Source organism: Kogia breviceps, chromosome 7, assembly GCF_026419965.1.
Source record: "Kogia breviceps isolate mKogBre1 chromosome 7, mKogBre1 haplotype 1, whole genome shotgun sequence".
In the NCBI taxonomy this organism is placed as follows: Eukaryota; Metazoa; Chordata; class Mammalia; order Artiodactyla; family Physeteridae; genus Kogia; species Kogia breviceps.
Window position 1 is genome coordinate 112,125,796 of NC_081316.1, and position 126,420 is coordinate 112,252,215.

The 126,420-nt window shown below is 46.2% G+C and overlaps 4 protein-coding genes and 1 pseudogene across 14 annotated transcripts; 2 read left to right on the forward strand and 3 right to left on the reverse strand.

Moving 5' to 3' along the window:
- The first annotated feature begins 30,676 nt into the window (after positions 1–30,676).
- On the forward strand, positions 30,677–39,277 carry NRGN (neurogranin). Of its 2 annotated transcripts, none has more exons than XM_059070353.2 (5): positions 30,677–30,763; positions 32,108–32,268; positions 37,619–37,845; positions 38,059–38,076; positions 38,483–39,277. In XM_059070353.2, exons 2-3 carry the CDS (start codon positions 32,254–32,256, stop codon positions 37,838–37,840), a joined length of 237 nt encoding a protein of 78 aa, XP_058926336.1. In that variant the 5' UTR covers positions 30,677–30,763; positions 32,108–32,253; the 3' UTR covers positions 37,841–37,845; positions 38,059–38,076; positions 38,483–39,277. The 2 variants fall into 2 exon arrangements, with proteins under 2 accessions (XP_058926336.1, XP_066895322.1); XM_067039221.1 differs by lacking the exon at positions 30,677–30,763 and adding an exon at positions 31,192–31,216.
- A 263-nt stretch (positions 39,278–39,540) lies between these two features.
- VSIG2 (V-set and immunoglobulin domain containing 2) lies at positions 39,541–44,649 on the reverse strand. Its single transcript, XM_059070356.2, has 7 exons — positions 44,041–44,649; positions 43,507–43,670; positions 42,731–42,938; positions 41,767–41,925; positions 40,672–40,791; positions 40,416–40,560; positions 39,541–39,725 (listed from the first exon to the last, which is right to left on the reverse strand). The coding sequence occupies exons 1-7, from the start codon at positions 44,447–44,449 to the stop codon at positions 39,593–39,595; spliced, it is 1,338 nt and encodes a 445-aa protein (XP_058926339.2). The 5' UTR covers positions 44,450–44,649; the 3' UTR covers positions 39,541–39,592.
- Positions 44,650–45,214: 565 nt separating this feature from the next.
- ESAM (endothelial cell adhesion molecule) lies at positions 45,215–54,546 on the reverse strand. Its single transcript, XM_059070339.2, has 7 exons — positions 53,280–54,546; positions 49,670–49,866; positions 48,406–48,607; positions 48,074–48,229; positions 46,698–46,820; positions 46,288–46,414; positions 45,215–46,063 (listed from the first exon to the last, which is right to left on the reverse strand). Exons 1-7 carry the CDS (start codon positions 53,347–53,349, stop codon positions 45,748–45,750), a joined length of 1,191 nt encoding a protein of 396 aa, XP_058926322.1. The 5' UTR covers positions 53,350–54,546; the 3' UTR covers positions 45,215–45,747.
- A 3,480-nt stretch (positions 54,547–58,026) lies between these two features.
- On the reverse strand, positions 58,027–94,105 carry MSANTD2 (Myb/SANT DNA binding domain containing 2). 10 transcript variants are annotated; one of them, XM_067039222.1, is made up of 6 exons: positions 71,860–71,945; positions 71,706–71,779; positions 67,834–67,923; positions 63,832–63,931; positions 62,161–62,221; positions 58,027–59,556 (listed from the first exon to the last, which is right to left on the reverse strand). In XM_067039222.1, exons 4-6 carry the CDS (start codon positions 63,905–63,907, stop codon positions 58,704–58,706), a joined length of 990 nt encoding a protein of 329 aa, XP_066895323.1. In that variant the 5' UTR covers positions 63,908–63,931; positions 67,834–67,923; positions 71,706–71,779; positions 71,860–71,945; the 3' UTR covers positions 58,027–58,703. The 10 variants fall into 10 exon arrangements, 9 of the variants coding, with proteins under 9 accessions (XP_066895323.1, XP_066895324.1, XP_058926297.1 ...); XM_067039223.1 differs by lacking the exons at positions 71,706–71,779; positions 71,860–71,945 and adding an exon at positions 94,065–94,105; XM_059070314.2 differs by lacking the exon at positions 71,706–71,779 and having other exon boundaries at positions 71,860–71,949.
- Positions 93,763–94,733, forward strand: LOC131760406 (small ribosomal subunit protein eS6-like; annotated as a pseudogene).
- Positions 94,734–126,420: the final 31,687 nt, after the last annotated feature.

Sequence of the window (126,420 nt, forward strand, 5' to 3'; positions counted from 1 at the left end):
GGATCCATGGGGGGGGTTGGTTACAGGACTCCCCCATGGATACAGAGTGCCCATTGTGGATGTTTCTCTGTTGTTGTTGTTTTTAATCTGAAGCAAATAAGGCAATGAATGAAAACAAATAAGACAATTTAATGAAGCTGGGTGATGGAAACATGAATTTTTAAATATTATCCTCTATTCTTATTTGTATGTTTCAAATATGTTTTACCCAAAAAGTTTTATGAATTCCTGCAAATCATTAGGAAGAAAAAAATAGACAAATAGACAAAAAATAAGAGCAGAAGAGGAAACCCAAGTCCAATAAGCAAACAGCAAAAACATGTTCAGCCTCCCCAGTGATGAAAATGTAAATTAAACAATAATGAGATATAATTTCTCATTAATAAATTGGCAAAATTTAAGTCTAACAATACTAAGTGGATGATGCGGAACAGCCGGAACTCACTTATACTGCTCTCGGGAATGAATGTAAATTGTCACAGTACCTGATAGACTTGTTGACAATAAGCATACCTGTTAGTGTTTAAGAAGGTCAGTATATAATACCTCTCTCTTCCCACCCCAAATTCTGAACCAACTGAGGGAAAGTAAGGAGGAAAACTGGGATCAAAAGTTAGTGTTTATTTTTTGATGATGGCTCTTCCGACTGGTGTGAGGTGATACCTCATTGTAGTTTTGATTTGCATTTCTCTAATAATTAGTGATGTTGAGCATCTTTTCATGTACCTGTTGGCCAACTGTATGTCTTCTTTGGAGAAATGTTTATTTAGATCTTCCACCTTTTTTGATTGGGTTGTTTGTTTTTTTGGTATTGAGCTGCATGAGCTGTTTGTATATTTTGGAGATTAATCCTTTGTCCATTGCTTCATCTGCAAATATATTCTCCCGTTCTGTGGGTTGTCTTTTCATCTTGTTTATACAGAGCGAGGTAAGTCAGAAAGAGAAAAACCAATATTGTACATTAATGCACGTATGTGGAATCTGAAAAAAAAAAATGGTATAGACGATCTTATTTACAAAGCAGAAATAGAGACACAGACATAGAGAACAAATGTTTGGATACCAAGAGGGAAAGGGGCGGTGGTGGGATGAATTGGGAGATTGGGACTGACATACATACACTATTGATACTATGTATAAAATAGGTAACTAATGAGAACCTACTGTATAGCACAGGGAACTCTACTCAGTGCTCTGTGGTGACCTAACTGGGAAGGAAATCCAAAAAAAAGAGGGGATATATGTATACGTATAGCTGATTCACTTTGCAGTACAGCTGAAACTAATACAACATTGTAAAGCAACTATACGCCAATCAAAATTTTTTTTAAAAAAGATGGTGTTTAGAAACAATATTTGGATGGGACTATGACTGAATTTGATCAGTAATTAAAGCAGCTCAGGAATAGATAGTGAGACCATCTCCCACATATGGATACAGTCGCTGTTTGGACTTCGTGTCTCCTCATTTAGTGAGAGAGTGAGAATGCTTTTGTGAGAAGGTGGAAGCACAGAGTGGATTTTGTCATTTTAGGCACGCTCAGGTAGGCTTAGTGGGATGCATACACACCCAAGTACCCGAAAGAATAGATCATACTAGTTACTAAGCTAAGGCCCCTCAGCTTCAAGCCAGCCTTCCGGTTGGCTTTGTGATGCTGGGATTGGGGGCCGCACACCACACCTCTCCTTTGCGAGCTGGACCTCCTTTAGGCACTGACAATAGGCCATTAGGGCTGGAGGAGGAGGATGGCACGTGCGCACTTCTCTCCGCTTCCTGTTGGCTTCCTCTGCCTGTTGGTGTCACATTGCGTCTTCCTCACCCCAGGGCAGTGTCCAGTCCAGGAGCAGCTGAGTCCAGCTTTCCAGCAGCCGCAGCCACAGCCTCAGCCACCCTTGGAGACAGCAGCACCAGCCAAGCGGTGCTGCTCCTCAGAGGCCTGAGTTACAGCTGTGTGAGGCCCTTTCGCTATGTTCCTGAGTTCCAATAACTCCAATTTCTTCTCTTTGTTCCTCCAGGCCTAGGGGTGGTAGCTGCTTCCTGCAATCTCTATCTCCATAACAGCTGAGATTCCTCTGTTAGCTTTTTCAGTCACTGTATTAACAATTTTTACACATGATTAACAATTCTTTATGTTATACTCTATTAAGATAACTATAGAGGGTTTTGTTGTCTGATTACACGGTGTCTAATTCAGATGGGAATCAAAATATCAGATTTTTTTTTCACTTAGCAGGGTGGAGTGCAGACTGCTGGATGAAGAGGAAAGACTGAACACATGCATCTAATTCTGTGTCCTCCAGAAACCCCATGAAAACAACAGCAAATGGATTTTTTTTAACATGCAAACACGAAATGAGGCAAAATCAACAAGTTTTGGAAGCTGGAAACTAGATCAGCTGAACGGAGAAAGCCAAATCCCAAGCCCATGCGAGAAAGGCTGAGAATCAACACAATTTGCACCGCAGCATTGGCAGGAACAGGCAGTACCAGTTAGTGAAAAGGGGGAGGCGACATAAAAGAAAATGGGGTAAAAGCTGCTTGAACAGCAGTTAGATCCTTTAGATTCCTTTTCCCAGTCCATGCCACTGGGAACCAGCGCCCCACACCCTAGCAGAAATCCGGAGGTTTACATTCCGGAGAGAATAGCCCCTAGACTGAGAGATACAGGCCCACCTGAGGACAGAACCACCATGCCCAAAGAAGAATGTGGAGCGACCACGTGCCACTGAATCGGGAGTCCAGAGACATCCAGCCCTCTGTCCCATTCATCCCCCAGAGCACAGGTAGAGGATCCGAACCTTCCAGATAAGAGATTGGAAGGCCCTTCTCTGAAGAATCTGACCTAAATAACTGACGTGAGGGGCTCTCAACAAACAGCCCATCAACTCACTTTGAAACTCAGAGTCAACAAGACTACTCACATGAGAGTGAGCATGGTCCAATCAGTTTTCTGGTTCTTTATTCTTTTTTTTTTTTTTTTTTTTTTTGTGGTGGTACGCGGGCCTCTCACCGCCGCGGCCTCTCCCGTTGCAGAGCGCAGGCTCCGGACGCGCAGGCGCAGCGGCCATGGCTCACGGGCCCAGCCGCTCCGCGGCATGTGGGATCCTCCCCGGCCGCGGCACGAACCCGCGTCCCCTGCATCGGCAGGCGAATTCTCAACCACTGCGCCACCAGCGAAGCCCTGGTTCTTTATTCTTGAATAAAATCGCTCTTGATAGGCCAAGGATTTTGAGACATAAACATTTGAGCAAAGCCTCTAACATAGAAAACAGAGATTTTTTTTTTTTTTTTTTAGTTTAAAACAACAGAAATTTATTATCTCACAGTTCTGGAGGCTAGAAGTCCAAAATCAAGGTGTTGGCAGGGTTTGTTCCTTCTGGAGGCTCTGAGGGAGAATCTGTTCCATACGGCTCTCCTTCTGGTGGTTGCTGGCAATCCCTGGCATTCTGTGGCTTGTAGACACATTACTCCATCATCACATGGCCTTTTCCCTGTGTCTGTGTCCAAACCTCCCTCTTCTTATAAGGACACCCGTCATTCGATAAGGGTCCACCCTCATCCAGTATGACCTCATCTTAACTTGATTACATCTGCTAAGACCCTATTTCCAAATAAGGTCACATTCACAGAGAGGTTGCTGGGAGAATAAACACCCAGACTTTACTCTGTTCTATCTCTCATCTCTAGCCAAATGGTAGAACCCAAGTGGAAGCCAGAGGGCAAGGAAGCCTATGATGGAGACCGTATACTTCATCCTCTGGGAGCACTGAGCCAGGTGAGGAATGGAGTTGTAAGGGCAAAAGGAAGCTATCTAAAACACTGGGTATTTATTTAGTGTCATGAATGTTTGCATGAAAACAGATTTTTATCAGCTTTTTTTAAAAAAATAAATTTATTTATTTAATTTATTTATTGTTGGCTGCTTTGTTTCTTTGTTGCTCTGCGCGGCTTTCTCTGGTTGCGGTGATCGGGGGTCACTCTTCGTTGTGGTGCGAGGGCTTCTCATTGCAGTGGCTTCTCTTGTTGCAGAGCATGGGCTCTAGGCATGCGGGCTTCAGTAGTTGTGGCACGCAGGCACAGTAGCTGTGGCTCATGAGCTTAGTTGCTCGAAGTATGCGGGATCTTCCTGGACCAGGGCTCAAACCTGTGTCCCCTGCATTGGCAGGCCGATTCTTAACCACTGCGCCACCAGGGAAGCCTAACAGAGATTTTTTTTTAAGTAAATTAAATTAGCTTCATGAGACAGACTATACAGAGAGAAGAAATCTTTTTAAAAAATTTCATTGATATCCTCAGAGGGGAGAGATATTACATTCAATTTTTTAAAAGGATAAACACTCAGGAAAGGAAAAGAAGAGCTCTGAGAAATGTCAAAATTGGTAGCAGAATTTTAAAACTCAATGGAGTTTGGCAGTTCCTCAAAAAGTTAAACATAGACTTGCCATATGACCCAGCGATTACACTTCTAGGTGTACACCCAAGAGAATTTAAAACATATGTTTATACAAAATTGGTACATGAATGTTCATAGCAGCATTATTCATAATAGCTAAAATGTGGAAATAACCCAAATGTTCATCAACTGATGAATGAGTAAAAAAGATGTGGTATATCTATACAGTTGATCTTTGAACAACAGGGGTTTGAATTGCAGGGGTTCACTTACACCTGGATTCTTTTGCAATGAATACACAGTCAGCCCTTCGTATCTGTGGGGTTTGCATCTTCAGATATGGAGGGTCGACTGTATTCTACACCATTTTATATAAGGGACTTGAGCATTTGTGGATTTCAGTCTACACGAGGACTTCTGGAACCAATCCCCCACAGACAGCGAGGGACAAGTGTACAACAGAATATTATTCTGCCGTAAAAAGGAATGAAATATTGTTAAATGCTAGAACATGGTGAACCTTTAAAACATTATGCCAGGGGCTTCCCTGGTGGCGCAGTGGTTGAGAATCCGCCTGCCAATGCAGGGGACACGGGTTCGTGCCCCGGTCTGGGAAGATCCCACATGCCACGGAGCAGCTGGGCCCGTGAGCCATGGCCACTGAGCTTGTGCTTCTGGAGCCTGCGCTCTGCAACGGGAGAGGCCACAACAGTGTGAGGCCCGCGTACCGCAAAAAAAAAAAAAAAAAAAACATTATGCCAGGACTTCCCTGCTGGTGCAGTGGTTAAGACTCCTCCTGCCAATGCAGCGGACACAGGTTCGATCCCTGGTCCGGGAAGACCCCACATGCCGCAGAGCAACTAAGCCTGTGTGCCACAACTACTGAGCCTGCGCGCTAGAGCCTGTGAGCCACAACTGCTGAGCCTGCGTGCCACAACTACTGAAGCCCGTGCTCCTAGAGCCCGTGGTCCACCACAAGAGAAGCCACGGCAATGAGAAGCCCGCGCACCGCAATGAAGAGTAGCACCCGCTCGCCACAACTAGAGAAAGCCCGCGCACAGCAACAAAGACCCAACGCAGCCATAAATAAATAAATTAATTAATTAAAAAAAAACCACTATGCCAAGTGAAAGAAGCCAGACACAAAAGTTCACATATTGTATGATTCCATTTTTATGCAATGTCCAGAATACGTGAATCCATAGAGACAGAAAATAGATTACTGTTTTCTAGGGGGTGGGAGTGGAGGGAATTTGGATTAAATGCTAAAAGATACAGAGCTTCTTATGGGGATGTTAGAAATGTTCTGGAATTTAACAGTGATGATGGTTGCACAACATAGTGAATAAACAAAACCACGGAAGTGTACACTTTAAAGTTGCATGTTACATGAGGCATATCTCAATTTTAAAATGTTATTAAAATAAACCCCAGTAGAATTGAAGGGGAAAGTTGAGGAAATCTCCCAGAAAGGAGAGTAAAAAGAAAAAGATGGAAAATAAGAGAGAGAAAATTAGACATTTAGAGAGAGCAAGAAAACAGAATAGGGTAAATTATCAATGAAATAATTCCAGAAACACTTCCAGAACTGAAGGACATAGGTTTCCAGATTGAAAGGACCCTACAAGTGTCTAGAACAATGACTGAAAGTAAATCCACTGCAAGGCACATGGAGACAATTTGTAAATATTTGGGGCAACAAGAAGATTCTGCTCATTTCAAGAGAGAGAGAAGCAACAGGTCACACTTACAGGATAAGAGATCAGAAGAATTTCAAACCTCTCAATAGCTACACTACATTGGAAATGTCTTCAAACTTCTAGAGGAAATCATTTCAAACCTAGAATTCTATACTCCACCCACCAAACTATCATACAAGTATGAGGGTAAACAAAGACATTTTCAGGCATACAAAGTATGTTGGATATTTTCCATTGTCCCTTCCAGGCCTTCATCCTGCTTTATGCACTAAGAAAAAAATTTTAATGGCCTGCACCAGTGGGCTCCCTTACCTTCTAGTTTTGGTAATAAGAGACACCAGCAGGAGGTCAGAAGACAGCAGGAAAGTGAAGGGATAAAATTTAATCCGCTTGCTTGGCTTCTATGGATTGTCTACATCCCTCTATCAAAGGCCACAGCTCTCATCAAACATTTTCTCCTTCAGCTACTCTCGTTAGGTTCTAGTAACTTCTTCCTCCCCTTGATCCCTTAAACCTACCATCAGCATCTCTGGGGTTCTGCCCCATCTCTTACTGTTTTTATTTATTCTCACACGTATCTGCTAGCTATTGCTACACCAGTGTTGCATTTCCACCACTCCAAAGTCCAATGTCTGAAAGCAACCATTTGTTCTGATAGATCTGCAGGTCGGCTAGAACTTGGGTGACGTAGGCTGGGCTCAGTTGGGCATCTTTACTTCATGCTTTGGTAGCTAGAGCAGCTATGCTTCTCACTGGAGGTCTATGGTGTAGAAGGAGAAACTCTGTTCCACATGCCTTTCACCCTCTTTGGACCAGTAGGTATGTTTCTCTCATGGTTGTGGCAGAGCCTCAAAAGAGCAAACAAAAACATGTGATTACTCTTAAGGCCTAAGCTTGGAACTGGTGTGGTCTCACTTCTACCCGCATGCCATTGGCCAAAAAGTCATATGACTGAGCCCAAGGAAGTGAGACAAAGAAGTACACTCCACCCATAACAAGAACATGTAAGGATAAGGATAAAGGTAGGGTTGAAGAACTGAAGTCAGTTATTCAATCTACCAACACTGTCTTCATTTTTATAAATACCCCCTTTATTAAATCCACCTCAATTACATTATTTGAGTGTGCTATGTGTTGGCTTCCAGGCTCTAGACTAAGGTATGAATAGCTATCAGAAAGGGCCCAAGAAAACAGTCCCCTAAAATGGGATTCTAATATTCTATTGCTCTCATATTTAAGAAGCACACAGCTAACCTCCTTACCAAGAGAAAACGGGATACTGGTAATGCATGGCATCACAGTGACAATTTATCATTAGTCGTTGCAAGGAATGAAGTTCAGGTGGTGGGCAATAGAAACAAAGTGACTGTGGCACTTAGTCACCATGGTGACAATAGTTATTATAAAGAGTCAGCTGGCTGCTTCTGATGGCTCCAAAGAGAGTTAACAGGGAAAAGGACCTACCGAGAGCCTTGGATATCCAACTCAGAGCCAGGTGGAAAATTGGGAATTGTCCTAAAGACTCCTCCTCCTGTAGTCTCTGGACCATATGGATGGGGATAAAGCCCAGAAAATGATTTTAATGTTACAGAGTTGCAAACCCAATTAAATGCTCAAACGCTTCAGTTTTAAGTCTCTTACAGTAAGCTGAGGGTACTGATGGGAAAGAAGTGAGACCCTAAGATATGGGATGGAGACATTTGTGCAGACACAGATGAGACTGAGACCTTGAATGCTCAAATCAAACCTCCCAGAGTATCCTGCAACCCCATCTCCCGAAGGTTGAATTAAAACCTTTCAAGGACCACACCGAGAAAATTTGATTTTCTCCAGGATCCACATCCGTTATGCTCACTGCTTCCAGATCCTCAAGGAGGGTCAAATGGCAGCATAGTTCCGATTGTAAAGTACAAGACCTGGGCCTGGAGGAAATAGACTATTTGCCAAAACAGTTGCAGGACTTCATTAACTTACACCAAGAGGAGTTTGGGGAACATGTATTTAACTAGATTCTAAGGCTGTTAGACAAAGGAGAACATGACCTAAGGCTTGATGAGCTAAAATCTTCTGAAATGGGTGCACACCTGGGAACTGGGATTTGATGTCATGGATTGAGCACTTGGCAAGAGGCATTAAGGGTCAACTAGGTTGGCCAATCTCGACAGTAGGCTACAGCCAGTAAGACTGAAATGTCAGGACTTCCCTGGCATTCTATAGATATAGAGGACTCTGTCTAAATGCTAAAGACATGAAAATGCTAAAAAGGATCTATTCTATGCAACCTGCTCAACCGCCCAGCAGCCATATTCCCTCAAGAGTTCCCAGAGGATGCTCCATTCTCCAGGGCCTTAAGAAATGAATTGAACTGACCCTAATCCTAAAACCTGAAATCCCACCTTGGTTCACTAGTCAGAGTGTGCTTATGAAAGTCAGGTAAAAGATGAAGCTTCCCTCCAAACTCAGTGGGACCATGGATCTATTTCATGGTTCCCAGTCTCAGAAAAATATACTTGGAACAGATACAGTTAGTAACAGGAAAAGTCTTCGTATCGATTCCCTGACCCACAGAGTGAGGCCTATTATGGACAGAAAGGAGGGCCAAGTAGAAGGCCCTAGAACTGCCCTACCCCAGCCCAGTCCCCTGTGCTGAGCTAGTAACCCAAAAGCAACCTAGAAACCATCCCAGAAGAATCACAGTTAGTGTCACCATTAAAGACTTGAAAGAGGCAGAGGTGTGATTCCAAACACATCCCCATTTAACTTCCTTTTCTGGCTCTTTCAAAAAACAGATGGTCTTGGAGAATGGCTGTAGATTATCACACACTTAATCAGTGATGCCATTTGCAGCTGATTCTGGATGTGATAACTTCGCTGGAGCAAAACAACAGAGCCCTTGGAAGCTGGCGTGCGGATATTAGCCTAACAAATTCTCACCCCACTCTCCACTCCTGTTCCCAAAGATCATCAGAAGCAATTTGACTTCAGGTGGCAGGGACAACAGTATCCTTCACTGTTAAATGTCCTGTTCTTTGTCATAACATGGTCTGGAGAGACCTTGATTGTCTTGATACCCTAAGAACATCATACTAGTCCATTACATTGGCATCACGATAGAAAGCTCAAGGACTTGCCACATCAGTGACATTCCTAAGGATATACTCTCTAAAGTAAAAGACAGTTGGTTCCATCTATCAACAAAAAAGAGGCACAGTGCTTGGCAAGACTCTTTGGATTTTAGAGGCAACATATACCATATACGAGTGGGTTGCTCCTACCCGTGTATCAGGAAACTCATAATAAGGCTGTCAGATCAATGGTGAGCGGGTCAGGGAGTGCATTCTCCACAAGAATTATTTCACACAGGAAAATAACAGGTCAAGGAAAGCTTCTTGGAAGAAGAGGTATGGGATCATATGTTGGAAAGGAAAGATGGGTCCCTTCCGGTCAGGGAAAACCGCTAAAAGACTCATGCGTTTCCATTCAGCTTTGTTTCAAAAACCCCAGGCTCAGGAAGAAGTATCAGTCTTATCAGAGAGATCACATGAAGCTCAGAGCTTCGGGTCCTATGGTGACACAACCGGGATTAGGGACCATGGGCTTGTTTCTACCCAGGTCCTTCAAACGCCACTGTAATAGTCTTTGCCACCAATGCCATAGCTGGCTAAAATGATATTGGGAGGTGATCCAAGATGGGGTAAAAGAATGTGGTACCCCTGGGCAAATCTGCACGGTGTTGTGCTATGGCCACTCTTATCTGCTATGTCCAAGGACGATTTTTTTAAATTTTTATTTATTTATTTATTTTTAAGAAGATGTTGGGGGTAGGAGTTTATTAATTTATTTATTTATTTTTGCTGTGTTGGGTCTTCGTTTCTGTGCGAGGGCTTTCTCTAGTCGTGGCAAGCGGGGGCCACTCTTCATCGCGGTGCGCGGGCCTCTCACTATCGCGGCCTCTCGTTGCGGAGCACAGGCTCCGGACGCGCAGGCTCAGTAGTTGTGGCTCACGGGCCTAGTTGCTCCGCGGCACGTGGGATCTTCCCAGACCAGGGCTCGAACCCGTGTCCCCTGCATTGGCAGGCAGATTCTCAACCACTGCGCCACCAGGGAAGCCCCAAGGATGATTTTTTTAAAATTGTTTTCATTCTATAACAAACACAGTCCCTTGAAGGACAGGCTCCTTCTTGGGAGCACGGCTGTCCTTGAGGTGGTGTCCCTCTGGGACTCTTGCCTAAGGGTCCCCCAAATGCACACTCAGAGGCCAGAGGGAGGGGAAGAGTGGGAAAGGGTACTCTGCCTAGTTTTGCCTTCCCTTTGACTTAGGCGAGGTTGGAAATTAGTGGCACCCTGCACCCATCTCCCCGACAGCTGGGAAAAGGCGGGAGCCAGAGGAGACCAGCGAACGGTCAGTGTGTCTTGGGTCTCATTTGCGAGGCCAGCAGAAAGGAATCCTGAGCTACAGGCTGGAGTACCTCCGGCGCACACCGCGCCTGCCCCGGCCCCCATCTCTCCAGGAGAGAATTTGCATCAGAAGCCAGCGTCTGCCAGTCAGGGTCCAGCGGGGACTGAGGAGGCGGGGCCGAGAGCGTAGTGAGGGTTTGGCAAACTTAGCAACCTTGGGAAGGGGAGGCTGGAGAGAGTGACATGAAGGCCCGGGCAAGCCGAGCACGATTCTTGCTTCTCCTCCCGAGGAAAAGAAACCGGCTTTCAGCTACCTGCCTGCAGAGAGTCAGCTCTCCCCCTTCCCTGACGGCGCTCCCAGCGTCTCGCAGTGGGGCCGCCGCCCTGCAGGAGCAAAAGTGCCCGGCGTGGGGACGACCGGGCCGGGAGTGGCTGCAGCGTCTCAGCAGTCGGGCCGCGGCGCCCTCGGTGCGGGGAGCTGTTCTGGGGCTGAGAGGCTGCAGGGGGAGTTTCCGGCGGCAAAATGATTTGTCTCTCCTCCACCACACTGTTTTAGCGGCGGTGTTTTTATTGTCGTGGTTTAGCCCTCGAAAGCGCCTCGCCTCCCTCCACCGTGCCCAGGGCTCTCCCGCCATCCCCTCCCGCAGCCAACCTAGGACCCGGGCCTCCCGCTCGGTCTCCCCTCCGCATCCCCAGCCCGGGAAGGAGTGCGGCTAAGGAGGGGACAGGCGCGATGCTAAGGTACTAGCTGTATAAATGAGAATGGCAAACACACGTCCTTTCCATCTGGCAGCACAAAAGAAGACACTGTTGGGTTGCAATTACCCACTAAGGAGAGAGTAAAATATTTGTCAGGTTTAGCAATGAAATTAATATCCCCAGTTACCAGAACCTCGCTAATGAGATGAATGCAGATTGCCTTTCCTGGTTGCAAGAAGAAGAGCCGGTCGCATAAAATCCAAAAGGTCATTTTATCTCAGGAATCTCTGCCACTGAGACAGGCATTTTCCTTGTTTGAGGATTCAGGGTAGCGGAGCTGATGTTCCGATCGTTGGTGACGCACACCCTGACATTACAAACTGAGGCTGTGTGTGTAGGACTGTCGGTCTGGAGCTGGGCTCCCGGCACTCCAGGGGGCTCTGGACAATCCCCAACCCGCAGGACAAGATGACCAAGGACCCCCACGAACCCCCAGCTTTCCAGTCACTGTTCCCAGGTCACCTACGCAGCCTTCCAGGTCTCCTGCAGCAAGTGGTTGTAGCCCACTCTGGGCCAGACATTTCTGCAATTTCCAACTTTTTTTTTTTTTTTCCTTCATGAAATTTGTATATAGCAGAAGCTGGGTTTGCTTTAGGCAGAGCATATGCTTCATATTTATTGGAATAAGTTTTCTAGTTCCTTAGCATTCTGTTCACTGATATTCCGTATGTTAAAAATATCTCTCCTTTTTCCCCTGATACTCAGTAGTAGGCAGCCACAGTTTTCGTCTATAGCTTTTCTGGGTAGAAACCAGAACCTGCTCTCCACAGCCTGGGGGAGTATTCTGTATCTTTGGAGAGGATGACCTGATTTCCTACTCATAAAGAGAAAGACGATTTTCTTACTTTCCACCAGTTTCATGGATAATAATATCAGGCGGTCTGGTTCTAGGGAGCAAAGACCCTTATTTTAGAAAGAAAAAAGCTAAGGCTAAAGACCTTGTCTCTCACTTAGGGATTCTGTCCTCTTGCAGGTCTATAACGTGTTCGGTAGAGGAAGCAAAAAAGAAGAGAATCGGAACACTCGTATGAGTCTGCGATTCAAGGCGATTGCAGATAAGCTTAGCGGGTCCACACTTCCCACGAGGAGTGGGTGGTAATCCCCTCAGGACCTCACATGCTGAGCCCACAGCTATAACAGCCTCTGTGATTTCCCAGAGGTCCAATGGGAGGGTCTTTGTTCCTGCTGATCCCCTAAGAGACACAGGGAGCTACTATCTCAGCAACGGGAAATTGATTTTTACGACAACTCCAGCAACAAGAGACTAATAAATAAGCTGGCACTCTCCACGTTTGAAAAACAGAAGTTGGAGTTAAAATGGTAGAATCAATATCCAAACTTGTGCGTGTGAGAGAGAGATAGAGAGAGAGAGAGAGGAGAGACAGAGAGACAGTCAGAGAGAGAGAAAAGAGAGAGGAAAAAAACAAAGAGAGAGATACAGAGGGACTGAGACAGTGGTGTGGGGTGGAAGAGATGTTTACAACTAAGAGGGAAGAGCAAACCCCTCCTTGGAGGAGACCTCAGCTGCATATGGCCCCTCATCTGCTGGAAGAGTAGGATGGAGGATGGAGTTGCCAAGGCCAAGGCTGACGCTGACGATCCACTTTACTGACGCCAACTGCCCATCAGAGATCTCCTGGGAAGACCCGCCCCCTCATAAACCAGTTATATGCATCACTGCCGTTTGCTGTCTTGTCTGAGCCAGGAAACTGTCTGGAGCTGGGCTACAGGTCATGGCTTGGTAAACCCACTAGCAGATCAGGTCCTCCCCCGCTGGACCCCGACCTGTCTTCTCTGGACCTGGCCTCAAAGAGATTCTGTAAGCAGACCAAATCTGTGATCTCCTTACGCTTCAAATATTCTTTTGTAAGCTGTCTATCTTGAATTTAAAATACCTTTTCTCACATAAACAACACATTGGTTCATTCAGTCAACGATTGTTTATTGAGTACCAGGTGCCAGGGAAACAGTGGTGAAAAACCTACATAGATGTTATGTTCCCAGATCTATCGGTAAAAACCCATTTAATCAATAATAAAGGCAAGTTAATTTGTGTGTGTGGGAGAATTCCATTCTGAGCTCCATCTCGGGCCACCTGGAAAATAGCATTCCCTGCGTTGGCAATAGCAGTCGAAACTCCCACCTGGTCCCTGAGTAACTGCAACCACAAGTAAGAGGTGCAGACACCAATATCTGTTGAGTGCCTACTGTATGTCTGGCTGTGCTAGTGCTTCACATACCTCTATGAGATATGACTCTATGAGACAGACACAATTGCTCTCATTTTACAGATAAAGAATCCAATTCTCAGAAGCTAAGTAAGTTGCTTAAGGTCATACAGTTAGTGACTAAGCTAGAATTTGAGCTCAGGATGCGGACACCAAAGCCCATATTCTTTCTTCTGTTCTTCAGCTGACTGCCTCAGTTTGGGCTTTGGCCCAGAAGGGTGGGGCAGCTTGGAAAGGTGAGGAGGACTGAGCTTTTGAAAGGGGTGCCCCAGGGTCACGGAGAAGTGAAGTATGCAGATGCATAGGTCATTCCTAGATGCTGGTTCTGAGTACACCAGCCATTTCCCCCACATGGCTTGTTGCTCTTTTCCACCCTGTTACCTATCCTGGAACCCTCATGATTGACCATGTACTCAAGTAGCCAAGACTCGGCTAGAACTAAGAACACTTTTCTTGCACTGCGTTTTCTGGGGGAGAGGCTATAGGAGACTTGCAGGAGGAAGTAAGGAGTAATAAAGGAGTTGCTATGTAAAAGGAAACTACACTGTCTAGGACACATGGGCCTCTCCAGGAGCCTGGGAGCCAGGAGTCCAGCGTTCGGTTCCAAGTTTTACCACGCTTGGATCTGACCCCTTGAGCAAGTCACCCCCAACTTCTCCAGTTTCCTCCCACATCACCTTGAGGTGGTGCTCTTCCTCCCCTTTTGCACTGTGAGACCCCCACGGAATGCCTGTGCATGGTGGCCACCAGGCGCTGGGTGGCACCCAGCCGATGCCTCCCTCATCTTCAGGGGCTCCCTTTCCCGTGGCACTCCATGGGGGTTGTGGTCCTCATTTGTCACTCAAATGTCTCTAGAGTTATTTGATGTACCTAAGAGGACTGGGTTTCTTCTCCAGGCGCCCAGCAAGTTTATCATGGCTTCTACTTGTCTAGCTGTGTGCAGAGGAGGGCCAACAGCAGTTTCTACTTAAAATAGAATGAGTCTCGGCCTGGTTACCTGTTTTCTAGTTCTACCTCTGCCACTAATTAGATCCGTGTCCCAGGAAAGTCATTTACCTCTCTGGACCTCAGTTTCTGCATTTGTAACGGAAGGGGATTAAGCCAGGTATCTCTAAGAGCCTTTGCAGTTTCCTGATTTTGGTCCCCTTACCTACACACCTGAGGCATCTTCTACTTCCTTTTATTTCATAACCTTAGGAATGGCAAGGCTTGTGGGTTGATTCAAATGGACACATGGAGACATGCCCACAGATCAAGACCTTTCCCAATCACGCACCTAGCTAGACCCCCTAATGCCAGGTTCTGAGATGCCATTTCAGCCACTGCCGTCAGGCAATATCTTAAATAAACCATGGCTCCTGCTGTCTCCCTACCCTCGCACCATCTCCCCAGTACACGATCCTTTGCCTCAGTCCAGTTCATGGAGGGTTTCTTTGCACAGCAGGTGGCTGCCCACCAGACAGCCCCTCTCTGCAGTTAGAGGGGCGAGGTTCTAAGAGGAGACTTGTTCCTCGCCCCAGCCACACGCCTCTCAGCCTCGGGACAGTTTTCTCTGCTCCACACGCCCTGCGTGGGTTGGCTCCTGTTGCTAGGAGAACCTGACCATTTGCATTTCCTGCTGTTTTTATTTTAGATTAGCAGCCGCACTGCTGCAGAAACACAAGGTATTTTAAGAAAGACAGAAAAAGGAAGGGCGAGGGAAGGACCTAGCATGGGATCTCCTTCCCAAAGGCCTGCAAAACACTCAGACCAAGGTGGCACCCATCCCAGCCCCCAGCCCCACCCTGGCCTCTCGCCTCCTCTCCCTGAACAGCACCATCTCCCAGTCCCAAAACCTTCACAAGCACTTTCAAGCTATACAAGAACAAAACACAGTTTCCTTCGAGAAAAAAAGTCGAGCCTTGTACTCAACCTAACATACAGAGAGCATAGTTTCCCCATGTTAGAACAAACAAACAAATAGAAACACTTCTAGATTCCCAAAGGAATTCTCCAACCCTGCCAAAACACCTGATCTCCAAAGATTATGTTTTCTCCTCTTTCTTGCCCCTTCTCTCCCAGCCACTGCCCTAAAGATGGGGGCTTGATTTTTCCTTAAGGCTTCACACAAATCAGTGTTAGCTTCCCAGATCCCTCTCCCTTCTACTAATCTCTCCCTCCCTGTTCTAAAAATACCTGCATAGTGTCACCATTACCTTTGCTTTTGATCGGTAATCTGTTCTTCGGTCTCCCCCACTAGACTATGGACTCCTAGAAGCCAGTGTCCATGCAATTTTTATTTTTTGACCCCCTTATTACCTCTAGAATATTTTGCTCACCATAGAGGCCCATTAACACCCTTTAAAATTGGTTCATCCTCATCAAACATACGCTGAGCCCGACCAAGAGTTGTCTACCTTAGATGATCATGAAACATTATCAAGAAGGAGCTCTTAGCCCAGTGGAGGAAGACAAGGGAGCAGTTCTAAACGATGTGAGCAATGTTGTAACAGAGATACGTTCCAAACTGCAACCAGTTTCCCGAGGCAGCTGTGGTGGTGAGGTAGAGCCAGAGACACCGGGAACGGTGTCATGGAGCTGAGTCTTGAAGAGGGATTGAAGGTCCACCATGGGATGGCCAAACTGATCAGATGGCACAGCCCGTGCAAAGGCACAAAGACCCGAGAAGAATGGAATTGACTCTACCACCCAGGTCCTTCACAGGTGGAATCTTACTCTGGTCCAGTTCACCTCTCTGACACCCACACCCCAAACCTGCCCCCACTTGTGTCTTTCTTAAGAAGTAAAAATGTCTTCTCTCTCCTTGGTCACCTATTCCAGGCTGCGCTGCCAGGAAGAAGATGATGAAGACAGACCAAACAAAGCCACTCCTCGACACACATCACAAAGTCCCCTCATTCCTCAATGGAACAAGCTCCCATTTATTTAGCCTCCTTTCAAATAACGACCCTTGTCAGAGGCTAAACCTGCCAACCTCACTTGGGAGGACCAGCCTCTGAAGACCTATTGTGAACTCAGGAGCGGCTGATGGGTCCCCGATACAAAGTAGGCACTTTGATGCTCGGCCTTTGTCTTCAGTCAGCTTTGCCTGGGCAGCGGGCATGGAAATCACAGAGCGATGGAACATCTCAAGAATCCGAGATGCTTGACCTTCGGTGAGACGGAGACTGCAGCAGAAATTCTTGATTATCTGTCATTCTCTCTTTTTTCTTATTAATAGAAACACATTTTATATGGAGTTGCAACACGCTCAGCTGAGAGACCTTATTTCCCAGCCTGTCTTGAGGGTGCGTGTGGACAGGAAGATGCAAGTGGATTTCTGGGACAGCTCATTAATAGGGGGACAGAAAATGGGAGTGGAGCTTTTTTTGCCCTCCCCTCCCCATCGCACTGTTCTCCCGCTTCCTTTCTAGAAGACAGATGTTCAGCTAAGGCTCTGGCAGCCATCTTGAACCATGGGATGGGTACCCCATGCCGAGGATGGCTGTGGGCCTCCACACCAGCTCCGAGGGAAATTCACAACGCTCCCCCAAAAGCCGTCTTCGTGCACACACATAGTTTTGCAAACAACTTCCAGTCTCCTGAGCCCTGAAACCAATGTGCGGACCCCAGGCTAAGAACCCTGCCTTAGAGATGTGGGGAGAGCCAGCTCTACCCCAGCTTCTTAAACCACCGTGTTAAAGTGGGGAGAGTCTCGGACTGTCTTGTGACCACATCCTCTGTAACCTGACAGCCCTCTTCTCCCCTCTCCCTCGCCTCATTCCTCTTAAAGGTTCTGAAGCTGGGCTGCCCATCTCTCCTCTCCTCACCTCCTCTCCTTCCCTCTCCCCAGCTACCCTCCCGGGGCTGCCAATCCCGCTCCAAAGTCACTTTATACCGGGAAGGAAATTAGCATTTGTGTTGGGACAGAAAGTGACACTGCTCAGCTCTCACTCTCATTCTGCTCTTAATTAATATTTAACCTCAGAGAGATTGTGCAGCAGACGGAAGTGGCTGATGGGAGAACAAAGCTGGAGCTGGCTCTCCTTTTCAACACTGCCTCTCCCACTTCCGGCTTCTCTCCCTGTACCTTCGGGCCCTGGGCCCTGAAGGACGCAGAGGTCCCAACGGGAAGTGAGGAGGGGTGGCAGAGGAAGCCCCTGAGGACCCTCGATTGTCCTTTTTGGTTTTGCTCGCTCAAACTTCTTGTCTAGAGAACCCTCTGCAGCAAGATGAGAGCGGCTGGAGCTCAGAACCCAATCCCCAGGGCCCAGAGCTAGACCCAGGCCTGGCCTGCCCAGAAGGATAAAGAGACCGGAGGGGGAAAGAAAAGCAATGCAAATGTGCCCCTCCACAGATTATATTTAATGCACTATTTTTAGTTGCCTTCAATCCCTCGGGGCTGTCAGGGCGCATGCAGCCCCACTCCCCCGGGAGAGGAAATGACAGGCATTATTACCCAGCCCAGAACACTGGTGCAGTGCGTGATGGGTGGGGGAGGTGCTGCCTTGCCGGCTCCAAAACTGGGGAACTTACTTTCCAACGGGAAATTGAGGACACCGAGAAAGATCAGGCCACGGACAGAAGGTCCGCAGGACCCCCTCCTCCGTTCCCCGCCAGCCTGCCAGACCGTCCCCAAATCCAGTCCACTGGGCGGGGACCAGGAGTGTGGGAGCCTCCTCCGTCCCCCAAGTGTCTGTAAAGTAGGTTATACAACATTCCTCCTGCCAAATTCTTCCCTCTCTCTAATCTTAGCCCTGCCTTCGGTCTAAGCCCATTTCCCCTTGCTCCGCATGCAGAGGCAAAGGAGGACAGCTGGTCACCACCCCCCCCCCCCACCCCCCCACCCCCCCCGGCAAGAGAGCCCTTCTTTGTCTTGAAGAAGATGATTCAGTTTCCTCTCGGCCTTCTCTTCTCTAACCTGAGTCATTCTGGTTCTTTTAACCTTTTCACACATGTCATGTTTTTTAGCTCATCTCCTTGTCACTCTTCTAACTCTGCTCTGAATATATCCCCAAGTTCCTCCTTGGAACCTCAGCAGACGCTGGGCCTTCGCCAGGGAGCACCTGAGCATCCATCTGAATGGCGGAACTTATCCCGCACCGCCTCGGAGAGGTTTTCTAATTGTCTTAGTTGTCCTGCCTCCGCAGGACCAAACTCTCCTTACAGATCACATCCTCTCCCTCTGCATCCTCCCTCACCCCAAGCTAAGTGCAAGGCTTCTAAATAGTGGTACATGCACTTTCATTGTGTTTAGGTTTAAATGAGATGCAGATATAAAATTTTTCAGCAAAGCAGTTATCATTTACTTTGTAAATTATACAATGGCATCTAAGTGGTAGCTTTTATTATTGTGGTGCCCGCCAGACCTCTGGAGAGTGTTTGTTTTCTTAACCGTAGCATTGCAAACCATAGCATTATCCTGTATTATATTCATTCATTTGATAAATACTTATTGAGTTCCTACATGTCAGGCACTGTGCTAGATGCTGAGATGTCAAAATGAGAGACCGGATTCCTGGCTCCACAGGCATTCACAGCCTAGTGAGGAAGATAAGATGTAAGCAATTACTAGGCAGGGTTGTAACTGCTAATAAAGTGCTCGCGGAATATTGAAAAGGAGGAGACTGACCACAGCTCTTCACTCTATGATTCTGCCTTGGTAGGGGTTGATATGGATGTGTTTATGGCTGCCAGCATCGCGTCCTAGGCTTGGTCCAGTCTGTGTCGTCCTGGACTGTTTGTCAGTAATGTGGACAAATACCCATGAAGGGCTGAGCAGAACACTTCCAAAAATGTGGTATATGGATACATACAGGGAGATGGTCTCTCTCTCTCTTTTTTTTTTTTTTTTTTTTTTCAGTTTGGGCCTAACTGCAGCCTTGTCACCAATGTGAGGGTAAATCTAATACAGAGAGACTCTGTGGGAAGCACTGCTGAAAATGGCAAGGGAAACAGAGACCTGACAACACCATTCTAAGCCCCTGGGTCCAGCCATGCCAACCCAGTTAAGTGGCCCAAGAACTTCTTGGTTTTGTTTAAACTAGTAATTCCAGAAGGAAGCAGAAGCCTGGCAAGAGCCCTCAATACCAAGACCCTTTCCTAGAGGGGAGCAGGAGGTGGCTGCCTAACATGCAAATGTACTGTAATTTGTCTTTATGGCCCCATGACTCTAAGATACATGGATGGAGGAGAAGTTCATCTAGGCAGGAGAAGTGGCGAGGCAACGGAGGAGCTTTGGGGTTAAACAGACTTGAGTGGAATCCAAGCTCTGCTGCCTACCAGCTGTGTGACTTTGTTCAAGTTACCTAACCTCTCTTTTTCCTCACATGTCCCTTGCTGGTAAAACATGGGTAATACTATTTGCGTCATTGGACTACTGTGAGCATCGTAAGACATGATGTACTGAGAATGCACATGCACTACTCAGTCAGCCCGGTCCAGAACAGCCCCCTTTCTTTTGGGGAACTGCTCTTCCCACACTGTAACCAAACGGTTCTGGAGGGCACTGCCAATCATACGATCCAGCTGGCGACACAGTTGTGCCACAGGCTGGGTTACTTATGATACTTTAATCCTTCCAGCCACAGGGATTGGTGCAGGGACGGGCAGGCGGCCCAAGGCAGGTGTATCGGAGACCACTCCTGGGAATTTTAAAATTATCATTAATGAAGCTGAGATTGAAGAAAGACATTTCCTCTTTGTTCCGAGGGTTATGATGGTTTAAGTTCAGTGATACCTGCCGCCGCGATGCTAGTATTATGGGATGGCAGCGTTAAGCAGAAGGAAGCAGAGACGAGAGATTAAAAAGGCAAGAAGAGAGTTTTGGTTACGATTTTGTGCTCCTGGATCTGGTGGCGAAGCTCCTCCTCTGCCCTTGCGGTGCGTTGATGCTTACGTTGATGTAAGTCGGGTTTCTATCCCTTACAACCAAGAGACTCTCGATCAATACAATGTGTGATGGCCCTAATGTAAGGCAGATGGCACATAATAAACGCTCACAGTAAATATTTGGCATAATTTGAAAGTGCTCCCAGGAAAACGGTTTGAGATCTTTCAGACTTATGAAGTTTTTACTTTAGTTTAAGGTAAATTCAGAAGGCCTTGTGTATACATATGTGTTTACAACAATAATAACGTCTACTACTAATAAGTGCCGTCCCAGTGTCCCAGAGATTTCTGCTTATAGGTACAAGCCATTCCCATGTAGTGCTTAAAAGTAATGCCTATTTTAAAAGGAGACAAGGCTACTTTACCCAAAGAACTGGTAAGGAATATTTGTCCTAAGGACATCTGATTAACCCTTCAGAATATCAGCACAGATTGACATATATACACTACTATGTATAAAACAGATAACTAGTAAGAACCTGCTGTATAAAAAAAATAAATTAAATAAAATACAATTCAAGGGCTTCCCTGGTGGCGCAGTGGTTGGGAGTCCGCCTGCCGATGCAGGGGACGCGGGTTCGTGCCCCGGTCCGGGAAGATCCCACATGCCGCGGAGCGGCTGGGCCCGTGAGCCATGGCCCCTGAGCCTGCGCGTCCGGAGCCTGTGCTCCGCAACGGGAGAGGCCACGACAGGGAGAGGCCCGCGTACCGCAAAAAATAAATAAATAAATAAATAAATAAAATACCATTCAAAACAAAAAAATGTCAGCACAACTAGACTGGCAACTGCATGTGGACGTACTGTGCTCAGGAGTGGTGGGGGACGTGCCCTGAAGGAGCTCTTAAAGGCTCTACAAACAAGAGATTCGGGACGAATATATGCTCTGCTTGAATCTGTCTCCTTCCAGTGCTAACCTTGGAGGGTTTTATTTTTAGTAAAAGAGGTGGGAAGTTTCTTCACTGGGTGGTCTGATATGGTTGATCCCAATTTGAAAAAGTTTGTATGTTAATGACTCCTCTCTACCAAGCCTGTTGGATGGATACAGACCAGCCTGTCACTGCCAATTATAAGGAATTACGGGTCTCCCACCTATCACTTTTTTAAAAACAATAAAGATCAGCCATCTGACTAGAGAAAAAAATGCCCAAATCCACCCAGTCCTCATCTATCTCTGGGCTCTCTTCTCTATCTTAAAGGAATTTTCCTTACTCGCCAGTAAGTCTAAGTATAGCAAGCCCACACACCAGACGAGGGACAAAGGTGAGGGGTTGATGTGATAGAAATGCTGAGAGAGGGACTTCCCTGGTGGTGCAGTGGTTAATCTGCCTGGCAATGCAGGGGACACGTGTTCGATCCCTGGTCCGGGAAGACCCCACATGCTGCGGAACAACTAAGCCCGTGCACCACAACTACTGAGCCTGTGCTCTAGAGCCCGCGAGCCACAACTACTGAAGCCCACGCACCTAGAGCCCGTGCTCCGCAACAAGAGTAGCCACCGCAACGAAGAGTAGACCACGCTCGCCGCAACTACAGAAAGCCCGCACACAGCAACGAAGACCCAACACAGCCAAAAATAATAAATAAATAAATAAATTTATTTTTTTTAAAAAAAGGAAGAAGAGGGCTTCCCTGGTGGCGCAGTGGTTGAGAATCCGCCTGCCGATGCAGGGGACACGGGTTCGTGCCCCGGTCCGGGAAGATCCCACGTGCCGCGGAGCAGCTGGGCCCGTGAGCCATGGCCGCTGAGCCTGCGCGTCCGGAGCCTGTGCTCCGCAACGGGAGAGGCCACAACAGTGAGAGGCCCGCGTACCACCAAAAAAAAAAAAAAAAAAGGAAGAAGAAGAAAGAAAGAAATGCTGAGAGAGACCAGGGGACCAAGGCTTGGAGTGTGACTACAGGAACTATAAATGGTCACCCAGAATCCCACAATGGTTCCTCAACTAAGCAGAGCCAATCTAGGACAACCAATTAAGAGGCCAAGCTGCACGAGATCACATAAACTCATGTCTGAAACGCTAGCTGTTCGAACTTAGAATTTTCAGGGTCTGTCATCAAAGAATCCCTGGAAATAACTTGCACATGCTGCCCCCGTCCTGTCACAATGCTGGGTACATTGATTTGAGGCACTCAAACATCTCTTGTATTATTATGGCATATTAGGGATTCCTTCGTGTAAATCTTACAGAAAACCTGAATGATACTGGCTTAAATATATAGGAGGTTGTTTCTTCATGATTTTAGCATTTGACTTGTGGCCTTCTGGTCAAAAGACAGCCGATGCAGCTCTAAACTTCAGGTCTGTATTCAAGGCAGAAAGAAGAGGGACTGGTGGTGCCAGCTGCCTTTGCCTCCTCCTATCTGGAGAGCAAGAGCTTCCCAGAAGATTTCTCAGCAGAAATCTGCTTCTATCTTATTGGTCATATCTGGGCCGTGTGATCAGCCCTAGCTGTCATAAAAGCTGAGAAAGTGGAAACAGGCTTAGACTGATTATAATGCATTCTCAGGCCCGGACCCATGACAGGCTCCAACAAAACTGCAGTTCTGTTAGGAAGCAAGTAGGGAGAATGCATGGATGTTGGCTAGGTAACCAACAGTGTCTGCCATGATGGTTTTATTAAGATCCACACATCCTCACACGGTATCCCAAACATGGAACTTTCCCGTTGTTATGATCTGACATATGTTTAGCAAATTATAACATAGCTCAGCTCCACCATCCTGTTCCCAGTAGAACAGAAAGTGCTCTCTCTTTTTTAAGAGCCAAGCTTTAAATTATTAGAGGAATGCAAATGAAAACTGCAATGAGGTATCACCTCACACCAGTCAGAACGGCCATGATTAAAATGTCCAAAAACAATAAATGCTGGAGAGGTTGTGGAGAAAAGGGAATCTTGGTACACTGTTGGTGGGAATGTAAATTGGTGCAGCCACTATGAAAAACAGTATGGAGTTTCCTCAAAAAACTGAAAATAGAGCTACCATATGATCCAGCGATCCAACTCCTGGGAATATATCTGGACAAAACTATAATTCAAAAAAATACATGCACCCCTATGGTCATAGCAGCACTATTCACAATAGCCAAGACATGGAAACAACCTAAATGTCCATGGACAGATGACTGGATAAAGAAGATGTGGTGTACATATATACAATGGAATACTACTCAGCCATAAAAAAGAATGAAATAATGTTATTTGCAGCAACATGAATGGACCTAGAGATTATCATACTAAGTGAAATAAGTCAGAAAGAGAAAGATAAATACCATATGATATCACTTATATGTGGGATTTAAAATTGACACAGATGGACTTTTCTATAAAACAGAAGCAGACTCACAAACATAGAGAACAGACTTATGGTTGCCAAGGGGGAGGGCGGGGGGGGGGCGGGGAGGGATGGGTTGGGAGTTTGGGATTAGCAGATGCAAACTAGTACATAGAGGATGGTTAAACAACAAGGTCCTACTGTATAGCACAGGGAACTATATTCAATATCCTGTAATAAATCATAATGGAAAAGAATATGAAAAAGAATGTGTGTATACATATATATGTGTGTGTGTATATATATATATCTGAATCACTTTACCGCACACCAGAAACTAACACAACATTGTAAATCAACTATACTTCAATAAAATAAATTTTAAAAAAAAGAACCAAGCTTTATACTCTTTCACTTCTGAGGAACATTTGCTATAGGATTGTGCCTACTGTACAGAGATTCGGTCTCCCAGGTATGTGTGAACACTGAACACCTGTGGAAAGACGAAATACCTAAGGCTTCAGGGTCAAAGGGACAGAGTGCTTTTACCTAACATGCTTTCTGTCTAAGCAGCAGGAACGTTTCCACTAACAACACAATCCAAAAACAGCTCATGTTCCAGCACTCCCCACTCTCACCCCACTCCAACACACGATCCCACGGCAGGCAAAGCAAAAATAACAAAAGTATATCAACCCAAATAACTATCAGTTCTTACCTCGTTAAACGCAAACACTCCGCCCAGGCTGCAGAATAACAAAAGCTTGTAGATAATAATCCTTTACTTTCCAGCGCTTCAGTATGACCAAAAAGGAAAAAAAAAAAAAGTCAAACCAAACAGACATCACTTCCCAAGGTTAGAGCCAGGGTTAATCTGAGTAGAACTTCTCTCATTTTTACATTTTACATAGGACTGAATGGCCAAATTCCTGTGTCATGATCCAATCCGAGGGGTGTGTGACATGACTTTCATGTTGGGTGGTGCCCTTGAGGAAGCTTTCTCTTGCAGATGGCTTGCCACCCAGGCCCTACAACGGCTGAGTTCTAACATCTGTTCACCTGTGTCTTGGCCATATTGGATGACAGTCTGCGAGGACAATTCTGTCAACGTCTCCTTCCTTTTGAAGTCTAGGTAAGAGACCTTTCCATACCAATGCTAAGTGTCCTCACAGAAACTCATATGCAAATTCACTAGAAGCTGATTGTGGTAACATATCTGCAGCCAGATGGCTGATCTGTACTGGTTTAACAAAAGTGAGAGTGGTAGGCCCTTAATACCTTATAAATGGCAGTGGCAGGTTGGTCTTCGTCCACCCAACAGGCCATTGGTTTGGGCTGGTATGCAGAAGTTATTAACAAATAAACTTATTTAAGGGAATTGGGATCAACTGCGTCAGACCATCCCAGGAAAGAAACCTCCCACTTTCTTAAATGAAAATAAAACCCTCCAAGGTTATCAATAGAAAGAGAAACTCCAAATTTAAAAAGGGCAGTAAGGGCTTACCTGGTGGCGCAGCGGTTGAGAGTCCGCCTGCCGATGCAGGGGACGCGGGTTCGTGCCCCGGTCCGGGAGGATCCCACGTGCCGCGGGGTGGCTGCGCCCGTGAGCCATGGCCGCCGCGCCTGCGCGTTCGGAGCCTGCGCGTTCGGAGCCTGCGCGTCCGGAGCCTGCGCGTCTGGAGCCTGCGCTCCGCAACGGGAGAGGCCACAACAAGGAGAGGCCAGCGTACCGCAAAAAAAAAAAAAAAAAAAAAAAAGTGTTGAAGAGTCCCTATATTTCAGGGACACAGACTTGAATATTTATGAATAAAATGATAATGGGGGAATCATAAGGAATATAGATAAAATAAGTTTGGTGATGAGCTGAGAGTTATTGTACAGATGGATACAGTGAAGTTCCTTATATACTACTGTATTTGCTTTTGCATGTGTTTAAATTTTTCTACAGTAAAACAAAAGTTTTTTTAAAAGTATTAATACAAGGCAATAGTCGCTAGATGCCAAATGAATGACCGCCATGGCGCATGGACCCAGATCAAAACCACCGCTCCGCCCAAGCTCTCAGACTAGAGAGTGTCAGCGTGGAGAAATGTGAGCCTGGGTTACTGGCCATATACACACACGCCAAGAGGTGCTCATCCTGGATGATGCTGAGAGTCTCTATCTCCTATATAAGAGTTTCTCCCTTCTTCCCTAAGGTAGACAACGACAGGGGAGAATGGCCTGCACCTCACATGATGCACATTACTGGAAGAACCACGAATGTCTTTTATTTGACTGTCCAGCTGAACCACAAAAGGAGAAAAGGTCTTTAAACAGACTAAGGAATAAGGAAAAATCATACCTCATGTAAGCCTTTTTATAAAAGAAAACAATTAAAATAGGCATTTTTCTGGACCAAAATGGAAGTGGTTCTCAGGTTTGTGTGAGCGTTCAAAATATTAGCAAAATGGTCGTATCCTTGTTATAAAAATAATTGTGGGTCTTCCCTGGTGGCACAGTGGTTAATAATCTGCCTGCCAGTGCAGGGGACATGGGTTCGAGCCCTGGTCCAGGAAGATCCCACATGCCGCGAAGCAACTAAGCCCGTGCTCCGCAACTACTGAGCCTGTGCTCTAGAGCCTGCGAGCCACAACTACTGAGCCTGAGCTCTAGAGCCGGTGCTCCACAGCAAGAAAAGCCACCGCAGTAAGACCACACACCGCAGGGAAGAGTAGCCCCCGCTTGCCGCAACTAGAGAAGAGAAAGACTGCACACAGCAATGAAGACCCAATGCAGCCAAAAATAAATGAATAAACTTATATTTAAAAAATGATTGTGTTGGTCCAATGTCTGCAGGTGGGATGTGAGGCCCAGCAGGTACACACGTTGCCTGGCTATCACTAGCTTTTTTTTTTTTTTAAACATCTTTTTTAAAAAAATATTAATTAATTTATTTATTTTGGTGCTGTGTTGGGTCTTCGTTTCTGTGCGAGGGCTTTCTCTAGTTGCGGCAAGCAGGGGCCACTCTTCATCGCGGTGCGCGGGCCTCTCACTATCGCGGCCTCTCTTGTTGCGGAGCACAGGCTCCAGACGCACAGGCTCAGTAGTTGTGGCTCACGGGCCTAGTTGCTCCGCAGCATGTGGGATCTTCCCAGACCAGGGCTCGAAACCGTGTCCCCTGCACTGGCAGGCAGATTCTCAACCACTGCTCCACCAAGGAAGTCCACTAGCTTTTAAAAAATTTATTTATTTTATTTTGGCTGCGTTGGGTCTTCGTTGCTGCACACAGGCTATCTCTAGTTGCGGCTATTCTCCGTTGCGGTGCATGGGCTTCCCATAGCGGTGGCTTCTCTTGTTGCGGAGAACGAGCTCTAGGTGCGCGGGCTTCAGTAGTTGTGGCATGTGGGCTCAGTAGTTGTGGCTCATGGGCTCTACAGCACAGCTTCAGTAGTTGTGGTACACGGGCTTCATTACTCCGCAGAATGTGGGATCTTCCCGGACCAGGGATCGAACCCATGTCCCCTGCATTGGCAGGCGGATTCTTAACCACGGCACCACCAAGGAAGTCCCCACCACTAGCTTTTATTCGTAAGGAAGCGTGGGGAAGCAAACTGAGGAAAGGGAAGTGGAGGGGTAGAGAACAGGTAAATGTTTGGGGGTGATATAGGAACAAGGAGCAAACCACATCCAGGACTTTGAACTACAGTGAGACCCAGAGGAAAAGGCACGGAGGTGGAGGAAGCAGGCACCTGGTACATCAGCAGGAGCAAGAGGCAAGTGTGTGTTAGAGTTCCAAGGAGCAGTGGGGCTGCCAAGCAGGCATGAACACACAGCTGGTGTGGCCTAGAGGGCCGGAATTGCGCCGGTGTATCTAGTCAGGGCACTGAGCTTTAGACAAAAAACCCTGCGTGAGAGGCGGGAGACGGGGTCTGCTGTCCTCAGGGCCTTTCTGGACTGCGACAGCGTTAAATGCAGTGCATGGCTCACAACTTTTGCCCCTGCCTGAAATGTCCCCATGCCTATTCCCAGGCCCCTTTACTTCTTTGAGTCCTATTCTTCCTCCAAACCATCCTCATCCAGGAAGCTTTCCTGGATCATCCAAATTCTCAATTATTTCTCCCCCATCTGAATTCTCATAATGCTTACTGTCCACATCATTCATTTGGCATCTATCATGTATTACTTTAGGAAATATAAATATATCCCATACATGTACATGTAGATATGTATATATTTCTATACATCCATATCTACATATACATAAGATATATGCACACAGATATATACACACTTACATACATATATACTTTTATCTAGAAGACTGTAAGAGACAAGAGACTGTGAGTGTTTTGCTAACCACTGTAACCCATTCCTTCGAGCCCAGTGCACGTGCTGGGAGCCAAAGAGGTGGACACACACAGAATTCAAAGCGAGAACTCCTGCGTTTTAGCCCTAGTACCGCAGTTCAATAGAGGTCTAATTCCAACAAAGCACAAGTCACTTAACCTCTCTAGGCCTCACCTCCTCCTCAGAAAAAGCGGTTAAAAATACTAACACCTCCTCACACAGTTCTCAAAAGCAACAAATTAAATCATGGATGTGGAAGCACCTTGTAAATCACTCTTTGGATTTAGGATAATATTATTATGCTGTTCTGAGTTTTAATCCGGACTCTTCCATTTCATGACGGTGTAACCTTGGGTAAATTCTTCAGCCCCTAAAATCCTTCACTTCCTCACCTGTAAAACAATAAAGATAATGCCTAACTCGCAGAGTTGTTTTAAGAATTAAATGAAATCACATATATAACGTGTCTACTACGACACACAGCACCCAGCACTCACTCAGAAGTCTTGGTTCCTTCCCTCATCTCACCAAGTGTGTCGTGTTAAGCCTTCTATATTGTGTCCCTAACAGTACCTTGCACACAGCAGAAGTCCGAGGAATATTTACTCTTCTTGATAAAGCTGCTAACGAGAACGATGTCGATGATGACGGATAATGACTATCGGTGAAGATGACTTAATGGTCGTCCAATGTCCAGCAAGCCTGACTTTTAAATTGGAATGCACCCCTCGAGCCACGTGCCTCCTCCCCCTTGCCTTTATGACCTGTGGGGTGAGGGTGGGAGGAGGCCTCCCATCTAGCAGAGGCCCCTTTAAAGCTGTACACGGGCTCCCCCTCTGCCAGCCAAGTTGCTAAAAATACTACTACAGCAAAAGCTGGAATATTTGCCGAGAAAACTGAATTTCCTGCCACCCTCACCCCCTCTGCTCAAATGAGTAAAATCCTGACCTAAGAAGCCCCCAGATCAGCTCCACCAAAGGCACAGCCTCCTACTTCCCACCCTCGCCTTATCATGGAGTCCCTCTGTGGGCTTGAGCTGGGATGTTATGTTCAGAAAGTGCCCACTCCCAGGAGGGGAAGCCGCAAGTATTGGCAGATAGCTTGCCATGTGCCTTGGCTTTTCTCTCTGCTCACAAGGACCAACTCTCTCCAAATCCCCCTCCATCTGTCCCAAGAAGGATCTGTATCGGACCCCAGAAGCTTCCCACTAATCCATCTTTTATCCTCTCTTTTTTTGAACCATCTCCTCCTCTGCCAGCCTTGCCTTCTATTCTGCGCCCTCCTCCTCCATGCTCCATGCTGGGTCCAGACCCTGCACCCACAGGTCCCAGCTCCCTCTCTAACCGGGCCCTTCCGGAGTTGGAGTTCCTCTCCTGTCCAGGCCTGCAGTCCTTCTCCTTCAATAGCTGGGCGGGGGTGGGGGTCGGGGTGGGGGTGGGGGTGGGGTGGGGGTGGGGCGGGCAAAGATAGAGGAGAGTTTTTGAAATCTCAAGATTTCGAAATCTTGAAATCTTGGAATCTCAAGATTTCAAGAGTCAAGGAGGATAACTGTGGGGCCCAAGCCCAGCAGGTTACTGGGTAACACTCGGAAGGCTGACCTTGGAGACGCAGGCTGAGGCAGCCTGCTCCTTAAACCATCCAGACCCGGCATTCCACACTGCTCCTGTCCCCTTTCCTTCTCATTGGTTCAAGAATCGGAGGCTCAGAGTTCCACCCAGCCGGACTTGCTGACAAACTCTGGCCACTTAGTCCAGATGAGGAACCCCTTACCAGGGGAAGTGCATGCCCTTGATGTGTGCTGGTGAAGGGGTCCACTTCTGTGCGTGTCTCTGGATGTGAGTGTGTGGCAAAGTGCCCACAGTATGTGTCTCTGTGGATGTGTGGACGTTGTGTGTGTCTGCGTGTAGGTGTCATTAAATGGGGCCATCTGTGTTGCTGCTCCTGCCTCTGGATATTTGAGTCTGTGGGTGTCTGTCTTCCTATTCCAGTCTCTGCCTTCCTGTCTGTCTACCTTTTCCTCACCTCGGGGCCTGCCCATCCCCCAGGACAAGCACTGCGGCCAGTTCCGCGTAGGCGCCTCAAGTGGGCTGTCGCTGAAATGGTTGTTTTGCGGATGGAACTGATAAGCGCGCGTACCTGGTCTCCCTTGGGCCCACTGGTGTTCAGAGACACCCTCACCCCACACAAAGGTGTCTTTTAGGAAGACGAAAGGGCTGTGCTGCCTGTGAGGGGGTTTGTTTGATGGGGGGGCACATTTTAAACATAGCCCCTCCAGCTCTGACCAGCAGGAAGAAGGGCCTAGAGGCAGCGCAGCCTGCAGAGGGATGTTGCCTAGCAACTTGGGAGACTTTACTGCAAACTCACTAAACCCTGAATTCCTCAGCTCTAATTTGGGAAGAGAAAAGCACGGAGTCCAAGCCTGATATCCAGTCTGCCCCCAGCGTCCTCCTTCCCTCTCTCTGGAATCTGGAGATGAAATCCAACGGGGAAATGGCACAAACCAAGGCCCTAGACATGCGCATCACTTAGGCAAGGGCTCGAGTTCCTAGGACATCCTGTCATTTGGTGGAGGTGGGGGGATGGAGGATGTGCCAGAGACAGATTGGGGAACAGATTTTCAGTTACAGGGGTGGGTGGGTCCCAAACATGCTGGGAGAGACACCCCTACACCCCAAGCTCTAGAATCCCAGCCAGCATCCAGCTCAGCCTGGGGCCCCAAGCTGGCTAACTCTGTCCCCAGCCAGAGTGGCCACTGGAATTTCCCTCCCGCTCATCTTCCCTTTGGCAAGCAAAGCCCGTGGCCCAAATATTCAGGTAAGAAGGAAGCGTGTGACAGCCGTGCTAGGACTGGCCAGGGGCAGTTGGTTCACAGCAGTGCTGTTGCAGGATCCCCTGTCCCGACCAGAGCCACAGGGCCTTTTTCCCCCTCCTCCCTCTGCTTCAGTCAACAGGCCTGAAGGGCAGCCTTCCTTTCTTCCTTCCCTCCTCTGGGACCTCAGCTGAGAAAGACTTTCTAGTTTTCTCAGAGGTGGCCCATTCTCTTCACTAACATGCCACACTGCCAGCTCTCGTACCCTGACTGGTTTGGGGAGGCTGGCGACCACGAAAGTGGCAGGCTGCTCCTCCACGAGGCTCCTCCCCTGTCTCCCCTTCCCAGGCCTCTCACAAAGCCCACGTCCTTCCTGCATCATGGACCTAAAGAACGGATGACTTCTGATATTTCCCTATACTGGGTTGAGAGTATTTTTTTTCCTCCCAGGTGCAAGGGTGAGAGTGGTCAGTTTTTGTCGTATTCAGAAACAGTAGATTAAGAGGTTAGGGAGAGTGTGGTTCAGCGAGTGGGAAGGAAGAGTGTCCATGTCCATATATAAATACATACAATGGGTGTTGTGCATGTATGATTTTGTCTGTTTAGTGCAGGGCATTTAGATAGATGGATGGATAGATAGATATGTAATGCAGACATTTCAGGTAGTGTGATCGCCTGTGGATGTGTATACGTGTGTGTGCACATCACGGAGTCTGCATGTATCTGCTCAGTGTGTGTACAGGGTCTGTGTAGTTATTTCTGCAGGCTGTGTCTGTAGTGTCTGCATGCTGAAGAAGTGCACGTTTTAGTGAGCCTGGAGAGCATCATATATGGGCATGTGGGGCTCAGGCGTGAGCTTTTGTGTTTATGTGTGCCCACCTTCTCCATTCCACAGCAGATTGATGACGATACGACTTAGGGGGCATTTCTTTGAGGACTGAGGGGGAGGGAAGGTAGAGAGAGCCATATTTGGGACTCTATAGCTAGGTTGTGGAAGTGTGGGGAGGTGGGTGAGGGGTGCATGCTTTCCTCTATGTAGGTGGGAGGGGTGCTGTGCACAGATGCGGGTGTATTTGTGCCGGGATGTCGGGGTCCTCCTTCTGCCTGCGCCAGCATACATCTGCCTGGCAGTCTGCCGCCTCGGCAGCAGGGGCGGTGAGTTTGGGAGGATGGGGTGTGTAGGAGGAATGGATGGAAGTGTGTAGGCGGAGGGGTTGGGGCAGGAGGGGGAGCGAGCCGGAGGGAGCCGAGAGGGGGCGTGGTCCCCCTCCAATCTCCCCGCCCACCCTGCCGAAGGCTTCTCCTGATTGGCTTCTCGACCGCAGGGCTCAGGTTACTTTCTCCCGCAGGGCCGAGCGCGGGAGAGAGGACCCGAGAGCTGAGCGGCTGGTTTGGCCCCGGTCGGCTGCCTCCCCACTGCCCCAGAGTCCCCACCCGGCACCGCACCGACCCCCTGCGCCAGCCTCCGTCCCAGCCAAGGGCCCCCAACACCAGCATGGACTGCTGCACCGTAAGTTAGAGGGTCTGGGGGACGGGCACTCAGCTTGGCCTGGGGGAAGGGGCACCCGAGAAGCCCCTGGAGGGCGAGTGAGGGATGGAAGTGGGTGCAGAAGACATAGCAGCAATAAGGGTGCCTGCTGAGACGTGGGTGGTGGGTGGTGGAAGGCGCCCGCCTGACTTGAAAGCCCTAGGAAGAATGTCCCCCAACTCGTGGGGGCGTCTGGGCGCCCATCCGCCAGGCGGTCTAGGTTGGTCTGGGAGCTCTGCAAGGCTCTGCAACAGGGTAGCTGCAGGTTAGACGAGAAGAGGAACTTCCCCCAGAGAGACGCTGGAAACCGTCGCCTAGCAAAGCTCCCGCGACTCCTTTCCCCTGGCTTTCGTCCCCCACCCCATTCCCCATCCCACTGCCGCCGCCGTCTGTGGGCTGCCAGGTTGACTCTCCTGACCCTCGCACCCTGTACAGCGCCGGGTGAGATAGTCAATTATTATTGGTTAGCTTAGTAGCGAAGAGCCTAGTCCGTGTGGTTCTGGGGAGGGATTGGCCAGACCTCCAACGCCTTCTAGCCCTGGAGGGGGCTGGGTGAAGTGACCGCGAGAGAGCCCTGCTGGCGAGGGAAGGAAGTGTCTGCAATTTGTCAGCGCCCACACGGAGACCTAATGCCAAAGCGGGTTGCTGTTAAAGTACTCTGGTATGAAAGCGCCTGGTACAGGACCAGGCTGCTGGCACAGTCGAGGAGTGCAGTGATCATGCATGTATACAGTTTATTTGTTCAGTTATTTGATATTTTTATTTATTTTTTTTAGCCCCTACATATGGAGAAAGTCCTACTCCAAAGTCTTGTATTCTCAGCCGTTTGGTCAACCCAGCTAATGATACAAGAGGTTATGACTTTGCCTGCTTAGAAAAGGAAAAAAAGTGAGGTTTGGAAGGAAAGAATAGACCAGTTTAGGAGAGGTGAGACCTCCCTATGTCTGGGTACCAAGAGGCAGAAAGAACTTAGGGACAAGTGGTTGTGGTTGTTGTTATGATGTTTAACTCTTATTAGTACAAATAATAGTTGTCAATTTGTGAATGCTTACCACGTTTAGTCATCACAACAACCCTGTGAAGGAGATATTTTTCCCATTTTACAGATGTGCAAACTGACGTTGAGAAAGATTAAATGATTTGCCCCAGGAGGCACTGCTTCTAAGTGTGGAGGTGGGACACTAGCCTTGTCTGATTCCAATAGCTGTAATTTAACGTCTCCTATAAACATTTACTATATTTCCTCATTATAAAGGTAATATGGTCATAACAGAAAAATTTAAAAACTAAAGAAAAGTATAAAAAAGAAACATCGATCATCTACAATCCCACCCACTGGAGAAAGCTCTAATAACATATTTTCTTCCAGGCTTTCTCCTCTGTTTGTTATTGCCCAGGAAGCAGTTTTTGGTTGTGAAAGGAGGAAAGGGCTCTTAATGGAGGTTCCTGGGCTCCTCACTTCCAACAGTAGTTTACAAAAGAGAGAAAATAAATGGATGGTGGGTTCTGGATACACATGTAAGGGAGAGGAAATGCTGCTAAGATGGTAAGAATGATGGGGAAGGGAAGGTAGGAAGAATGGTCAGTGGAAGGAGGTGAGAGAGCAAAGACTCCAAGAAGCCAGGGAAGGAGTGTAACTTGTCTCCCCTGGTACCTGCAGGACTAACTAGAGTAGGATGTCGGGTCCCTGCCTGTCGGCTCTGGTCTGCCCTGGACCGTGCTCCTGGGTGCCCACAAGGCCATACTGAGGGATTGGTAGACATGGTTGGAATAAGTGTCCCCTAAAAAAAGGAGAAGCTGCCCACCCAAACAGTACAGAAGAGGCAAATGCACAGTTATCCCAGTGGTCCAGCACCCTGGGTCACCTCCTCCAGCACATTCTCTACACAGGAGCCTTCCCCTTTCAGGCCCTGTCCTGGGTCTGCAGGGCTAAAGAACTGAGCAAGAGACAGCCCGGGGGAGGGGAGGGGTGGCGTGGCGGCCAAGAAGAGGTAACGGGGCAGAGCGTAGGGGCAGGGCTGGCACTGAGAATCTTCCTACCCAACCCCATTCTGTGGGGGGCTGGGCTCAGTGCTGTGAAGCAGCTGGGACGTGCATAGAGAGCCGAGCACATCTGGGGGGTGGGCACCGGTCCCTCTTCACCTTCCATTCTGGGGCTCTCCTTGCTGACCATCCAACCTGGTGTTTGGGCAACACTTAGTCCTGCTTTATTTTCTTCTTTCTCCTTTGTAAGGAGGCTCAAACAGAAATGAGAAGAAGAAAACATATCCGCTTTTTTTTTTTTTTTAAGAGCAAGAGCTGTTGATTCAGATGTACCAGTTGCCAATTTACATAGTCTGACTTTATATCTGACTTTCCTGAATTCACTTACTATAAAAAGGCAAAGAAACATTTTTTGGACCCATTTTTGGCTTAGTCTAGTTGACTTGGTCCAGCTGAACTCATAGAAATAATTACCTGCCCTGAGATCGTGGTTAACAGCACAGGTTTCTGAATCCCATCACTATTTGTCAGCTCTGTGACCTTGGGTAAGTTACAAAATGTCTCTGAGGATGTGTCTTTACCTGTCAAATGGGAATTAAATGAGGTAATGTGTGCAAAGCGCTTAACACAGGGCCCAGCATATAACAAGCGGTAGGCAGGGATCATTCTTAAAGCTTTTAGGATTTGGGAGCTGAAGGAGAATTTATTCATCTAGGCCAAGTTCTAGTTGTGGCTGAAGATATTGAGACCCTCAGAGGTGAAGTGATGGGACCATTTGGGACCAGAAGCCATGGCTCGTGTTTTGCCCACCACTGTCTACCTCCCCCTCCCCCGCCTACAAACCCCCCAGTTCATGCAGAGCTCTCAGGCACTCACCGTCAGATCTTGGCTTTGGAAGGCACCGACGCAGGCACCATGCCCCTTCCTGGATTCCTTTTACTGTCCGTCCAGCTCTGCCCTGAGAATTCAGCTGGAGGGAGAGGGGGGCTGATCCCGGGGAGGAGCAGCGTGCTGGGGGTGGCTCTGCCTGTTGTTCCATCCTGGATCCAGCTGGGGTGGGTGGTGACCGCAGGTGGGCCTTAGCATGTTTGGGGGAAGGTACCCCTTCCTCCGCTCAACCTCCACAGCTGCTGGCCCAGGAGAGGGGCTCAGGAATATCTTCTTGATCGTGTCCTCTTTTGAGAAGAAGCGTCCCTATTCCCTGAGACATCCCAAGAAAGGCTTGAGCTCTGAGAATCACGCATCCAGAAAGGGTTGTTTCTGTTTCTAAGTGGGGAATAAGATGTCAGGGGGCGAGCACTAGACCCAGGAAGGACGAAAAGAGTGTGTCAGAGCCCTGGACAACCACACCGGCCCTTGATAACTCCTTTGAACCGAAGTTAAATCGGTCGTGGACATCTTGAGCACAGACTGAAGAACTCTGAAGCCCAGGAAATGAAGACAGCCTTGGGAACCATAATGAGAGGAAGCCATTTGTAAACCTGGGCTTAGCGCATCTGGGATGTAAATCTGTGCCTCCTAGGACAGGACCCGGCTGGGGCAGTGATCACTGAGGCCCCACGCCCACCCGTGCCGATTCTGTGAACCGGACAGGGGATGGAACAAGGGGAAAGGAATAGAACTGAATTACTACTACTGCGTGAGACCTCTGCGGAGAAGCAAAGCACAGGGAAAGTAGTGGAAGTCCTCGGGCCAAAAAAAAAGCAAATTCCTAGAAGCCAGAGGGTCAGTTCAAAGAAGAAATGCCCTTCTAAGTCCACAGTACCCTCTGCTTCCTATACCCCACGTCATCACTGTGAGTGACGCTAAGCCAGAAGCAGGCTGGGGGCGGGGGCGCTGAGGCCCTCTCCGTTCCAGGGCCTCGCCTCTGAAATCAGTCCCATCAATTCCCTAACCCTTTCTATTCTCAGCTAGGGCAGGCTGCTGGAGAAACAGAAACCTGGAGCCTGTGGGTGGGTCTCATTATTTTTAGGTTGATCCCTATGAAATTGTTTTTATATGACCACTTTAGCCTACAAAAACAGCTCTTTCACATCAACTCACTATCATTTAAAGGAATCATCATAGCTACCATTAATCGACCAACAAGATCGTGCCAGAAGCTTTCTGCATATCACATTGTTTATTCTTCCCCACAACCCAGAGGTAGATATTATCTGATCTCAGTTGAAGGAACTGAGTTAGGAGAAGATTAGAAAAATTGCTCAAGACCACTCAGTTAGCAAGTGGTAGAGCTTGCTTCCTTTTCTTGACTGCCTTTGCTTACCTGCGGAGTAGGGGTTAAAAATATACTCTGGACTCTGACATACAGAGGATTGACTCTTTGGTCCACTGATAACTACCTGTATGACCTCAGGTATGGTTTCAACGCTCTAATCAGTTTTATCAGGGGTAAACTGGGATAACAATAAAAGGTACGTCATAGAGTTGTTGCCAAGACTAAATAAAATAACATCTGTAAAACTCTGTAATGCTGTACCGGGAACAAGGGCAGTGCTTAAATGGTAGCTATTGTCATAATTCTTTTCTTTCTCTTGAGCACATCAGGAAAGGGCTTCTTGCTCCTGCTGTTTTCCTTTTGTCCTTTTTCCGAGTGAAGCCTTTCTCTGTAGCTTCTTCCAGACCATCTCCTCTCTTCTGTGTTTGAGTACATCCTGAGGAGCAGTGCAAAATGGAGAGGCAATGGGAAAACAGTCTCTGGCCTCTAGCCCGGGGTGGAGGGAGGCTGCGTCGCTGAGGGGTAAGCCCCAGCTTCACCCTAATTCCAGCTTTGAGCTCTGGTGTGATTTGACTCAGCGAAGGGACGGGCCTGCTGATTCTTCTGAACCCTCTCCCAGGGAATCCTGGACTCAGAAGGGACCCTTCTGAGCTGAAGGCACCCCCTGAGGACAGGGGGAAAGGCAGCCACATCCAGGAGTCCCTGCTGTGGTTTACTTTGCTCCTCCAAACCCACCCTCCAGTCAGCTGGGCAGCTCCCCTAACTCGGCTGGTGGCAAGGGGCCTTCGCTCACTCAGGGCTACCCGGCTGTCTTGTATCCCATCTACCGTGCACTTCTCTTTCCTGAGTTGGGAACACAACCGTGTCCACCTGACTCTGAACCTTCCTTTTTGCCTGCCGCTGCCCAGGAGACACACACACACACACACACACACACACACACACACACACACACACACACACACACACACACACACACACACACACACACACACACGGGCCCTGCCTTAGCCCTTCTCTGCACTTCCCACTCCCGCGTCTCCCTCGTCTCAATCCCCCAACACTCTCCTCCTACCCCACCCTCGGGGGGCCTCGGCCCGGTCACCCCACAAGGACCCCCCCGCCCCCCAGGAGAGCGCCTGCTCCAAGCCAGACGACGACATTCTAGACATCCCGCTGGACGATCCGGGTGCCAACGCGGCCGCTGCCAAAATCCAGGCGAGTTTCCGGGGCCACATGGCGCGGAAGAAGATAAAGAGCGGAGAGCGCGGCCGGAAGGGCCCGGGCCCCGGGGGTCCTGGCGGAGCTGGGGGCTCCCGGGGAGGCGCGGGCGGCGGCCCCAGCGGAGACTAGGCCAGGTGAGGCGGGCCGCAGGCTCTCCTTCCCCACCCCGGACCCCCTCCTCCGAAGGAGCAAGGAAGACTAAGGGCGGCTGGGGGGTGGAGAGGAGTGTGGAAGGAGTCAAGGACGGGAAGTCAAGGTGGGTGGGAGGAGGCTGAGGATGCCGCGGGTTGGAGCGCTCACCTGTTTCTCTCTCTCCACCCGGCCTGCTGCCCCGCCCCGGACCGAAGAACTGAGCATTTTCGAAGGTAATGAATACGACCTCGAAGCAGCGGGGTGGGACCCCTGAGCGGGAGGAAAGGCCCAAACCCCCAGCCCTTCCCTCCGCCCGCCCTCACCTCCTCCCAGCCGGGGAAAATGCACCTGCGCCTGCACGCTTTCTGACACTTGGAGACACCTGAGACCGCGACGGGGACGCTCCTGGACCGACACAGATACCCAGTCACCCGCGTTTGACCAGCCCGGCCGGGGGCCATAAACACCCGGCGTCTCACACGTACCGGCCGCGGGCTCATTTCGGCTCAGCGACTCCGGGTGGGCAGTTCCGGGTGACCGAGGCTCCCTGGTGCTCCCCGCCCTGGTTCCCGGTTCAGGAAGGAGGGCGGAGAGGAAGTACGGGAAGAGGGCAGGTGCTCAGACCTTCTCTCTCCTCAGTTCCCGAAGAGAGATGGATGCCACGTCCCCTTCGCAGTGACGAGACTTCCCTGCCGTGTTTGTGATCCACTCCTTCCCACCAACCTGCCAGCTTCAGGAGCCCTCTCTGCGTCCTCAGAGACTCCCTCACCGAGGCAGACTCCGTCGAGGACTCACTAAGGCCATGCCCTTTTAGTTAGTTCTCCAGTCTAGTATGGTCCCCGTTCGCCCTTCCTTCCGACCCTAGCCCCAGTCTCCGCGCTCCCAAATCTTCCTTCTTTCGCTTCTCGCCCACCCTCTCCCCGCACCCAGCATGCTGCTCTGCCTCCGCAGCCTCGGTGCGCTTCCCTTCGCGCTCTGCGGAGGGCGCCCTAAGCGTTGCCCAAAAACACTCCAAAAAAAAAGTCCTTTCGATCTCTGCGCAGCTAAAGGGGGTGCCGTGCCTCTCTGCGCTGTTCACGTCCCAGCTTAGTCCCAGAACTTTGGATAGGGGAGGAGGGTTTTTATGGTGTCGGACACCCCTTGCTGTGATCGGAAGTCCCCATTTCACACCCCAACCCCACACCTGCCTGTAATCTGCCCTCCCGTCTCCCCAGCGCACCCCGAGAGCCGCCTCTCCAGCTCTCTGCTTGTTTCTGCAAAGGCCGAGTGCGGGGGAGGCTCGGTAGGAGGAGTCTTCCGCGGCCCCGCCCCTGCTCCTGCTGGCCCCGCCCCTACGGGCTCCTGGGGCTGTGGCCGGGAGGGTTTTTATCTCCGTGTGTGCATGTGACCGTGCTGGGTTGGAATGTGAACAATAAAGAGGAATGTCCAAGTGTTCAGAGGGTGCCAGGGGGGAGGGAGTTTGGGTGCACAAGGCCACCGTTCGAAATTTGAACAATCTCCTTTGACCGAACCAAAAAGTGGAGGTGAAAAGGGGGAAGGGAGGAGAGGAAGCTAGGTTAGAACGTACCTTCGGAACCAGCTAGACTTCCCGCCTACAGCATCCCTCTGGGACTTCAAGCCCGCTCCTTCCCTTATCGGTAACACTCTTTGGGCCGCCTAGAGGAATTTGCTATACCGGCAGAAAGAAGGAGACAATATGGTACCCAACGGCTTTAATTCTTGATATTCCCTCAGGGATCGGGAGAGAAATCAGATAACCATAGGGAGCTTAGACTTGGTGGTTGTCACAGTGCTGGCAGATGGGGGCCTCTCCAGGAGCCCATTGTTAGAATCGGCCCTCACAGAAGTTTGCTCAGAAAGCCCAGGTGCGGTGGCATCCTCCCTGATAAACACAGGCAATTCTTAGTGAAGGCTGGAGGCGCCCCTCAGAGCACCGTCATCCTCTAACCCAGGGACTTCTAATTTTCACTCTGCATAGGAATCATGGTGCAACTTTGGTTGAAATGAAGATTTCAGGCCCCGTCACCCCCAACACACACACACACACACACTGCTTCAGGAGGAATAGGAAGTGGCTTGAATCTGAACTTTTAACAAGCTCCTGGTGACTTCTGTTCGAGTAATCTGAGGACCACGCAGGGAGAAATATTGCTCTGATTCTGGACCCCAAGACTGACAGCTAAAGTTGATGACAGGCGGCTTTTGCCTCTCCTTTCCTTACTGCCCCCCACACAAGAACTAAACTCAGCTGAGTGCTCAGGACAAACAACTCCTGGCCTCCACATCCTGTCGATGTATATAAAAGGCCTTAAATAGTGAAAAGTAAAAATTCTTCTAAGTGTGAGGAGGGTGAGGGCAGCTCATGAACCAAGCCCTCCACCCTGCACACTTCGCTCACACGCTCAACTACGCGGGCTGTGCTGCCACTCCTGCCACAAAAGCCCAGGGCTGAGCAGCACCCCGCGCCCTGAAACCCCCCCTAAAGGTGTCGGAGTTTGAGAGCTGAAGTCACCAACTCTTAACCCAAGCCCCTTCTTCCCACTCGGCACCAGCCCTCAGCCCTCCTGCTCACCGTAGGTCACTCCCCCCGTATGTCTCCTTGGGCTTCTTCCTCCTGTCTTTCTGGAACCTCATCAGGCAGAACACAGCAACTGACAGGAAGAGCAGGCCCAGCAGCACCCCGATCACAGCCCCAGCCACTCGGCCTTTGGAAGGCTCTAGGAGACACAGGATCCTCAGAGCTGCAGACCTGCCTTGGTGCCGCAGAGAGCTTCATGCAGACGCCCAACCCAGGCCTGCCAGCCCAGCCTTTGCCCAGCATCCCCTACCAGTCACAGAGAGGGTCAGCTCACAGGATGCGCTGCCCATCTGGTTGGTGGCCACACAGCGGTAGGTGCCCGAGGAAGCCAGGGAGAGATTGGTGAGGATGAGCCGGCCGGACACCTCATCTAGAGGGTAAAGAGGAAGTGTTCCATCACTCATTCAACTCACAGTGAGCTATACGATGACAGAAGCATATTTCATTTCATTCTTACAATAATCCTGCCAGGAAGGGACTAACCTCATTCTATTAGTGGGGAAACTGGCTCAGAGAAGGAAAGTAATTGTCCAAGGTGACCCAGAGAGGAAAGTGTCAAAACCACTGCAACTTCTGTGCTCTTCCCACACTACGCTACACGCTGCCTTTTCAGGGAAGGGGGAGACAGCACACACACGAAGGGCTCAGAAACCACAATGGAATCGGGGTGGGGTGTCTACTGGCTGATGTCAGGTTCTTGGTTGGGGGGAAAAGGGCTTGATTGCTGGAAACTGTGCCCTCTGGGTGTCTCTAAGCTGACCCAAGTGCTCTTCTAAGCTGCTTACCTGCCCTTTAGAAGGAAGAGCACACATTGGGAGGTGATCTGGGGGACTCTATGGATTGATAAAGGGGTTTGCTGGGGCTGGGAGGAGAGCCAGGGCACTGGAGCCAGCATGAGGAGGCTGAGAAGCCAAGGCTCTTAGACAGTCACATGGTTCCTTGAAGAAACTGGCTAAATGATTCTGGCATGGCAGAGTCCATGCCACTTGGCCTCGGCTGCCTCTCTAGGAAGTTTGGAAATGATTCATGACCCTCAAGAAATCTAAAAGGAACCCTGACCCCCAAAATAGGCAAGTGGGAATCACAGAATGCCCCTGCCTTCCACTCTCTTCCAGGATATCAGAAGTACGTTTAGCTTGAGTAATGCCCCAGGGACCATGCAGCCACAGACTGTACAGGAAGACAGGAGGGAACAATAACGGGAGCCAAGGAAGAAGCAGGGGAAAGGTAGAGCAGTGTGTCTCATACCTGCAAGCTTGGAACTTGTACTGTGGGTGTGTGGAGTTTCGAGGTCAGATTTACCCAGGCTCTGAGTCCCTTCTTCCTGGATGGCGTGGGCCCTTACCTTGCAACATGCTGCCAGGAGGTGGTGTAGGAGAAGATCCAAGGCGGATCCAGTTGTACACCGGCCTGGGGGCTCCCTCGGAAGAGCTGCATCTCAATGCAGCAGAGCCCCCCACAGAGGTCTGACCACTCTGACTGCACGAGGGGCTACTGGGGGGCACTGCAAAAATCACAGGAAGTACCTTAGCCATCTTCTGACCCCACCCCCATGAAGTGCTAGGTTTCCTGCTTCAATACCTCCTACCTCGTAGCGGTCCACCTCTATTCACATACCACTGCACCCCAGGGAAATGATTTCCGCTACTGGAAATTCTGATTGTTAGGAAGTTCTTTTTCACGTTGAACCAAAATCTGTGTTAGTATGGTATCCCAGTTGGTCCCAATACCAGCCCTCTGGACCCACAAAGAGAAATGAAAAAAAAATCTCTCCTCCCTAGGACAGCCCTTCAGATATATGCAGCTGTCATATACCACCTCCTAAGTCTTCTCTTTTCCATCTAAACACCTCCAGCCCCTTTAATAGTTTCTTCTGTTTGCTCATCTCCAAGCAGGCTCTAGTTTGGGGTGAGGTGGGTGCTCTGAACACAAAGTTAGTGCTTAGTGATAGGGGCCCTTTTTCCTTTAATGGGCACTCCCCCTCTCTGCTACTGACCTAGAGAGGGACAGGAACCTAGCTACAAATGGGAGGTTCCCCCAAAGATGGAGCTGTTGGGGGCATGACTCAGATCCCTATCTGTGGGAAGGGCTTTCTCCCGAGCCCTCACTAGCGACTGAGGGAGGAGGCGTTCTTTGTGGGGGGTGGAGCAGGGGTGGGATTGGAGGACTTTGGGACGGGGGGCTTTTCCTTCGGGGTCCCCAGTGCACTTGTGCCCTTGGGCTGGAAATCAGGATCGGGGAGGATTTAGCAGGGCCAGTGCAATCTTTCAGGTTATGTGGGTGGCTGGTGGGTCCCCAGCCTGCCTCACCCAGCACAGTAAGGTTGATTAACCCCAACCCATTGGTGTAGAAATCTGGCGGGTTGTTAACATGGCAGAGGTAGGTTCCAGTGTCCGAGGGGTGGACGTCAGTCAGTTTCAGGGTGGCCACTCCTCCTGTGGGGGGGTTCTGAAGCAGGCTGGCCCTCTCTGCCTTAGAACCAGTTGGATACAGCTGGCCATTGGTGAAGTACAGGATCTGGGGGGAAGCAGAAGACACATACGTGCTTTTTGCCACCTGGCATCAACTCTGTAGTCCTTCCTCGGCACGGGTATTAGAAGCCCCTCCCTTATAGCAGCCAGGGAAGCTGACACTCTGCAGCCAGAACCGGGAAGGTCTATCTGTCGCCAAATACCATCCCTTCCCAGGTGCTGAATGAACCAGAGTCATTCCTTTCTGCTAAGCATGCTCTCAATCTGGGGGGAGGGGAAGCAAATATTCCCGGAGGGGGCAGCATTTTTATCCTGCTTTTAATCACAACAGCTTAGCCTTGGTGAGTTTAGGAACTGACACTGCAGTGGCACTAACGTATGGGGGTTGCATGGAGGAACTCTGGGGGAGGCGGTTGGATACACAGGGCTGTACGCACGATATAGCCTCACGGAGACTGCGTTCCTAAGAAGATCTAGAAAGATCTTTTTCATCCAAGCATACTGATCCACAAATGTGCCCTCCTCGCTGGGTGGGTCTCCTGTTCCTGCCTCTCCTGGCCAAGCCCGCCAAAGGCAGGAGGGCCCCCCATTCCGCGCGGGTGCCCTCAGCTCACGGGTTGGGACGAGGAGACGGGCCTCCCAGGCTGCACGAAGCTCCACTCCAGGGCGAAGTTGTCTCCCACCGATGTGCTGTAGCTGCACGTCAGCTCGGCGGTCCTGCCCGCCGGCGCGCTCAGGGGCTCGGTGGGCACCTTCACCTCCACGGCCAGCCCGGGGGCTGGAGTGGCCGAGAGGCCGGCGGGAGAAGCGCTCAGATGACCCGGCCGGGGTGCCCTTCTTCCCCTGGGGCTCAACTCCCTCCGCTCCATCCCTCCCTTCCTGAAACCTGAGGTTTCCAGGAGGGAGGAGCCCACACGCCACCGGCTTTTTGGGTGAAAGGACCCGAAAGGGCCAAGACTGGGCCCGGTCTGAGGGTGTGCTTGTGGGGGGGAGGGAAGGAAAACAAAAGTCGGGTGGTGGTTACACCCTCCCGAGAGGCCCAACTTGTCTGCTGGCCCAGCGGCCTCCTCTGTCCTCTACCCTCCCCGGGGCCTTCGACGTCTTCTCCCCCGCCCCCTCCCACCACCGTCCGCTGGCCCCCTCCTCACCGCTCAAGCAGACCCAGCGCAGCAGGGCCCCGCAGAGGAAGGGCCCCTGGAGCCAGGCCATGGCCGCGTCCTGCCGGCTCTTGGTCCGTCTGGGTGTCTGGCTCTGGGAGAAGGTAGCGAGTGCCCACAGGGCAGCCTCCTGGTGCCAGGCCCCAGCGAGACTGGCTATCTCAGAGCAAACAAGGGGAGAGGCCTGGCCCTCAGGCAAGGAAGCGCTCCTCCCTCCTCCAGGCTCCAGTACGAGAATCATTCTAGCCCTCCTCCCTTCTTTTGTCCCCTTCCCCCCAATCTCTGAAGTAGTCAGGTCCTGGGGAAAGGGCTGGGCCTGGGGTGGGCACCTCAGGGCAGGAGAGGGATCAGGACTGGTGCTCTGTAGGGAAAGAGGGACCCAGGAGGGAGAGGGAGGCATTCTGATAACCTGGGAGCTGGCAAATGCCGTCACCACTCTGGAGTCTCACACTGCGAGCTCGAGCCCCAGGCCAAGGCCCTACCACCCCCTTCAGAGTCTTGTTCCTTCTGAGACCCTCAGCCCCTCTTCCAAGTTACTCCTCTGAGATCCCTTCTTGGGCACCTTTATCACCACTTGCTGAGGCAGGAGTCTCCATGGAAACTACAAGCCCTCCCCCCTCCCAGAGCCACCCCATTTCATGGGCAGAGAAACTGAGATCTGGAGGAGCCCCTACCCTTGGTAGGAAAAGGTGTGGCAGGACTGGGGTGGACACACCGCCACCACATCCTGTGCCTGGCTCTCCCCCAGTCCGAGGGGGATCACTGCTGGACGGGCAAAAAGACGGGTAAGGATTCCGTGGCCTGGGAGAGGAGCAGGAGTCAGTTTCTTCCCCCTGCTCTTGAGGAGGAAACGGGATTACGCGCACACACACACCTGAGCTGTGAGCACTCAAGCTCCAGCAGAAAGTCATCAATTTTATCCCCTTGCTGCTCAAAGTGAGTGAGGGTCTCCCAGCCCCAGGCTCTTTGTGCCTCTCCACCACTGCCTGACAGCAAACGACCCTTTTAGAGACTCTAGAAGAGCCATCCCGAGCCAGTAAGCCAAGCTGGAGGCTGTGCGGAGAAGCCCTCCTGGGTCCACCGCCCGGGCAGGTCCTTTTTGCATCATCCTGAGACTCAGCTTCTCCTGGGAATTCCAAGTTTGAAAAGGTGATTTGACTCTCACTTTCCACACAAACACAATGTATCTTTATTGAAGTTTGCAAAATAAGAACAAAACCATGCATTTCAAGTTAGTATAAAAAATATCTTCCTTATCCCCTGCCCCAACAAAACCCAACCAAACCAGCGGGACAGGTTATATTGACACGGGGAGCTGGAGGGGGAGTGAAGGATGAGGTTAGGTGGGACGGGGTACAGACCAAGGGGTCCTGGAGGACTGGTTGACTGGCGGTCCCTACCAGGCCCTGGGGGATGGGGGAGAGAGGCAGAGGTAGCAATCTCAGCAGCATCCCACTGCAGTCTTACAGACAGCCCAGGGTGGGGCCTTCCTAATCCTAGGTCCACGTCCTCTTCTTCTACCTCCTGGAAGTTTGGGTCTTAACTGAGACTCAGTTTTCCCATAGTAAAGAAAGGTGGGGGCAGAGGACCAGAGGTGTGGAAGGCGGCCACCCTCCCAAGGCTCAGGCCTATGTGCTAGGGGTGACCCCTGTAGGAAGGAGGGAAGCCAGATGGCTCAGCCAGCGAGTGGCTGGGCCATCACACCAGAGACCCAGCCTGACTCTGGGCGGGCACCATCACAGGGACAGCACCCATGCGGCTCAGAGCAGAGGAAGAGACCCCCCCAGGGCTGGGAGATATTGGCTGAGGGTGGGCCCCATCCGTTCTGGGCAGCCTTGGTGAGGGCAGGACCTGACTGGAGAGGCTGGGTGTGGGGCTCAATGCACCAGGCCTGGGAGGGCCTTGGGGTGGCCGAAGGGCTCGTGCCGAGGTAACAGAGGAGAGGGTCCCATTCTTGGAGATTGTGTCTGAGCCCTTGGGCCAGGGCAGGGTCCGGGGAGCGATGGCGTCCTCCCTGGTCATCAAAGAAGTGATAAGAGGTCAGAAGCCGGAAGGGGGAAGGGGGAGAGTTTCCACGTGCTTTGTCTTACTCTCACCTCCCCTCTTCTTCACCTCTCCTCTCACTTAAAATCTGCCCACAGGAAGGATGGTTCAGCCACCGCCCAACCTTCCGTTAGATGAGAGCTGCCCGAATTCCCAAGGAGAGCCCCCATCTTGGCAGAGACCAGGGACACTTACTTGATATCGTTGGCCGGCTCCTCTAGAGCCTTGCCCCGGCGCTGGTACAGCAAGACCAGCCCAACCAGGAGCCCCAATCCAACCATGGTGCCCACGACAGCTCCAGCAACCACCGTAGCCTCAGGCCCTGGAAAAACCTTGCCGTCAGAGGGGGGCTCTCAGCTTATTCCCTGGCCCTCTCCAACCCCACTGCCCCACTGCCCGACCACCACCATACACATTTTCTCTCTTCGTTAAGAAGAAGGTGACTATCAAGAAGAACGTGGTCACTGACCAAGCACCTGCATGAACATGTGACCAAGACAAGCTCCTTTGTCCTGTTATAATGAAAGGCCTCGCCCCTCTCTTGCAAACCCACCCCACCCCCCATTGACCAATCTTCTCCCTAACCACACTTACCCCTCACTGACCTGTGCTCACTTTCAGGGTCACATTGCACTGGGCACTGCCCACCTCATTGTGGGCCTTGCAGATATACACTCCAGACATGGAAGTGGAAAGGTTTTTGAGGTTTAAAGACCCATGGATGGCATCTGTGGACACAATTTAGCAGTCAGTCCAGGGATCCTCTTTCCCATAAAAAACATCCTGCCCCTCCTCTGGAATGTCCTCTTTGACTCCCTGGGAGAGACTCCCCGAGGGAAGGGAAAGGTGTGACAGCCAGTGTGGTGGGTTCTGCTCCCAGTTGCCTAGCTGCTAGCTCAATACCCCTCTCCATTTCCACTGCTCAGTGTCCCCCAGTGATATCTGAAAGGAGGCTAAAGAGGCAGTGATGCCCAGAAAAGCCAAAATCCAATTTTTACTTTTATTTCTGAATGGCAGAAAGTGAGAGAGAAAGGACATTGAGCGAGGAATTAGAAAACCTAGGATCCAGAATTGACCAGTCTTCTCCTTGGGAAGACTGGTCAACTGACTTTAAGAAAGTTACCTGCTATCTCTCTGGGTCCCAATTTCTTCATCTGTAAAATGGGGTAATACGACCTACTTGATTGTGTTGAAAGGAATATATGAAATGATCTAATGATTTTAACAGTTAAAGTTTATTGGCCACTTACTCTGCACCAAAGACTAAGTTCTTTACATGTACTAACTTAGCAAAGTTTCACAACAAACCTATGAGGTAAGCTCTATGTAAAAATAATTTTAAAACTTTTATATTATAAAAATGGTCAAATAAAAAGTAGAAAGAGGGACGAAATAAAAATCCATATACCCACAACCTAGATTCAGCAGTTGCTAACATTTTGCTATACTTACTTATTTCATTTCTCTTTCTCTTTTTTCTGAGACATTTTAAAGTAAATACTTCAGCATGAAACTCCAAAAATAAGGAAGGACAGTATCCTACATAACCACAATACCATTACCACACCTGATAAATTAAGACTAATTCTCCAGGAGCATCTAGTACTCCATATTAAAATTGTTCCATCGATTATCTCAGTCAAATTGAAAAAAAAAAGTTCCAGTTGCCCCCAAATGTTTTTTATAGCTGGTGTGTTCAAATCAGGGCTATTGATATCCCCATTTTACAGATGAGGAAACAGTCACAAAGTCACACACCTAGTGAATGCAGATCTTCTAGCCCCAGAGCCTCTCGAGTAACACAAGTCTGCAGCACGTGCCCGCACCTGGCAGGGCCTCTCTCTCCAGCCCCTCCCCACACCCTTCTCCTCCCCGCCGACAGTGCTTTTCAGCATCGCCTCCCCTGGCACCCCAGCCCCTCTGGTACCTCATCTTTCCTCTACCCCAGCCGCACTCTCAGTGTCTCCGGAAGTTTCCTCACCTAAAACAGGTGCAAAGAAGACCTGGGAGGATGGGGGCGACCGCACCCACTGGTATTGGGCAGCGGGCTTACTCCTTGGGGACTGGCAGCTCAGGGTCACGTTGGTCCCCACGTGGGGCGCGCCCCGGAGGCGGCAGGATGGAGGAGCTGGGGGAACTGGGGGAGGGGAGACAGGTTAAAAACTCACATCGGGGGTCAGCGGCTCCCCCTCCCCCGCTCCCACACAGACTGACAGGACCCCCTGTCGCTGTGTTTGCCCCTCCCCCAACCTTCACACGCCGTCGTTTCCGGGGAGAGACCTGCCCGACCTCCCACGGGTGCCTCTCACTTACCCAGCACACTGAGTTCTAAAGTCTTGCTGCTGTGACCTCGAACAGTGCCTTGACTGTCTTGCAAGTTCACAGAACAGAGGTAGGGTCCGGAGTCTTTCTCCTGGAGGCCCTGCAGCCGCAGTGACACATTCCGGGAGGGCATGGGGTAGACCAGGGATGCTCCAGGTTTGCTTGATGTGACCCCACTGATGTGCGCCAACACCTGGTGGGCGGGCATAACGCCTCCGCATTATTACTTTGCTCTGTGCCCAGGGATCAGCTAGTCCCCCTCCCCCAAACTGGGGGCCTTCAAATGCCCCTCACCTGCACCGCCCCCTCTAACCTCTGCCAGCTCTCCATTCACCCCTGTGTCTCTAGCGACCGTCTCACCACCCCGGGTGCTCTGCACCAGAGCAGGTCCTGTTCCCCTGGGCGCTGTCTCTTCATCTCCCACTTGGGGTGTTTAGAAAGTGGTAAAATGGTTGAGGGATAATGTAAATAGGTGGGAAATGTATGAAAGAAACTTAGACCGCAGGGGTAGAGCCAAGAGAAAAAATATCTTTTTAAATTTTCTTTTTCTTGAAGATCCCCAGCCCCCCAGTGTATAAGCCCAGGCCCTACCCCTGCAATCTAAGTTCCTTTCATACATACCCCCTACTTATCAAATGACCACCTGAACATACTTTCTAGGACCTTGCAAGGAGCCGGGCAAATAAGGAGCTCTGAAAATGATGTTTCCTTGGCTGCTGGGTAAATTTGCCTCTGAGTCTTCGTCTGATGTCAGGAAGGACGATAGGTGAGAGATTGTAGGAGGACATGTACCCTTGCCTCTCAAGGAGGTTATATGGGAGCAGCAGGACAGATAATCATTTGGAAAGAGAAGAGGCCTGTGACAATGTCCAAAGCACAGGTAATGGGAAAACAGGAAGATGCTCAACTTTTAAAAGTTGTGTGATACTTGCCCTAACCCTTCCTGTTTCCTATACCCTCAATCCTCACTTTCCCCCTTGCCCGGCAACGTAAAATGCCTCTCCGCTTGTCAGTGTTTGGTGTGCTGGATTTCTAGGGAAACCTGGGAAAAAGAGAATTCTTCGGGGAAGCCTCCAAGATCAAAACAAAAATTGAACCGGTGAGGTGGACCTTGCTTTTCCCTGACACTCCTTTGAGTCAGCCATCCCCTGGCCACCCCTCTCGCCCTTGCCAGCTCTTCCCTGCTCCCCACCCCGCCCCCGGCCCCGCCCCACCTCCGGCGTAGCTAGCCTCTGGCCGAGACGATTTCCCTCACCTGGCTCATATTCATATTCGTCCCTTCCAGTAAGAACCAGATCACGGTGGGCACTTCCCAAGGCTTGGGCTTGGTCGAAGACACCTCCCCTCGCAGGGTGTACCACGCCGGGAGCACCACTTCCGCCCCCTCTACCGCCCGCAACTTGGTGAGGCCGGCGGGCACGTGCAGCTCCACTTGGGCCCGCGAGGGGGACGCTGGGGATGAGAGCGAGGAGGGTGAGCGCGGAGCCCGAGGACCCAGCTCAACGCGGCGGCAGGAGAGGACGAACCTCGCCCGCCACCGTAGGCCTCGAACACTGCCCTGGGCCCGCTGGCCTGGGATCCCATTGTCAATTTCACCAGAGCTTCTGCTCCCCAACCGCAGCCCGCTGGCTTGCAGCAGGGATAGGGACCCGTGTCTACGCATTTTTTGGTATCCAGAGGCACAGGTTTCCGCGCACCAAGAGGAGGAGGGGAGATTTCCAGCGAGAAGGGAAAGACATCCAAGAGGAAGGCAAGAGTTAATACTTTTTATCTACGCTCTACGTAGGCCACTTGCTCCCCCAATTTTCCTGGGTGGAAAGACGCTGGTCAGAATCAACGGCGTTCCCATCTCCTGCGTTCTCAACCAGATGGGCGGAGGGGGGTGGGAGGGTTAATCGGTTACCGATTAACTCCGCGGCTCCTTCTGAACTACTACGAGCCAGGGAAACTGGAGGGGCCCAGCGCCCAACCCGGCCCAGTGACTGCCCGTGCTGCCCGGCCTCCCGCTGGGTTCCCACACGTGCGCTTCCCCAGGAAAGCTCCCAAGGGCCCTTTTGGGGCCCAGGGGATCTGGGCAGGGAATCCTGGCAGAGCTAGAGGAGAATGAAGGTCCCCTGACAATCAAGTACAAAGCAATCAAGTACAGAGCCTGCCTCAGCCTGTGACTGACCTTCAGGAGGTGGCCTGGGGTGTTGGTTTCAAGGAGGGGCTGTCGAATCAAAGCTTGCATCATGGCGCCCAGGAACACTCACTTTTTGCCCTCTGGAGAGGCAACGGAGCAGCCAAAAGCCCTTTGGGGGAATCAGCTTGGGCTTGTCCGTGGCCAGGCCTGAGGATGTTGGCTGCCCTAGTCCTAAGCCCTGCTCTCACTGAGGCCCTGAGTCCTCGGCCTCAACACTCCGCCCTGGAGTCTGAGATGCCACCTCCGCGTGGTGATCAGGGGGCCACCGCTAGGACAGCGGCCGCGCACGGGTCTGGCTTTCCACCCTGCTAGAGGCCAGCTGAAGGCCTCTAAGGGCCCAGGAGTGGATCCGGCCAGGATGCACACCGCCCCCATGGCTTCCTGGCTGCGTGTCTTTACAGAACCCCCAGCTCGATTCCTTGGCCTTCTTAGCACCCCCCTCCCCATTTCCTGGCAGGTCCCTGTGGGCCAAGCAGGAAACTTGTGCCCGGTGATAAGCCAGAAGACAATGAGCAGGGCGCCGCTGGACCGGAGGCTCTGAAGGCAAAAACAACCTCCGCCTCAAGGAGCCTGACACCCACTCAGGACCAGCCCGCTGGCTGGGACGCGGAGAGGCCTACGGGTGGTGCAGGCTCCGGCCCAGCCTTTCTGCAGTTCTCTCCCAGCGGCCAGACACAGTTCCCGCCGGAAAGCGGCCGCGGTCCGGTCCCGGGAGAGGGGAGAGCCTCCTCCTCCCTAGGCCCCCAGCGACCTCCCTCAGGTCCTGCATTTACGAGGTCACTTTGCCAAAGGTAGAGGGGTGGTAAATCAATAGTAATGTGGACACGCTGGGGTCTGGGCAAAGGCCAGCTAGGAGCTGGAGAGGGCCCCAGCCTTCGCTGCCCTGGTCCGGGGTGTCCGCTGGAGCAGAAGCCCCTCAACTCTTCGGCCCGTTTTGCTGCCAGGTGCCACAGGGAGAGGCAAAGAAAGGGGGTGGTTGGGTCTGAGTGAAGGAGACGGGAGCAGCCCAGGAAAGGGACCCTTCTGGCCCCCACCAGACCAGAGTGTGGAGCAGGCTAGAGCGCAGGAGAAGGAAAATGGGCCTGCTCCCCGGGGCTACTATTTTTAGTCTCCCTCTTTCTCTGAGAAACTCCCCCCGCGGGCTTCTCACGCCCCAGGGGCAGCATCGCTGAGCCACCGAGGAGCGAGGGAGCAGAAGGGCCTCGGCGGAGAACCCTGTCGGGCGGAGCCCAATAGAGCCTTTGCCACCCAGAGCGCTGACCATCCCGAGGGCCATTTAACCCTCAAGTGGCCCCCCGGGGGTGGCCGGGTAGGGATGCTGAAGCCTGGGTCTTCAGTATGAAATCTGGGGCTCAGAGTTAGGATAGAAAGAGGACGGGTTGCAGGAGAGCTGCCGATGACGCCCTGGATGCTAACTTGAATTTTTCTCCCTTTCTTCCGAGATCCCCAGAAGGAAGGGGGATGGGGAAGCTGGGGGCAGAATGCAGAAGGGAAAGAGGCCTTGATGTTGAAGCTGGGACAGGGGGCCTGAGAAGTCAAGGGATCCTGGAGCAGCCCCACCAAGCCTAGAGGGGCTGGTGGTCTGGTCTTGAGCCCCACTTTGTCTGGGGACCCTAATACTTCATGCCCCAACACCCTTGCAGCACAGACTGGGCTAAAGGAGACACGGGTAAAAGTTAGGTGGGCCCCATCACTGTGGTTGAATTTCACTCTACATCTTTCCAAGCCTTACTTGCCCTGGCGACTTCCAACCTGAGAGAAATGAGGAGTTAAAGCTGACCTGAACAAACCCACCCTTCACCCTCATTCGGGATCCTTGAAGAAAGATGGCAAGAAAGCCTGGGAGGCAGCATGTGAAAGTTTATAATGAGCTTAGTTCCTGTGGGTCCTTTTCTCCCAGATATTGCACTGGGCCACCCCAGCTCCTGGGCGCTCCTGGAGGCCTTCAAACACTCCTCAAGCACTTGCTCCAAGGAAGGGCCCTTCCTCTCTGACTCAAAGGCCCTCTTCTCTATTTCCTTTGTCCCTTTGGCTCTGGGAGCCAATGGGGGTGGTGGACCTCTTGGGGGGGGGGTCACAATTCTGCTCCTCTAGGCATTCAAAGCCCTCCTCCATTTCCTGTGTCCCAAATGACCTCACGGTCGTGCTTTGGGGGCACCTCCCTTGATTCCCAGGGCAGGAAGCAGGAGGAGGGGGCAATGGGGAGGATCTGGGCTGGGGAATTGAGGTGAAGTGCGTGTGTCAAGCCCGGGAACCAGGGAATTCCCCAGGGGCTCTTGCACATCAGTTTGTGGCCGGGTGGGGGTCGGGAGGGGGGCTGGAGTTAAGTCCTTAAGCTCTTTAGCCAGTGTCTCATCCAGCAGCTCAGCTCATCCGGCTCCGCTTGGGTGGAGGTGGGGAGTGGGGCTGAGGAATGGTTCCAACAACTCACCCCAGGCGGTGCCCTAACCCTCTCCCCGACCACAAACACACCTCACCCAAAGTGGGAGCTGCTCCCCGACACAGCGGGGAAGCAAGTGATGCCCTTTGTGGGGGGAAGCATAAGGGCGGGGAGGGAAAGAGTCAGAGACGGGAGTCCTGTCCCACCCAGTTCCTCATCAGTGCCCAACACCACCTCCCTCAGGGTCGGATTCACCCCATCTCTCCCATCTCATGTCCCCTCCAGGTCCAGGGTTTCACTCACCGAGAGTAGTCAGCCCCAGGAACAAAAACCGCAGCAAGCTAGTCGCAGGGGACCTGGGCAGGGAAACCATGGCCTTCCCTGGCCCCGACGGAGTCAGGGGCGCCGGCTCCGGGACACACCAAGCGACAGGTGCTGGGGCCGCACGACAGCCGGAGCGGAGGCGGGAACCGGGCCACCGACACCAAGGGCGGCCCTGGCCAGAGACTGCGTGCCTGTGCCGGTGGTGGGGTGGGGACCGACGGGGACTGGGGGCGGGGCATTCGAGGGGGCGGAGAGGTCGCCGTCCTCGCGGGCGGGGCTCGAGGGTGACCCGCCGCAGGGGGACGCTCCTCGCGCTCCGACGGCCGGCTCCCGCGGCCTCCACCGGGTCAGGACGCAGGGTGGGGTCGGGTGAGTCGTGGCGCCCTCACAGCCGGCCGGGGGCAAGGGCAGAAGAGAAGAGCCCTAACTCTCAGACTACGCCATAGCCTCCCCCCTCCGCTAAGTGGGGTAGGAAGGAGGGCCAGGAAGGAAGGGAGGGTTGGGGATTATCCGACGTCCAGGGGCCACCCGCACCCGACACCCTAAGCGGCCGGGGCTCCCGCCCGACCAACCGGCTCCGAGCTTGGGGGCAACGCGTCCTCAGCCTAAGCGGGGAGGAGGGGAGCCGCGTTTTCCCGGGGCCACTGGGGCCCCGCAGTGTCGGGCTTGAGGCGGCAGGAAAGGTCCAGAGTGCCGGCCGCGCGGCCCGGTTCTGCTGCCCGAAACTACCAATTTCCCAGGGCCAGGGGCGGGTTGGGCCGCGGGGGCGGGCAGGGAGAGAGGCTCGGGAAGGGAGGCGGCCACGCCCACCCCTGCACGTGCCGCGCGGACCCGAGGCTGCGGTGGAGGATGCGCCGGCGGTGGACCCGAGGACCGTGTTCACCTGTGGCCGGAGAAGACGGGGCCGCTCAGCAGGTTCTCGGAGACTCCCTAAAACCAAGGCCCGAGGGTCACCCGGAGCTTGCGCCGCAAACCCCAGCAGGGAAGTGACTGGCGCAAGGAAACCCCAGGGGCCGAGCAGGAAACTGAGGAGACGAGATCCCGGTTCTCCGCTTAACTCTGAAAAGCCTTATGCAGGCTGGGGAGGAGGGGGCAGCTGCGGGAAGGTAGACTGGCCCAAGTCCCTCCATTTATTTATCCCCATGTCTTCGCTGCCTCCCATCCCTCCTCAGGCCCGCTCTGATCCTTTAATTCCCGGGACTAGATCATGTTCGCTGAGAAATTGAATTTAACCGTCCCTCCCCGCGCCAGCCGGTCACAGGCACCTCTGCGCCCTCTGGCGGCCACAGCTCTCTTACAGAAGGGCACGCACCCGTTCCGGCTTCTCGGTCGGACAGCCAAAATAAAGATGCTTCAAACATCGGGGCACAGCGCAACCACCGAACAAAGGTCACCGAGGACAGAAAGCATAACGACGAATCCCTGGCGCTGCCTGCTCTAGGTGACAGTTGACTGGGTAGAGAAGCAGCCAGGCCTCCTGAATTCCATTTACTCCACACGGCCCTGCTCTGTTTTAACACTGAATGTGGTCTTTGAGCCTGCGCTGCCCAAGGTCTTTTTCTACACAGCGCCCTGTAGACCCTCTCAGCTGCTGCTTCCTAGTGTGACCTGCCTGTCTGCTCTTTAAATACCTGCCATGCAGTGGCTTTGAGAAATGGCTATGCAAACACTAGACTGCTCATGCAAGCCCTGGAATCTAGTACTTGGCGGCTCAGTGACAGCAAAGGAATAGGTAACAGGAATAGGTAACTGCTAGTCTCATATCCTTATGCAGGGACCTACAAACTTGGAATTGTCAAGTAGATTGTGTGTGTGTGTGTATATATATTATATATATATATATATATATATATGGGGGAGGGTGCTGTTGGTTTGGTTTGTCTAGTCTATCACACTTTTTTCTTTTTCTTTTTACTTTAGTCTTCACTGCAAAGCACCTCTTGTAAACATCCCTCCTTTAGGAGGCCTAGGTTACCCCAAATAAGTAATTCCTTCCAAAAACAGCAGTACAATGCTCTTGGTTGTATCCCAGGAGCACCAAAGCATCTGATTACAGAGGCTGTGCTCATCCCTATCAAGTGCTACGTAAGGCAGGGAGGGCCTCAACATTCACTCTCAGTAGCTAACTTTTCAGAATTCGCACCCCAAATAATTTACATCAGAAGTAAAGATACCAATAAAGATTTGTAGGCAGTGATTCTCTCCATGTGACACTGAAACAGTCCCTTCAGGACTCTTTCACTGCTTTCACCCAATCAAAGAATTTTCTATACTATCTCCTACTCCAGCCACTTCTTTTCTGCTGACCCTGAGGCAGTCATCAAGTGGTAGAAGTTAGCAGAGCAGTTCTATTACTTTCTGAAAGGTTTTTTTTTTTTTTTTTTTTTTGCGGTACGCGGGCCTCTCACTGCTGTGGCCTCTCCCTGCTGTGGCCTCTCCCGTTGCGGAGCACAGGCTCCGGACGCGCAGGCTCAGCGGCCATGGCTCACGGGCCCAGCCGCTCTGCGGCATGTGGGATCTTCCCGGACCGGGGCACGAACCCGCGTCCCCTGCATCAGCAGGCAGACTCTCAACCACTGCGCCACCAGGGAAGCCCTCTGAAAGTTTTTGCTGAGATGCAGTTTAGGGTGAACATTGCTCTCTACCCTTGTGTAAAATGGGAATGTTAGTGCAGATGATCTGTGAGTGACCTGCATAAACAGGTTGGGTGCAAGAGCTAAGTTCATAGTTTCATATGTTAAGAGACTTGCAGCTCACTAGTGTTTCTCCCAGTCATACCTCATCTTTTATCTCTACAGTATTTTTTAATGCTGATTCTTACATTTGAATGTAGTGTCTCCATCCTCCTGGAATCAGGTATAAGGCTTCATTAAGGTCTAAATAGTCTACTTTTTGTTTTTAGAAATGCTCATATAGTTATCTGACACCGTGCTGTCCTCTTTTCTAGATTGTTCTGGCCAAAGAGAATGGATATTCAGTTATCAGCAAGGTACTTTCTTTCCAAGTCTCCATTTCCCAGTGCTCAGCTTTGTCCTCTTGCCCCTACCCCTCACCCATCCCAAGCCACATGGTGAAAACACATATTGGGTCCGTCTTTGCCATCCACTCTGTGCTGCTCATAGTGGTCTAGCAATGCCCTGTTCTCAGTAATGTCAGGTAGATCTCAGACATCCTCACTAAATGTTCCCAAATGTTCTGCCCCTGCTAAGTAACTAACAGCAGTGAAAAGCGGGATAGGGGGAAGAAATGAATGAAGCATAATGTTAGTTTTAGGGCTGATCAGTGGCAAAGTTTGGGGGATGCCGTGTACTACTACTTGGTGATAATGCTTTTTCCTGCAGCACTTGGCACTAATATTATGAGATTGCCACAAAATGGTCAATGAAGCCTCGGTCTTTAGGACTATAATTCCAAGTTCCAAAGAAGAGCGAACTCAAGAGAATTTCCTAAAGCCCATACCTACAGCCTGTGCCCAGGGAGAAGAGGTGCTGCACTCAGACATTCCAGAATATTTATTTATACTCTCCCTGAACTAGCACCGACTTTTAGCAACTCACAGCAGGAAACAGGCAACTCCATAAACCTAGACTCAAATGACATTAATAAAAGTCATCCCATTGGTTATAAGCTCTCTAGTCACCTAGAAAAATAAACGAGCATCAACCAACCAAGAGGTATCAGAATGAGAAAAACCACTGATTTAAGAGAACTCAGGTTGCAGGAAAGAACATTTTTTTAAATCAATATGCAATTTTATCTTCAATAGTACAGAAAAACGGGGAGAATTATAGCTCTTACCTGGATTTGCAGTCCATTTAAAGTAGAGTACCCGAGAGATGCTGGGGGAATCATTAAAGATAAATAACCAATCGAGAGATGCTGGGGGAATCATTAAAGATAAATAACCAATGTAACAAGTCCCTGTCATGAGACCAAAGTGACCCTTGACTACTCTACTAGTAAGGTAGTTAGTTCTTAGCCAAGAGTACTAACCTCCAACTGGAGTGCTAGGTGACCCACAGAAATCACTGAAAGATCTAAACGGGATAGTTACCCTCCTAATGGACTGATACCTTACAGTTTCCTATCCTATGGATCACTTAAAATTTTTGTTTGGATGTTTCTATTAGGTCTTCTCTCCTTTTTTTTTTTTTTTTTTTTTTTTTTTTTTTTTTTTTTTGCGGTATGCGGGCCTCTCACTGTTGTAGCCTCTCCCGTTGCGGAGCACAGGCTCCGGACGCACAGGCTCAGCGGCCATGGCTCACGGGCCTAGTTGCTCCGCGGCACGTGGGATCTTCCCGGACCAGGGCACGAACCCGTGTCTCCTGCATCGGCAGGCGGACTCTCAACCACTGCGCCACCAGGGAAGCCCTCTTCTCTCCTTTTTTACAAGTAGTATGATGACATCAATTCTCCACCTGTGCTCCTGAGAGAGCTGCCCCTGATCACTGAGTGTAAAGATGAGCAATGAGAGTCTCTTACAAATTCATGCACTCAGGGCCAAAGGGAATATCCTTTTGTAGCTTTTTAAAAAGTAGCCCAAAATGGAATGTCCAATGCCCTTTGTTACTCTGACAAGAGATGATGACATTGGTCAGTGGGGCACAGAGAGTGAAAGGAAGTGAAACTGCGCTACTCTGTTGTGTTCATTCCCTAGCAGTAAAGTCAGAGCCCAGTCCCACTGCCAGTGCGACCACACTCTGCTACAAAAAGCTCCACTAGCACGCCAAGAGGCCAGGAATTACTTTAATGATTTTTTTAAAAAAAAGTTTAAATGGAGCACAACCATAAAGTTGGTACATCACAGAAACAAAGGTCTTTGCAGGCAACACTGATTGGGGATAGCAAAACACTCGATTGGTGAAAAAAACGAAACTCTAAATTATATACAATAGTAGCTAAGGGTAATATTGAAAAACAGTCTTATTTACTGTGACTCAAGATTTAACTTGCCATTATCTATTGCTTATTTATTCAAGGTTGTAAATAATACTTATATAGAGACGTAGAGATGTGTAAAAATGAAACATCGTGAAAAAAATACAATTTTTCAATTTCATATGAAACTCAAAGTATAAGTTTTGTCCAATATGGAATGTACCTACATTTGTTTACATCAGGGCTCTAAAATCCATTTAAAAATTGTTTTTTGTTTTTAAAAAAGAAACGACTGACCCACCATGCAAGTCCGCTGTATAGCTTGCTGGCTCAAAATGAGCATTTTCAGGTGAGGTCTGTTTTTTCTGCCCAAAGTCTACTATGATTTCTTAGTTGTACTGGCCCGATCGTGGAAAGAGTTTCCATGAAGTCTGATGGCAGCATCTGGATGAGGGACAGTCTGGGTAATGGGATGTGAGTAGAGAAGAGAGAGGTAAGAGCCCAAATCCTTATGAAGGATGACATTCAGTTGTTAAATTTTAAGGGGTAGCCGATGGCTTTTTCCAGGCACTCAACTAAAGAGCCAGCGGAAAGAAAATCCCTCTCTACTTCTACAAATTTGATATAGATGGATTTGGGGGAAACTCCAGGATCCACAATACAGTTCTGAGACAAAAACCCATTAATACCGACCCAATCTTTGCTGAAGGTTTTGGTGTTTGCTTGGAAATGTAAAAATAAGCATTGCTGCAGAGTCCTGACCTCAGCGATCCCGAGGTAGCAATAGATAATTCGGGTAGGTTCTATTTCCACCTGTAGCGAGGCTTGTGCAGAAAGGGTTTCCAAGTCAACCCTGCCCTCCTTTCCTGGGTCCAGGGAACGTCGCTCCATGTGGGGTGAGGGGGGCCTCTCAATACACTCTTCGTAGCCAATGGCATAAAGGCCTGGGCTTTTGGGAATGCCTCCTGGCAATAAATACTGAACAACGTTCCCACCAGTTGGTTTGGAGTGGGCAATGGGTATCCAGTCAATTTCCATGTGCAGCTCCAGGCACCGTGCTTCACTAATAGTGATCTCCAAAAATTTGTAGTAAACATTTTTCCAGTTCATTTTCTGCACTCGGGTCATGATGATCCGTCCCTCAGGCTTCTCAGAATTGAAGTACTCCCGGAGTCGCTTGCCAAGGGGCACCTGGGAGCTGATCTCAGCATAATGGTAACGGATATCCTCTTTCCAACGGGTGTTATAACCAATTCCAAAAATGGCCAGTTTATTAGAAAGATGAAGCCTTGAAAAGTCTGTCCAGCTCTGAAACAGTTCCCATTTCAACTGTACTGATTCCAAAATCTGTATGATATTCTGCATGATGTCTCTTTTCCTGGAAAGAGAAATAAAAGTCAGATTCTTCAGGTGTCTAGATAAGCACTGTCCAGTAGAACTTTCTGCAATGGTGGAAATGTCCTGTGTCTGTGCTGTCCAATATGTTAGCCATTGCGCTTAAGATGTGGCTAGTGTGAGTGAGGTATTACGTTTTTAATTAATTTTAAATTACATTTAAATAGCCATAGGTGACTAGTGGCTTCCATATTGGACTGTGCCAAGTCTAGATAATCATAGTATTAAAATCTGAGACATGCTCACCCTTAGGAAGTTCCTAGGAACTAGTGAAAACTGCTTTCCTTTAATTCTAAAGTCTGACTGTATTCCACTTAGTAACTATTGATACGTAAGACCCTAGGATTTCAGAAACCAAGGATCATGTGCTTTTTAAAGCGGCTATTATAGTGCATACGATGACCTTCAGACCTAACTATCAAAAGCAGGTGAAGGATGCTGTATTCAGAAAAGTAACCAGTAGGTATCACTTAAAAGAATGAACACATTAATTTCTAACCTGGAAATTCTGAAAGTTCAATAAGTTTGGCCCATACACGCTGGCCATAGGAAAATACACAACTGATTATGACTATTGATCTGATACAAAAACATGAAAAAGGGACATTTTCTTCTATTTGTCTGAAATACATTACTCCTCCCAAATCTAAAAGAACTGTCAGTTTAGCACAGAATTAAGATCTGAGAATTCAGATGAAAAAGTTCCCTTATTAAGCTTCAGTTTTAAGAGAAAAAAAATTCCAGATAATGAATTGAGATTTTTCTAAAATATATTTTATAAAGGGAAGCAAAAGTATATAAATTATTTCAATTTCGATTTGGACAGTTAACAGAAGGAGACAAAGTACAGGGAAATTCTTGTTTCACATGCTGCTTAATTCATGTAATTCCAACGGATACTTCATGATGATTCGTACATTTATATGAGGATATTTGTTTATCAGGTAGGGTACAACTTTGATATTGGAAGACTGAAGTTTGTTAAATATCAACTTAGCAACAAACAGTTACACTCGACATCAATCATAGGTTTAAGCTACAAAAACACTCAACTACCACGCTCACAGTCAAACACAGGCAAGAAAAGAGGGTGTAATGGTGGTTTGCTAACAGCTTCCTGGAAGGACACAGATCCTGGAAACTTTATTCTTAAATTCTCGTACCTTCTGGAAGAGCTTTTGGAACTGACTGGGGAATCTTCTACATAGTCATTCTCTCTCACTTTCCTTGATTTTCTTTTCAAGATGGCAAAGAGCTAATGTTTTGTTATCAGTTGCTTCTTGAACCAAAGACTGCCCTGGACTTATCCTCCACACTTTAGTTTGTCTTGAAAGCTACTCAAGTATCTAAGTGGCCATCAGGATGAAATCACTGCATTTCTGGAGATTGTTTCTCTTCTCAGAGTACACAGAGGCACTCGATCACTTTTCTAATATTTAGATTGTGGTGCCTGTGAGGGTAAGACATAGGACCATGTTTCTGCATGGGTCAATGCTTTAAAGAAAAATTATCTTTCATAGCTACCATTCTTCCTGTCCTCTTTTAAAATATTTTACTCATCTCAAGGAGGACTAGGCTAAGGAGGTGGGATGGAGGGCAGAGCTTCTTGTCTGTTTTGCTCACTGCTGTATTCCTATGCCTGACATACAGTAGGTATTTGATAAATAAGTGGTGACTCTTCTTTGTGGGTGAAGGATGGTGTATTTCACTACAGGCTATATCAGCTACTTCAGGTTAATCCCACCTAAACCCAGAGTGAAAAGATCCAGTGCCCAAATGAAGTTATTTTATTCAGCACTGTCATAGCCCTAAATCATCAATAAGGAACAGTTCTGAGGAAACTGTTGCACTGGGAAATGAATTCCCTCTTAGAAACCTCTCACCCTGCGAGCTGAAACCTGGAGAAGAGGCAGCCACACAGGACATTTCTGCAGAGCCTGTCAGTTTCCTGCCCCACTGATCTGATCTCAGCTTGAAGCTCCCTGGGCTCAAGCCTCAGATGAGATTTTCCCAGCTATGGAGCACAGTGAGAACTAGATCCAGTTAATCAATCAGTTCCTGAGAACTGTCTGTTGTATTTCTGAAGTTCCAACCATGGGAAAAGTTCAGGGAGTCTGAGATTGGTGACACCAATTCTGTGAAGCTTGAGTTCATCCCCAGTTATGTCAATTGGGCCTCCCCTGTAGTTCCCAAGCACTTGTTTTTTGAGTCCCAAAATGGAATATTATAAGGAATTTAAGTGTCCCTCTGGCCCTCCTATCATTTCACTTAACCCCAGACAAACTCTGGGCCCTGTGACTTACCTCTGTATCATATTTAAACATCCAAATACCACATCCACACACAGGAAAATACCATAAACACGCTTATTTTCATGTAATATATTTATTTCTTCTTGTTGTATACAACATTCTCAACATTTTGGATTAACCACTGGAAAACTTAGGCTAAAAAGATGAGGAAGAACAACTAGACATGCTCTCTCAGTGGCACGGCTGTAACTCGCACAGCATGCTTCATTACAGCAAGACTTTTGTCATTAAACTTAGGTAAATACACTTTGTAGAAAGGTGGAACATCTACTTACTGTGCTTCTTCAGAAGACTCTTGTTTTATTTTTAATGTTCTCTTTGTGACAGGTATTTCATCTGAAAAACAGAGGTTTTGAAAAAAGTTATATTTTCCTAAGTGATGGCATACAAATATATTATGTAGCTAAGTAGCTATATGTCTATCGTTTGTTCCATACTTTCCAATGTGAGAACTTAATTCTAGTGTCAAACACTGTCCAATGCCAGATTTATAAATATAACTCTTACATAATGAGATGCATACATTTATATGCAAGATCAGAAACCAGCTCTACAAGTATAAAATTCTTCAAGGTCACCAGTGGATTTCTAGCTAGGAGCTTAAAGCTTAATTTCATGGCAAACATGATTTTTAAAGGAACGAGAATGAAAATAATTCTGTTCTATTTAGACTTTCTATGTAGGTTTTAGAAAGCAATTATTCCCCTAATATCAGGATTAATATATAGTATGCATGTTATTTTTTTCCCAAAGGTTTAGGTGACTTAACTCTCTCCAGCAAAACCAGAGTTAGAGGATGACCAAGTAATTTACACCTTAGTACTGTTTTGAAATTAAGAGGTAGTGATCACTTAGCATCTGCCCTTTTTATTCTTCTAGTAATCAATTTTCTCTCTTACATTGTGTTAGTCTTACAGCTTTATAACCTCTTTCTTTGCTCCCTCTCTCTTCTGATATTTGAGAGATGATTTTTAGACAGCATTCACAAGAAATATTAACATTTAATCCTTTTTCTTCTGAATTAAGCATTTCTCTATCATCAGGAGTTCTGTAAAATAGTGCCCATTGGCTTTTGTCTAAAGCTAGGGAGGCACATTTATAGTACCAAGCCTACTTATCCTTCCTTGGGGACTACCTGAGTATTTCACTGGACAGTGAGAACATTTACTTATAAGTGAGCACTCATTACACAACTTGCTATGAATGTACAAAGGTTGCAGCAGGAACTTGATTAGTACTTGCAAATTATGAAAACTAAAATTGGAGCATTTACGGAGAAGAAAAAAGAAAAACAACTACATATACACTCTTAATTAGTCCACACAAGTTTAGATTTGATGGCCAGGAGTTCTGTTTTCCATTTTTAATGTGAAGACTGAGAATAAATCATTCCAGCTACTGTTGGGATGGGATCCTTTAGAGAATTTGAAGGAGTATGATCCCTGATAATGTTCAAATATCAGCTCCTTTCAAACCAAGGCTTCCCTTCATTGATTGTTCAGACTGAAGCCTGGAAAGGGACCTTTTGCAAATCACAAACAGGAAAAAAAAAAAGTATTGGGGATAAAGGAAGGAAAAGACAGTAATATCTATACCAGTCGAGCCAAGAGTCAACACTCTTAGCAGTCATCTTAGAACTAAGAGGTGCAGGATATTTTTAATTGCATAGCCTGTCACTGAGCTTCCTTGTGCAGCTCAGAATTAGGAATTCTTCTGTGGCTTTAGGCATTTTGTGGAACCCAAGTCACTAAGCACTAGGCTGGTAGTTTAAGGATGCCCAAATTGCCCCAAATAGACTGGCTATATGTGTTGTGCTGTCACTGGAAATGGTATAAGAAGATATTACAGATATGAGGTACCTGTGCACATATAAAGATATGTATATGCACATGCAGGCGCACGCGCGTGCACACACACACAAGTAACATAGATACTGGCTCTCTTACCCAATTCCTGATCTGTTGGATAGCCGTGGAGATCCTGACTGTGGTTTCCCCAGTCCTCCTGTGAATACTCCTCCATAGTGCTGCCATCTGACTCCAGCTCCTGGTACAAGCCACTACTGTTAATAAGTACAGGCTGGCAGGGCTGAGCATCCCATCCTCCCTGACCAAACACCTGTTCCAACTGTTCAAATGTGTAACTGCTCTTTCTTTTCCCAACACCATGTTCTTTCACCCGACTGTAACACCTGCGAAGGGTCTAAGACACAAAGTCTTTTGTTATTCCTTTAAAGCTGTACTTCCTCTTCCAGGTACGGACCACAGATATTAATTACTATTAGACAGACACAGACAGACAAACACAGACACATTGTTACAGGAATGCTAGATTTTAAATTCATGATTATATTAGAAAAAAATACTAATTTAGCATTTACTCAAACATGTTATAATTCAAACAATTACTTTGCAATTAATTATCCATTAAACAACAAGAAACATTACAACATTATTGCATGTGTCCCATACACATATTTGTACACCCCCACCCCCATTTTAAAAGAGTAAGAAAAAAAAAAAAAAAGGAAAACAAGAAATACCAGCCAGCCAATAGGATGCACACCTGCCACAGAAAAGAAAGAGCTGCTATTTGTGCCCAGGATTTGGAAAAAGTGAGGGGAGGGAGGACAGAAAGAAGAATTTCCCAAAGCAAAGAATATAACCTTCCTTACCCTTGATTAAGAAGGAATACAGGGTAAACACCATTGCCTAAACAAATCAGCTGGTAAAACTTGTTACTTACATAGTCCATAATCTTTACTAACTCACTCTGTCTTTGGGGAAGTTGCTAAAATTTAAAAGAGATCAAATCAATAATGCTACAGATTCCCAGTCTCACACATCAATTATCAAGAAACAATACACTAATACCTACATCTAAAAATTAGCCAGTGATAATACTAGTCTATTTTACCAACTCAAACTGCCAGCCAAACGCACCAACAAATGAAGCCAATAATTTCCTTTTGGGGGGGAAGTGAGGTGGAAGGGTGTTATTTCACTTCTTTTTCGTGGCACACAGCAAGTATCATTAAGCAAATCCACAGATAAAACCTGGATAGTTTTATTATCTTGCACAGCCCTTCAACTTGCTTCGTGGTCTTCTAACGCATATTTCTGATGATTTCCTTAGTTTCATGGTATATCTTATGCTACCTTACACGACATTTCAAAGGATGAATCAAGGACTTAGTCCCAGTCCTTGTGCCTTAGTTCCAAGTCTAGTTTAGTGACACTCGTCCTCTGCCCCATCGCTGCCCCCTTTTGTTCCTTCCGCTCTCCTCTCTACTTCACTGGGTTTTACTCTGAGGATTTTCGTGACAGACAAGACCCCTTTTCTCTGGTGGCTCCAAATACTTTCCAACTCAGCTGTGCCAAACAAGTTCACCTCAGGCTTACTTTACACACATTAGCCGGACTATAAATTTCTCCTGAATGTGAGATGACTCTCCATAAGCCAATATGTCCTCTATTCTGGCCAAACGAAAACAACTCTGAATAATCTTTATCTGGCCTCCTCGGAAGTTCAGTACCTTTAAATCGCAGTTGATAAACCACAGGAAGACACTCTGTCAAATAGTTTGCAGATCTGTCCCTCGAGGCCAGAAATCCAGATGGGCAAAAGGAATAATAAACGTAAGACACCGATGATGATCTCCCTCTGACACAAGCAGAGGAGTGACTAGAGTTACCCCGTCCTAAAACCAGCCAGCCTATCCCCTGCCTCATTCTCCCTTTCTGGAGATTTCTTCTGGTGCCTCAAATGATGCCTTAAAGAAGTGAGGTTTCTGCCACACTTTAATTAGCGTTCCTCCTCTCTCTTTGTAAAGGAGAGTCACAAGTACGTAACACAACTTTCTGGAACAAATCAGAAATGAACCTGGGAAACGTGTGATGAGCAACCCTTCCGATGGAAGGAGACAAATGCCCGCAGCAGATCTCATCTGACTTTCTACACACTCCCCTTCCCGGAGCCCTCTGCCCTCCCCTCAGGGACTGGAATTTGAACTGCAAAACATCTCCTATTTATTTTTATCTCACAATGTCTACTTTCTGCCCTCCAAGAGCACCCCAGCCACTCTTCTCAGCTCCTCCAAGGACCGTAAATGGAGAGTCCCAGCCATGTCCCTGTCACCCTTCCAAGGCCATAAATGGAGATGGAAACCATGCCACTCACTGCTCACTACTTACTGGCCACCTAGAGAAAGGCATTCAGCACACAAAAGAGCCCAACTGGATCTGTCACGGAGGGTTATTTCAGAAGTCAGGGAATAAAACTAACATTCCTTTGAAGGAAGGGGCCACACTTAGGACGTGACCTAGGCATAAGCAAAGCCACCAATCTTTGACACTATATATGGTGGGAAACCACAGAAAAGATTTACTTTCTTTGAAACCACTGAGTCGAGCTTAAAATTTCACTTGGCTTGTGTAATTATGAATAAGGAAACTAGAAATATCTAAGGGTTCTAGATATGGAAGAATAGTCAGATGATATATTTCATCAAAAAAGCCTAACAGATCTCGCCACCTCTTACTTTGTAGTGTACTTTTGAAATACACTTTAATAGTGCAATATGCTGATATGTAAAATATCTATTAGGGGTCTGAATGCAAAATGTTTGGTAACTCCTAAATCCATATGATAGGTATCTGATGTGTTGAAAGATTTCCAAATTGATTTTAACTCTCTCAAGACACAAATATACAAAAGACATATCTTCTGGATTCAGTAAAGACCACAGATCCAAGGAGAGGCTGTTTAAATAGCACATATCAACTAAGAAAAAAAAAGCAAGAACTTAAACATCAGCTTGACTGCTACTGTAAGAAACACTGGGATTTAGATAAATGAGAGGGAGTTTGGAAATGGATAAGAAGGACATATGGAGCCCTTCCAATTCTTATCATCCATAATAAATCAGAAAAGGTTACACTTTCCACACTCTACATGATTAACCAAAGCATATAATTAAGTGATCGTGTGTCTCTGTCAACAGTCCTAAATAAACCAACTTAACACCTACTGTAAATCTTAGATTAAGATAATGCTCTGGAATCTAGGAAAAACGAAGTCTTGTCTCCCATTTTGGACAGCTGTACCAAACCCAACAAGAACCTCAATTCAGCTTCCTTGGAGAACCATTTCCTGTTCAACACAAAAACCTTGTTTCTCTTCCTTCGTCCTTTACCTCAGTCATCTTAGAAATTGACAGTCACTTAGCTCCAGCATTTTTTTAAAAATTAAGATCTCAGAGGGGAAAGAATTTGCTTAAAATTATTAAAGACTATTCTAGTCACAGTGAAGAACACTTTCCTGATTGTTAGGAATGTCCACGGTAAATCAGTATTACTGTCTCCTCCCTGGGACAAGAGCTATGAGATAACACCATATCCTGAGTCAAGTTATAAGGATAGAGGTCAGGAGAAGTCAAAAAAACCTGAACAGAAGAACTAAAGTACAGGAAACAACCTGACCAGGTGGTCAGATCAGAGAAGTCCAAAGGTATTTGATGTGGAAGAAATGCCAAGTGAATGCTTGGTAAATCCACCGTGCCAAGTGTTCAATGACTAGGAAAGGAAAAGTACCACAGGAAAGAGGTGAAAGACGTCCCATTACCAAAGCAGGGAGAAAAATCAGATGGCTGACAACTGACAATTTATAGACAGAGGGAAAGTTTGCCAAAGTTTAAGATCACAGTGAAAGAAAATGAGAGAATAAAGATGACATTCATTGTGGATGAATGTAAGGGGAGTCTGGAGGTAGGGGATGGGGCAGGTAAACAAAGGCAGGAGTTTTAGATTGGCAGGATTGGGGGTTTAACGGCAGCAATGCAGAGAAAGACCCAGGGTTACAGTACACGTAACATTAAATACAGTGCACAATGCAGCTATCTTGCCAAAGTAAGTAAATCCAGTATTGGGTTGTATAAGCAGAGGAATCACATGTAAGCTATGAAGGTGGCTCTTCCTCTCTATTCAGCACCGGTGAGGCCACAGCTGGAGCACAGCATTCAGTTCTGGGCATCGAACCAGCTACAAGAGAGGGAAATTGTAGAGTTCAGAAAAGGGCAAATAAAATAATGAAAGGCTTGGAAAATAAGATCTTTAAGTAGGGGGTCAGTGGTTTCATCAAAGGCCTTCCTGATATTATATAAGCTACTTTGGGGGTAAAAATAAGGTTTCTTTTGTTTCAGTGTCCTCCAATCCCTCCTTCGACTTTCAAGAAGTGGGAAGAATCGAATTCTCCCCTGGTATGGCAAAGTAGGAAGCAAGCTGAATAAATCATATGAGCATATGCCAACCAATTCTGCTACTGGCTCAATCATTTTCTCAAAATTTTCCCCATTTCATGCAATCATAAAATCATCACCATGACAAAACCACTGTTCTAACAGAACTGTCTATCGATGGAACAGGGTATATAACAGGGAGGAACAGAAATAAGGCATAACTGCCATATAAATGTGTTATTTAGAAAACACCAGCATGATCAGTCTACGATGTCAGATGAAAACAGTCATACTGCAGGGAGGACAGCTTAGTTATAACAGCAGGAAACAGTGTTATAAGAAAAAACAAGCAGTGAAACAGATTTTCAAATGTAGTTGTCAAACTGGCCATACTAGAAATGGCTTACATATTATAGTTTACCTTAACCCTCTGCCAACTAAATAGATAAATTCAAAATTCTTTAACCCAAATGATTAAATAAAGAATACACTTATTTACAAACAAAATCTTAAAAATCACACATTATATTCCACAAGAGATAGGGGAAATTGTACTGGGAGCAAATCTCCAGTGACTGTTTATAAAAGTGTTAAGAACAGTACCTCAGCCTAAGCAGATGTGTACTGCAAAGCAAAAAAAGCCTTTGTGAAATAGATCCAAATAGATCTCTTCCTTTAAACTAAAGCTACTGCTTTACTGTGTTGCAATTCGTTGCTCTTAGGTAACTGAGGCAACAGAACAATATTGAGTTTATTTCAATATCTCTAAGGAAGACTCAACATTTCTTAAATTAGTTTTATTTTCTGTGAGCACAAAGGCAGGGGAAAAAAAAAACACCTGAAATGGCAGACAACTGTAAAAACATTTCTGCACAGTAAGAGGGATATTAAGGACATAGTATAAATTACTATATATATTTTTGACACAGAGCTGTAACTAATGATGAGGAAGTCACTTAAGGTAAAATCCATCTGGGGCCAGTAGAAGCTTTACTACCTGCTTTCTTAGGTTTTCTGTACATGAAAATTTGGCAAACTGACTTGCCAATCACCTAATCCTTTAAAACCAACCAACCTAAATCCTTTAAAACCAACCAACCAAAAATCCCAACAGAAGAAAACCAAAACCAAAAAACACAGCACTTGTTTCACACTCCCCGGTTCTTAGTGCTACAGAAGTTTTGGCAAGTGAGAGACCTTTTTATTCTTAAGATTTCCTTTTCCTTTTCCACTCCAGAGCAGAGGTTCTTAACTTTTTTGAGTGCTGGATTCCCTCCGAGAAGAACACACATACAAAACTGTTCCACACAATGTCAAGGGGAACATGGACTCTCTGAAGAGCTCATACAAGAACCTTCAGTTAAGAAACGCTGCTCTATGCCATGTGGTTGTTTCTTCCATAAAAAAAATATAATAGGTATTAGTCAGAAACCCTAAAATGAGGTAGACTAAGTCTGTGTCATAGGTTTTACAAGAGAGTCTGGAGACTGGGGCCAGTTCAAGAATAACTTCTCCAGTTTCCTCAGTATCCTGCTCATTTAGATAAAGCAGCAGTAATATTTCCTTTAAGAGGTAAATTAGCAAAATTCCCATTTCTTGAAAGAAACCATTTCTATCAGTAAAAGCATGCAGGATATCAACTTACTCTTCACAAAAATATAGCGCTTTTTTTCTACCTGCTGGGGAAGAAATGTTTTTTCTGAAGTGGCAATTAAACAATAATAAATGATTCATAACATGTTGATCACCTGTTCCAGTTGTATCACATAGTACTTGATCATTCACTATCTGATTAACTTATCAATAGAGATGCTACATAAATTACCTAAGGTAACAACTTAGGGAAATGCACACACCTAGAAACAAGTATAGGAAAGTAAGTCTTGACTACCTTCCTTAGTGGATAATGGCTAAGGCTTCACATTTCCCCATTTTAACACTGCCTGAAGACTAAAGAGACTCAAAGAAATAGGCAATGTCTACACTAATTCAATCCTTAACTCAATGGGATCAAAATCTGATCCATTATTCCACTGAAACTGTCACGGTCAGCAATGCCTACTTAATTACTAAGAACAATGGTCCTCAAACTTTGTCCTTAACTCATTTGACTTTCCTGAAGCACTTAATACTATTCATCACCTATCTGTGTCACCATCCTTGCCAAGTGCCTCTTTTGTAAAACTTTCTGTAATACACTGATTGACAGAGAGTGGGTGGAGCTGCCCAAGGCTTTGATAGCAAAACAGGTTCCAACCTCCAAAACATGACAGAAGTTCTGAATGGAAAAGAACTTTAGAGATAATCTAGGTCTAATTAACAAATGAGGAGCCGAGGCCCCAAGACGAGTTTTCCTTCAAAAGGGATTTGCATAGAAAAATTACCAAATGCCACTCACAAAGTGTCACTGTATCCTAAGAAAGCTATTCGACTAGATTGTAAATTCCATGAGGTGGGGGTGATGTCTGCCCAGTTCGCTGTTTCCTGGAGCCCAGAATAGTACCTATCACATAAGGATTGTTCAATATATATTTATTAAATGAATTGAGGTAACTTTAAAGTAGTAAATCGCTGCAAGATCATACTTTTTTTAGCCAAGAAAAGCAGGAAACTCATTGGTTAACCACAGCGATGGATTATATTTTTAAAAATCAATAAATCCAAGGTAGGTAGGACCCCTAAAACCTTTTGAAAAAAGCAGGAGCCCTGAAGAGTATAAAACAGATACAGCTATAATTAGCAAAGCAAATTAATTTCTTGGTAACAAAGGAGGAGTAACAGCAGAGGGCAAGGCTATTTTTAATATCTACCGTGTTACACTTTCTTTGGGGGGGGGGCGGGATTACCTGCCAAATGGAGCTCTGTAACCCTGTCCAAATTTTATTATTTCTTATGCCTTACAAATTAAATACATAAAATCTTCAAGAATACACTATTCTTTGACAGTAGTTCTGTCAAAGATAGAAAAGGAAAAAAGAGTCAATTGCTTCCTGGATTTTAACAGGGTCAGACAGAAGAATGACCACCAGAAACCAAGAGCTCCTGCCTCTCTGGAGCCTTAGTCTTTGTGGGGAACTGTCCAGGATTGAATTCTATCAGCTGCACTTCATCCCGAATCTGCCTATCAACGACTCACTTTTGTGTCTACAACTGGTCAGTATGTCTTCATGAGGGAGAAATACTTGCATAGAACAAATCATTCAGGAAGTTTTGTTCTCAGTGAGTCTCAACTCCTAAGCTTTCTAGCTTCCTCCATGCTAGGAGCTGAGGGTCTTAATCCATTCAGATTATGAAGAAAAAAGCCCTCAAGGAGGACAATACTAATTGTCAGAACCAAATACCTTTCGTTGCTCAAGGAACTATACTCATATGGCCATAAGGCTTTTAACTCTACTCTGTATGTAAATCATACAGATACTCATACAAAATCTCATCTTGGCAGCAATACTAGATAAGCTATACCTAGTACGTACGGTCATGTTTAAGGGCTTCTTTGGGATACAAGTACCCTTCTAGACATCTTCAAGGGCTTCTCCATTTAGAACAAGACAGGTAAAAATATTAGGGTTTACTGAACTACTTAACTATTTCAGACAAAAGCCGCAGGTAGTCAGTCATCAAACATAGTCAGACAACACTATGTCTCTAGAACTTCCCACCTAGAAGGGAAAAGAAATCAGTTGTTTGGTAAAGCACTGACTTGGAATAGAGGTTATTTTCATCTGACCTCCTATATTACCTCTGACGTTGCTACATTAGCATCTCTGTTGAATCTTTTCTCAGTACTTCCCATCCCACGGCACCACCTAGAAGTAGTATTTGGATGATATTAAAATGGTAAGTTTTATTAGTATGTGAGAACTAGAAAACACACTCAAGAGAATTACCTGAAATATATCTAGGATAGCAGTGAGGACCATTCATCTTTAAAGTCCTGCCATACAAACACCCTGCATCACGCACTGACTGTTCTGTAATCAGCAGTGTCTAAAGCTTAGGCACTGCACGTGCACACATGCACACACATTCCAAAAATCCTCACAGACCTTTATCATTACAACATTGTACGGCTTCCCAAACACAAAGGTACTTTCTTATACTCATGAGACCAATGTTTATGCAGAGCAGGCTCACCCCTGAAATAGGTCACTTGATTCCTTTCATGGGGTGACCATGTGATTCTGTTTTGTAGTTATTTTGTTACTCAAAACTACCATCTATGATGCAAAGAGAACTTACAATACAGATTTTTTCCCATTAGTAAGTTTTATGTATTTGGTTGTGAAAAAAAGTAATTTGGACATCTAAGATAAAATCATCTAAAAAGTAAGGTTATTAGAAATCCTCCATCAAGATATCTGGGTACAAGCATTAAGTCAAGATTCAGTCGACTGTTAAAACCTGGTAAATATTAAATTACTTCAAAAGGGTTTAAAACAAATTTTTTTTGCATTTACGTGGTATAAACTATAGGTCATAAATGCATGAAAAGAATACATCTTCATATCCTGACATATAAACCTTCTATGAAAAATCTGAAAATAAGCCTGTTTTAAGTTTATGCACCTGTCCTTGGGCAACCTGAACTTATTAGGAAGTTGTTAGAAAAAAATTCAGGTAATCATAACACTTTTTCATAGCTCATTTGGTAGCATTTTTATATTTTACTCTTACCTTTATGAGGATTGCTAAAAGCAATCACCATATGAAAAAATGTCTGTACCTTCTACAAAAATCAAAACATTTCCACAGGTGGCTCAATGTCCCATGCAATGAAAGCAAACCATAACTACCACTTTCTCAGTGCCTACCATGTGCTGAGATTTGGGGTAAGCAGTTTACACGTATTATTTCTAATTTTTACAATAATGCTAAAAGAGAGGGTCCCAGGAAACAGGCGCTGAGGAGACCGTGCAGGAGGCTTACAGCGGAGGGCTCTTCAGAACAGCACTTGTGAGCAAACGAGGAGCAGGGCGGGGCAGAGAGAGGAGTTGAAGTAACTCACAGCTGCAGCAGAGGCCTCGGTTAATCCTAAAGTGAAGTATGGAACCTGGATGACTCTTCAGAGTTGCCCTGAATTGAGGCAAGGAGGCTGTACCTTTGTATTTCAGCACTGACCAATCACTGGGTCCAGGATGCCACTGGAGAGGGAGCCTAACCGTGGGCAACGGGAAATTCCTGGGAGGAATCCAACCAGAAGCCATCAGCGATCAGTGCTCCAGGCAGCTGGTGAAGATGCACCAGCGTCTCATTCCTGGAGGAGGGGTCCGGGAAGTGTATTACATATCACAGAAGATACATGATGCATCGCTATTTAAAAGAAAAGAGAACTAAGAGAAAGGTAAGAGCTTATCCAAGGTCACTATCAGAGTGTCCTTAATGCAAATTCATGTTAGCTTTCAAAACTAGGACCTGGTATGCTTCTCTCGTGCAGACACTGAAAAGTACAGAAAGTCACTGTATTTACCTTTTTGCCATGGTTGCCAGGAAGTTCATAGCTCATTTTACTATTTAGCTGAAGTAACCATATTTACCTGGGTTACTGCTATACTCCCTGTACTCTGATTTCTCATTTTCTGATTCTATTTTTAGCTTTCTTCATATGCATATTCCCTTCTTTGTATATCTATATTATACATTACAAGACAGTCCGTCTCATCCTCATCACCTCTAAGAAGAGTATCCAAATCATTTACACATCAAGTGAACAACGGCAGGCATAAAATAATGGACACTCCGTGGCCTCCTTTGGTAAGCCACATCCTTACCCACTTTTACTGTCAAAAAGTAATTCTACTTTGTAAGTGTTTCTCCTTCTATAATGTCAAACTTACTTCCTTTAAGAGCAGTTGGTAGTCCAATAAATACCATCACGTATATAAAGGCTTGAATGAATGACTGAATGAGCCTTCTACAATAAAAGTCTTATGTTTCAATACTTGTTTTAAATTCTTCCTTGGGACTTCCAAATCAATGTTTCTCACTGTGTTTACAATCTTAGGACACCATGAATTATCTGCAAGAATTTTTTATATTTGTGTTTTCATTTCTATGACAAACATGTATGAGCACAGTGATGTCCTTCTGGGTGTTGCCATGTGATGTTGGTATTTTTGGCATTTATGACTTTATGATTTCATTGTTGCCAAAATATTAGTTCAACTGTCAAGTCTTAATAAAGGTGGGGTGATAATTCACAAGGTGACAGTATAATCAAGTGGTTAAGAGCATGGAGTCAGACTCCTTAGTCTGGCTTCACCAGCTGCTAGCTTTGTGACATTAGACAAATCAATCTCTCTCTGCCTCAATTTCTCCATCTGTAAAGTGGAGCTAATAACAGTACCTCCATCATAGATTTGTTGTGTTAAATGAAAAAATTCAAGCAGAGCATTTAAAACAGTGTTTGCTTAATAGCTTGTACCCAGTAAATGTTAACTATTTGTTATTATTACAAAAATGATAGTCACACCATTTGGAGACCAAGGTGCCTTATGTAAAGGTCAGTTCAAGTACAGAAAAAGTAGCAGTGAAGTTTTATCACTAAGCACATGGTAAGAATAACAAACTCAAAAGAACCTTACTGTAGCAGTCAGTATCAGAACCTTGTTTGGAAAAGCAAGTTAAGTTTCAGCTAAATTACACCATCCAATATTAAAAGATTGCTCACTTGATTTTTCTTTTTTTTTAGTTTTATTAGTACTTAAAATATTTTATAAAGTTGTTTTTGTTTAATAACATGTGAAATCTATAAGTAAAAGGAGTTTATACTTAGATTTAGGTTTGTTACATGTTAAGTAACTTTGTTATACAAACATGTTTTTGCCACACATTATTCAAGTTTCATAAACACCTGGCTTTGTCATCACAGCTTCAACTTTTCACTCCTATTTATTCTTTTACAGTTAAAAGCCAATCATTTAACCATTTTCAAAGGTTTAGTCTTAGCAAGAATATGGTGACTAACACACTGATATATGAACAAGGGAGAAAAAAGGAATCCTAGCTACCCATCCAGAGTGCGGATCTGGCCTCACTCACCGGCCAAGCTGTTTGCAAGAAGCAGGCGGCAGGCATGAATCAAACAAGAAGTATGAATGACCTCTATATTTTCTTGGAGTTCAATAAAACGAAAAGCATGTAGACCTCTCACTTTTAGTGCATGGAAATTTTACTGGAATTAAAATCAGATTCACCACTTCTTGAAAAAGAACATTTCACAGATATGTAGTTATGCTACAGTGGAGAAGGTAAAATACTTCCCTTGCTTTCTTCTCTTAATTTTGTAATGTGGTTTACGTAATTTATATTAAAAATGTTTTATATTTTGCTAAAATTGGCACAACTCTGATTTCTCAAGTCCAACTATTAACCATGTTTCCTAATTTGTACAAAAGAGAAGGGACATTACCTATTTCTGCTGAAAACTGTACCTTCAGGACCAGCACAGACGTGCTTATTATCTAATGACTGCATGAATACCAACTATATTAGAGGGGTAAAAGTGACAACTGAACATATCACAGTAAGAAGGCGTAATGTGAAATCATGTAAATCATTCTTAATAAAGCCAAGGCAAATGAATTTCTATTTCTTATGCATAATGAAAGGTAGAGAGCTCAAACTTTCTAAGGTCAATGAGGCTGATATAAAGGAATATCATATTTGAGCGATTTTCTAATTGTGTTGTTCTGAATTAACATATTTAAAATATACTGTTTTCTACCAGAATATAAGCTCTTTGAACACAGGTGGGTTTTTTTTTTTTCAGTTTTATTCATTGAAGTATTCCCAGTACCTGGCACCCAGAAGTGGCTCAATAGATTTTCGCTAAATGAATGAATAAATGAAAACTCCTTAAGACTGTATGTGGCAGTTGAGAGGTCAAATATAAGGTCAAGGTACTTTTTGACCTATCACGCTCTTCTTTCTAAATCATAAACCAGCTCTATCCATTTAGAGAAAAGTATCTGTAAATTTTAAATAATAATGATAAAAGCAGGTTTTGGTAGATATGAACTTTATTCTGGTTTTATTAATATCAAGTACAAACATAATTGACTTTTTGGATAAATGAAGTAATCTGAAGGTAGATAGTAGAGAAACAACATTGTGAGTTTCAAAAAATTCAGGCTATTACAACAAAGTCATCTCACACAGGCTGAGAAAATGCAACTAGAAAACATATCTAGGTAAATAACTTCCATTCTATTGTATCACTTTATACTGAATGAAGTATTATTTGGTAGCTCAAAAAATGTAACTTATGAATACAGCCAAGAACACATATATAAAAATAAGATGATGGCTGTTATTCCTAAGATGTCTGAGAATAAACACAGGTCTGTATTTTACTAAGAAATAACACCACATCCCACCCACTATGTGACAAGGTAACACTCACTTGATTGGTGCCAAGAAAAAAAAAGTATTTCCATTGGCTCTCAAGGACTCTCTCAACTACGAATAGGTAAGAATTATACAGATGTAAATACATGCCTTATTCCAATACGAAGACATTTTTCAATTATTCAGAACAATAGGGGGGAGACGCCACATAGATTACAAACCCCAGATAATTTGTAACATATGCAGCACACGAGGTACAGAGTCATTAAGCATTCATTTTGAACATTGAAGGGAGTTTTTGCAATGGTAAACAGCAGGCAGAAGAACACATTGCATAATCCCCACAACAGAAGTAAAATTAAAGACTACCTAACAATCAATGGGCAATCCTAACAACTGTCTAAAATCTAGAACTTTTTATGGTACTGGTCTTTGTTTTTGAAACTCAACAAGTTTCTTCTCCCATTTTTTTTTTAACATTTTGTAAACATGACACAGATACAACCATCCAAAGGGTAGGGGATGGGGGACTGCTATTCTACCTCATCCTAGTGATATGAGCAGACTGCAGAGTGCCTGCATGACAATTAACATTTGAAATTTTAGATCTGAGTCAAGAGAGTCTGTATGCAGCCTGGATGTAACACAGACAGGACTGCCCTAAAACAGTGTTTTAGTTGGATCTCATTGGGTTCCAGAACCAACTCTAGGGAATTCCCTGGCGGTCCAGTGGTTAGGACTCCGCGCTTCCACTGCAGGGGACACAGGTTTGATCCCTGGTCGGGGAACTAAGATCCCGCATGCCATGCGGCAAGGCTAAAAAAAAAAAAAAAGAACCAACTCTTAAAACTTCGGCTGTGAGGTACTGTGATGATCTCTGAGGGCTACAACTAAGAATCGTCTGGGTAAGTTGGCAGAGAAGTACATAGTGAGTTGTGTGCCAGGTTAAGATCTCATAAATTCGATAAATTAGAATTTTCAGATTCTCCAAAACAGCTCCACTAATTTTGGTATATCTGAAGTCTGTTCTCTTCTCTCCATTTTCACTGCCACTGCTTTATTTCACCTCCTGTCTAGCTCACTGCAAGGAGCCTCTAAATGGTCTCTGTGCTTCCAGTCTCACCCTTTCCAATTCATTTTCCGCCTTACAGCCAGTTCTGGAAACTAAGATGAACCATGTCACTCCCCAGCTGAAAATTCTTTGATAATTTAGGAGAAAGTCCAAACTCCTTAGCCCGTCATGTGACCTCGTGTTTATGTCTCCCGTCTCATTTCTTACTGCTTCCCACCTCCTTTCACCCTTTCCCTCAAACCCTAGGCTCCAGCTATCTAGAACTACACAGTATAAAATATTTCACCAGAATATCTGGAACATGACCTGTTCCAAATTAATGATGTTTCTGGAGTTTTGATACCTTAAGTCTAAAGTAGCACAATGATCTCTCAACTTAATCTCACCTCTTTCTCTTCCATGCCTCTTTTACCTAACTGCACGTTCTGGCCCAGTAGTACGTTGGCAGTCAATTTTAATGAGTCGTGGGCACCTTTCTAAACACCCCAAGTGGGAGATGAAGAGACAGCGCCCAGGGGAACAGGACCTGTTCTGGTGCAGAGCACCCGGGGTGGTGAGACGGTCGCTAGAGACACAGGGGTGAATGGAGAGCTGGCAGAGGTTAGAGGGGGCGGTGCAGGTGAGGGGCATTTGAAGGCTCCCAGTTTGGGGGGGGGGACTAGCTGATCCCTGGGCACAGAGCAAAGTAATAATGCGGAGGCGTTATGCCCGCCCACCAGGTGTTGGCGCACATCAGTGGGGTCACATCAAGCAAACCTGGAGCATCCCTGGTCTACCCCATGCCCTCCCGGAATGTGTCACTGCGGCTGCAGGGCCTCCAGGAGAAAGACTCCGGACCCTACCTCTGTTCTGTGAACTTGCAAGACAGTCAAGGCACTGTTCGAGGTCACAGCAGCAAGACTTTAGAACTCAGTGTGCTGGGTAAGTGAGAGGCACCCGTGGGAGGTCGGGCAGGTCTCTCCCCGGAAACGACGGCGTGTGAAGGTTGGGGGAGGGGCAAACACAGTGACAGGGGGTCCTGTCAGTCTGTGTGGGAGCGGGGGAGGGGGAGCCGCTGGCCCCCGGATGTGAGTTTTTAACCTGTCTCCCCTCCCCCAGTTCCCCCAGCTCCTCCATCCTGCCGCCTCCGGGGCGCGCCCCACGTGGGGACCAACGTGACCCTGAGCTGCCAGTCCCCAAGGAGTAAGCCCGCTGCCCAATACCAGTGGGTGCGGTCGCCCCCATCCTCCCAGGTCTTCTTTGCACCTGTTTTAGGTGAGGAAACTTCCGGAGACACTGAGAGTGCGGCTGGGGTAGAGGAAAGATGAGGTACCAGAGGGGCTGGGGTGCCAGGGGAGGCGATGCTGAAAAGCACTGTCGGCGGGGAGGAGAAGGGTGTGGGGAGGGGCTGGAGAGAGAGGCCCTGCCAGGTGCGGGCACGTGCTGCAGACTTGCGTTACTCGAGGCGCTGGGGCTAGAAGATCTGCGTTCAAATAGGGTGGAACATACCACAGTGTACTGCACAGTTAAGTACAGTGTCATTATGTGGGTTAAATAAGTTAATATTTGTAAAGCATTAAGAACAGTGGATGACACATAGTAAATGCTGTATAAGCATTATTATTTTGTGAAATTTGTTTCAGTTATACATATACATGTATATATTTATGCACATATATGTATGTTATATGTGAGTACTAGGCCATAGGATAAAATATATTTCTTCTTGTTGTATGTTCAAAAAGATGCATTGCTTTGCTTTTTCTTTCTAGTATATAAATTAAGGAATGAGACAGATAATGGATATTTGCATAACTGCAATTCAAACTATAAAAAAGTTATCTATCAAAACATATAAATTTCTAGAATTGGTATGTCCGCGGTTATCCCAAAACTATCGGCTCCACCCTTTGACAAGGTCCTTGATGACACCACCAAACAGCCATGCATGGTGTCTACAGCACACCTTCATGAGCTATGGCAAACTGTTCTTCAACTGAAAGAAGCTGATCGCTTAAAATTTTTGGAACTGCATTATTTGGATGCTTCCAACTTTGGATTCTTGGACAAAACAGATTTTCCTGTATCTGCAGTTTGCACCAGTCTAGGCCATGCTGCCTCTGGGCTTTTACCCCAACGACTGATCCATCTCTATTCCCTTCTGCCCAATTTAGTCCCCCCTCACCTTCGCGGTCCACCTCCTGAAAGCCTAAATGGACATGCCCTTCCTGTGTGTGCCTGCAGCACCATAAGCCTAATGTCCTCGCAACACCCGGGCCACGGTCACAGTACTGGCGCTTTAGCAGCCTGACTCCTGCCCTGGGAGGCGGAAGCCTTGGCAGTAAATGGTATACTGCTGTATTTGCAGGGCCTCCCACAGGAGGCACTTGACTATCTGATGGTGAATAATAATTAAAAAAAATGAAGTCCTTATTTCAGACCTTAGTATTTAAAGAAACCCTGTGATGAATCTGTCAGATGAGTCTGATGATAGGGAATGTGTAAGATTTCCAAATCCTCCCCCAGGTGCTTGGACTTCAGCCAAGAGTTAAGCTCCACACCTCTCTCCTGTTTCCTATGGGCAGTGGAATTCAAGGGCCCAGGCCCTCTACATCTGCCAAGAAGGATATCGAAAAGATGCTCAAAGTTCTAAAGCAGTGGTCTTTAACTGTGGTACCTATATGCCCTTTTTAATGACTGATCAAGGCACCTTAAACCTTAGGGATTGCTGTCATTCTCAGTCTTGCATGTATTTTTTAGGCACGAAGCTTGGCTGCTGAATTTAGAATAGCCAAAGGAATATAGGTTAGTGATATTGTTCATTTTAAACGTAAGTGGAATATACTGTCCGATCATCAACATTTTCAAGGTACATTTGATAAAACCTACAGATAAGAATCGGGATGAATCAGGTTCAGAGTACATTATTCAATAAATTTTACAGCCAATTCTCATCTTACTCATCTTATACTAGATTTAATATGTCCTATATCCTGTTAATTTCCCATAAACTTTCAAACACATGATGAAAAAATTTTAATGTCAGCTTTAAAATGCTGAAGAATGCACGGATTTCAAACTCTTCGGGGAGGACATAAGCAAAGAAGTTTGAACACCATTATTCCAAAGCTGTTCTGGCCAATATAATTGCCACTAGCTAGCCACATATGGCTATTTAAATTTAAATTAATTAAAATTGAGATTAAAAATGTGGTTTCACAGTCACATTTCAAGTGTTCAATCACCACCTGTGGCCAGTGGCTACCGCACAGTGGCTGCTGGAGAGTGTAGACACGGAACACTCAGATCACCACAGAAGGTTCTATTGGACAGCACTGTCCTAGAGAACCAAGAATACGACATGGTTTGCCCCAGCCAACTGAGGTTACAATACTTTATTCCTTACAGGAAAAGTTCCTCTTCCTATGATGGTGGACCATATCTCTTGACTTCTATCAAGGTTCCTCCTACTCAAGAGTAAAGAGACAGGGAGGGCAAGAAGAAGAAACTTTGAGCTCCTTTTGGAGGTTTGAGTGCGTGGCCAAGAGAATCCTTTCATAAAATAAAGACTTCTTTAATATTCTGAATAATAACTTTTTACCTACATTGTTCAATATGGTAGCCACTAGCAGCCACATGTAGTTACTTATAATTTAAAATTTAATTAATTAAAATGAAATATAATTAAAAATTCAGTTCCTCAAGCACACCAGCCACATGTGGCTGGTGGCTATCACACCGAACTGCAGCAAATACAGAACATTTCCATCATTACCGAAAGTTTTGTTGAACTACACTGTTTTGTACTATGGATTTTCTAATTTTTTTTCCTTTTATATATCCTCTTAATGAAGGATCCAGAATATTTCACTCCACTCTTCAGTAGACTTCCCAAAACGCCACGAAATAAACTCAGATGCCTGCCTGTTGTTCATGCACAGTTTTCACATGTGCTTACTAGATCCCTTACCTCCAAAACTGAAAGCCTAAATATAAACGTATGGGTAGGAGTCTAGGATGGTCTATTCTTTTAGGATACATATCAAGCCTTTGTCAGATTCACAAGCAGACAAAAACACTGGAACACACAAGCTTTCGGGCGGCAAAGGCTTTAGAACAACAGAAACGGAAGGAGACAAATCTCACTAAATCTTATGAACTCTTTGAGTGGTAAACCGTATTTCTGGAAAATCTTTCAACGATAATGCAGAAGGAAAATCTTGTCTGCAAACACCAGAGAAGAGCCCTCAGAGATACACAGAGCCTTAAAATGCTTGAACAGGGACAATGGTATCTTTGGGCTCCAAGTTATCTTTGCCCTATTGGTTCTCACAGACAAATAATGACAAGTCTTAATAGCTAAAATGAAGACCACATATACAATACTGTGATCTGTCTGCTAAAGTACAATATTTGTTCCAAAGATTATGATGAATTATGATGAACAGATCTAAGCAAAGTCCCTAAAAGATTAATCACCTTGTTTGCTAGGCAGAAGACTCCCTACCACTTTTAAATTTACCTGATGAGCAACCAGCACTGATCCAGCAAAGACAAGTTTTTCAGGTCATACAATCACCTCGCATTTCATCTTGAGGGAGAGCTAAAAGTACACATCTGTTTCAAAGACATAAAGCCAACCCTCAAGAGGCAAATTTCTGGAGAACACCCAAAAATATGGGACTTGAGAATGGGTTTTGCAGTGCATCAGATTAGCTGACTGAAGTGTGAATACAGCATCTGGCTCAGAAGTGAATGCTTTCATGAATTCCAAGTCTAGATAGGTCTTTCAACTACTACAGTATGGACTGTGCTGAGATCTCTCCCTCCTTTGCAGTTATCACATTTATTGTCTGCTTTTGTCATTCACCACTCAATCAAGTACTGCACTGCATACTATCCGCTGTGTTGTCTTGTACAGCTTTTTAACTTTGGATGTGTGTTTACAGACTGCAACTGCGCTGTAAGCTCTCGGACTGTACATTACAGTTCTTTTCTTTGTCCTAACACCTAGCAGACAGTAAACACTCAAGTATTTGGCGAATGGAGATATGAAGACAAAGTCTACAGAAAAGAACAGAAAACCACCTATTTGTTTATCTGACTCCAAAATTAGGCTGAAATTGCTAGCAGACTTATTTTCTTCTAGCAAACAAACAAAAAGCAACAAAACTTCAGAACCAACAATAACATGTGTAGCAAGGCAGTCTCAAACACATCCATTTTATCCAAATGGCTGAACAAATACCAATAACAGGACATGTCCGACTTCAAAATGAGTCTTTGCAGCAATTTAAAAAAATGCTTATATCTGACTTTAAGTTAAAATTCTGTGTGCTTAGAAATATACATATTCGCTTGGAGAGTATTTAAAAATAGTACCTTGGTAGCAAAATCCAAGAGTCATTAATTCAATTTCAATATTTAAAACTTTAATACTTTCACTGTATAGATAAGAGGACTGAGGCACAGTCCAGAGAAGGGAAGTGACGTGCTTTGAGGTTACTCAGGAAGGTGGTCCACGAAGAGGCTGGGATAGGACTTAGCTTGCTGTTGCCTTCGTATGATGAGGTGAAGGCTGCTACATCAATATATTAAAACTATGATTAAGGGAAAGTTTCAGGGGAAAATCTGAAGTTACTATGTATCATGCTTCCTTTCAAGTTTAGAAGAAATTATTTACTGGGTCTTCATAATTGAATTTCGATAGATATTTAAATACATTTGACCAGAAATGTAATTGACGCACATGGTGTTCCTTCCCTGGGAGCCTCTGACGTGAATTCACACTTAAGTGAGCTAGGTTAGCCTATACAAGATGTTTTTCCAGGTCCATATCTTACTGCACTACTTTGTTTCTATTTTGCAAATTCTAAAGCAAAAAGGATTACTTAATTTCTCTTTGCAGTTCTCATTAACATGATAAAGTGAAAGAGATTTCTGAATTACTTGTTCTAAACTGGCATTTCTGAAACTAGGATCTAAAGATTTGTTTCAGGGGTTTGGGGTTCTCTGAGAATTTTCTAAGGTTGTGTTTTTATTTTCATAAATGTAATCTGGAGTACTTGGACATCCACCTCATAATTGTGTAAAGCTATGATTTCAGTGACTATGTGTCCTTCTATGTTTAAGATTACATTCATATTAAGCCTCCTAGAGGGACCGAGGTTCTTTTTTTGTTTGTTTTAACATCTTTATTGGAGTATAATTGCTTTATAGAGCTTAGTTTTTAATGCAGTTTTTTCAAATTGGGTTTCGAAGTCTATGTTTTGGGGTTAAAGTTTGAGTAACACTGCTCTAGATTTCTATACTTTCCAAAATTCTCCTTTTAGACTTTATTTGGTGAACTTAACAAGTATGTATCCAGTGCCTACTATGTGCTAGGCACTGGAAACACTGTTGTGAATGAGAGACCAGAACTTGTCCTTATGGAGCTTATAATTCCAGCAGGAAAGACCTACATTGTTAATGAAGAAGTCTGGTTCCTTGGTTGAAATCAGACTTAAGGAGTAGAGCACTTAAAAAAGAAAACAAAAAACAGTTATCTCCCCTCCTTGCCAACTGCTGCTGTGGATCAGAAAACCCATCACCATCATCTATATAGTCTCAAAATAGTCTAAGAGCTTGAGGTCAATTTGATCTCATCTGTTCCGAGACAGATAAGACGATCCTCTTTTAAAAATTCTTCAGAGACACTCAATCTCCTTTCCTTGCTTTAGGTTATGTTTCTCATAACCAACCAGACAAAGATGCAACCCAACTAAAGATTTCCTGGTTATTTGAGAAACAGTTTTATAATCAGTGAGATTTATAAGCAGTGAGTTTTGGATAAGACACTTTTTCCTTTTGATTGGGAAATTTCTATGGACAAAAATCAATAAAGCTAAAACAATTACAAATACCTAAAGTGCACTTCTAAACTCAAGAAAAGTTCATGGATAGATGCTAAACAGTACAATGCAAAAACTCTCCCCCAAATTTAACCTTGAACAGAACAACAAATGAGATTCAGAGAACAGTCTATTAGCTACTACTTTAATCCTACATATAAACTATCACTTTAATGACATCCTTGTTCAAAAAAGGCGGGGGGGGGGGACCAGAACCCAGAGGTACATGTTATCAGGTAAACCAATTTAATTTTGTAATTGAGAAATGGCTGTCAAATTCCCTGAACAATAGTTAATAGGTTTGAAATATCTTGGTTTCTGGACCAAATTTTCTAAGCAACAATGTCCTCAGATGAACACTACTTGAGCCAAGATCTCTGGAACTTTGGAGCAATCTCCTTCTCTAGTGTGAGTATGATAGTTCTTACTGGGTTTCTACCCCCCAAGGAGTTCCCCCAAAAGTGTCATCCCTGCCAGAAAAGAAGCACACAGATACTGTAACTCTGAACAAGAAGAAGTTCCCTGAAAATTGGGAGAAAGAATCCTACCAGAATCTTTTAGCAGACACTGTGAAGAGGGAACCAGCTTACCTAAAAAACAACTCCGTATGTGCCAAGACTACAAATCTGAACTCCTAGATTAAAAGTCAGTAGGAAGAGCAAAACGATAACCCGGCTGGAGGTGAAATTTCCAGCCCAAATTAAGCCTCTGTATTCAAACATTCAGGTACACAAGGATGGCCAGATGCACAGTGAGAACTTTACTTGTCACCGCAGCTGGCACAACAGCTAAAGCAGGGGAAAACGGGCTTCCAAGAAGGAGTTTAGTCAGAAACATAGCAGGGCCTCAAACCAACCTAACTCGGCAGGCATCACACTCCAAATTCCAGACCAACTACCAGCCAGGCTAACTGTGTGCTCCTAACTCCACGAAAGCAATACACTATCTGGCTACAACCGAGCCTTTCCAATTATCCAAAGCATCTCAAGACTTGGTCGCCCTTCGAGTTCGAAGCAAGCTCAAGTCGGAAGCAAGACGACTGACACAAAGGCCATCGTCCGAAGGCGCCTTTCGTACGGCTCTGCCCCTGCCACTCACTTGAAAATTCCTAAACTGGGGGCTCAGCGGCCCCGCTCTTCTACCCTTGCTCCATCCCGCCCCGGCCGGTAAGCCTCTGCCTAGGAGCCCCCGGCCTGGAACAAAGCGAGGGGCCCCGGCGGTGGGGGCGAGAGGAGCGGGCAGCACGGGGACCGGCGCCCGCCGCACAATGAGAAACTACCAACTTCAGAGCGCAAGCACATCCTCAATTGGCAAGAAAGAGGGGCGGCGGCAGGCACGCCCAACTTCAAACTCAGGAAACCTACGGGCTGGCGGCCATCTGGAAAAAAGCCCCCTTCCCAGGGAGAGAAGAAAAAGGCGGAGGAGATGCGAATCGCCCACCGGGCCCCGGAGGGGAGCCCTGCGCTCAGACCGGCCCCCGCCCCCGAGGCCCGCTTCCCCGCCTTCTCTCTGCCTCTGGTTCGCTGCCCCAGGCCGGGCGGCCGGTTACCTTGATGCGCTCCCGGCACTGGGACGGGGTCCGCTCGTAGCCCAGCTCGGCCAGGGCCCGGGACACGCGCTCGTACATGGCTGGCCCGGGAGCCTTGCTGCCGAAAACCGTGCCGGCTCCCTCCAGCTGCTGGTACCGCGCCTCCACCAGCCGCTCGTTGCCCCACACTGCGATGAGCGCGTTCGTCTCGGCCGGCGTCCACGACATGCCCCGGCAGGCGGCGGCGGCGGCTGCCGCAGCCCCGCCACCGCCGCCACCAGGAGAGAAGGAGACCGAGGACGAGGCGGCGCTGCGGCCCCCCAGCCCCAGCCCGAGACCCCCGGACGCCGCTGCCCCCGAGCCCGCCGCACTGCCCGGCCCGAGCGGGGAGGCACCCCGAGGCGTGGAAGGGTCGGATAGCGATGGATTTCCGTCGCTCAGGCCACCAGGAGAAGCCGGGGAGAGCACCTCCATCTTCGGGATTTTTAGCGGCGAGTTGGCGGGCAGCTCCGAGCCACAGGGCGCAGCCATCTTCCAAGCGGCCGCCGCTGCACCGCCCGGAAGTGACGCGCCCGCGCATCCGGCCGCCGCGGACTCCGGGGCTGCCCGCGGGCCTGGCTCTCCAGCGGGCGGACGGCTGCGGGCCCTGGCGGCCCCACGGAGGCCGCCTGCCGCTCCAGGCCTCTCACTGCGAGCCCGGCCGCGCCGCCCGCTCCTCTCCCGGGGCGAGGGGCGGCGGTGAGGCGCGCCGAAGCCCCGAGCCGAAGAGTAGGGTGGGGGCATCAGGGCGCTGGTGTGAGGAACCGATTGAAGCCTTCCCACTTCCTCTCCAATCTCAGCCCCTGGGAGGAGGGGTGAGGCCCGCGAGGGGGCCCAGAGTTAAGGAGGACTTGACCATTTCGCTCGCTCGCTCGCGTCTCTCCCTCCGCTCCGCCGCTCCCCACTCGGAGCTGGCCTCGGGGTGCAGAGGCTGACGTCCAGGGCGGAGGCTGGGGAGCCCTGCGCAGGGCACAGCTAGGAAGGCGCCGAGGCTGCAGGGGGAGGGTTTCTGGGGAAGACTTTAAAAAGCATTTGGGGACCAGGGTTAGAGTTCTTGCGGCATAGCTTTTCAAGAAACCCAAGCGCATTATTAGAACAACTCTGATTCCAGTTCTGATCTATTTTCTAGTTAATCTGGGTGGGTGTGACGATTTGTAGAATAGTTAGATGTCTTTATTGCGCTTGCACCGTTTGTCTACAACTTAAATAGGTAGGAACTCCCTAACTCAGCAGAAAAGTTACTTTACAATACCATTCTCCATCCGCCCTAATTTGGAAGTTGCATGTTTTTCCCACAGTGTTTCATGCTCAAGTGTAAGGAGGCTAAAAAGAAGACTGGCAATTATGACAGCTCTTGTGACCGGTAATTAGTGGTAATCGCGCCTGAACCCTCCATAACATGCTGCAGTTTAATGAACATTAACACCTCAAGTCCAATACATCGCTGTAAGGTATTTCAATATTCTTCAAAGCCAAAAATCTAATTGTTTATCTTGGATCTTTAACTTGAAGGCCCCAGCTGATTTTTTTGTTCAAATATGAATAAGCTATGCAATGTTTTTTTAAATAACATATATTTTAGTTTTTTTTTTTTTAAATAGAGCTGAGGTCAGCTACATTTTAAACTCAGAATCACTCCAGAGAATGACATGGTTGTCATTGGAAAGCCAAAGGAATAAACAATAGGGTTGAAATAGAGGAGATAATTGTCTCCGTATGTCATATTAAAGTGTCACTGTAGTTTATGTTAGCAATATGAAGAAACATAAAGAAATTCCAACATTTATGCTATCTCTTCCTCTTTTTCTAAGAAAAAGATGTATGTATAACTGATTCACTTTGCTGTACACTTAAAACTAACACAGCAGTGTAAATCAACTGTACTCCAATAAAAATTAAAAACAAAAAATAAATATTTCACATCCTTCCAAAAATAAATAAATAAATAAAAGATATAGTCTAGCACCTCAGTTAAGTGTATGAATTCTAGAGTCAGAATATCTGGCTTCAAATTCCAATTCTGCAACCTCAGCCAACTTATGTGCCTAGCCTCTCAGGGCCTTGGTTTCTTCATCTATAAAATGAGGATGACCTCACAGTATTGTCATGAGAATAAATGAGTTAATACAGGTAAAACCCTTAGAATGGTGCCTGCTTCACATAAATATGTATGAGCATTAGCTGTCATCTCACTTTGCCTGTACTCTCATTAATAGAATCTTCCCTTTGTCGCTTTCTCTCCACTTCTGGTTTTCAGTGTTCTCATTTCCAATTCTCTTAAGGACGCTAGTGGAAGCTCAAACACCTATCGAAGCAAAATTCACTATCATTCAGCCCAACAGTAAGTTTTTTAATGTCAAGGTGTATGGAAGGGAGTGACATGCCTAGAGTCATAATGAAATCAGAAACACCAAAGAGTTTTAAAATCATTGCTTCTCCCGCTCTCATTTTACCACAAGCCTGAAAAAAAAAATCCTCCCTCCTTCTACTGTTAATTCTGGATGATTCTTAAATCAACTCTGACTCATTCAGGAAGCCTTCCTAGATGAAGTGGGTTGACTGAGAAGTCTCCCTTCCCACAAGCTTCTGTTTGTAGACATTATTTCTATATACCCCCCTTTATTCCCACACCCATCAGTCTATCCAATGAGAAAATCTTGTATCAAAAATAAAATTTCTGGGCTTCCCTGGTGGCACAGTGGTTGAGAATCCTCCTGCCAGTGCAGGGGACAAGGGTTCGAGCCCTGGTCCGGGAAGATACCACGTGCCGCCGAGCAACTAAGCCCATGGGCCACAACTACTGAGCCTGCACTCTAGAGCCCGCGAGCCACAACTACTGAGCCTACGTGCCGCAACCACTGAGGCCCACGCGCCTAGAGCCCGTGCTCTGCGACAAGAGAAGCCACTGCAATGAGAAGCCCACGCACCGCAACGAAGAGTAGCCCCTGCTCGCCGCAACTAGAGAAAGCCCACGCAGCAACGAAGACCCAATGCAGCCAAAAATAAATAAATAAATCTATTTTTTAAATATTTTAAAAATAAAATAATAAAATTTCCGTTAGCACCCTGAAGTTAAAACGAAGCCAATAATGTAAAAGCTATTAATACGGGTTCCATAGTGTAGAGGCACTGCTATATAGTCCACCAGGATCATGTGATCATTGTGTTGGCTTCCTGTGGCCGCTCCTGGGTTCAAGAAGTTGTGTGATATACTTGTTCAAGACTTCATGGTTTAATCAGGACTTACGGGATGGCTACTATGATTGAAGTAATATGCTACACCTTTTATTGTGGATCCAAATGGTAGTCATAAGTAGATAAAATCTTATTTGAGAGTTAATATATGAAACGTCTCAAAAATAAAATAATGGGCAAAAGAGTACACAACAGTACAAATCTTCCACCTGTAAAATATACACTACTCCCTTTAACCGTATCACCCCTTATCCGTTTCCTCCACAATCTGAGTCAAGTGTTTGTTTTCCCAGCTTTTCTATGAAGCTTTCCCTAATCTGTTGGACAGAAGTCCTCCATCTAATACCCATTCACACAACTTAGCACTTCACATTAATGATTTCTGTTGCAGAAGCTTAGTTAATTCTGTTGCATACTCTCTTGCTGTGTTTTATGACTGTCAGTGTGTTTGTTGCTTTATCTTTTTGCCCTTCAAATTCCATATCAAGTCCCATTACCTGTACCTCTAAACTATTTCCTAAATCTGACTACTTCTCAACCCTGGTCCAAGCCTCCATCATGTCTTTACTGGACAACTGGGCTTCCCACTTGCATACTTGCCTGCTTACACAGTAGCCAGAGTGAACGTGGTATTTTAAAACTTTTTTCTTGTGAAATATAACGTGCATATAGGGGAGTACATAAAACGTACATGTACAACTACTATATGAATTATGAAACAAATACTATATAATCACCACCCAAGACAGGAAATAGAATATAGCCAGCACGTTAGAAGCCCCACCCTACAATCCCTTCCCAAGGTTAACCCTTATCTCCCTCATAAGGAGGGAGATAAGTCACTATCCTGACTTGCCTTTCTTTATAGTTTTATCACTTGACTATACATCGCTAAAAGTTTTCCCTGGTTTTGAATTTTTTGGAAATGAAATCACATGTATTCTGTGTCTGGCTTCTTTCATTCACTATTATGTTTTTAACTAAGATTCATCTATTCTCTATGAGGCTGCAGTTTATTCATTTTTGTTGCTGTAAAATAATCTGTTTTATGAACATACCACATTTTATTTATCCATCCTACTGTTGAATCTTTGGGTTGTCTCTAAATTAGGATGTTATGAATAATGCTGCTACAAACATTCTTGTACATGTCTCCCAGTGCATATGTGCAAGTACTTCTGCAGAGTATATGCCTCCCCCTCCCTTCTTTCCTTCCTCCTTTCCATGTGGATACACAATTACTCCAACTCCATTTACTGAAAAGACCATCATTTCCTTCCTTTTTTTGCAACGCCAAAAAAAGGCATTTATGTCTCTTTGACATAAATCAAGTGTCCATATGTGCATGGGTCTATTTCTGGGCTCTTCTGTTACATTGGTCCATGTATCCATTTTTCTATTTGTGTTCCTTGTGGCAATATCACACTGCCTTAATAGTGGGTCACACTGGCTTTATGATAAGTCTATATCAAGTACAGAAAGTCCCTCCTCCTCTTCCTTTCTTCCTCCTCCTTCTTCAAGAGTGGCTTGCTATTCTTAATTCTTCACATTTCCATATACATTTTAGAATTAGCTTGTCAAATTCTACAGAAAAAGCTGTGGGTATTTTGATTGCTATTGCATTGAAACTATGGACCAGTTTGAGAAAAACTGACATCTTTATAGTAATTGGTCTTACAATCCTGGAAAATAGTATATCCATTTATTTAGTCTTTAGTTTCTCTCAAAAAACGTTTGTAGTTTTCTGCATAAAGGTCTTACACATTTTTTGTTGGATTTATTCCTAGGTAGTTGGTATTCTTAAAACACTCTTGTAAATGGTATCGTGTTTTCATATTTTATTTTCTAATTGTTTTTGCTGGTATATAATAATGCGATTGATGCTTGAATGCTGATTTTGCATCTAAGTAATCCTGACAGATTGGTCTTTTAAAATTGTAAATCATTGCGTATCATTCCCTTGTTAAAAACACACCAATGGCTTCCCACTGTAAAAATATAAACCAAACTCTTTGTCATGAGTGTGGTGATTTAAGAACATATCCACACATTATGTGATGCTCTTCCAATAAGAAGAATTTATGTTCCTTCCCCTCGGACCTGGGTGAATCTTCGTGACTACCTCAACGAAACAAATGGGGTGGGAGTGATATTGTGTGACTTCAAAGCTAGGTTTGGAAATACCCTGAAGCTTCTGCCAGTTTCTGTTGATATACTTGCTCTGAAAACCTTTAGCCACCATGTACAAAATTGGGCTACCCTAAGTCCATGTGGAGATACGAGAGAGAGAGAGAGAGAGAGAGAGAGAGAGAGAGAGAGAGAGCGAGCCCAGGAGAGAGAGAGAGAAAGAGAGAGAGCCCAGGAGAGAGAGAGAGAGAGAGAGAGAGAGAGAGAGAGAGAGAGAGAGAGAGAGCCCAGGAGAGAGAGAGAGAGAGAGAGAGAGAGAGAGAGAGAAAGAGAGAGAGCCCAGGAGAGAGAGAGAGAGAGAGAGAGAGAGCGCCCAGGAGAGAGAGAGAGAGAGAGAGAGAGAGAGAGAGAGAGAGAGAGCCCAGGAGAGAGAGAGAGAGAGAGAGAGAGAGAGAGAGAGAGAGAGGAGCCCAGGAGCCAGAAATGTTCCATCCTCCAGTTATTTGTCTAAACAGCCCAGGCTCTAGACAGGGGGATGAAGAAGCTTTGAGATGACCCCAGCCCGAGCCACAACCTGACTGCAACCACACAAGACCCTTAGCAAGGGCCGCCTAGCTCACACCAGGCACTCCCAGCTTCATGAGCATAGTTCACGATTGTTGTTGTTCTGTGCTACGCAGCAGTTGGTAACTGGAGCTCTAACCTACAAGACCCTTTTACTCTAAGCTCAGCCTACCTACCACACCAACGTCATCTCCCATCTCAGATACATTCCAACTGCACTGGCCTTGTATCTGTCCTATCAAGTAAGTCAAGCTTATTTCTGTTTGGGGGCCCTTGGACTTGTCATATATCCTTATCTTGGAGCACTCTTATCTTAGCTCTTCAAGTGACAGCCTCTTTCTCGTAAGTCATCTCCTCAAATGTCACCTCCCCAGAGACGCCTTTACTGCATCTCTATCACATTACCATCTTATTTTATTGACACACATTTTCTGAAATCATTTATTTATGCAAATTAAGTTTTTTCATATATTTATTGTCTGCCACCCCCCTCTAGAATGTAGGCTGTTTGAAGCCAAGGATTTTGTCCATTTTGTTCCCTCTACTAGATCCAGCACTTAGAATAGTGCAGGCAGGCTTTCATCATCAACCAAGATGCAGCAGCAGGGACTAGATGTACCCTCCTCCCTTGAATAACTAGAAAACCAGACAAAATATATGAAACAGTGGTATTCAAGACAAAGGACATCAGAAAACAAAGGAGAGTGAACCTAAGAGATGGGAAACAAGGTGATTGTGGTGATGGTTTCACAGGTGCATGCATATGTTAGAGATTATCAAATTGTACATTTAACTATGTACAGTTCATTGTATGTTAATTATACCTCAGTAAAGTTGTTATAAAAAAACATAGTTCCAGGGCTTCCCTGGTGGCGCAGTGGTTGAGAATCCGCCTGCTGATGCAGGGGACACGGGTTCAGGCCCCTGTCTGGGAAGATCCCACATGCTGCGGAGCGGCTGGGCCCATGAGCCATGGTTGCTGAGCCTGTGCTCCGCAACGGGAGAGGCCACAACAGTGAGAGGCCCGCGTACCACAGAAAAAAAAAAAAAAAAAAAAAAAAAACATAGTTCCAGGCAAATAGTAGACACTCAATAAACATTTGTTGACTGACTGTTGATTTTCTTGGACTGTGATTTCTTAGCAGTTAGCGATTGACTCTTCTTTACATATTTAGGTAATACCCAGCAAAGTACCATGTGAAACCCAAGTATTCAAATGATGTTTTATGAACACTATCATGGCACATTTATTACATATCCATTATATTAATGTTATTTAAGTGGGTCTAAAGATATTTTTCTTGACAGTGTTTAACTTCATTAACAATCGAAGAATACAAATTAAAAGAACGAAATATTGTTTTGAACCTTTCAATTTGAAAATAGCGTTAAATGATAGCATAAGCATGAGTTATTTTTGTATTCAGAAGAAAAAAGAAAGCTATTTCCATTTCTAAAGCATTTTATAATACCTACTTAAGAGATTGGGGAAATAGATGCTTTCTCTGTACTGCTAATCAGAACATAAACTGGGAGAAATTTTCTGTAGAACAAGTTTAATAAATAACAAAATCTGCAAAAAACATAAGAACCCCTTGATCCAGCTATTCCACTTCTAGAAATGTATACTGAGAAAATAAGATTGCACACAAAGATTCAGTTACAAGATGGTTCACCTCTACACTGTGTGCGATACCAACAATTAGAATGGATCTATAAACCCAGCAGTAAGATACCAGTTAAATGAACACTGCTATATTCATTCCAAGAAATATTATTCTGACAAGAAAAATGATGTAGTAAATGAATTAACTTAGAGAGATGTTTATACTATTTTTTGTTAATCAACAACAATAGACTGCTCTTTTTCGTGGCACCTTGGAGGCAGTCGGCTGCTTCAGGATGAAGCTGAACATCTCTTTCCCGGCCACTGGCTGCCGGAAACTCATTGAAGTGGATGATTAATGAAAACTTCGTACCTTTTTTTTTTTTTTTTTTTTTTTTTTTGTGGTATGCGGGCCTCTCACTGCTGTGGCCTCTCCCGTTGCGGAGCACAGGCTCCGGACGCACAGGCCTAGCGGCCATGGCTCACGGGCTTAGTTGCTCCGCGGCATGTGGGATCTTCCCGGACCAGGGCACGAACCCGTGACCCCTGCATCGGCAGGCGGATTCTCAACCACTGCGCCACCAGGGAAGCCCCGTACCTTTTATGAGAAGCATATGGCCACGGAAGTTGCTGCTGACGCTCTGGGTGAAGAATGGAAGAGTTACGTGGTCCGAATCAGTGGTGGGAATGACAAACAAGGTTCCCCCGTGAAGCAGCGGGTCTTGACCAGTGGCCGAGTCTGCCTGCTACTGAACAAGGGGCATTCTGTTACAGACCGAGGAGGACTGGAGAAAGAAAGCACAAATCTGCACGGGGTTGCATTGTGGATGCCAATCTGAGTGTTCTCAATCTGGTCATCGTAAAAAAAGGGGAGAAGGATATTCTTGGATTCACGGATACTACGGTGCCTCGTCGCCTGGGGCCCAAAAGAACTTGCAGAATCTGCAAACTTTTCAATCTCTCTAAAGAACCTGATGGCCACCCGTATGTTTTGAGAAAGCCCCTAAACAAAGAAGGTAAGAAACCTAGGACCAAAGCACCTAAAATTCAGCGTCTTGTTACTCCACCTGTTCTGCAACATAAACATAGGTGTATTGCTCTGAAGAAATAGCGTACTAAGAAGAATAAGGAAGAGGCTACAGAATATGCTAAACTTTTGGCCTAAAGGATGGAGGCCAAAGAAAAACGCCAGGAACAGATAGCCATGAGACAGAGGCTGTCCGCCCTGAGAGCTTCTACTTCTAAGTCTGAGTCCAGTCAAAAATGAGATGCTCTAAGAGTAGCAGATAAATAAGATCAGACATTTAAAAAAAGAATAATAGACTTAAGGGAATGAAATGACAAGCCACAAACTGGGAGAAAATATTTGCAAAACAAATATTTGATAAAGGACTCATATCTAAAAATATATGATGACCACTTAAAACTCAACAAAAAGAAAACAACCCAATTAAAAAATAGACAAATGATCTGAATGGACACTTCATTACAGAAGATACATGTATGGAAATATGCATATTACAATATGCTTAATGTCATATGTTATTGAGGAATTGCAAATTGAAACAACAATGACATACCACCACACAACTATTAAAATGGCTAAAATCTAAAACACTGACAAGGCCAAATGTTGGCAAGGCTGTGGGGCAACAGGAACTCTGATTCCTGCTGGTGGGAATGAAAAATGGTTCAACCACTTACAAAGCTAAACATAGTCTTTCCACACAATCCAGCAATAGTGCTTATGTCCACACAAAAACCTGCAAATGAATGTTTATAATAGCTTTATTCATAATTGTCAAAAACAGGGAGCACCCAGAAAGTCCTTCAATAGGTTAATGGAAAAACAAACTGTGGTACATCCATTCAATGGAATACTATTCAACGAATAAAGGAAATGAATTATCAAGCCATGAAAAGGCATGGAGGAATGCATATTGCTAAGTGAGAGAAGCCAATCAGAAAGGCTACATACTGTGTGATTCCAACTATATGATATTTTTGAAAAGGAAAAAATATGGAAGCAGTAAAAGAAAAAAATCAGTGGCAGCCAGAGGTTGGGCAGGAAGGGAAGGAGGAAGAATACGAGGAGCAGGGGGGATTTTTAGGGCAGTGAAACTATTCTGTATGATACTGACATACACACATGGATACATGACATTATACATTTGTCAATGCCCATACAACTCTACAGCACAAAGGACCAATGCTAATGTAAACTACAGACTGTAGTGAAATAATATATCAGTAGTATTAGTTCCAAGTCACCATTATCTCTTGCTAGATTATTTAGAGAACTGCTTAAGTGGTCTTCCTGCTTCCATCCAGTTACCTCTCTGACCTCATCTCCTACTGCTGCTCCTAGCTCCGGTCACACCAGCCTTCTTCCTGTTTCTGGAATATACAAAGCATGTGGATGAACTTCTTTTTTTTTTTTTTTTTGAATTTTTAAAAATTTTATTTTATTTATTTTTTTATACAGCAGGTTCTTATTAGTTATCTATTTTATACATATTAGTGTATATATGTCAATCCCAATCTCCCAATTCATCCGCCTGCCTTTTTCCCCTTGGTGACTATATATATCTTCTCTACATCTATGTCACTGCTTCTGCCTTGCAAACCAGTTCATCTGTACCATTTTTCTAGATTCCACATATATGCATTAATATATGATATTTGTTTTTCTCTTTCTGACTTACTTCACTCTGTATGACACTCTAGATCCATACACATCTCTAAAAATGACCCAATATCGTTCCTTTTCATGGCTGAGTAATAGTCCATTGTATATGTGTACCACATCTTCTTTATCCATGCAACTGTTGATGGGCATTTAGGTTGCTTCCATGACCTGGCTATTTTAAACAGTGCTGCAATGAACATTGGGGTGCATTTGTCTTTTTGAATTATGGTTTTCTCTGGGTATAAGTCCAGTAGTGGGATTGCTGGGTCATATGGTAATTCTACTTGTAGATTTTTTTTTTTTTTTTTTTTTTTTTTGCGGTACGCGGGCCTCTCGCTGTTGTGGCCTCTCCCATTGTGGAGCACAGGCTCCGGACGCGCAGGCTCGGCGGCCATGGCTCATGGGCCCAGCCGCTCTGCGGCATGTGGGATCTTCCCGAACCGGGGCACGAACCTGCATCCCCTGCATCGGCAGGCAGACTCTCAACCACTGCGCCACCAGGGAAGCCCCTATTTGTAGTTTTTTAAAGAACCTCCATACTGTTCTCCATAGTGGCTGTATCAATTTACATTCCCACCAACAGTGCAAGAGGGTTCCCTTTTCTCCACACCCTCTCCAGCATTTGTTGTTTGTAGATTTTCTGATGATGCCCATTCTAACTGGTGTGAGGTGATACCTCATTGTAGTTTTGATTTGCATCTCTCTAATAATTAGTGATGTTGAGCAGCTTTTCATGTGCTTCTTAGCCATCTGTATGTCTTCTTTGGAGAAATGTCTATTTAGGGCTTCTGCCCATTTTTGGATTGCATTGTTTGTTTTTTAAATATTGAGCTGCATCAGCTGTTTATATATTTTGGAGATCAATCCTTTGTCCGTTGATTCATTTGCAAATATTTTCTCCCATTCTGAGGGTTGCCTATTCGTCTTGTTTGTAGTTTCCTTTGCTTTGCAAAAGATTTTAAGTTCCATTAGGTCCCATTTGTTTATTTTTGTTTTTATTTCCATTACTGTAGGAGGTGGATCAAAAAAGATCTTGCTGTGATTTACATCAAAGAGTGTTCTTCCTGTTTTCCTCTAAGAGTTTTATAGTGTCCAGTCTTATATTTAGGCCTGTAATCCATTTTGAGTTTTGTTACTTTTGGTTTTTTTGCTGTACGTGGGCCTCTCACTGTTGTGGCCTCTCCCGCTGCAGAGCACAGGCTCTGGACACGCAGGCTCAGCGGCCATGGCTTACGGGCCCAGCCGCTCTGCGGCATGTGGGATCTTCCCAAACCGGGGCACGAACCTGTATCCCCTGAATCGGCAGGCAGACTCTCAACCACTGCACCACCAGGGAAGCCCCCATTTTGAGTTTATTTTTTGTGTATGGTGTTAGGAAGTGTTCTAATTTCATTTTTTACATGTAGCTGTCCAGCTTTCCCAGAACCACTTATTGAAGAGACTGTCTTTTCTCCATTGTATATCCTTGACTCCTTGGTTGTAGATTAGTTGAGCATAGGTGTGTGGTTTTATCTCTGAGCTATCTATCCTGTTCCATTGATCTATATTTCTGTTTTTGTGCCAGTACCATATTGTCTTGATTACTGTAGCTTTGTAGTATAGTCTGAAGTCAAGGAGTCTGATTCCTCCAACTCTTTTTTTTTCCCTCAAGACTGCTTTGGCTATTCGGGGTCTTTTGTGTCTCCATACAAATTTTAAGATTTTTTGCTCTAGTTCTGTAAAAAATGCCATTGGTAATTTGATAGTGATTGCATTGAATCTGTAGATTGCTTTGGGTAGTATAGTCATTTTCACAACACTGATTCTTCCAATCCAAGAACATGGTATATCTCTTCATCTGTTGGTATCATCTTTAATTTCTTTCATAGTGTCTTATAGTTTTCTGCATACAGGTCTTTTGTCTCCTTAGGTAGGTTTATTCCTAGGTATTTTATTCTTTTTGTTGCAGTGGTAAAAGGGAATGTTTCCTTAATTTTTCTTTCATATTTTTCATCATTAGTGTATAGGAATGCAAGAGATTTCTGTGCATTAATTTTGTATCCTGCAACTTTACCGAATTCATTGATTAGCTCTAGTAATTTTCTGGTGACATCTTTAGGATTCTCTATGTATAGTATCATATCATTCTCTATGTATAGTAAAACAGTGACAGTTTTACTTCTTCTTTTTCAATTTGTATTCCTTTTATTTATTTTTCTTCTCTGATTGCTGTGGCTAGGACTTCCAAAAGTATGTTGAATAATAGTGGTGGGAGTGGACATCCTTGTCTTGTTCCTGAACTTAGAGGAAATGCTTTCAGTTTTTCACCATTGAGAATGATGTTTGCTGTGGGTTTGTCATATATGGCCATTATTATGTAGAGGTAGGTTCCCTCTATGCCCATTTTCTAGAGAGTTTTTATCATAAATGGGTGTTGAGTTTTGTCAAAAGCTTTTTCTGCATCTATTGAGATGATCATATGTTCTTGTTTTTTTAAAATAAATTTATTTATTTATTTTGGCTGCATAGGGTCTTCACTGCTGCTCGCAGGCCTTTCTCTAGTTGAGGTAAATGGGGGGCTACTCTTCATTTGTGGTACACAGGCTTCTCATTGCGGTGGCTTCTCTTGTTGCGGAGCATGGGCTCTAGGCACACAGGCTTCAGTAGTTGTGGCACACGGGCTCAGTAGTTGTGGGTCGAGGGCTCTAGAGCACAGGCTCAGTAGTTGTGGCACCATGTGGGATCTTCCCGGACCAGGGCTTGAACCCTTGTCTCCTGCATTGGCAGCCAGATTCTTAACCACTGTGCCACCAGGAAAGCCCGATCATATGGTTTTTATTCTTCAATTTGTTAATATGGTGTATCACATTAATTGATTTGCGTAAACTGAAGAATTCTTGCATCCCTGGGATAAATCCCACTTGATCATGGTGTATCATCTTTTTAATGCATTGTTGGATTCTGTTTGGTAGTATTTTGTTGAGGATTTTTGCATCTATATTCATCAGTGATATTGGTCTGTAATTTTCTTTTTTGTAGTACCTTTGTCTGGTATTGGTATCAGGGTGATGGTGGCCTCATAGAACGAGTTTGGGAGTGTTCCTTCCTCTGTAATTTTTTGGAAGAGTTTGAGAAAGGTGATTGTTAGCTCTTCTCTAAATGTTTGATAGAATTCACCTGTGAAGCCATCTGGTCCTGGACTTCTGTTTGTTGGAAGATTTTAAATCACAGTTTTAATTTCATTACTTGTGATTGGTCTGTTCATATTTTCTGTTTCTTCCTGGTTCAGTCTTGGAAGTTTATACCTTTCTGAGAATTTGTCCATTTCTTCCAGGTTGTCCATTTTGTTGGCATAGAGTTGCTTGTAGTCATCTCTTATGATGCTTTGTCTTTCTGTGGTGTCCATTGTAACTTCTTCTTCTTCATTTCTAATTTTATTGATTTTAGTCCTCTCCCTCTTTCTTTTGATGAGTCTGGCTAAAGTTTTATCATTTTTGTTTATTCGCAAAGAACCAGCTTTTAGTTTTATTGATCTCTGCTATTGTTTTCTTTGTTTCTATTTCATTTGTTTCTGCTCTGATCTTTATAATTTCTTTCCTTCTACTAACTTTGGGTTTTGTTTGTTCTCCTTTCTCTAGTTCCTTTAGGTGTAAGGTTAGATTGTTTATTTGAGATTTTTCTTGTTTCTTGAGGTAGGCTTGTACTGCAATAAAATTCCCTCTTAGAACTCCTTTTGCTGCATCCCATAAGTTTGGATCATCGTGTTTTCATTATAATTTGTCTGTAGGTATTTTTTGATTTCCTCTTTGATTTCTTCCGTGATCTGTTGGTTATTTAGTAATGTATTGTTTAGCCTCCATGTGTTTGTGATTTTTACATTTTTTTCCCTGTAATTGATTTCTAATCTCATAGCATTGTGGTCAGAAAAGATGCTACATATAATTTCAATTTTCTTAAATTTACTGAGGCTTGATTTGTGACCCAAGAAGTGATCTATCCTGGAGAATGTTCCATACACACTTGAGAAGAAAGTGTAATCTGCTGTTTTGGGATGGAATGTCCTATAAATATCAATTAAATCTATCTGGTCCATTGTGTGATTTAAAGCTTCTGTTTCTTTATTTATTTTCATTTTGGATGATTTGTCCATTGGTGTAAGTGAGGTGTTAAAGTCTCCCACTATTATTGTATTACTGTCGATTTCCTCTTTTATAGCTGTTAGCAGTTGCCTTATGTATTGAGGTGTTCCTATGTTGGGTACATATATATTTATAATTGTTATATCTTCTTCCTGGATTGATCCCTTTATCATTATGTAGTGTCCTTCCTTGTCTATTGTAACATTCTTTATGTTAAAGTCTATTTTATCTGATATGAGTATTGCTACTCCAGCTTTCTTTTGATTTTCATTTGCATGAAATATCGTTTTCCATCCCCTCACTTTCAGTCTGTATGTGTCCCTAGGTCTGAAGTTGGTCTCTTGTAGACAGCATATATATATGGGTCTTGTTTTTGTATCCATTCAGTGAGCCTGTGTCTTTTGGTTGGAGAATTTAATCCATTTATGTTTAAGGTAATTATCGATATGTATGTTCGTATTACCATTATCTTAATTTTACCGGTTTATTTTATAGGTCCTTTTCTTCTCTTGTGTTTCCCACTTAGAGAAGTTCCTTTAGCATTTGTTGTAGAGCTGGTTTGGTGGTGCTTAATTCTCTTAGCTTTTGATTGTCTGTAAAGCTTTTGATTTCTCCATCAAATCTGAATGAAATCCTTGCCAGGTAGAGTAATCTTGGTTGTAGGTTCTTCCCTTTCATCACTTTAAATATATCATGCCAGGGCTTCCCTGGTGGCGCAGTGGTTGAGAATCCGCCTGCCGATGCAGGAGACACGGGTTCGTGCCCTGGTCCGGGAAGATCCCACATGCCGCGGAGCAACTAAGCCCGTGAGCCATGGCCGCTGAGCCTGTGCGTCCGGAGCCTGTGCTCCGCAACGGGAGAGGCCACAACAGTGAGAGGCCCGCATACCGCAAAAATAAAAAAAATAAAAAAATAAAAAATAAAAAAAAATATATCATGCCAGTCCCTTCTAGTTTGTAGTTTCTGCTGAGAAATCAGCTGTTAACCTTATGGGAGTTCCCTTGTATGTTATTTGTCGTTTTTCCCTAGTTGCTTGCAATAATTTTCCTTTGTCTTTAATTTTTGTTGATTTGATTACTATGTCTCTTGGCATGTTTCTCCTTGGGTTTATCCTGTATGGGACTCTCTGTACTTCCTGGACTTGGGTGGCTATTTCCTTTCCCATGTTAGGGAAGTTTTTGACTATAATCTCTTCAAATATTTTCTCAGGTCCTTTCTCTCTCTCTCTCCTCCTTCTGGGGCCCCTATAATGCGAATGTTGCTGCATTTAATGTTGTCCCAGAGGTCTCTTAGGCTGTCTTCATTTATTTTCATTCTTTTTTCTTTATTCTGTTCCATGGCAGTGAATTCCACCATTCTGTCTTCCAGGTTACTTGTCCGTTCTTCTGCTTCAGTTATTCTGCTATTGATTCTTTCTAGTGTATTTTTCATTTCAGTTATTGTATTGTTCATCTCTATTTGTTTGTTCTTTAATTCTAGTAGGTCTTTGTTAAACATTTCTTGCATCTTCTCGATCTTTGCCTCTGTTCTTTTTCCGAGGTCCTGGATCATCTTCACTATCATTATTCTGAATTCTTTTTCTGGAAGGTTGCCTATCTCCACTTCATTTAGCTGTTTTTCTGGGGTTTTATCTTGTTCCTTCATCTGGTACAAAGTCCTCTGCCTGTTCATTTTGTCTGTCTTTCTGTGAATGTGGTTTTCCTTCCACAGGCTGCAGGATTGTAGTTCTACTTGCTTCTGCTGTCTGCCTTCTGGTGGATGAGGCTCTCTAAGAGGTTTGTGCAATCTTCCTGATGGGAGGGACTGATGTGGATGAGCTTCTTATGTTGGCAATATTCTGCATATAACCACACATTGAAGCCATGAGAGAAACTCATTTTGAGGACACAAAAGTTTGCATTTGGAACCCTCTCAGTTCTACATTCTGCCATATGTATCTCTTCCTTTGACTGGTTCTAATTTGTATCCTTTTATTATACCAAAACTACCATCAAAAGTCCTGAGTCTGGTGAGTCATTGTAGCAAAGGATGGAATGTGAAGGTGGTCATGGAAGCTTCCTAATTTGTAGCCAGCTGGTCTGAAGTAAGGGTGGCCCTAGGGCTCCCTGACTTGCAGTTGGGGCCTAGTCTCAGGCACACGTGGCAGTCTGGAGGTCTGTGCTCTTAAGCTCGGTTGGCTCTAACAGTAGCATTAGAAGAAGTTAGGCAACAATATCTAGTATCTCAGGTTGCGAGAAATAGTGGTGTCCTGCAGGCAATGATGGTTTAGAACTACTGACTTTCCACAGCCTGCATTAGATCCTGGATGGTACCCAGTGGCTCTAGGTGAACATCATAACACCACATATTTGTACAACTTACCTTGGCAAATTTCAAATCTGAGTTTCTAAACAGATAATATCATCCTCCTTTTAGAAGCAAGGAAACTGAAGTGAAGGGGAGACACTTGTCCAAGGTCGCTGGACTCAAACACAGGTGTTCTACTTCAACACAGAACTCTATAGTAGCACCCACAAACTACAGAAGTCAATTATAACACATAGGCAGGGGTATCTTTATGATCAGTTCTCCCTAAGCCCTTGTTAGGAAATAGAAGGCAACTAGGTTCCTCCAGACTTAGGACTCAGGATGCTCTTCCCCATATGTGACTTTCTTCTTTGGGGGCAGTGAAATTTGGGGAAAAGTTTCTAGAAACCCAGGTCTTCATCAGTTAGAGAACCACATATTCCCTTAGAGCTCATGATGGTCTCATACTATTAGCCCTTCCCAGGGGAGGAGAGAATTCGTTACCCTCAGAAAGACCAAAATTAGGTATGTAAGGAAACTTTCAGTTCAGAGACTTGAGAGAGCCTGTCCCAGAATTGTATCACTCTACTAACATATGCAAGTTCTTGGGTGCATTGAAAGATGATAAGCCAAGCCTGCAAACCAAATGGAAAGTGGCAAACATACGAATAGCGAGTTTCAAGAAAAATATACAATTGGCTCTTAAGTAAATAAAATATTCCCAATCTCACTCATAATATGAAAAATACAAATTAAAACTACAAGAAGATGTCATTTTCACCTGTCAGACTGGCAGAGAAAAAAATTTGGATAACACATTGTGTTGTGAGATCTGGGGAAACCTCGTCTGGCACCGTCTTATGTTGCTGGGGAGATTCAAAATGGGTATAACCTCTGTGAAGGGGGCCTGGCAACATTTTACAAACGCATATTTGCATTTGACTCAGCAAGTTCACTTTTAGGAATTTATTTTAAAAATGTATCCACTGGTTAGTGTAAAGATGTCTGCTGTATATTGAAAAACACTGTCACAATATTTTACAATGCTTTCCATTAAGAGATGAATCTGTTTCCCCCACTCTTTGAATCTGGAATGGCCCTGGGGCTTGCTTGCAATAAAATGTAGCAGAAGGGTTCCAGAGCCTAACCTCTCATGCTCTTGGAATTCTGCCCTTGGACCAGTTGGTGGTTAGAAGCTGGAAAAACACCAAAGATGCTGTTAGCAAAGCCTGGAGGAATGGTGAACAGTTGCTGGAGGCTGAGAAAGCAGGAAGAAAATAGTTATTAGAGGCTGGAGAAAGGACAACACGTGTTATGTGTGATGGAATAATTGGCAGAATGTTGCCTGTGGAAACTTGAAAGATAAGAAATGTACCTAATAAACTTTAAAATATACGATAAAGAGATCTCCAGACAGAATGTTGAAAGTGCCGTTTGGTTTCTTCTAACGGAGTATAATAACGCAGAGGAAGAGAGGGCTGAGTGAAAGAAGTCACCATGCAGTTTACAAGCAGAACCTGGTGGAGATGCAGAGGCAAAGGATTTGCTGGTTTGGCTGATATAACTGTCTCTTATCCCCTGTTTTCCCAGCTCATTAATATTTCCAGCTCATAATATTCCCAGCTCATAATATTTCTCCGCACTAAAAGAGTCCGAGGCCAAAAATCAAATCAAGGGTATGGCTGTGAGAACCTTAAGACTCCTGAATAATTTAGGGTAAATGCCTAAAGGACTCTCAGCGATGGCTTCTGAGAATCTTAAGGATGCTTTCCCACAATAGCTCCAAACTGTTGCCCCCAGAGACCTTGATTGTCTTGGTATATGTGACACGAAACACCACAAAGTTCCCCTATTTTGATAGCGTTGAGTTAATTGGATCACTTGAATACCAGCAGGGAGGATATACACCCTAAAATGATTGGGGGGTGCCTGCCATATCAGTAGCTATTAGGGTCCGGTTGTCTGGGGCATGCCCAAGACGTCCACTCCAAGCTTGAGGACACGTTCCCGTACCTTGCTCCGCCTACCACGTGGAGGTGCAGTTCTGGTAGGCTTCTTGGGATCTTGGAGACAGCATATACCACGTTAGGGAATACGACTCCAATCCATGTATTAGTGACTTTAAAGGTCACACATTATGAGCGGGGCCAGAGTAAGAGCAGACTCTGTAGCAGGTTCTGGGTACCGTTTAAGTGGCCTTGCTGCCTGGCCCTATGACCAGTAGATTCCCTGGTGCTAGTGGTGTTAGTTGTACATGTGTATGCCATGTACAGTTTTGGCAAGCTCCACTGGGAAAACGGTAGTGTAGACCTCCAGGGTTCTGCTGCATGGCTGTGCCTGCAACAGTTAATGTTCCCAGAAGCAGATCTTAACCGATGATGGAGAGTTGGTAAATAAATATCCCAACATCCTTGCTCTTCCCTGTGGGGTAGCTCTGAGGTGTGTCCTACAGCATCTCCCAGGGCTCCCTGATGGGATTAAACCCCAGTTGCCCACGCTCACCCTTTATTGCCCTCCTTCCTTTTTTTTTAAACACCTCTATTTCCCTACTGGTGGTCCTCTTCCCCAGGTAAACTCCTTGCACTCTAATCCTTGTCTCAGCGTCTATCTCTGGAAGGTCCAAACTAACCTACCAATAATTAGAAAAATAATTAGAAAAAAAGAAAAGAGTCTTGCTCATCTATGACTCCTAGCCCCAAACAGAGCTTTTCCCCAAATAGAATGTTCCCATGATGCAGTACCCTGGCTTACTGACAGATCAGTGAGCTTTCTGCTGTATTGCAAGTGCATACATTCTCTCTCTCTCTCTCTCTCTCTCTCTCTCTCTCTCTTTCTACATTTTATTATTATTTTTTAATTTGGCCACACAGCTCGCAGGATCTTAGTTCCCTGACCAGGGACTGAACCCAGGCCCCAGCAATGAAAGCGCCAAGTCCTAACCACTGGACCACCATGGAATTCCCCATACATACTCTCTTGATCACAGGTGAAGGTCGGCCTGAAGAATCAGAGGTGAAGTAGTTTTCTACTCTCACAGAGCTTTGGTGGATACCAAGAACTTCCATTCACTGATGCATTCTGGTAGACACTATACTAAGCATTTTACATGCATTATCTTATTGTCACGTTTTGAGTGAGATGTTTAGCCTTAGCTCAGAGCAGTTAAGTTACTTTCCCAAAACTTGATCACTGGTAAATGATGAATCTAAATTTTGATGCTGGGACTGTCTGACCTCAGCTTATGCTTTAAACCTATATTACTTTCCTTGTGTCAGTCACCACAGTTCTACCATTTGATGGAAAGTGTATTCTTCTCTTAAGGGTAAGGCCCTCTGCCCAAGTCTACTGTTTCTCTCTAAAGTAGGTAGGGGATTCAGTAGAGGGTCTTGGGTTGGACACTGGTTGCAGAGAAGATTTGGAACTAGAAACATGGGACAGGAGTAGCAGTGGTGGAGCTCCCACTACAATTGGGCACCATTAACTAGACCCCGCAACTCCCTCAAACTGTATCTCTCTACTAGATAACTTGGGCTTTGAAAGATATGGGGGTAAGTTCTGTTTCAGTGCCTTAAATAGGTAATGAAAATTCCTGTTGAACAAATAATTGCAAGAAGACAGAACCAACTGTGTGTATATACATATGCTAATAAAGGTTGTTACAGTTAGCAGTGGGGAAAAGCAATAAACAAACTTATGAAATCTCCTTATGTTTATAAATTAATTTCAAAGATCAAATGTTGGTTTGAATGAGTCTCACTATTTGCATTGATCAACAGTATCTCAATAAAAGTGGGTTTTTCTGAACCTAGCTTCTTTGTATGAGAATCAAGACAATATGATAGCAAAATTTATAAGCAACTCATGCAGCTCAATAACAAAAAAACTAACAAGCCAATCCAAAAATGGACAGAAGACCTAAATAGACATTTCTCCAAAGAAGATATACAGATTGCCAACAAACACATGAAAGGATGCTCAACATCATTAATCATTAGAGAAATGCAAATCAAAACTACAATGAGATATCATCTCACACCGGTCAGAATGGCCATCATCAAAAAGTCTAGAAACAATAAATGCTGGAGAGGGTGTGGAGAAAAGGGAACCCTCTTGCACTGCTGGTGGGAATGTAAATTGATACAGCCACTATGGAGAACAGTATGGAGGTTCTTTAAAAAACTACAAATAGAACTACCATACAACCCAGCAATCCCACTATTAGGCGTATACCCTGAGAAAACCATAATTCAAAAGGAGTCATGTACCACAATGTTCATTGCAGTTCTATTTACAATAGCCAGGACATGGAAGCAACCTAAGTGTCCATCGACAGATGAATGGATAAAGAAGACGTGGCATATATATACAATGGAATATTACTCAGCCATTATTTGTAGTGAGGTGGATGGACCTGGAGTCTGTCATATAGAGTGAAGTAAGTCAGAAGGAGAAAAACAAATACTGTATGCTAACACATATATATGGAATCTAAGAAAAAAATGTCATAAAGAGACTAGGGGTAGGACAGGAATAAAACACAGACCTCCTAGAGCATGGACTTGAGGATATGGGGAGGGGGAAGGGTAAGCTGGGATGAAGTGAGAGAGTGGCAGGGACATATACACACTACCAAATGTAAATTAGATAGCTAGTGGGAAGCTGCCGAATAGCACAGGGAGATCAGCTGGGTGGTTTGTGACCACCTAGAGAGGTGGGATAAGGAGGGTGGGAGGGAGGGAGTTGCAAGAGGGAAGAGATATGGGAACATGTGTATATGTATAACTGATTCACTTTGTTGTAAAGCAGAAACTAATACACCATTGTAAAACAATGATACTCCAATAAAGATGTTAAAAAAAAGACAATATGACATTCCATAAGTGTGATAGATGTGAACATGATTTTATTTTTTGTTGGTCGTTAATGGCCTATTACCAGGGCACAACCTCCCAGGTAAACGTTTAACTTTGCAGCATTAGTAGAAGATGATTCACTAACTTTAAAAATTATTTCCCCCTTATATCACTATCCCATTAGGTTTGTAGCTTTTAAGTCCATATACTCAGACACAGGTACGAATAAATACACATATATTATTTGTAGTATGTGACAGTTTACATAAGGGCTTCCTAGTACAAAGGGGGTTGTTAGTTTTGCATCTCAAATTAGTTCCTGCTAAGCCAGCAACTAAAGCAAATTCCTTTGTGAAAAAGTTTCCTAGCATGGCCTGGTAATTGATTTAATGGATTTTCAATGAGGGGTGAAGTACCATGCTATGTGCCCTGCAGGCATGCCATAAATATGTTTTGACTGACTCTGTTAACAATCCACATAGGAAAAAAAAAAAAAAACCAACCAAATATGTATGGTTTCAATTTTTTTTCTCATAGTCTCTGCCTTTAGCACAGATATCTATAAACATTTTAGGCCACCAAGGGAGCTGCTGCAGTGGTAGGGAACTGCCCAGTGAAGCGCTCTGGGCTGTGAGTTTTACTTAGTCTAAGATGGTCAGTATTACCTGAGATTTGCACAACCCCAAGGGAGGGAGGAAGCTGCAAGCTGATGAGCTGAGGGTAATGGCTCACCTGTGTTAGAGACCCTTAACGATGGTATAGACAACTTCCTGTTTTCTATGTAAGGTATAGATCTGCTCTGATCCTGGCACTGTGGTGGATACTACTCTATTCTCAATATCTGTTGCACATACAACTGAGATTTTTTTTAAAAGGTGCATAAAACCGAATCTTCACCTGCTTGTCTCCCAAAACATCCATTGAGCCCTCCTGTAAGACATTATATATATTTCACACAAACACCTATGTATGTATATTCTTGCTGTGAGCCTGTAACTCTTGCTTCAGTTGCTGTATGATTTAGGTTTTGTAACATACTGAGGAGCCTCTGAGGGAGGGGTGGATTAGAGACCATCCATGTGTCCATTAGATTGCAAACTGGAATTTAGTAAGAAGGCCCTGGAGTGGACTCTAGCGTTAAAATAAAGTGTTCATTTCTAGTTCGAGGAAGATTCAGTATGGGCAAGAGAACAAAGAACTGTCGGGTGGTAGGAAATAGAGGTTGACTGCCACGTGGGGGCTGGGAAAAAGAAGCCAAGCACTGCGGCTTAAAGCCCTTCAGGGCTGCCACGTGTGTATGCGGCGCCAGAAACCTCTGGTTTGAAGTTACATGTTTTGCATTTTTCTTAGTGAAGTAAGCCATTTTCTTCCATCTGCAAGAGGGTGAACCTCTTTTCCGGAAGGAATAACTAGCACGTCTCAGCGAGCCCTTGAGGAAACTCAAGGGATCTACTCAAGTACCTTGAGTAGCAGCAGTTACAAAGGTATTTTCAAGTAACTGCTCTCCCTGCCTCAACTCCCAAGTCATTTAAGTAGAGAAACGGCCTTTTGTCCCGGCTCTGATTTGAAAAAAGTAGTTTAGGCCAGGCTTCAAGTCCAGGGTTAATTCTCATTAATGGGGCAAGGTCTGCCACCTGGTGGTAGGAAATAAAATGCCACCTGCTTTTCTCATCTAATCTCTTGCTATACTTTTTTGTTGTTGTTTGTTCACATTTTTACAAAACCCATCCTCAGCCTCTGACTTGGGCTTGCTTGCCCCAGCCAAGGTCTTGTAACTGGTGATAATGATGCTGACTGACATGCTGAGGAGAATTTTTCAGCAAATATTTGGATCTTAAATCACCTGTAGAGTATTTTAGAGCAGCTCGGAGAAGCAAAGGTGAGGAGGAGGGGACTGGTAGGCGTTAGGGTTCTTCTAAAGAAGAAAGAAAGCATTCATTCATTCACGGAGTCACCATTGAGCACCCAAAACCATGCTAATCAGAATAAAATGCCTTTCCTTGAAAAAACTACATGCTAATCAATTTGCAAACAGAAACGTGTAAGACAACATCCCTGCACCTTTAGGGACAAAGAGATGAATGGATGACCAAGATAGGTTGGGAAAATAAATTAGGGTAATTCTTGTTTCCCTTAGGAGGCTGAGGAGAGCGCAGAATCGTTTGAGTCCATTAGGGGGAGTGCTAAGTCTCCAGACAAGAAACACACACACTGGGCTAATTCTGGAATATGCCCACAATTGCTTGGGGATATAGCCTATCTATCGCTCACGGAGAGTGAAGATACCCCAGGACCCTGGGCAGCTTGAACTTCCAATAACCTTCTGCAGCACTGCACACACATCAGTTCTTTCCTCTTTCACCAGCCCTTATTTCTCCATCCATCTAGGGCAGCTCTCTCAAATTGTGGCCATCAGCACCGCCATCCCTTGGGAAACTTTTAGAAATGCAAATTCTCGGGCCCTACGACTTCCCAGACTAAATAAATCAGAAACCCTGGGAGTGTTTTTAACAAACCCTCCAGGCAATTCTGATGCACGCCAAAGTTTGAGAACCATTAGTCTACAAAACTATGTGGGTATGGGCCAGGGAGACTGGTAGGAATGGAAGGGTAGGGAAGGGAAGAAGCAATGGTTCCTGCAAGCCAATCTGGTTAACCCCATGGCGTGTTAGAAGCAGAGGAAGCAGAGAACAGCTGTAACCGGAGATGACACTGCACACTGTGAATTTTGCCAACTCAGCTTGGCACCAGTGTTGTAGACACTAACCCCCCAGTTCACCCTAGGTCAGAATGGTGACCATACCACGACCTTCCGATTTGGGACACGGACTCAGCCTTCAATTCGTGCCGCTCCAGAGAAGAAGCTGCACAGTGTCGAGTCCAGGTAAAGGTCAATCAGGGCTGTGTCAACTGCTACCTGACACTCAGTTTCAACTATCTCCACTCCTTTCCAGATCCATGACAGGCCCGCCTCACCTCCTAGGCAGTGTACTGTATTGGAAAGCCCCCTTAGCACACCCTCCCACCTCCTCCCACTTGGGGCTGGGATACCTGGATTGAATACTAACTCCATCAAACCCCTGGCAGCACTCAGCACCTTGCTCCCTCCTCTGTTGGATGGAGAGAATACTACAGTGGGCCCTCTGGGTCCGTTGGTTCTGCAATCACAGATTCCACCAGTTGTGGATCGAAAATACTGAGAAAAAAAAATTCCAGAAAGCAGAACTTGAATTTGCTGCGGGAGAGCAACTATGTACTTACATAGTTTTTACACTGTATTAGGAGTTTTAAGTAATCTAGAGATGATTTAAAGTATATGAGAAGATGTGCATAGGTTATATGCAAATACTAGGACATTTTAGATAAGCGACTTGAGTGTCTGATTTTTGGTATGGGGGGGGTCCTGGAACCAATCCCCAGAGGATACCCAGGGAGGACTGTACTTACTAAAGGGAAATGCTATTTAAATGTACAGTGGGGTAAGAGGGGAATGGAGACGCAAACCTACTAGAGAATGGATTTGAGGATGTGGGGAGGGGGAAGGGTAAGCTGGGACGAAGTGAGAGAGTGGCATGGACATATATATATACACTACCAAATGTAAAATAGATAGCTAGTGGGAAGCAGCCGCATAGCACAGGGAGATCAGCTGGGTGCTTTGTGACCACCTAGAGGGGTGGGATAGGGAGGGTGGGAGGGAGGGAGATGCAAGAGGGAAGAGATACGGGAACATGTGTATATGTATAACTGACTCACTTTGTTACAAAGCAGAAACTAACACACCGTTGTAAAACAGTTATACGCCAATAAAGATGTTAAATAAATAAATGTACAGTATCGCAGCACCTATAGTACTTACAGCATGGCAGGCATTATTCCTCAGTATTTTTCTGCCACCCGTTCCCATCCTCCCCCCATCCCATCTGCCTGTGTCTCCCTACCTTGCATTTTTAGCACAAAATTGGCATTAAATGGTGTGGAATGAACAGCCGAAGCATGCTTCTGCTATCTGCTTTTTTTTTTCTCTAGCTGCTGCCCAGAAGTGTCAGGCCAGAGCCAGGGGCTCAGACTTTGCCAGGCTCTTCCAAAGAAACCACGCTTTTTAAGTGGAAAGCAATAAGCTTATTCGGGCACCTCCCCGCGGCACCTCCCTGCCTTCCATTCCTCCTCCCCGCATGTGGGTACACAAAGAACCGAAACGGAGGTGGCAATGGGGGGGGGGACGGGCTCTGTACGTCCAAAGTCCCGGGTCACCTTGCCCGGAGTCCGTCTAACTCCGCTGCAGACGGGAAGATGGGGCCTGAGCCGGGAACGGAGCCTTCCCCCCACCTCCCCGGGCTCGGGGCCTGTCAGGCCGCATCTGCTCCAAATTTATAGCTCCTCGTCGGGCCGCCGCCGGCCTCTCCACGGCCTCTTTACCAAGTGCAGCCCCAGCTGAGACCCCTCCCGCGGGGAGGGAGAGGACACACCCGCGCCCGCCCCGGGCTGGGGGCGGGGAGCAGGTGTGAAGCGGGGGTCGCAGCCGCGCGCGCGGTCACTCTCCATCGCACCGCGGAGACCCGGTTTCGTTCCCTACGTGCACACAATGGGGCCGGGGCCTGGCCGCCTGGCCGAGGGCGGCTCATTACCCCGATGGGCCGGGGAGCGGGTGTTGAAAGATGGGGGAGAGGGGGAGGGCCGGCCGCCAGATCGCTGCGCGCAGACCCTGGGGCCGGAGCGCGCGAGGGTGGAGGGGCGAGGCCTGCACCGCGGACACCGGTCCAGTTGCGGCCGAGCTCGGAGCCCCGCCAAACCCCCAACGCCCGGGCCAATCCGGGCCCCCAAGGCCGGGCGGGAGGAGGAGCCAGGGAACAACCAGAGGCCCGGGGGGCTGGGGAGGGACGGGCGGCGCCCGGGGAGCGCGCGCCCTGCTGGGCGGCTGATTGCCTATTGTCCTCGTCCCTTCCGCGCCCCGCGCCCGGCCGCCGCCCCTCGCGCTCGCCTGGCGTTAACTCCTTCTCCCTGCTGGCCCCGTCCATTCGAAAAGAGCAGCTAGCGCCGCCGGCGCGTGCCGGGGGAAGGGTCTTTCAAGGAGGAAGCTTGGGGGCGGGGGGGAGAGGAAGGGGAGGCAGGAAGCAGAGGCTGCACAGAAAAGCACTAGCCGGCCTCCAACACCGTCCCTCACTCGTGCCTGCGGATCACGGGACTTTCACTCGCTCCCCTCCCGCGCCCCAAATGCTTCGTCTCCCCAGGTTGACGACTCTCTTCTCTAACCCGAACTGTTCCCGGAGAGATGCCCTCTTTTTATTTTATTTTATTTTCCTGGGCAGTGGAAGCCTTTGTCTGGGCTTTGGAATGCTGAGATAAAAGATGGAAGGTCTGGACAGGTGTGTGTACCTTTGACGTTGAGGTAGAAGACTTGGATAGAGGAGGGGTGGAGGGAGGGAACTAAACGAAGTGTGCTAGGTTGTGACGGCCCCTGACACCCAGCTCCCTGCTCCCTAATCCTGGGGTGTCTTCTGTCCCAGGGAACTCGCGCTGGTCTTTATGGCTTTGTTTCATGCTCCTCTTTGCCACACTCTTACGTTCCCTGGGAGATGGGCACCTCTGGGAAAGGACCTGAAAAGGAACAGCGAGGTCTAGGGTTAAAGTGCCCACCACTGAGGGTTCGGGTTCACGGAGGGGTGGAGGGGCGGGTAGCGTTGAGTGGAAGCTGAAGCTCATCAGATCCAGAGGCCAGAATCTGGCAGCTCGTGGACCAAATCTAGGCGATAGACACATTTTGGCTCGTTAAGTATTTTTAAGCATTCTACTATGGATAATAGCATATTCTGGATAATAAACATATACAAAATTAGCGAGAGTAATAGAATGAGCCCCATGGATCCATCACTCAGCTTCAGCACTTGTCCATTCAAAAACAATCGTCCTTCATCTATCCCCACCTCTCTCCCCTCGTGATTTTGAAGCAAATGTCAGAAATCATATTTCTTCTGTAAATATTTCAAAGTAGTCCTAAAAGGTAAGGTCTCGTTAAATAACATAATAAGAGTAATAATATTGTCACACCAAAAATATAGCTCCGAATATATAATCAATATTCAAACTTCCCCAGTTGTTTCAATGATTTTTCTTCATTGTTGTTGTTCAGATTAGGATCCAAATGAATCTATACAGTGCAATGTCTCTTTTAACCGGATGTTCCCCTCTAATCTTTCTCTTTTTTTTTCTTTGCAAATGACAAAACTGGGTCATTTGTTCTGTAGAATTTTCCACAGTCTGAATTTTGTTGAATGTATCCCCATGGTGTCATTTAACATGTTCTTCTGCCCCTATATTTCCTGTAAATTGGTTGTTAGATATAAAGGCTTGATCAATTAATGCTTGATATTTTTTTGCAAGAGTACTTCATAGGCAATATTGTATAATTGTATCAGGAGTAATGTCTGCTTGTCTGTTTTTTGTTGTTGTTATATCAGCATCCAGTATCCAGTAAAGATTATTGCCTGGATCCATTATTTCATTAGGGATTGACAAATTGCAGCATTCTAATTCTGTGATTCCATCTTCATTTATTAGCTGGGATACTTTTCTAAAGAAAACCTGTCATCAACTATTTGTTTACACTTAGGTACATCCAAATAGAAAAGGTAGGATAAAGGCTTGATTCTTTACCTATTATTTCTCAAAATAATGAACCAATGCCTTAGCATCCTCTAAAGGTAAGCAATGATTTTTTAAAAAAAAAATCATTGTGAACTCATGGATTTAAATATATTTGGTATGTTTCACACCAAGTATGTTTTGATTACATGGGTATTTTTAAATTAGGAGGTGCCATATTAAAAATTCTGAGTTCTGGTTTCTCCTGCAGATGATCTGGCAATCCTGAGCCCTTTTCCAACATGGCTAGAGCAGTCTGTTTGTTGAAGGGCACTGCCCTCGTTAGTGGGCATTTATTCTTCTCCTGGTCTGCTCAGATCTTTTCTGTTACCTCCCTGGACACTGCAGGTGTGAGTTCGTAAACCAGATTCAACCTGTGTTTCATCTTACAGATGAGAGAACTGGTGAAGTAATTTACCTACCTGGGACTAGAAGACAAGGCTCCTGATTGCCTCCTCAGAGGAGAGAACCAGCTGGCCTCTGCCTTACCTTTAATTTGAGCTGAGTCAGAGACCTTGAAACACCTCAAGACAACCTTCCTCCCAATTCCCAAAACACACTTTGCAGAGGAAACTTGAGGCTATCCCAAACTCCTCTCTCTCTTTCTTGCCTTCTACACCCAGTCACCTACCTGCTAATTAGCCTCCCTGCCTCCATTCCTATTCCCTCCAATTCATCCTCCTCATCAAAAAGAGGTGTTCCAAACCATAAGTCTAATCATGTCACTCTCTGGCTTCAAAATCTGTCAGTAACTTCTCATTGCCTTTAGGTTAGATCTAAGTCAGCCTCCTTTGCACGTCAGACAAGGCTCCCCGTGACCTGCGTCTTATCACATGCTGTCCGCTTGTCATGATCTTGTCCTCCAGCCAGCCTGAATTATCCACAGGACTCAGCACATACAGTGCTGTCTATATTTTGTCCTCTGTACTTTCTATTTGCTTCTTTAGGCACCCCCTCCTTCCCCAGCTAACTCTCACTTATAGTTTAAGTCCCCTTCAAGCTTTGGTCTTCTTAGGAAAACTGCTTTGGGCAGGCCCTGGCTGCATTCCCTGCCCTGTTCTGCACTTCTGTGGCCTCCTGTGTGGGTTTTGTTCTTGTATTCTCTTTTTCAAGTTAGGTTCGTTTTTTTCTTCCACTCGTCTCCCACCTGGACGATGTGGGAGCTTCCTGAGGCCTGACAGGTGCTGTGTCTGTATCTCCAACACCTAGAAGCGCAGCACACAGTAGGCGGCTCAGCGAGGATTTTGGTTAGTAAATGAAATTAGACCAGAGAGATGAAGCTTTGTGGACTTTTTTGGACAGAAGGAAGTTCTCCCTTCCCCTGTGGGGAGGGGGCTTGATGCAAATGACACCACTACAGTAAACTCACTGACAGATGCCAGGTATTGGCTAGGGTTGCCTGGGGCTGATGCAGCATCTTGGGGACCAAGCCTGTGTCTGCTGCCCTGGCTGAGCCACGCACGACCCCGGGCCCGGCTTGGTCTTGTCCATCCGAGGACGTGTGTGTGTGTGTGTGTGTGTGTGTGTGTGTGTGTGTGTACGCGCGCGCACGTTGCCCACCCCTCCTCCTCCCGCTGGGACGATAATTAAAGCGCCAAACGGCGGAGCGGGCGGGCAGTGTTCCCGGGGGCGCATTTCATCGCGGCTGATTAATGAGGCCGGGGAGTTAATGAGGAGAAAGCTAAACGGAGGGAGCCGAACAGCGGAAGCACTCTCAGGCCCTGGGGGCGAGGGGGCCTCCGAAGGCATCTCCCGCCCTCTCTTTTTGCCGAGGCTCTGAGCGAGCCACGTGGTGTTCGGGCTCCACTAGCTGCCTCCGGCCGGGAGAGGAGGGGTCGCCTCACACTCGCCGCCGCCGTGAACTTGCTTCTCCTTCCTCCGTGTGTGCCCAAACTCGCTGAACAGAGAAAGAACCTGCCCTTCCCGTCTAAAACCCAACAAAGGACCTCAGGAGACCGCCTTCTTCATTGTCGGGCAGGGGTCCCAGACCCCCCTGCAGATTTCATTCCCGACCCCGAATTAATAACCAGTTCTGTCGTTACCAACCGACTAAACTTAGACAAGTTACTTAGTCCTTTAAGCCTCAGTTTCTGCATCTGTAAAATGGGATCATAGTCCTTACCCCCACCTCAAAATGGCTAAGGTTGACTGAGAACTTAGTATGTACCAGAGACTCCTGTAAGCAGCTGGCGTGTATAATCTCCTTAATTGCTCCCCAAAACTCTAGGAGGCAGGCTATATTCTTACCATCTTTATTCCATAGAGAAGGACATAGAAGCAGGGAACGTGAGGTAACTTGCCCAAGGTCACCCAGCTACTAAGTGGCGCTGGGACATCAACCTACGGTGTGCTTCCAGAGCTCATGTCCTTAGCAGTAAGCAACAGTGCTAGTTTGCAAGGTGGTTGTGAGGATTTAATCATATAACAGATGAAAAAGACTTTGTAAACTGTTAAATGCTAAGCAAATGTGAGAAGAAGCCACCGTTGTGGTGGCGGTTATTATTATTATTTTCATACTCAGTTTTGGACCCAGGGTAGAGACAGGGCTGGGAAGGATGTGGCCCCCGAACAGAGGGAGACAACAGGCGGTGTGGTGGCCTCACCAACAGTCTGCAGCCTTGTGTCTTAACCATAGTGGGAGAGCAGAGCAGAAAATGACCTGCTCTGCTCTACATACCCACCTCTCAAGCCACACACCTCTACGGTCATACTACACACACACCAAACGGTCTCCATGTCCGCACAGTGGCACAGCAGTAGTAGCCTCAATTTTAAAGGACAGAACTTGGCACAATGGGATGGGGCTGAGTTCGGACTCGGAAGAGCCACGTTCCAATCTGAATCCGCCACTGACCAGCCGCGTGGACCTGGGTGAGTCACTTGACGACCCCGAGCTTCATCTGCCGGTTGGGATGATGTAACCCCCGTAGCTGTTTCACAGGACAGCTGTGGCGGGAAGAGTCATTGTCACTTTACGTTGTGCTTTGTATCTAGAAATGGCTGGCCAGGGAGTCCAGGTTACAGCCCTGGGGCGTGCCAGGGGTTTCTAGCAATGGGCAAAGGGCAAGACGCCGGAGCTGCCCAATGAATACACCACCTCCCTTCTCCCAGTAATCTCACTTTGGCATCTACAGCTCCATATTCATCTCCAGTCTAAAGTCATTTGGTACCAGAAGCCAATCAGCTTGACTTCTTGTAGTCAAGAAGTTCTTGACTTCAAAATGGGCCAGTATCCTCCAGAGGAGTTTCTTCTGCTGAACCAGGGAAATTGAGGCTGCCCGGGCCAACTAAAAGCAGATCGGTCTGCCCCTGCTTGTCAGACAGCTTCCCCACCAACCAGCCTCTGAAGCCCCCAGCCCTCACTAACACTTCATACCACCCACCCTCACTGTGGGAGCCAGCCAGGGATGGCAAAAGAGGGGGCATCAATAATTTTCTGCAAAGGAGCTTGTGTCTAGAGAAACCAATATTTAACAACCCCATTTACATTGAGAGCGTGATTCTGATTATGAGATGGTAATGAGGGGATTAGCCAGAGGAGAGAAGCCCCCTGCCTCCCGCCCCCTCCCATTCTTTCTCCATCACCCTGCACGGTGGGCTTATTCCTAGAGGAGGAGGTATGGGGGAGGGTGCAGGGCACTCCCACTGGGAGAGCATCAGAGATGCCAGAGCAGGGCAGGGGTCCTCCAGGACCCCATCTGAAAGCTCCTTATTCACTTCTGGAGTCAATTAACCTCAGAAAGGGTGATGGGTGAGATGTGAGACATCCGATTCTGAGAGTCCTTTCATTCCTTTCCCCTAGACTCAGCTGAGACCCTCTGCTCTCTGACTCTGTCCGGTATTTCAGATGGGCAAGTTTAAGTCATGTTTTGCCTCCGAAGTAGAGGACTGAAGTTAAGACGTCTGTTGGGAGAACTTTTGCTTGGCTCCTGACTTCTCTGGCTTAACCTCAAACCCGGCCCCTGTTCCCTAAATTCCCTGCCTCTCTGGAATGGCATCCTTGTTCACCTCATCCCAGACCCCGCCTTTTAACCAGGCGGCAGTTTATCTCTGGCCCTTCCTGTGGGGCGAGGGGTGGGGGATGGAGAGAACCCAAGGGGGTCACCCATCCTGAGGCCCCGTTTGTGGGTGGACAATTGTGCTCAGACTGGATAATTCGGTGTGTGATCGTGGTCACGCCCGCCCCCTTTTGTGCCCCTTTCAGAGCCAATCTCCCAGGCCCAGATGGGTTAATCCATAATGCAGACGAGCAAGTAATTGGCTGTCAGCCCGGCCCCCTGCACCCCCTCCCCTATTAGCGCCACTGCCCTAATGAAGCCCAGCTTGGAGAGCCCCCTTCTCAATGAGGCGCCAGCCCCAACCCGGCCAGGCACACATGTGTCTCCGCTGCTCTGCCTGAAGCCTGGTTCCCTTTAGGGACCCTCAGCCCAGCCTCCCCGGGGTGACCCAGCTGCCAGGGCTTCGGAGGCCCGGGGGGGAGGCTGTGATGGATGGGAGGGAGTTAGTTAATAGAGCCCAAAACACATGGGCCCTGTCCCCACACCGACCCTCCCCCTCACACACACACACACACACACACACACACACACACACACACACACACACACACTTTTACAGCTTCCTCTGACAGCAGCCCTGGCCTTTTGAAATAGCCCCATGGAATATTCCCCACTTCCATCTCCCACCTAAGCTGTGCTGAAATGGGAGCTGGAAAGCTGTTTCTTTGGACGCTGGCACAAGTCATTGCTGGCCACTCTACCTCCAACCTCTGCCAACCTAAGTCCCCGTGTGGGTTTTGGGCAGAGACAGCTCAAGGCTGTGTTAAAAGATGAGCTTGGCCTTCAGTCTCCAATGACTCGATGAATGTTGGAATCTCACCAAGTGATTTTCTCTTCCTTAATTCTTGGACTCCATCTCTGTTTTTTCATCCTACTTCTCTTCCTACCCACTTCCCAACCAATTCTTCAGAGGCAGAACTAGAACCCAGCCCCAACGGTGAGGCAGGTGTCTACAGACCAGCCGTCCTCTCTGCTGGAGCTGCCCATCCTCTCCTAGGCATCCCACCAGGTTTTGAGCTCCCCGCCTCTGGAAGGATTCAAGCCAAGCCTGGATGAGAAGAAAGGTCTGGGGAGGATATTTGCAAAGGGCCCTACCACCCTCTGATTCCCTGCACTTGCTTCCTGTCCCTACGTCTCTCTTCCTTCCTTCCCTCCAATATAAAGAGCTGTGGGTTTGCTGACCCTTTCTCCAAACCAATGGAGGAAAGAAGAGATTGGCTGCTGCCTGGGCTTGGGTGCCCATCGAGGCAGGAACTCTGTCCTGAGGAGAGTCCTCGACCTGTAATCTGCCTGCCCTCCTGCCTATATTTAAACCTTTAAAATGATAATTTTATATTTTCCATGATTAATTATCAAAATATTTTTAAATGGAGGAAAGGTGAAAAAATTGCATATAGTCCCTCATAACTAACCAACCATTGCTTAGATTTTGGTTTCTATTTCTTTCCTTTTTTTCTTTTATCGTATGCTTAGAAATCATTCAACACAACTAAAGTATTTACCGAATGTCTTCTGTGCGTCAGGCAGAGTGCTTATAGTTTTTCCACCTTGATTATAACTCCAGACCTGTTCCTATCTTTCCTTCTCCTCTTTTAATGCCAGGGTTATTGTTCTGGAATAGGTAAACCCTCTCGTGATGGAATATTTGGAAATTCTCACATTTGAGATGGGGGTCTCAGCACCTGTCAAGGTTGGAATCCATAAAGGGCTCCAAAGTCACAGTGGGCCAGCCCTTTATGATTAAGATCTTGGAGGGGAAAATAAGGCCCCCATGCTGATAGTGCAGGGCTCAGGGGGTGGAGGCAAGTGACCCTGAGTAAAGTCTAGCTCCATTTCTGATTGGATGTGGTAACAACACTGAGTGGTGAAATAACATTCAGAGGTTGCTTCTAGGAAATGTTGAATATTTATGAGCCTTGCAATCAGGACCTAGGAGGTAAGGCTTTAAAATAAACAGGCAGCAGGATGGGGGTAGGGAAGATGGAAGGAGAGAGAGAGGTGTGGAAGGAAAGCCATGGGGAAAGGAGAGGGACACATGAAAGGAAGGAAGAAGAAGAATAGGTTCTTGTGACTTGTCAGAATAATGACTTCTCTACATGTGTAGATGTGGAATGAGGTCACAATGATGCTGGCTTTTCCAGGTCAGACCATGGAAGCCCAGAGACATCTTGGAGTCCTCTTCACTCCCAGGAATTGAGCTCCAGGATATGTCGGTTAAACGGAGCCCCTTATGGTGTAGAAAACCAAAGATCAATGTAGAGCAGTGGAAGGAAGGACTCCAGGGCAGAGGGGTCCCTAAAGACATTGGAGATAGGTCCAGTACTCAAGGTGAATACAAATAAATCTATGAACATAAGTAGCAACTCAAAGAACACAGAGACTAAAGACTCAGTGACGTAAGGTGGAAACCCTTTCACATATGTATTTAATGCAAAAACATTTCCTCTGAATGTAAATCATTAGAGGCATGGGAATATTTCTCTTTAATTGAAAAATGAGACATCCTCTGTTGGATGCAGGGGATTTGAAGATCTTAATTGGTCTCTTCCTTTGTGAATTTTATGCTCATGTAGAGAGAGAGAGAGAGAGGAAGAGGGAGGAGGAGAGGGGGGGAGAGAGAGAGAGAGAGGTTGAGGCTGGGAAATTGAGACAAAGAGTGATAAAAAAACATAGTCCATTTCTGACTTCCCTGAAACTGCAAAAGTTCCAGGGATTATAGAAATGAGCAAATGGAAAGAGCAGCAGGTTTAATACTGATAGGCACCAGGTACTATGGGATTTCAGAACTAAAAATAGAATGGTAGAAAAAGATCTGGAGGTCTTAGTGGATTACACTCAACAACGTGATTGTAGAAGTCATTCTGTTACTAGAATTATGAATTATACATAAGAATGGTGGGGTGGGGCAGGGGAATCTTCCTTCTGCTATCCTCAGATTCAGGTCTTTCACAGAGAGGTGGTATACAAAGCACACAGGTGTATGATCAGCCTGAGTTTAAATCCTAGATCCTCCATTTAGTAGCCACTTAAGTAACTTTGGGCAAGTTACTTAACCACTCAGTGCCTACATCTCCCTGCCTGTAAAATGAGGGTAGTAACAGTACCTAGTTCTTGAGTTATTAGGAGAATTAAATGAGAAAAGCACCTAGAACAGCCCTGCCAATAGTAAGTTCACAATAAATGCTATACTACACATAATGTCAGGCACCGAGTGTTCAAAGATGAGTCAGATATAAGTTCCAGCTCCCTAAAGGGAACTTGGAATTCATGGGGAAGCTAATCATGGAGCAAATAACTTAAACATCACATATTAAGTTATACAGTAGGGGAATAAATCAAGTGGGTTGGGAGAGCCAGGGAGGGCTTCACTAATCAGGTGATTGGATTGCCAGGATGCACGGAATCTTGGCAGGTGGAGGACAGAAGGGAGAGGGCATTTCAGGAAAAGGAAGTGGAGAATGGCAAGAGCTCAGGTACAGAAGTAGAGAGAGCACCACACGTAAAAGAAAAAAGGCAGCTTGGTGGTGGGATGTAGACGGCCAGAGGAATGGGGTGAGAGGTGGGGTAATGGAGAACATCTGGGAAAGGCACACATGATCTATGGTGGTACTTGTATGCACTTCCTCTAGGAATTGAGAAGCCACTATCATTTTTAAGTAGGTGAGTGACATGATCAGATTTGAACATCAGAGACAAGCATGTAGCTCAGTGTCTGGCACTTGGCAGTTGCTTACTAAATGGGGTTTGAGCAAATATATGACAACTCCTTGAAGCAGCAGAGTAGGGGATGGATTCCCAGTGGGAGACTGAACGCAGGGAGTTAGTTTGCAATAGTCAGAGTGAAAGATGGTGAGAATCTAAACTAAGGCAGTGGCTGTGGAGATGGGCAGGAGGTACAGAGCTGATGAAATAGCTCTCAGAGACTCACTGGACTGGCATCCTCAGGTTCAGGGCTTAAGGGGGGGGAGGTATAAAGAATTTAGAAAGAGTCCAAAAGAAAGGTCCTGTTTATAATTGTAACACAACAATAATAAACATAGGAATAAACAAATGAGAAGTATTCAAGATCTACATCATGGAAACTTTAAAATTGTTAGAGGACATAAAAATGAGGCAGATATTTTCTGCCACAAACATATATCACTGGTCCTAAAGGGGAACAATATACTCCTTGCTCCTCGTTGTTGAAAATGCCCCATATTTGAGTCTAATGTCATAAGACTCTATTACCCACCATCTCAGTACTACCTACTGCCGACTCCTGGGTCCTACCACCTCATTCCTTGCAGATTTTAGCTTCTGGCTCAATGTTTCTCACCAACTCTTCCCCTGCTCTAATTCTTGATGGTTCTAATAACCACTCAGATGGTCCATCCAATATCCTTGCTGCTTGGAAATTCTCTGGCAGTCCAGTGGTTAGGACTACAAGCTTCTACTGTAGGGGGCATGCTTTTGATACCTGGTCAGGGAATTAAGATCCCACATGCTGGCAGCTCGGCCAAAAAACCCCCCAAAAATCAAAAAACAAAACACCGAACAATATCTTTGCTGTTCAGTTTCTTGACCTCTCCTCTCACAACCTTGTTATCTGCTCTACCTTAGCCATTAATTCCTGTGGTCATACCCAAGTAGACCTTGTCATAACCAGCAACTGAACTACTCCATGATCTTAATTTCAAGCAACCTCATTTCCAATCGTCATCTCCTATTTTTTCCATTGGTTTCTTCTGATGTTCCAATTCCAACAAACCTTAGACCCCCACCAGGATAATCCATGAATCTTATTTTTTCCCATTGATCTCAATTCCTTTTCACTGTCACTCCAGTTTTTCAACTCGTGGCCCTACTTCCCTCCTTACTCAGCTTAAATTCCCATGGTCAATCATCAGAATCAGTTTCTTGTAGACATTTTCAGCTTTCCTATCTGACCCTCACTTCTCTGAGTGTGTTTGACTAACGCACAAAGTTGAATAAACCCAACTCTCCACCTCTTCTGAACCTGCACCCAAGCCACTGAAGGTACCTGGAAAACATGCAAAACTACGCACAATGTTCTCCCTTTAAATTCATTATCACTAACCCCAAGCAGACCTCTAACATTGCCTGGTGATTATGTTGCATTTCCGTAGTTGTTAACTCTACTGTTCTCCTATCTGAATATGTCATACGCACACCTCCCTCCTCAAACCGTCAACACCTCTTCCCCTAACCCACTCTTAGCTGATAACTTTACTTCCTATTTCATGGGGAATAGAGAAGTACTCAGAAGATAACTCCCGGACTTCTCTGGTGGTCCAGTGGGTAAGACTCCACGCTCTCGATCGCAATTCAGAGGGCCCGGGTTCGATCCCTGGTTGGGGAACTAGATCCCGCATGTATGCTGCAACTAAGAATTTGCATGCCGCAACTAAGACCAGGTGCAGCCAAAATAAATAAAATAAAATGAAATCAAAAAGAAGATAACTCCCACTGGCTCTCACCATCACATCTTACCACCTACTCGTGTCTGTGTCTGGACGCCGTACCCTCTTCTTCCTTTTATTGTGGAAGAACGATCTGTGTCCTAAGTGAAACTGTTTACTTGTGCACGGGACCCCGTCGTCACACCAGTCCCGGACGTTGCTCCAGCCACTCTCCCCTCTCTTCTCTGAATCGTGGATGTCCCTTCTCTATTAGGTAATTTCAGTCAGCACAGAAGCAAGAGGCTCTCCCTCCCATTTTATTACAAGAGATTTCTGATCCCACTTCTTTTTCAGCTTTCTCCCTACAAATCTTCCCATTTCAGCAAAACTCTAATTCCTCTGCTTCTATTTCCTCATGCCACCCCAGTCAGAATTTGCTTCCACCCAACCACCAGAACTGCCTTTAACAAGGCCACAGTGGCATCCACATTACTGAATTTAATGACTCATCTCGGTCTTCATTCTAGCTCTTCTTACTCCATTTACTATAGATCCCTCCCTCCTCCTTCACTTGGTTGCCAGGATACCACACTCTCCCAGATTTCCTCTTGTCTCTCTGGCCCCTTCTAAGTTTTCTTTATGCTTCCTCCTCAGCTCCCTAAATTCTAAATAATAAAGTAATCAAAGCTCCAGTCCTTGGACCTGTTTACTTTTCTTTTCTATCTCCCTTGATGATCTCATCTAGTTTTGTGGCTTTCTATAGCATTTATAAGATGAAGGCTCTCCAATTTATATCTCTAGCCTAGACTGCTCCTCTGAACTTCAAGACTAGTTCATCTCACTACCCATTTGATGACACCACTGAGATTTCTAGCAGGCATCTCAAACTTAACATGCCCCAAACGAATTTACTAATATTAACCATAAAATCTACAATATGTTTAGGTTTCCCCATACCAGTAAAATCTTGTCAGCTCTATTTATATATACTGATGTGAAAGGATACCCTAAAAATATTGATGTTAACAAAAAGCACAATTAATATGATCATATTTGTGTTTTAAGAAGGATAGAGAGATATATGCTTTTTTTTTTTTTAAATCTGAAAGGACACACAAGAAACCACCTGTAGCTACCCCAGGCTGAAGAAGGATAAGAATGGTGTGAGGACTTTGCTCATCTCATACTCTTTCATTCTGCTTGGATATTCTTGCATGAGCATGTATTATGCCTAGGATAATAAAACTATTTTTTAAACTAACAAAATAGGATCCCTAGCAGAGTATCAGAAATAATAGAGGGGGAAAGGGAAGGAAGAAAAACAGAAAAAGAAGGTGTACTGGGTTAAATTTCAGAATGTAACCCTATTTGGAAGTAGGACCTTTACGGTAGTTAAGAAGAGGTCACACTGGATTGGGTTGGGCCCTAATCCAATGACTCGTATCCTTATAAGATGTACACACACAGGGAAGAATGCCATGTGAAGACAAAGGCAGGGGTTGGAGTGATGCGTCTACAAGGCAAAGAATGCCGAGAACTACCCGTATCCACCAGACCTGGAAGAGACAGGAAAGAAGATGTGGCACATATATACCATGGAATATTACTCAGCGATAAAAAGAAACGAAACTGAGTTATTTGTAGTGAGGCGGATGGACCTAGAGTCTGTCATTCAGAGTGAAGTAAGTCAGAAGGAGAAAAACAAATACCGTATGCATGCATATACATGGAATCTAAAAAAAAAAAAAAAAAGGAAAAAAGAAAAAAAGAAGGTCATGAAGAACCTAGGGGCATGGACTAGAGAATGGACTTGAGGATATGGGGAGGGGGAAGGGTAAGCTGAGACAAAGTGAGAGAGTGGCATGGACATACATACACTACCAAATGTAAAATAGATAGCTAGTGGGAAGCAGCCGCATAGCACAGGGAGATCAGCTGGGTGGTTTGTGACCACCTAGAGGGGTAGGACGGGGAGGGTGGGAGGGAGGGAGACAGACACAAGAGATATGGGAACATATGTATATGTATAACTGATTCACTTTGTTGTAAAGCAGAAACTAACACACCATTGTAAAGTAATTATACTCCAATAAAGATGTTAAATAAATAAATAAATAAATAAAAATCAAAAAAGAAAGAAATCTTCCTTAGACCCTTCAGAAAGAGCATAGCCCTTGACTTCAGAGTTGCAGCCTGCAAAAGGGAATAAATATGTGTTGTTTTTGTCCATGTAGTTTGTGGTGTTTTGTTATAGCGGCCCTAGGAAAATAATATAGAGGGGGAGAGAGACAGAGACGGAGACAGAGAATAAGAATGAATGGGAGGCACGGAGGGAAGGCTGGTGGGCTCCGAGGGGGCAGTTGTTGTGAGGACTGACTAGTTAATTGGGTGTATTCACTAAACCAAAAGGCACAGAGTGCTTGCTCTGTACCAAGTTTAATAAAAGGAATCAGGAAAGCTCTTGGTCTCCCTGGCCTTTGTTCCATCTGTACTGGGATGTGGCCATTTCTGTCCAGTTGCCTCCAAATTTCCAGACTTGGCGGTGTGTGTTGCACACTCACTCCCCCCAGGCTCCTCCACTGGAACCCTAGGGGTGGGGGCCGGGGCTGGGGGGGAAGTGCGCTCTAGGACAAGGGGCCCTGGCCTATTATCTCAGCAGCTACAGGGGTTAAGCCCACAGACCCTGGCTCCTGCCGGGGGCTGGCTCCTGCTGTCTGCTTTCCAGCCGGGGGCCTATTCTTTGCTCTCTGGTCCCCCCTCCTGTTTGGCCCTCTGGCCCCTGCAGGCTGGGTCAGTGCCCCCTGGCGTCATTGCTCTGAAGCCAGCGACCCTGCTGGGCCATTCACAGGCGCAGCCTAGTAGGGGTGGGGGACAGATGTTAGTTCCTTGTCCCCCTCCCCAACAAA

Bases quoted from the DNA above. Each gene is read 5' to 3' on its own strand.
- VSIG2 (XM_059070356.2), bottom strand. From the start codon at position 44,449: ATGCCTCCCTCTCCCTCCTGGGTCCCTCTTTCCCTACAGAGCACCAGT. The intron at 42,939-43,506 runs GTGAGCTGAGGG...GCTTCCCCCCAG, and splicing joins CCGTCTCCTCGTCCCAACCC to ATCCTGTACTTCACCAATGG. The intron at 40,561-40,671 runs GTAGGGGATGCT...TGTGTCTCCTAG, and splicing joins GCTGACCCTCTCTGTGACTG to AGCCTTCCAAAGGCCGAGTG.
- ESAM (XM_059070339.2), bottom strand. From the start codon at position 53,349: ATGGTTTCCCTGCCCAGGTCCCCTGCGACTAGCTTGCTGCGGTTTTTG. The intron at 46,821-48,073 runs GTGAGGAAACTT...TTGTGTCCACAG, and splicing joins CTTCTTTGCACCTGTTTTAG to ATGCCATCCATGGGTCTTTA. The intron at 46,415-46,697 runs GTCAGTGAGGGG...AGGTTTTTCCAG, and splicing joins GACCCTGAAAGTGAGCACAG to GGCCTGAGGCTACGGTGGTT.
- MSANTD2 (XM_059070312.2), bottom strand. From the start codon at position 86,718: ATGCCCCCACCCTACTCTTCGGCTCGGGGCTTCGGCGCGCCTCACCGC. The intron at 62,222-63,831 runs GTAAGAGAGCCA...TCTGTTTTTCAG, and splicing joins TCCAACAGATCAGGAATTGG to ATGAAATACCTGTCACAAAG. The intron at 59,557-62,160 runs GTAAGTAGATGT...TTCTCTTTCCAG, and splicing joins GAGTCTTCTGAAGAAGCACA to GAAAAGAGACATCATGCAGA.